This window comes from Moschus berezovskii, chromosome 20 (assembly GCF_049115385.1).
Source record: "Moschus berezovskii isolate FMDL1 chromosome 20, NW_MosBer_1.0, whole genome shotgun sequence".
In the NCBI taxonomy this organism is placed as follows: Eukaryota; Metazoa; Chordata; class Mammalia; order Artiodactyla; family Moschidae; genus Moschus; species Moschus berezovskii.
The window spans coordinates 51360158-51497137 of NC_142479.1; the positions used below are offsets into that span (position 1 = coordinate 51360158).

A 136980-nucleotide genomic window follows, 5' to 3' on the forward strand; every position below is an offset into this window, starting at 1 on the left:
AACTGTACAAAAAAGATCTTCACGACCAAGATAGTCACGATAATGTGATCACTGACCTAGAGCCAGACATCTTGGAATGTGAAGTCAAGTGGGCCTTAGAAAGCATCACTACGAACAAAGCTAGTGGAGGTGATGGAATTCCAGTTGAGCTATTTCAAATCTTGAAAGATGATGCTGTGAAAGTGCTGCACTCAATATGCCAGCAGATTTGGAAAACTCAGCAGTGGCCACAGGACTGGAAAAGGTCAGTCTTCATTCCAATCCCAAAGAAAGGCAATGCCAAAGAATGCTCAAACTACCGCACAATTGCACTCATCTCACACGCTAGTAAAGTCATGCTCAAAATTCTCCAAGCCAGGGTTCAGCAGTATGTGAACCGTGAACTCCCAGATGTTCAAGCAGGTTTTAGAAAAGGCAGAGGCACCAGAGATCAAATTGCCAACATCCGCTGGATCATGGAGAAAGCAAGAGAGTTTCAGAAAAACATCTATTTCTGCTTCATTGACTATGCCAAAGCCTTTGACTGTGTCGATCACAATAAACTGTGGAACATCCTGAAAGAGATGGGAATCCCAGACCACCTGACCTGCCTCTTGAGAAACCTGTATGCAGGTCAGGAAGCAACAGTTAGAACTGGACATGGAACAACAGACTGGTTCCAAATAGGAAAAGGTGTACGTCAAGGTTGTATATTGTCACCTTGCTTATTTAACTTATATGCAGAGTACATCATGAGGAACGCTGGGCTGGAAGAAGCACAAGCTGGAATCAAGATTGCTGGGAGAAATATCAATAACCTCAGATATGCAGATGACACTACCCTTATGGCAGAAAGTGAAGAGGAACTAAAAAGCCTCTTGATGAAAGTGAAAGAGGAGAGTGAAAAGGTTGGTTTGAAGCTCAACATTCAGAAAACAAAGATCATGGCATCTGGTCCCATCACTTCATGGGAAATAGATGGGAAAACAGTGGAAACAGTGTCAGACTTTGTTTTTTTGGGCTCCAAAATCACTGCAGATGCTGATTGCAGCCATGGAATTAAAAGACGCTTGCTCCTTGGAAGGAAAGTTATGACCAACCTTGATAGTATATTAAAAAGCAGAGACATTACTTTGCCAACCAAGGTCCGTCTAGTCAAGGCAATGGTTTTTCCCGTGGTCATGTATGGATGTGAGAGTTGGACTGTGAAGAAAGCTGATCGCCGAAGAATCGATGCTTTTGAACTGTGGTGTTGGAGAAGACTCTTGAGAGTCCCTTATACTGCAAGGAGATCCAACCAGTCCATTCTAAAGGAGATCAATCCTGGATGTTCATTGGAGGGACTGATGCTAAAGCTTAAACTCCAATACTTTGGCCACCTCATGCGACGAGTTGACTCACTGGAAAAGTCTCTGATGCTGGGAAGGGTTGGGGGCGGGAGGAGAAGGGGACGACGGAGAATGAGATGGCTGGATGGCATCACCGACTCTGTGGACATGAGTTTGAGTGTACTCCGGGAGTTGGTGATGGACAGGGAGGCCTGGCGTGCTGTGATTCATGGGGTCGCGGAGAGTCGGACACGACTGAGCGACTGAACTGAACTGAACTGAACTGAATGGTGCCTACCTCATCTAACCCTCATCTGAGGATTAGATGAGTGACTAAGTATAAAACCCTTAGAACAGTACCTAGCTCAAGCCATGTACGTGTTTGCTATGATAACCTCTATTCACAAAAACCCAGGCAGACAGTTCAGAGTGAAACTCTGCGTCTGCATTCGCTGTACCAACTCAGGCAAGTTGATTAATCTTCCTGAGCCTCGATTTCCTTATCTATTAATCAGAGATAATAATATCTATCTTATTGTTATAAAAGCAAAATAATGCCTGCAAATCCCCTGGCTAAGTCCCTGTGTGCAGAGGCCAAGTCTTCCACCTCTCTCTCCCCAAGCCCCAGCACCGGGAGGTGTTCAATTGCTTGGAAGAATGAGACCTTCCCCACCCAGCCTTCGCCTGCGTCCCTCCTCCTTCTCACGCTAGCAGACAGCAGCATCTAGTGGACATTTCTGGAACTGCAGGCTTCCCAACTTCCACTGGCCAAGCTGGGTGCAGCCTGTTTGATAACCCTTTTGTAATATGCACTTTGCATTGGACCAGTATGCGTTCGGTGCTGCCGTGTACAGGACCTAAATAAAATGAAGCAAGATACACAGGATAACTTTAGAGGGTGCAAGAAAAATCACAATTAGAACCTTATCAATACCCTAATTTTCTATCTTAAAATTCGTAGGGGGATTTGGCGTACTGAACAGAGTCTCGTTGGGAAGTTTTTACTCGCAGGAGTGGTTTCCAAGTGGCCGCCATTTCATGTCAGTGACTCTCAGTGAAGGTCAAAGCAATGAAATGAAAGGTGATTCCCTTAGAGTAGCCTGACGAGCTTCCGGCTCTCCGCGGAGAGGAAAAGCGGGAGTGTTTGGCTCTAAAGCCCATGTTCTTCCACCACACTTTACTACCTCTCCCCAGACACAAAAGAATGAAGAAGGTCTAGCAGTGGCACAGATCACATCCACCTAGAGGAATCAAGGAAGACTGCATGGAGGAGATGGCATCATATATGGGAAATGAAAATAGAGAAAGAGTGGGTGGCTGGGGAAGGAAGGGCATTCTGGTGTGATGGACCACAGGGTGTATAAAGTGAAGTAACAGGGATGGGCTGGACAGGAGAGTTACAGCCAAATCAGACAGAATAGACAGGCCAAGGAGGCTGTATTTAATAAAATCAGGGGACCCACTGAGTAAGAAGGTAATATGAGGGTATCAGAGAAGAACCAGAGATTCAGAAACTAGTTAGGTGGGCAAGAGTCCAGACCAGACTCGTGGGAGTGGCACCATGAGGGAGAGAATAAGAGATACACATCCTAAGGAGGAGACTATGTGTCCTGCTTTTCCGGTGCAACTGAAAGCTCCTTTGATAGATAGGCTCTGTGGCGAGGCCAGAAGCAGGGGAAGGCTTGGAAATTTATAAAAGTGGGTCAAATGGGAGAAGTCAGGGAAGAATTCACGGTGCTGAGATGACAAGGAGAGCTGTAACCAGAAAGTGGACTTGACCAGGGGACTGATGTGAGCAGGGAGTGGAGACAATGGGCTTCCTGAGTGAAAGCTGCCAGCGTCCAGGCAGAGACACGGCACCAAAGTTCAGGAGAGGGGCTTGACTGGAGGGAGGGGGCAGGTAGTCATCTGGGAGTCACTTACTTACGGAAGACTTGGGAGAAGACAAAAAAAGTCATGTGAGGAGACATGGGGACAGAGGGCAGATGTCACCTTATGTCATAGGTCTGCCTCGTATTAAAGCTTCCTGGGGACAGAGGAAGATGAACTTTGGAGAGAGAAAGTCAGGAGACCCTGGCGCACGTCCAGCAGCGTCACAGGTCGTGGAGTGATTCAGAGGCCAGGGCGGCTGAGAGGCAACCACTGGATGTGTGATTAGGGGTTGTCATGGGTGACCCTGGAAAGAGCAGTTTCGGGGGCAGGAATCAAGCCGCAAAGATTTAAGAGGCAAGAGGCAGTCAGTGTGGGGCAGCGGGAGGCTCTCAGGGGGAGGGGGGTGATGATGAGCAGAGGGGATTAAAGGGAAGGCAGGCAAGGTGCCTTGGAAAGAAAATTGAAAGAAGCGCCCCGTCTCAGGGTCGTGCAGGTGGCCCAGGGGCAGACCCCGGGTCCCAGAGCTGTTGAGAGGTAGAGACCCTCTAGGACTAAAGGACCTGAGATAACCCAGGAAGGGAACTTAGAGACCCAGGCAGAAGTCAAGACCCTTCAACCTCCACATCCAGGCAAAAACGAGGGTGGCCGGTGGTAGAGCTGGGGGAGGGGAGGGACGGAAAGAGGGGAGGGAGCAGGAGCTGGAGACATTGAGAGACACACCAAGTGAGAGTGGAGGAAATCAGGGAGGGAGGGAGTGCTTCTTTGGGGACTTCCTGGGGAGAGTCCGCCCACCCCGCCTCTGTTAGCAGAAGGGAGAGTCCCAGCATCCTTGGTTCAACCTGAGGAAAGCAAGGGCTCCAGTTCAGGGAGGCTCGTGGCCCCAGCTCTAGTGGGGCTATGCCCCACACCAACCCAGCACATGATTCCTTTACCCAGGAAGTCTGAGCAAGTTTCTCCATCCTGGGACTTAAGTTTCTGTAGTGGGCTGAATGGTGGCACTGGAAAGGTAAGTCCCCGAAGGAACTCCACTGCCCCCAGAATCTGTGAATGTGACCTTATTTGGAGAAAGGGTCTGTGCAGAGGTAATTAAATTAAGGTTGTCAAGAAGAGATCATCTGGATTATCCAAGTGGGCCCTAAATCCCATGACAAGTGTTCTTCCAAGAGACAGAAGAGGGGAAGGCCGTGTGAAGATGGAAGCAGAGATTGGAGGGACGCAGCCACAAGCCAAGGAACGCCTGGAGCCTGGAGCCACCCAAAGCTGGAGGAGGCCAAGAGTTCTCCCCTAGAGCCTCCAAAGGGAGCACAGCCCACAGTCGCCTTGATTTCAGACTTGTAGCCTCCAAAACTGTAAGAGAATACAGTTGTGTTGTTTCAAGCCCCCCAAGGTTCGGGCAGTTTGTTGCAGCAGCCCAAGGAAAGTAACATAGCTCCCTACTCTCTAAACTGACTAGAAAGATTCTAGGGGTACTTCTGAGTCTCCATTCTGCAAGGAGAGGAGTTCCAGGTTTGGACAAAGGTGTGTTTTTTAACTCACTGCCCAGCCCCCTTCCAGGGTGAAGATTAATATTTTGACTTGGAGGAGGAGGAAAACCAAAGGAACAGCATCCTCACCCACTCCTCAGAGAAGAAGAGTTCCCAAAGAGTATTTCATGACCCACCGCTCCTTTCCTCCGCCCAGAGCTCACGCATCCCACCCAGGCTGGTCGAAAGGGCCAAAACCGACCCGACGAAAAGCAAGGAGCCCTTTAAAAACTGGAGTCTGCCTTTCTCAATTTCTCCTTGCAAACCTTGCGCGCGGGCGAACCCCACCTCCACTTCACAGTGACTTTCTCCCCACCCCTCACGTCTGCCTTCTTCCTCGGCCTTCCCCATTCTTGGGGGGCAAGATAAGATGGATACCCCTGAAGCACAGGCATGGAAGGCACTCCCCCACCCTCCTCCCTACAACACAGCTGGAGGGGGAGGGGAGGTCAGCAGGGTTCATAAAGGCCAGATGTTGAGGAGAAAGAGAGCACTGCCCAACCCACACCCACCCACCCCACCCCCACTCCCACCCCCAGCAAAAGAAAAATTAAAAGAGACAGCTTTTAAAACAAACAAAACTTTTGTGGTCCAAAACAGTGTTTTTTTTTTTTTTTTCAAGAATCTGCTCTATGCAAACATTAACAACTTTTTACAAAGCATTTTCACAGAAAAGGAGACAAGTCCTTCCCCGGTATCATATGTGGGAATTGTTCCTCCCTCCTCCCTTCTTGGGGGAAAAGGGGAAAAAAAACAATATTCACTAGTGTGGGCAGAAGGGTCACTGGGTCCCTCACTATTGGGCAGATCGGCAACCCCCAGGTTCCCCTCAAACCTAAACTTGGAATTTCCCTAAGAGCTAAACTCCCCAGACCTCACCTGGGTGGAGAAAGTAAGTCCACTCCCCTCTGACTCGCTCCCCTCCCCCAGGAAAACAGAACTTCTGACCTCCAAACTAATCCCCGGCCCTGCCTCTTTCGGATCCATCAGGTCCCTGACAACTCCCGAAATGCCTTAAGTTGGGTGGGGGGAGAATGCTAAAGGTTCCTCAGCCCAGTTCCCATCCAGACGCAAACTGAGCCCCTTCAAACACCCCACTGGACCTTGTGGTTAGGCCAAGAGCCCTTTCATCTACCCCCTCCACAAAGAGCAGCTTGTCTTGTTTCTAGCCTTGAAGGAAGCTGAGTTTGGGTGTCCAAAGAATGGCCCTAGGCGTGCCCTCTACCTCCACGCCCTCCATCCTTAAATGGTGGAGAGGACCTGGAAGGAAGGGCAACTTGTTTGGTCTGATTTTATTGATTTCTTCCACCTTCCATTACTTTCCCTGGGATGGTCTCTGTCTCCTTCCCCAGGCAGTATGTACTTCTGAAGGGCAGGAGGTTCCTCAGCCTTGCTCCTCCTAATACCAGGATTAAACTAGAGGAGGTGGCAGACTCATGGCAGGGGTCAGGGTGGGTGGGGTGGGGGGGTGGGGGGTGTCCTCTTTTACCCATCAGATCTTATAACCTGAAAGCAAATGAATACTGAAGGAAACTCCAAAACTGGACAAAGGGGAAAGACTGGTGGCTGAGAATGAAGACCTCGGTAACTAGGGGTCACTTGACTGGGGGCACCCTAGGAAAAGAACCGGGAGAGGGTGATCTTACCCTTGCCTAAGCTGCTCCGGTCTCCATGAAGGCTACAGTGGTGCTTGGAGGCTAGGGAAGGCCTGAGGGGAGTGAAGGGTTAAAGGCCTGGATGGTGGGGGTAGAGGATGCCCCCAGGGAGCTGCCAATCACCTCCCCACCCCCACCACGGCCCCCACCCCATCCCCAGGCTCGCCCACAGAAACAACCGGTTTGTCCATCACCAAGGTCTCTCTCCCTCTTTTTTTTCCTCCTCTTTGAGTTGTAGCCTCCTCGACTCCCCCTGGGGTGAAGGCCCTGCCCCCAGAGATCCGAGATGGAAGAGGGGAGGGATTGGAATCTACGTCTTTAAGCCTTTTTCGGTTAAGCCTTCTCCCGACTCCAGTCCTTGGTTCTTCTCCAAAGGATGAGGGGGAGGGGGTGTCACTGCAACCAGTTAGGTGCTTGAAGATCACTGTCATTTGAGGTCCTTCTGACCACAGCCCATAAAACCTGAAGAGGACAGGCAAAGGTGAGAAATGAGGCTCTATTTCTGGCTGTGGCCCCCACTTTTCCCCCCTTGGCAGAAGAGGTCTCACGCTCAGGGCTGCTCCAAGTTGATTCCCCAGAATTTGAGGCCGGGGGGCTCAGGGACAGCGGGACCCCCTATCTGCCACCTCCACAGCGGGTGGGCAGGCGGGGGCTTAGCGTCTCCCTGGAGGCGAAGCGAGGATGCCGGCCCTAAGTCTCCGTCCTCCCCCACCACCAGAGACGGCGGGCAGGGGAAGCAGTCGAGGAGACTGAAGGTGCTCGTGGTGGGGAGCGTCGGGGTAGGTCGGCGGGGCTGCGCGCTGCGTTGGGGGGGCGCCGGCCGCCGGCGTTTCTTGGCGGCTCCTCGGGCTGGCCCTTTGGCTGGGGGCCGTTCGGGCCCCCGGCGCAAACTCGGAGTGTCGAGGGCGAAACCCTTCGCGTAACACCACAGTTTCGAGCGGCGGATCAGACGATTGAAATGTTCCTGGCGGAGATCGCCGGGCGCGGCCGGAGCTTCGCTGGCCGTCGAGGGGCTGGAGGCCGGTGCCTCGGGGGCGACCTTCGGAGGGTTTCCATCGACTGCGGCCGTCTGGTTCGGCGGGGGCGGTTCCGGCGCGGCCCCAGGCCCCATGGGCTCAGAGGAGAGGCCCGCAGGTGGCGGCGGAGGCCGAGAACCTGGCTCCTGATGCGGGCTAGCGGCGGGGCCAGACTGAGAGTCGAGAGCCAGGGCTGGCCTAGGCGGAGCCGAGACGGAGCTGGTCGGAGATTCCCGAGGGCGCCGGGGCGCCGGGCAGTGGCCGGGAGGTACGCCGGAGCGAGCGCTGAAGTGCGGGAAACTGCCTCCGCCCTCTTCCTCCTCGCCGCGGCCCCGGCACACTGCGGCGTCGGCATCCTGGCGGGCAGGGGAGTTGGGATCGCTGGACCGCCCGGCCTGTCCCGCGAGGTGCTTCAGGCCATCCGGGGCCCTGCCGCCGGGACACAGCGGGGCGCAAGGGCCCAGCAGCACCGGAGCCCGCGGCGCCAGCTCCCCAGGCCCCAGGCCCAGAGAGGACGCCCGGGGTTTGGCAAGGGCGCAGAAGGCAAGGGCACGCAGGCACAGAGGAGAGAACTCCTGGGTCCCCCGACGCGGCTTCCGGGGTGTGGGGGAGCAGGGTGACCCTCGCGGGGACCCCGGCACTGCGAGGCGGGGAGCGGGGCACAGAGTCTCCATGGAACTTTCCGGGGGGGTGCCCACTGAGGGGGCCCTGGTCCCAGCGGCGGGATGCCCTGAGTGCCCGAAAAGCCCACGGGCGAGGGGAACATCGCCCCCCCTCGACGGGGAGGTCTCTGCTCGCGAGCGCCCCCGGCCCGCACCCGTGGGCCACGGAGGTCCGGGTCCCTCTTCGCTCTCGTCACGCGGCCCTCTCGGCGGCCGGACTCCTGGGTCCCTGTGAGTCCCGGCGCGGTCGGCCGCCCTTCCTGCCGCCGCGAGCCCTGTGCAGCCTCGGCGGGAGCCCCTCTTGAGTTGCCCGGAGCGCAGAGGCTGGGGAAACAAAGCGGCCGGCGGCCGCGGGAGGCGGGAAGGACCCCGGGCCCGGCACCCGGTGCCGGGGCCCAGGCGGCGGGGAGGGCGCCTTCCGCCCGCTCGGCTTCTTTCTTCCCCGCTGGCTCCCGGAGACCGCGTTATAGAGAACTGCCCCCTCGCTGCCCCAATACCAGCGCCGGGGCCGCGAGCCCGCCGCTGATTGGGCGGCACTGCTTGTGACGTTGGCCGGGACCCCACCCCTCCCGCGGCACCGCCCCCATCCCCATTCCGCACACAGACACACACACGTGGACCCGGCGCGGCGGCGGCTGGGAGGCAGGAGAGGCGGGTGCGTGCGCCGGTGGGATACCGACCGGCTAAATGCGCCGCTGCACGTGGCGCACTGGCGTCCCAGGGTTTAGTCGCCGCAAAGCACTTCATTTTTTTCCTCAGCGGTCATGGTTTTCGCATCCGTAAAATGGGAACGTCCACATCTACCCCTTTGGGGCTGCGTGAGTCAAACAGAGGTGAATCTCAACGCGAAGTTGAAAAAGATGAAAAGAGGTTGTTTAGCAGCTTTGCATAGCAAGAACTCCTGCGGGCAGAGAATGTTCCCTACCTCTCTGTTTCGGTCGCCTAGAACAGTGCCTGGTACACAGTGGGCTCAAAAAACGTTGAATGAATAGTTAGGAATTCAGTGAGTGTGTGTGCAAGATGAAAAAAGGAAGAATTAAATTTGGAGAGGAAGAGTATCATTACACCCACGAAAGATGACAAATAGACTTTCTCAGTACCTGTTTCCATTTCTCACTTAACTTATAACCGGCCCCTTGAGCAAATTCTGAGGGGCTGGCTCTGCTGCACCCCCCTCAAATCCCAAGATTATGCCCTGTGAGGCTTGAACTGCCAAAATGGGTTGAGGAGACCAGAGGAGGAGATACATAGACCCTCACTCTTATCTCCCCTAGGAAGAGTAAAGCAAAGAAAAAGTGAATTCCATTAAAAACCCTGATAAGGGAGGACCATGTACCCGCAGCGCATTCCATCCTCTTACCCTTGTTTAGTTTCTGTAGAGCTCACTATTATATGAAAATCTGTGAATGTATTTCTCTTTACTGTCTGTCTCTCCCATTAGTTTGAAAATGAGCTGATGAGAAGTTTGTCTTGATCACTTCTGCAACCTCAGTGCTTTGAACAGTGCCCAGACTTAAGGTGCTCAATAAATATTTGTAAGTGAATGAATGAATCCCTGGAATATTCCTCTCTTGATAAAAATAGGGTCATTGGACTGCTTCCCATCCCCAGAAATATAGAGAGATTGATATGATGACTTGGAATAAGGGTATGTTTGTGTGGGGGTGATGGGTGGTCAAAGAGAGAAATATCTTACTCCCGGGCAGGGGTAAGAGAGGGTTTTCTAAGGAAACAAATAATGCAGCTTGTATCCTGGTCCTTCTGGTGATGACAACAGAAGTACTGTTTCCCTGACATGTCATCCCGTAACATTTGGGCGGAAAGGGATCAGGAAGCTCTGCTCCCTTACAACCCTTTTGCAGAAGCTGGAGGTGAAGACCCCAAGGTAAGGCTAGTATTTGAGGAACAAGGGGCCGTGATGTTCCTTTGCTCCAAGCACTCACCCCTTAGCATCTTCTACAGAAGAAGTCTGCAGGGAAGTTGCCTGGGAGGATCCTGGGATCCTGGCAGGTTTGGAGGAAAGTTCTGGAAGGATGATGATCTTCACAGTTGTCTCTTTTGGTGGACAGTGCTGAAAACTTTTACCCTGGAGACTGCAATACCAGATTTCTTTTGCTTATGGAGGAGGGGGCATGTGCTTCAATCTGACCCTACTCCATACTCTGCAGCTAAGATGCCAGCGGAGTGGGCTTGGGTCCTACCAGTGGGCTTGAGTTTCCCATTGCTGGGAAACTCTTTTTACGGCCTAGAGCCTCACTTATATTTGCATCATCGTGCCTAGCACAGTGTTGACAGGAGAGAACACATGAAAATTTTTAGTATAAATAAATGAATAAATCTTATATAGGGATAGATCAATGGGCTCCTTTCTCCCAGTTTGAAAGTCACCAGTCCCACAAATCTGCATTTAGGGGCTTCATTGGGAATCATTACTTTATTAGGGATCATTGAGGCCATCCCTGGAGGGGGAATTCCTTCCACCTCCACTTTCCCTTCTTCCCCTTCCTTGAATCAGACACCCCAGAATACAGCCCAGCAGTGAAACAGCAGAGGTTGTGAGTAACTCTCCAGCTAAAAAAACCTGGAGTCGTGGAACCTCCTTGTCAGAATGCTTGGACCAGGGGTGCCAGCTGTGCGACCCTGGGCAGGTTACCTGGGTACTCTGAGTCTCAACGTGTCCCTATCAGTGAAAAGAGACAACAGTAACTTCCTCACAAACCTTATCAGGAGGGTGGAAATGATGTGTGGGCTGACCCAGCTGTTGCAATTCCTGTTGCATACGGTAGAGGACACTCGACCCCGTCCTCAGCCTGGATGAGGAGAACGGTTTCTTCAGAAACCTGTCCTTCCCAGAGGCTGGATACAGGATCCCATTTGACTCCTTAGGAATAAGGGATAGGAAGGACCCCTCAAGACCTGGATGCCAGGCTTCCCTTTCTGTGGCTCATCTGAGTCTCATCCAAAGGCCTGTGTTCAAGGATTTGGGAGCGGGGGACCTGCCCACTTTCCCCAGAGGAAGGTACAGTGGGGAATAGTAATTTCTATAGTACTGATGTCATTCCAATCTCTGTCCTAAGAACTTTATGTTAATTTTATGAACTTTATGTTAATCCCCATAATAATTCTATGAGGTACTGAAGTTCCAGTACTTTGGCCACCTGATGTGAAGAGTTGACTCACTGGGAAAGACCCTGATGCTGGGAAAGATTGAGGGCAGGAGGAGATGGATGCGACAGAGGATGAGATGGTTGGATGGCATCACTGACTCAATGGACATGAGTTTGAGCAAACTCCGGGAGATAGTAAAGGACAGGGAAGCCTGGTGTGCTTCAGTTTTATGGGGTTGGAAAGAGTCGGACATGACTTATCTACTGAACAACTTTTTTTCATTGAATAATAGTTGATGTACAATGTTGTGTTAGTTTCTAGTGCACAGCAAAGTGATTCAGTTATACATGCATGTACATACTCTTTCATTATGGTTTGTTACAGGATATTGAATATAGTTCCCTGTGCTATACTGTAGGACCTTGCTGTTTATCTACTTTATATATAGTAGTTTGTATCTGCTAATCCCGTACTCCTCTAATTTATCCCTCCCTACCTCCTTTCCCCTTTGGTAACCATAAGTTTGTTTTCTATGTCTGAAATCTGTTTCTGTTTTGTAAATAAGTTCATTTGTGACATATTTTAGATTCCACATGTATGTGATATCATATGGTATTTGTCTTTCTCTTTCTGACTTGCTTCACTTTGTATGATGATTTCTAGGTCCATCCATGTTGCTGCAGATGGCATTATTTCATTCTTTTTTATGGCTGAGTAGTATTCCATTGTGTATATATACCACATCTTTCTTTATCCATTCATCTGCTGATGGACATTTAAGTTGCTTCCATGTTCTGGCTATTGTAAATAGTGCTGCTATGAACACTGGAGTGCATGTATCTTTCCAAATTATAGTTTTCTCTGGATATATGCCCAGGAATGGGATTGCTGAACCATATGGCAATGCTATTTTTAGTTTTTAAGGAATCTCCCTACTTTTTTCCATAGTGCCTGCACCAGTTGACATTCTCACCAGCAGTGTAGAAGGGTTCCCTTTGCTCCACACCCTTTCCAGCATTTGTTATTTGTAGACTTTTTAATGATGGCCATTCTGATTGGTGTGAGATAGTGCACGTGACGGAGAAGGCAATGGCAAGCCACTCCAGTACTCTTGCCTAGAAAATCCCATGGATGGAGGAGCCTGGTAGGCTGTAGTCCGTGGGGTCGCTAAGGGTCGGACACGACTGAGCGACTTCACTTTCACTTTTCACTTTCACACATTGGAGAAGGAAATGGCAACCCACTCCAGTGTTCTTGCCTGGAGAATCCCAGGGACGGGGGAGCCTGGTGGGCTTCCGTCTATGGGGTTGCACAGAGTCGGACACGACTGAAGTGACTTAGCAGCAGCAGCAGTGCACATGAGGTAGATACTTTTAATTTTTAAAAATTTACATACTATCCAGAACCCAATTTAAGTGTCTAAGTCAATGATTTTCAGTAAATTTACAGTTATACAACCATCACAACAATTCAATTTTACATTCCCTAATTTCAAAAATAATATATGTGAATATGTATAACTGAATCACAAAAAAGAGAGAATTCTACTTTTTCGAAATTTAGTAATGTTTATCTTTTTCTAGCTTTTCTAAATGTCCTATGGAAATCTAATAACAATGTATGAGATGCAAGAGTTTAAATATGATCAATAAAATTAATATAAATATAAATCTATTATATTTAAATTGTTAATGACATCATTCAAGATGCTCCTATTCTTTTTTTCTGCACTTGATAAAATTTTCTCAGGAAAATGTTAATGTCTCACTATGATTTTATGTTTTTTCCTTTTCCCTTTTAAAAAAATTTACATTTCCTAAGAGATCCTTCATCCCCTCTTGCAGTACCTCCCTGTTCCCACCCCAGGGAGCTACTTTCTGTCTATATAGATCTTCATTTTCTGGACATTTCATAGAAATGCAAAGGCCCTAAGTGGTCTTTTGCATCTGACTTCTTTTACAAAAAGATACTGTTGTGAGGTTAATATATGTTGTAGCATATATTAGTAGTCTGTTCCTATTTATTGCTGAAGTATCCTTTTTATTGATGAAGTATGGATATACCCCATTTTGTTGATCCAAACACATTTGGCTTGTTTCTACTTTTTTATTATTATAAATAATTTTATGAATTTTGGCATACAAGTCTTTTTTTCAAATATTTATTATTTATTGTCTGCGCCAGATCTTAGTTGCAGCATGCCGACTCTGCTGTGGCATATGTGATCTAGTTCCTTGACCAGCAATCGAACCCAGGCCCCCTGCACTGGGAATATGGAAGTCCCTGGTGTACACGTCTTTGTGCAGACATGTTTTCATGTCTCTTGAGTAGATAATAAACAGTGGGATTGCAAGGTCCTAGGGTAAATTTATGTTTAACTTTTAAAGAAATTGTCAAAATGTCTATTAATAAGGGACAGAGATTTTAAGTGACTTGCCCGAGTTCATGCTGCCGACTAATGTCAGAGTCAGCTGGGTCCCAAGTGGATGCTGATAACAGTCCGTCTGCCTCAGGGTGATGAATGTAAGGGAGAAGCCATTTCTCATCCCATTATTTAACAGCCACCACCATTTTTGTCCATCTTGCTTCTAGAATTCCCTAAGTCACACTGTGCCAACCAAGAGGGTTGTACCATCCCTTAGACAACATCTACACTTCGCTCTGGAAACTTGCTGAGGTTAATAGCTAAAGTTCTGCAGTCAAATGGATCTCTTCATATTCCAGACTGCTCATTTTACCAGTGGTGTGCCTGGGGGCAAGTTACTTAGCCTCTGTTTGTATTTTATTTATTTATTTATTTGGCTGCACCAGGTCTTAGCTGTGGCACATGGGAACTAGTTCCCTGACCAGGGATCAAACCTGAGCTGATCAAACCACACTGACTAAAAGTGTGGAGTCTTAGCCACTGGACCACCAGGGAAGTCTCAGTTTCTGCTTTAGTTCTTCGTATGTAAAATAGAAATGCATATGTGCTAAGGTGCTTCAGTTGTGTCCAACTCTTGCAACCCTATGGACTGTAGCCCACCAGGCTCCTCTGTCTATGGGATTCTCCAGGCAAGAATACTGGAGTGGGTTGCCATTCCCTTCTCCAGGGGATCTTCCTGACCCGACGGGACTGAACCCCCATCTCCTGAGGCTCCGGCATTGCAGGCAGATTCTTTACCACTGAGCCACCAGGGAAGCCCAAAATAGCATCTTCCTTGAGAGTCCCTTGTACTGCAACGAGATCCAACCAGTCCATTCTAAAGTAGATCAATCCTGGGTGTTCATTGGAAGGACTGATGCTAAAGCTGAAACTGCAATACTTTGGCCACCTCATGCGATGAGTTGACTCACTGGAAAAGTCTCTGATGCTAGGAAAGGTTGGGCGCGGGAGGAGACGGGGACGACAGAGAATGAGATGGCTGGATGGCATCACCGACTCTGTGGACATGAGTTTGGGTGAACTCCGGGAGTTGGTGATGGACAGGGAGGCCTGGCATGCTGTGATTCATGGGGTCGCGGAGAGTCGGACACGACTGAGCGACTGAACTGAACTGAACTGAACTTTATGCCATTTAAAAAATGACTTATTATGGAAACTTTCAAACCCATACAAAAGTTACAGAGGAATATAGTGAAACTCCATGTACCCAACACTCTGTTTCAAAACAAATCAACTGATGGCCAATCTTGTTTCATCCTTATCCTCATCCATTTCCTTCTCTTCTCCCACTTTTTAAAAGCCAACTTCACTGAGGTACAATTTACATATAATAAAATGCACATTTTAGGTGTATAGTTTGAATGAACAGTTTTCACAAATGAATATACCCATAAGCACCACAAGATAGAGAATATAATTCTATATTATCTTGATGCAAATTCCAGATAGCATATGATTTCATTCCAGAATATTTCAGTACATATTGTTATAAGAAGGACTCTTGAAAACAAAAACCCCAATGCTATTATCAAAACTAAAAAGAATTAAGCCATCCTTTAACTTCATCAAATAGCCAGTGTTTAAATTTCTAATTATTAATATCTTAAAATATTTTTCTCTACAATTTATTTAGTTTATTTGAACTAGGATCCAAGGAAGGGTTTCACATGGTTGATATGTCTCTTAATTCTCTTTTAACCTATAAGTTCCTCCTTTCTCTCTTTTTATATTCTCCCTGAAACTTACCCATTCAGTGAAGATACCCTACTGTCATCTAGATTTCCCACCATCTGGAATTTACTGCTTGCATCCCCATGGTGTCATTTAATCAAGCAATGTTTATTCAGCAATATTTATTAAGCATCTACTATGTACAGGATTGCCAAATTTAGCACACACACACAAATATGAAACACATACTAACAAAATTATTTCTCTGTAATTCAATTTTAGTATATGAAGCAAGCGCTATTTCTCTGTAATTCAAATTTACCTGAATATCCTATGTTTTATCTGACACCTTATCTATGTGCCTTTGTGCACAGTGGTGAGCAAGACAGACAAACTCCACTTCACCTCGAGGATATATTCTAGTTAACTAGGAGGAGCCAGGTAACGTGCCAGCAGACAACATTCCTTCTGGGGATATTGTGAGGCTTAAAAGAGAAATCCATATATTTAGTGCATGGTCCATAAAAGCTGTTGATAAATGCAAGGGCTCTTGGCAGAGGCTTAGCCTTGTCCCCTCTCCTGTTTCTTCCCCTTTCCATCCCTGCTCCCCATCCTTCCCCCTCCATCTCCTTACTCTGGGCTTCCCCTCCTCCTGTTAGACTTCCTCTGCATGTCTGTAGTTAGTTCATTTATCTAGTCACCTCCACATTCCTTGAGGACCTCCCTTGTAGCAAGCCCTGTACTAGAGCCTAGGAACTCAGAGGCAATAAAGACAGGCTCTGGTGGGAGAGATGGACAGTCTAGGCTAATCTGGGAAGTAGTGATCGAAGGACAACTATGGTCCTTGAACTGATAGAAGCAGGGTGATGGTAGAAGAGGGAAGTCTTTTCACAGAAGATAGTAATCTACCACGTAGGCTCTTAAAGGATGAACAAAAGTACTCAAAGGAAGCATGGGAGAATTCCAGCTGAGGAAGCGCTGAGGGCAAAGACCAGAGGCAAGCAAGTGCCTGCCCATGTGCTGCCAACTACCAGCCATCAACATCTGCCCTCCTGCTAAGCTGAAAGGGGACTGGCATTGCTCCAGTGCCAAATGCCCTCTGAGAGGCACCCCTTATTATTTTTCTTACCAACTCCATCAGCATGTCTCTCCCACTAGGGAGCTAAATCTCCCCCTTGACCCCACAGTCCCTACCCCATTCATCTCTCTACCCCTCACAGTCAGACTTCCCCCAAGAGCGGTCTACACACTGCCTTCCTTTTTGCACTTCCCACTTCCTTCTCAGCCCGCTTCCATCTGCTTCCACTCCCACCGGTCACCAAAATAGCTCTTGCTGAGGTTCCAGTGGCCTCCATCTCATCAGAACTGGCAGGCTCTCCTCAGCCCTCCCGTCTTGACCTCCCACATGGTTGGCCACTTCCTCTTTCCAGGAATTTTCTAGTCCCTCACCTTCGGGGCACCGCACTTGCCTGGTGTCCTCCTGCCTCACCAGCTGCTCCCTCTCGCTCGGTCTTCAGCCCAGGCTCCCTCTCCCCTTCTTGGCCCAAGCAAACATCAAGGTTCCTTAAGGCTTGTCCAGAACGTCCCTCTTCTCTCTCTGGGTCCGCTGCGCAGGTACCATCCAGCCTTCCTGCACTGACCGAGACACGCCATGCCCTCTTGGCCTCCACCTCAGGCACTTCAAAAGCCCCATAGACCCAACCTGTCTCAAACCATCTGCCACATGTTCCGCTTTCCAGCAACCCTGGTTCAGTGTACGGCTCCTCCCTCCTCCCCTTCCCACAGTCAGAAACCCAGGTGTCACCCTGGCACCTGGCGTCAGGTGATCACTACACCCCAGGTCTGCTTATCCCCACCTCCATTCTGGCACCCCCACATCCTGCCATATTCTGTATATAGCCACCCAACTGGATTGTGTTAACCCACTGCTCAAAACCCGCTGATGGCTTCCCATTGCTTTTGGGATGAAGCATGAAACCATTAACTTGGCTCAAAGGTAAGGTACAGCAGTAACCAACAACCCTCCCACAGGTCCTCCCGGGGGGGCAGGGGGCAAGGGGACCGGTTCCCTCACCTTCTAGCTCCCCTGTGCTGTCCACTCTCCTTTCAGCCACTCAGACCCCTCCTCCTTTAGTGCCCAAGTAACCAGCTACCTCAGCTCCCTTAGCACATATGATTCCCTCCGACCATACACTTTACCCTCCTCCTTTCTTCTGGGCCTGGCCCACACCTGCTTCTATTCAGAGCTCCGCTGATTCATTCAGTCCTTCCTGGGAGGAAGTTGCTCCCCACCACTCCAGACCGTGACCAGGTCAGTTATCATCACCATTTCCCACTCAAGACCTGTATACCTTTCCTTCAAAGCTTGTCTCTATTCACTTATTAGTACTATTCTCCTCTCCCTTGAAACATATCACACTCAAGAGCCACATTAGATTTTGCCTTAGCTCAGTGACTACCACATAACTGGCACTCATATATATTTTTAAAATCTTTACTATGCATATTTCAACCTAAAGAGAAGTAGAGAATAGTAAAACGAACTCCCATATACCCATTACCGAGATGACTACTTATGTTAGTAATTATTTTAGTTGAAGTATGGTTAATTTACAATGTTGTGTTAGTTTTAAGTGTACAGCAAAGTGATTCTGTTACATACATCTATAATATATATGCAATCTATATAACATATATTCCTCTTCCAGATTCTTTTCTGGTTATTATTATTTTCTACTATAGGCTGTTATAAGATATTGAGTATAGTTCCCCATGCTATACAGGAGGTCTTTGTGATTTACCTATTTTATATATAGCAGTGTTTATCTGGGCTTCCCTGGTAGCTCAGCTGGTAAAGAATCCATCTGCAATGCAGGAGACCCTGGTTCAATTCCTGACTTGGGAAGATACTCTGGGGAAGGGATAGGCTGCCTACTTCAGTGTTCTTGGGCTTCCCTGGTAGTTCAGGCAGTAAAGAATCCATCCGCAATGCAGGAGACCTGGGTTCAGTCTCTGGGTTGGGAAGATCCCCTGGAGGAGAGCATGGCAACCTACTCCAGTATTCTGGCCTGGAGAATCCCCATGGATAGAGGAGCCTGGCGGGCTACAGTCCATGGGGTCACAAAGAGTCAGACATGACCGAGCAACTAAGCACAGCACAAAACAGTGTGTATGTGTTAATCCCGAACTCCCAATTTATCTCTCCCCCTTCCTCCTGCTATCCCCTTTGGTAACGATAAATTTGTTTTCTGTCTGTGAGTCTATTTCTGCTTTGTAAATGAGTTCACTTGTATCATATTTTTAGATTCCATATATAAGTGATGTGCTTAGTCACTTGGTCATGTCTGACTCTGCAACCCCATGTACTGTAGCCCACCAGGTTCCTCTGCCCATGGGGATTCTCCAGGCAAGAATAGTAGAGTGGGTTGTCACGCCCTCCTCCAGGGGATCTTCCCAACCCAGGGATTGAACCCAGATCTCCCGCATTGCCGGCGGATTCTTTACCATCTGAGCCACCATATGGTATTTATCTTTCTCTATCTAACTTACCTCACTAACCTTAATCCTAGCATGACAATCTCTAGATCCATCTATATTGCTGCAAGTAGCATCATTTTTTTTGATGGCTGAGTAATATTTTATACTACATCTTCTTTGTCCATTCATCTGTCGATGGACACTTAGGTTGCTTCCGTGCCCTGGCTATTGTAAATGGTGCTGCTATGTACATAGGGGTGCATGTATCTTTGCAAACTGGAGTTTTCTCCAGATAGATGCCTAGGAGTGGGATTGCAGAACATATGATAACTCTATTTTTGCTGTTCTCCATAGTGGCTGGCTGCTATAATTATTAACATATTTATTGTATTTGCCAAAATATTTTAAAATGATTTCAAGTTTGCATGACAGTTGACCCCTAAATACTTTAGGAAGTTTTCTTAGCACAATACGATAATCACCCTTTACAAAATTAATAATAATTCCATGTATCGTCTAATACCCAGCCCATATTCAGTTTTCCTTAATTGTTCCCCCAAAATGCTTTTTGGTTTGTTCCAACTAGGATCTGAAAAAGGTCTACATAACCAAATACATTGCATTTGGTTATGTCTCTTCCATCTCATTTAAATCTAGAATAATCTTTTTCCCCCTTATGCCATTGAGTTGAATTGCTAAAGCATTTCAGGTAAATTACAGACACCATGTCCCACCATCTAGATTTCTCTGATTGCTCCCTTGAGGCGGTGTTTACCCTGTATTTCCTGTAAAGTGGAAATTAGACTCACAGGCTCCATTAGATTCAGGTTGATTACATGGGCAAAAACACTTCCTGGGTCACGAGCACTATGTTGCAGTGTCCTCGGTGCCCGAGCTCTGCTCTTAGTGATAGAATGCTGCTGATGGGTAGGACTCATGGGGACAGCCCATCTCTCTGGGAGAAGTTGCATTTTCTTCCTTTAAAGCCAACAAGAAATCTGTGGGACAACACTTTAGAATGATTATGCTTTAAATAATGAAGTGGCTGAACAGAGGTGAGAACAGGAACCAGAATTCAAAGGGCTGAAGGCCTTGATAAGAAATTTGGACTTTATCCTGTAGGATGGGGAATTGTGGACCACTTTCAAGCAAAGGAAATCACACGATCAGCAGGAGGGATGGGGAGGCATGAAAGGAACAGGGAACTAGTATTTCCTGAATGCTCAGCTTGAACTGACCCTATGCTAGGTGCATACTTGATCTAAGTGAAACCTTTTGTGTGTGCTGAGTCATTTAGTCGTGTCTGACTCTTTGTGATCCTATGGACTATAGCCTGCCAGGCTCCTCTGTGCATGGGATTCTCCAGGCAAGAATACTGGAGTGGGTTGCCATGACCTCCTTCAGGAGATCTTCCCGAGGCAGGGATGGAACCTGTATCTCCAGCACTGTAGTCAGATTCTTTACCATCTGAGCCACCAGGGAAGCCCATAAGTGAAACCTGCCCTGTGTTTAAAAGAAATAGTCTATTTTACAGATGAAAAAAAATGGGGGACTCATTTAGTCACTCAGCCAAGGTCACAGTAAGAGCTAGGGAAGACCAATAGGAAGGCAGTAACCATGAGCATGGACAGGTATTGAAAGTGAATCAGCAGCACTAGTAACCAATTGGCTGTGAGGAAGAGAGGAAATGGGAGCCCCAGCTCTAAGCTGGAATGCAGGAGGGGATGGAGCAGGTTGGAGGGGAAGATGAGGAGCCCAGGCTCCAGCTGCACAGATGTCTCCAAGACGCTCTCTTGAGAAATGGTGTTTATAACATGACAATGTCTGTAATTGACTTCCGGCACGACTGGATAATTAGCTTAACTTATCCCTCACTGGTGTTTCATTCAAAGCAAGGACACTCTTCCATTCCTTCTGCCGAGGCCTGTTTTCCCTGAGTGTTCCAGGGTGAGTGTGAACACAGAGCTAGGCTGTCTCTTTTGCTCAGCCCAAATGGGCCAGAGACTGATGTCAAGGGTGTGTGGACTGTCTGCTCTCTCTCGGCTAGAGTCTATCTGTCTCTGGAGCCTGGGGGTGTGAACTCCCCCTCGGGTGGGTAGCTGCCTGAGGATGCGGTCCTGGAGCCTGCAGGGCAGGAGCATGGTCCCCAGGCAGCTTCCAGGAACCATGGGGAGGGTACAGTGACGAGCAAGATGGTCTGAGAGGCCTGTGGGGAGGCAGCTGCCAACGCTGGTTATAGGACGGCTCTGGTCTGAAAAAGGGCTGTGTTGAGGGGAAACAGGGAAACTTTTTCAATTTAAGAGGTGTATACAAGGTAGATTTTATGGGACTTGGGGCTGGCTCAGAGAAAAAGGAAGAGAAACATTTGAGAAGGACCTTCGGGATTTTTGTCTCAGGAGAGAAGGTTGAGACTACTGACTAAGAGGGGACCTACAAGAGGAAGGGGTGGGGAGAAGTCAAGTTCAGTTTGGGTCGGAACTGGGAGCCAAATCTAAGTGGGTACGATCTAAAGAGATCTGGAAAAGGCCAGCGGGGGCTGGAGGGCTGTCAGGACTAAGTCACAGGCCCACAAGCCAAGGGAGAAACTCCTGGCAGGAGTGAGCATTTCCAGGGGAGGGTCCTGTGGATCCAGAAGAGGACCCCCCACCCCGCTTCAGGACGGGAAGGGGAAAGGACCCCTGCAAAGGTGGACTCAAGACAGTGAGACATGCAGGACAGTCATGGGGAGCAAATGTCATGGAGAGGTTTCATAGGACAGTAAGGGAAGAACTACCGGCCTTTGTGACTCTGAGATGAATCAATCAGGGGTCCGGGAAACTGACTTCAGCTTCTTAGCAAAACAAGAGACGTGGAAGGGATCACCTGGAGGTGGAGCCTGAGAAGCCAAAAGCAGAGCTGTCACTCCGTAGGAATGGACACAGGACATGTCACCCACTGGGCACTAGGAGCAAAGCCATCAAGAGGGGACCACCCCCTGCCCCCCAGCAGCCTTTGTGCTGGTCACTCGCTCCTCAGAGTGGAGCATGAAGGCCTCAGACTGGCAGGCTGGATAACGTGCGTGCATCTGGGTGTCCAGGGCACCAAGACAGGGGCTCAGCATACCTTCCTTCAGTTCCTGCAGTAAACATTGTGCCAGACACAGCTCTAGGCCCCTGGAAACAGCAGCGAAATCCACAAAGATCCTTGTCTTCACGGCATGGAGATCAGAGAAGAAAGACTGACGACAAAGAATGGATTGGGGGCGGGGCTAAAAAAAAAAACAAAGAATGGATATAAATATGTGAGTAACATAGGAGATTAAGGGGGAAAAAAAGGGTAAGGAAGATTGGGAGAGGCGGGGAAGGGTACAGATTGCAGTTTAAATAAGGTGGGCATGGAGAGTCAAATTGAGGAGGCAGGATGTACCTGGTATGCACAGGACACAAGGAAGTGATGTAGCCACTGCACGAGGACGAAGGGAAGAGTGGAGATGAGGCCAGAGGGACGGGGGCAGCAGACCGTTCAGAACGCTGTCAGCCCTGCAAGGACCTGGCCCTCCCTCTGAGCACAGTGGGAACTCCTGGAGAACTTGGAGCCCAGGAGTGACCCAGCACACAGTTGAAGGGGATCCCTCTGGCCACTGTGTAGGGAATAGATGGTGGGGGCAAGGATGGAGGCAGGGAGACTGGTTAGGAAGCTACCAGGATAATCCCAGGGAAATAATAACGGTGAGCAGGGTGGGAAGTCATTGAATTCCACGTATACTGTGAAGGCAGAGCAGCAAGATCTGCTGACAGAGTGGACGTGGGAGAGGAACCAGCACTGATCCCAGGCTGTGGGCTTGAACAACTGTAAAAGTCGAGAGGTCATCAATTGAGATGGAGAAGGCTGGCGGTAAAGCAGTTGGCCTAGGTGGGGTATACAGAGAGATCTAGGGTCGTCCCCTGAAATAGACAGGGGGACACCGGGCAGCCATAACCTCCAGAAAATATCCAAGACTGGTGGCAACTGGTGACCTTTGGCAGAGCAATTTTGGCAGGGGAGAGGGTGGCCAGAGAGTCACTGTCAGCTGTGTGCATGGAGATGAAGTTCTTGGTCCAGCTTCCTGATTTACAAAGCAGAGCAGGGATGGGAGACAGAGGGGACAGACAGACAAGGCGAAGGGGGTAGGGTGGAGGTGGCCTGAGCTCATTTGGAGGCTGAGGGGAAACAGGCAGGTGAAGAGAGCTTGCAGGTAGGGACAAAGAATCTCCACAAGAGGGCAAGCAAAGGGATTTCCCTGGTGGTCCAGTGGCTAAGACTCCATTCTTCCAGTGCAGGGGGCTGGGGTTTGATCCCTGCTCACGGAAGATCCCAGTGTGATCTGCTTCATACCGTGAAGACCCAGCGCGATGCAACTGAGACCCAGAGCAGTCAAATAAATACATGGACAGTTTTTTTTAAAAAAAGAGGGCAAGCAGAGGTTCAACCTCAAGGGGCTAAGGGCTTGGACCAGGGTCAGGAAACAGTTCCGCTGAAGAGGTGGTCGGCCAACAGCCGGCGAGGCGATGACAGGCATGACTCTGGGATTTTGAATCCCAACTCCCACCATCCTATCTTGAGTCCAGGAGACAGGATTCATCTTCACCCCACCCTAGTCCCCAGGCCTCACCCTACCCCTGCTATGACCAAGGTCTGCTGCACCCCAGAATCCTAGTACCCTGAGCATAGCCTCATATCTGAACCCAAATCCATGTGGCTGCTTTCCCCGATTCTGCCACAACTGGGGGACACTGCCCACTTGCTATCCCCCGACCCTTCCATCCCCCCACCCCAAGGGGCTCCTCTTCTGCTGTCTACCTGAGCCCCCAGCTCAGCAATGGCTTTGTTTCCTGCTTAAGAAAGAAAATGCAGAGTTGATTGAGAGAAGCTGAACACAGATGAATCTAAGATTCCACTTTAATGAAGTTCTAGAGCCAGCAAGGGCTTCCCAGGTGGCTCAGTGGTAAAGAATCTGCCTACCAATGCAGAAGACGCAGAAGACACGGGTTCCCTGGGTCGGGAAGATCCCCTGGAGTAGGAAATGGCAACAGATTTCAGTATTCTGCCTGGAAAATTCCATGGACAGAGGAGCCTAGCGGGCTACAGTCCATGGGGTCTCAAAGAGTTGGCCCTCACACTGAGCACGCACATACAAAAAGCCAGCAAAATGAATCTACCAAGATCTATTAGTGATAGAAATTGGATTTGTGTTGCCTGGAGCTGGGGGGATGACTGCTGTGGGATATGAAGGAACTTTCTGGGGAGATGGAAATGTTCTATATTTTTATGGGGGTGATGGTTACATGGCTCTGTACATTTGCTTATACATCACTTATACACATAAAATGTGTGAATTTTACTATATGTAAATTATACCATAAAAAGTTGATTAAAAAATATAAAACTAAAAAAAAAAATTTTCAGGAAAAACTACATGCTATTAAGCAGAAAAAGCCTACCCACACACACACACAGACATACACTCATCTGTCCCCATCCTTCATGCCCTCCCTTCCCTGGGAGAAGCAACATGCTGCCTCTGGTCCACCTGAGCCCTTACACTAGAGACTGTCCAGGGGACGGCAGGCCATACCTCCCTGACCTTGCGTCCTCCCCTGCTGTCCTCTCTTCCTATCTCTCCCATCCCAGCCCCTAGGAAGGATGTCTACACTCACTCTCTCTCCCTTCTCACCCAACCTTCTGATACCCCTCCCACCACGCTGGATCTTTTGCCCCCTCTCTGAGACCCCTGTCCTGTGGGCCACTCCCTCCCTCTTCTCTCCTCCCTGGTTTCCAGGACACCACTCTTTCTGGAGGTCCCTCTCCATCTCTGGAGTTTCCTTCTCATGCTCCTCGAGGTTCCTCCCCCCCCCCTTTTAAATGCCAGCATTCCCTGAGCCTCTGGCCTTGGCTTTCTGCTCTCTGCACCTGCACAGCTTTCCAGCTTGATCTTACCCTTGCCAGGACTTCAGTTACTATCTACTGCTGACAGTGCTCTAAGATATCTCTGAATATTTTTCAGAGTATCAAGGATATGGCAGAAGAGGTAGGCAAAATATTACATATGCTTCAAAAGCATTTTATAATTTTTAAAGTGATACACAAATCCAATCCTCTTTTGGGATGGCCCACTAAACCTCAAATGCAGCAATCCCAACCTGAATCCATCAACTCTCTCCCGATTCTGCTCCTCCTCCCTTCTTCAGGAGTCCCACTGTTTGAGACAGAAACCTGGGAGTCACCCTCCCACTCCATGACTGCCAACTGTCAACCATCAGCTTCTCTCAGTTTCACCCCTACACATTCCCTCTCTCCATCCCCACCAACACGCCAACCCAGGACCTCTTCCTCACTCCCAGAAACGTTTAAGCACTCATCCATGTACCCATTCATTCATCAAGTATTAACTGAGCACCCACTATGTGCCCAACACTGATCCAGGTGTTTCAGTTACATCAGTAAACACAGCAGGGAAATAAACATTGCCCTATAGAACTAAATAGACATTTCTCCAAAGAAGACACACAGATGTGCCAACAGGAATGTGACAAAGTGCCCAGCACTGCTAATTGTTAGAGAAATGCAAATCAAAACCACAATGAGGGGCTTCTCTGCTGGCTCAGGGTAAAGAATTCACCTGCCAATGCAAGAGACATGGGTTCAATCCCTGGTCTGAGAAGATCCCACATTCCATGGAGCAACTAAGCCTGTGCACCATACCTATTAAGCCTGTGCTCTAGAGCTCAGGAGCCAGAACTACTGAAGCCCACGTGCCTGGAGGCCGTGATCCACAACAAGGGACGCCACCTCAATGATAAGCTCCTGTACTGCAACAAAGAGTAGCTCCTGCTTGCACCAACTAGAGAAAAGCCCACGCAGCAATGAATTAATAAATAAAAACAGCTAAAAATAAACAAAGATAAATTTTTCATTATTAAAAAAATAAAGACCACAATAAGGTATCATCTCACACCAGTCAGAAAGACTATCGTCGAAAAGTCTACAAATAAAAAATGCTGGAGAGGGTGTGGATTCTGTCCACAGGATTCTCCAGGCAAGAATACTGGAGTGGGTTGCCATGCCCTCCTCCAGGGGAATCTTCCCAACCCAGGGATTGAACCCGTGTGTCTTACATTTCCTGCACTGGCAGGTGGGTTCTTTACCACTAGCACCACCTGGGAAGACAAATATTATGATATCACTTACAAGTGGAGTATAAAATATGACACATATGAACTTATTGACAAAACAGACACAGACTCACAGACATAGAAAACAAACTTATAATTACCAAATGGGAAAGGAGTGGGGAGGGATAAATTAGGAGCATGGGATTAACAGATACAAACTACTATACATAAAATATGTAATCCACAGGGCTTTACTGTATAACACAGGTAACTATATTCATTATCTTGTAATAAGGGAAAAAATATTTATCACTTTGCTGTATACCTGAAACTAACACAATGTTGGAAATCAATTTACTTCAATAGAAGAAAATCACTGCACTGCGGAACTTACATTCTAGAACTTGCAATAATTTCAGAAGTCACTGTTTTCCACCCTTACCCCTCTGACCACCAACTATGTTGTGGCTACTGAACTTTGCAATATATGCATCTGCTCAGCATCTTCCATGGGACCTCATGTTCCTGGGGTCAAATCTGAACCACAGGTAAAGTGTCTTGACCCCTTCCCTCCCACCCCCCCTTTTCACTTCCCTTTCTTGAAGCACTTGTACCCTGTGGACACAGCAGGGTATGTACATTCGCTCATCCTTGGCCTGTCATGTTCTCCCTCCCCTGGCTATCCAGAAAACTTCTGGTCACCTTCAAGTCATAGCGCAGCCTGCGACCTCCAAGGAGCCTTGCCTGACTTTCCCAGACAGAAACTGGAACTTCTTTTCCTGGGCTCCCTCTGTAAAAGGTCCATTCCCCATCATAACACATACCGCACTGCACAGTGATGTTTGCCTGCCTGCCAGCCAGCCTTTCCCCTCCACCCTGGCCACCTGCAGGGCTGCAACCTGCCTTGATCCTTTCTGCATCACCAGTGCCTAGTCCATTACCTGGCACATAGTAGGGGTCAACAAATGGTAGTGGATTAAAGAAATGATTTAGTAGGAGGAGACAGACTTCTGGGGAGAAGGGGCTAGCTAATCCCCAGAGCAGCCCTCTTATTGATCATTTGAACCCACCTCATGGTTAAAGGCAGTGTTCAAATCCTGCTTCTGAACCTTCTTGCTGTGCACTCTGAGCTTGTTTCCTTCCCTATAAAATGAGAACAGGAATGAGCTCTATCTCAGTGTCATTGCGAGAAGATTGTTAGATGCTTAGCACAGTGCCTGGCACATTGGCTCTCGTCAAAAGAGAGCTGCTGCTGTTATCATGGCTATCATCGCCATCACCATCACAACCACCCCAGCTGTCCACTCTTGCCTCCTGACCCGTCCCTCTCCCTAGCACTGTTATCCAGTATTTCCTCCTTCTCACCCCTCAATCTGTGTCTGACCCACTGTGGTCAGCCTCCACCCCCGCTAGTGCCTGGAATTTTCCAGGCGGAAGTCATCAAGGAGGCACCCCCTCCTCTCCTCCTCAAAGAACCCTTTCCTCCCTTGACCTCTCAGTGGCATGTGACCTGGCATCACTTCCTCTTTCTTAAAGTTCCTCTCTGACTTCCATGACGTGAACTCGCTGCTTCTCAGGATAGCCTTCTGGGCCTCCCACTCTGGGTCTCTGCAACCCAGACTGCAGATCCAAACCCAAACAATCGACTGCCTGCTAAGCATCACCACCCCACATGTCACAGACACCCGATGTCAGCAGGCCCAGAGCAGTTCCTTGTCAGCTCCACCCCAACTCCTGAATTCTACAGTGAGTGCAGATAGCTCCAACCAGCCAGTCCTCTACATCGCACCTCTGGGAGTCATCTTCCTGGTCTTGCCTTGCCAAACAGTTCCTGTCACAGTCTTAACATTCTACTTCTTTCCATCCTCATCTGCTGCCCTTTGCTCATCCCCTCTGCTTCTGCTGGAGTCAAATCCTCATCTCTCAACTGGATCCTCTGAAGTCTCCTACCAGTTGCTAGTCAACTGTGCTCTCTGGAGTAGCACCACCTGGGAGTTTGCTAAAAATATTGGGTCTCAACCCCCACCTCAGACCTACTGAGTCATACTCTGCATTTTAACAAGACCCCCAGGGGAATCACGTGCACTCAAGGTTGAGAATTGCTGTCCTAATCCATCTAACCTCCCCACAACCCTAACCAATCCCAGACTTGACAACCAGCGTGCAAATAAGGCAAAGCATCTTTTACTTAAAAGCCCTTACTGGCTCCCCACTGCTCTCAGGATTAAATCCAAACTCCTTAGCAAAATAACCTAGGTCCCCTTAATCTGGTTTGTGGCCATCCCGCTAACCCTCCCTCCTGTTCTACTACACATCCCACCATGGGGTGTCCACAGTGTACTGGTTCCCACCTCTGTGCCTTAAACATGCTGTTCCCCCTGCCTGGAAAGTTCTTCTGTCCCTTATCTGCCTGCAAACCCTCCCTCACTCACTTGGTCCTAGCTCAGGCTTTCCCTAACCCCATAAATAGTTACTTTCTTCCTGCTGGTGTTAGCACTGTTCTTAGCACTATCACAGCCATTATCATCTTGAACTGAAGTTGTTTGTCTATATCTGTCATTCCCACCATCCCAGGTACTATCTGTGTATCTCCTATGGGCTGCCCATGATGATTCAATGAAGAGTCTGCTGAAAGACAGAATAATACAACTTTTCCACTTCTGTCCTGATGGCAACTATAACAGGAGGAATGATTAGATTTCAGGAGGAACTGGTGAAAAAGAACACAGGAGGGCAAATGTGCTATTCATTTGCCGCCCTTCAGCCTGGAAATTTCCCCAAGAGCAAAATTATCAAGCACAGAATGTTAATTCCAAGGGGATTTTCAAGATCCAGTCACCCAACCAAATGATAGAGAGGGCAACTGCTTTGCCCAAGGTCACCTAGCTGGTTAGGGGCAGGGCTGGACTAGATTCCAAGTACCTCTGGAAAGTTTGGGCAGATGACTACCGTATTCCATGAGCCTCTTCCCTTCCTACCCATTTTAACTCCCTAAAGCAAGTCCCCTGTGTCCTAACATGACCAAAGGAACTTCCTGGGCTCAAAGCTCTTAAAACACCTGCTGGGACCTTGGCTGGCTGGAGTTGTCAAAGCCCTGCAATTTGGAGGAGGGGATCCAATTATCCCCATTTTCCAGATTGGCAAATAGAGGCAGTGACAATCTGTGTTACACTGCTAACTAATGGCAGAGGTAGGATTTGACACCTAGCACTGTGCTCTTCCTGTAGAAAGAGCTGAAAAGCCAAAAATCCCACCAGGGTAGAGTCACTATTTATTACAATAATCATGACGACTGGCCGTCTAATGCTTGGGGGAATCCCCTCACTCCCACCAGTTCCTCTTTAAATCGAGCCTCTATTCCTCTTACACAGGATGTCTGATTTAGGAAAGAACCTGTTCACCCACTCTCGCACCCCAACCAAGCTTACTGTAGAGATTGGGGCAGTCATAACTCTTGACGGGGAAATCACCCTTCCCTATGCCAGGCATTTGACAGTGTTACTGCTCACATCAACACTGAGGTTGGTACTGTGTCCCCATTCTGAGATGGGGAAATTGAGGGTCCCAGATAAGCCATTACTAATCTATGGTCAAAGTCAGTAAAGGACTAAGCTGGGTACCAAACCAACGTCTTTCTGACTCTAGGGTCCCATCTTTCTATTTGGCCATGCCACGCTCTCCCAGACCACAGGAAAACCACCTGAAGCCTCTTATTGTCTGGGTTATCTCAGAAAAGTAACCTAACCTCTCGGAACGCCCCCAAGGTCAGAAGCTTTGCTTTCGGGGGATAAAATGACAAGCAAACGGGACGCAAATAAAATGCAAACCCGCGGGCGCCAGCGCAATCCTTTCCCGGAGCCTGGGGCTTTCTAGTGGGGAGGGCGCGCCCCCGGGACCGGCGAAACCAAGCACCCGGCCAGCTAGGAGAAGCGAAACCTCAACACTCTTCAGCCTCCCCCGCTAGGTTCCGGGAACAAGCGAACAAGGCTTCGTGGAAATGAGATCGGCGGCAGCCGCCTCGGATCCCAGGACCACCCGGACCACAGCCCGCAGTCCCGGGCCGGGAGGTGCCGGGGCCGGCGCGGTCGGGCCCGAGCAGCAGCGCGATGCGCGCTTCCGCCCCGCTCCGCTTCGGCAGCGGCCGCGGCAGCCCCACAATCCCCTTCTGGCTCCGGGGACGGGCGGGGCGGGGCGGGGCGGGGCGGGCCGAGCGGGCGGAAATAATTTTCTGTTTGGTCCTCTCTGCCCCAGTCCCTTAGCCGCGGGACGCGCTAGGCGGGCGAGCTTGCCCGAGGCGGGAAGCCAGAGCGGGAATGCGCTGCCCTGGAACCCTTAGAGGGGTGGAGAGGGGAAGAGCAGGGATTGAGCGCCTACTGTGTGCCCTAGCGCTTTATAAAAGGATTTTCGTTACATCTTCACTTCAGCCCTTGCCAGAGGGGGTTAACTCCCCTTTTAAGGGGGATAAGTTGAGCCTCTGAAAGGTGAAGTCACACGCCAAAAACTGCACAGCCAGGATCAGCCTGACATCCCAGATCAGTGCTCCGTGAAGCCAAGGAGCGCGCAATGAACTTGAACCACTTGTTGGCCGAGTACTGTTCTTGCTCGTTTTTTTCGTGAATCGGCACATAGTAGGTGCTCTGGAAGATGCTGGAAGATGGAGAAGGAGCTTGACAGCTCAGTCCTGGGATTATCCTCTGCGAATCCCGCCCAGTCCGCGGGGCACCGCGTTTGCCCAGACCTCAGGCGGGAGCATTAATGATGGGCGGACATCCCAGTTCGACACTGGCATTCGGCGAACACATGGTGGTGGAGCCCCAGCTCTAGAGGAGAACAGACTGGGTTCAAACCCCCGCTCTGCCGCTTTCAGACAATGTGACTTTGGGCAAGTCACTTCATTTGTGACGAACCTCAGTTACTCCATCAATAAAATGGAGGGTATTAACACCCGAAAGGGTTGTGGGTGACTTAAACGAAACCATGTTCCTAGTACTCTAAACTAAACGTACAACCCGTCCATCCCACAAGCTTCGGGCGGTGCACCCGCAAGCGGTGAGGACCCGAACAAAGGTTCCTTGTCCCCAGTCCCCAAGTCGACCATCCCTAGACGCAGGGACCGACGGTTCTTCTAGTGACCCTCGTCCAGCGAAACCCGAAACTACGGTCGGCCACCTCGGTTTTCGCCACCTCGGCCAAAATCGGTTCCGAAAGCAATTACTCAAATATTCCAAAAACTGGCGCATGGCTTGGGCTGATATTTTTGCGTTTAATTTCCTTGATGTTTTACTCTTGTCAGAAAAGGCAATTCGTCAGTAACTCAAGTGAGACTTCTCATCTGTGTCTTGCTTTAACTTTTCGTATGAGCGAAGTTCACGAGGCAGATGAAGATAGCGGCGCATAGCAGTCCTCGCGGGGATCCCGACCCTCGGACCGGTCCCCAACAATACCCTGATTCTTGGCCCCCTCCCCCAGATACGGAAGCGGCAGAAACAGGCCTCCCCCAACCCCCCTCCCCGCCCATTTAGACAGAGCCTCTACGTCCTGGCAGCCCTCCGGATTCCCGTGTCCCTGCAGGAGCAAGGGGAGGTGGGGACTGCAGCCTGGAACGCAGCTTCCCCGACCTCCCCAAACTCCAGCCTCGTCGGGATTAAGGGACTAAATCCCTGACGCCACAGACCAGGTCAAGGACAAGTTCTCCCCCGCCCTACTCCCCACTCCTGGGCGAGGATTCACCCCCCTTCCCGGATGAAAAGTACTAAATAGACGCGAAGGGAGGGGTGATGGCGGGCCCGGGCCCCTTGATGTTCCGGTTGAACAGGTGCTGGTGAAAAGGAGGCGGTCCCGGCGGAAGAGTCGGCCAGGGGGGCCTGCGCTGAAGCGGGGGCAGCCTCCTCCACCCTTAGTCCTCCTGCCGGTTTCCCCCTCTCCTTTCTGTCTGCCCCTCCCCCGCAGGAAGCGTTCTCGGCCCCGACGTCTTTGAAGTGTCGCTGAAGCCACCAGGACTGCCTTCTCCCCTCTGCCACCCCATCTCACGCTGCGGGAGTGTGACCTTTGGTCCCTGCGGGCGTCCACCCCCCCTTTAGGAAGTAGGGGGGGCAAGTTTCCTCCCCCTTGCTCACAGCGGTCTTGGGGATGAAGCCTTCGGACTGACTCCCCCTCACTTCTTTCCCAGATCCAATTTCTGGGACTTTAATACTTTGGGGCGTTGTGTGTGAATTTATGTTGTGTGTTTGGTACGTGCGTCGAGTTCAAGTGTAACTGGGTTGTTCGCGAGCACTTACGCAGCAGTGGCTCCCTAACTCGCTTGGGTCTCTAAGCGCGCCTGCGGGGCTGGACCTGGGGTCTGTGCCCCTCTGGAAAGGTAGGGTAGTGTGGCTGTATGAGGCTGAGTGAGTGTGTGTATTTGTGGGGGCCTCGCTGTGCTTCCGAGGGCTCTGAGTCCCTGTGCGAGCGTGTATGTCTGTGGGCTGAACCGGAAGCTCCCCGAGGGCAGGCATACCCGTTTGTTCATTGCTCTATCCCAACGACTGCACATAGTAGGCATTCAACAAATATTTGTAGAAGGAAATGAACACATGTGTGAGTGTAAGTGTCTGCTCTCCAGACAGGCTTCCGAGAAAACAGCCATTGAACGACCATCCAAAAAGCCCCCCCACCCCGGACACCAAGGGGTGAGGAGCCCACGTCGCTCGCGCTCCTTCTAGCGCCCCTTCCCCTGATCTCCACCTCCAAGTTTCCTTGGGGTTGAACAGTCGCAGAGAGGACGACCTGGGCAGAATCGGAGACCCGGGACCGAGACCGAAGGGCAGGCAGATGGAGGGCTCAGGAGCGCCAACCGAGAGCCAGAGGAAGAACAAGAAAGAGGGAAAATGAGCGCGGAGCAAGCGAGCGAAAAGCTCCCTACCAAGCCAGGCTTTGTTCCCTGAACCTAAGACTTTACCCGGCGGCGGGCGGCGGGCGGGCCGGGAGCGAGCGAGCGGAGGCGCGCGGCCATGGCTGCCGCGGCCGGGCAGGGGGGCCGGGGGGGCGGCGCGTGAGCGGGCGGCGCGGGGCGGGCGAGCGCCCGCGATGTGCCACTCGGCGCCTCCCCCGCCGGGCCCGGGCTGCGCGGAGGCTGGGCGGCCCTGGTAGCTGGGCGCGCGGCGCGGAGGGGGCGAGCCCGGCGCGCGGGTCTCATTGTTGCGGGGGGGGGGGCCCGTCGGGGCATGAGGGCGAGAGCACGGCGGGGGGGGCGGCCAGACAGAGCGAGCGAGGAGGAGGAGGAGGAGGACGCCGAGGAGGAGGAAGGAGGAGGCAAAGAAAAGAAGCGGCGGCGGCGGAGGAGGAGGAGGAGGGAGCGAGGAGGCGCGCGGCCCCCCGCTCCCTCCCTCCCCCCCTGACCCCCGACCCCCGCCGGCCGGGCCCCCACCCCAGCCCCGGAGGGAGCTCATGGGAGTATGAAGGAGATGGTAGGAGGCTGCTGCGTATGTTCGGACGAGAGGGGCTGGGCCGAGAACCCGCTGGTCTACTGTGATGGGCACGCGTGCAGCGTGGCTGTCCACCAAGGTACGGGGGTGGCCGTGGGGGGCGGCGGGACCCTGGGGGCGGCGTGCGCGGGGCGCCCCCGGCCGCGCCCTCCCGAGACCTCCTGCAGCTCGGGCGCCCCTCCCCCACCCCACCTGAAGCGGAGGGAGGCGTCGGGGGGCGCCCCCCGCCCGGTCCTGGAGGACCGGGTCAGGCATTGTTTTCGTGCCTATTGTTCCAGTCCCGCGCCCCCCACCCCAAGTTGAGGGAGTTTGGGGACAGTCTAGAGGGCAATGAGTGCACTCTCCGCGCCCCACACCGCCGGTGTCGGGGCTGCTAGGAGAATGTTTACCTGCGAGGTGTCCCCCTCCCGCCCGGTTATTTTGGTCTTGGCTCTGGGAGGGAGAGGTCAAGGGGGGGTCATCCTCCCCTCTTGCTTCCGGATACTGGGAGGAGCGGAATTGGGAAGGGAAGAGAAGGGTCCCAAGGGAGAGGGGACTCCTAAAATCCTCCCGGGAAGAGCTTCGGATAGAGAGAGGTTGCGCAGGGGGCCGGGAATCGAGAAGAGGGAGGTTTGGAGTTTCCCCCAGCAGCACATGGTTCGGGAGTTAACTCCTTGAGGAATCTTGCCGAGGGCGCAGGCTGGCATCTCCCGCCTGTCTGGCACAGCCAGCTGGGCCCCCCCTTCCTGGGACAGCCCTTAATCCTGTCGCTGTCGGCTCTTCCCGCCTCTCTCCTATTGGTTACCTGCAGTGCACCTGCCCTCGGCCTTGACTTTTGACCTGTTCCTATTATAATTAGAAGCAGAAGATGAGGTCCCTTAGACCCTCGACTTATCCGCCTCTTCCATTACTGGCCCTTTAAGAAATGCCCCCCCCTCCATAACAACAAAACGTGTTTCACTATCCTAAATGTTGTTCCTCTAATATTCTCAGTTACTGATGATGAGGTCTGGTCCTAGCAAGAGCTGGGAACCAGAAAGCTGGGTGCAGAAAGGGCATTGGGGCGGGGTGGGATCTTCTAGAAGTTTAAAGTCAAGGTCTCAGACTTCCCACCGTTGCGTGGAGTGCTTGGTTATGTGGTTGAAAGCTGGGCGTGTGCTTTTGGGCATTCCTTGTGGTCCTGCTGTCTTGTGAGTGACCCCCAGACAGGGAGCAGCCCCCTGGCTGGAACTGACTCTGGTTTGTTAGTCACCCCCTACCCCCGTTACTCTGGGAAAAGCCACTGGTGACAGATTTGCTTGGTGATTCTCCTCCCTCACCCCCAGCTTGCTATGGCATCGTCCAGGTGCCAACAGGACCCTGGTTCTGCCGGAAATGTGAATCTCAGGAGCGAGCAGCCAGGGTGGTGAGTTTGAAACTTCCCTCTCCTCTCATAAATACCTGAGCATCCCCTCCCTCCCCAGTGAGCTAGGGAGCTCTGAGGCTGAGGCTGGGGTGGGAGTGTCACACAGGACTTCCTGTTTCCTGCACACCTCTATCACCAACCCCATCTCTCCCTCTGCTTAGCCCTCACTCTGCCTCACCACAGGCACCGGGCCTTTTGTTTTCTTGTTTGTTTGAGCTTTTTATCATGGAAAGTTTCCAACCTATACAAAAGTAGAGGGAATACTATAATTCTTCTCCTGTTGATGAGGCTCCCCCATCTTCGATAACTATCACTCATGGTCAACCTGTTTCCTCTGTACCCCCACCAGTTCCCCCTTAGACATCTAATCATTACATCCTGGGGCCCTCTGAATGTATTCAGGGAGGGCTTAGCTCAGCAGACACCCCCTTTAGGAAAAGCCCATCCCCGAAACCCCTGTGCCCCCTTATATTGGCAGAGGTGTGAGCTGTGCCCACACAAAGATGGGGCATTGAAGAGGACCGACAATGGAGGTGAGGGGGCTGCTGAGCCCTATGGCTCATCTGTTGAGGTCAGATAGACCCCCTGAGCAGGGTCTGTGGGCAGGGGTGGAAGGCAAAGGCTGGGTTTCCCTTCCCTTCCCTGGCTCGCAGTCGAGTCTCATGGGAAGGCCGCGGAGGAGGGGACCGGCCACAGCGTGGGGTGGAGGGGTCAGGGTCTCTGGCTGGCCATGGCAGCTGAGGCCGGCCCCACACCACCCCAGGCTGGGCCCACGTGGTGTGTGCCCTCTACATCCCTGAGGTGCAGTTTGCTAACGTGCTCACCATGGAGCCCATCGTGCTGCAGTACGTCCCTCACGATCGCTTCAACAAGGTCAGCGACCCCTGCGGGCCCCATGCCAGTCCCCCGCCTCCCCAGCCATGCTGGGTCCCTTTCCAGCCCTCTCTTCATCCAGTGCGATTTGATTCTCTCCCACCTACACTTGTAGGGAACTCAGGAGGTGGGTAGGCACCTTCCACTGACAGACGCATGCTCATGCTCAAGGGAAATAGCAGGCTCCTCTGTAGTCCTGCCTGAGGGTAGATCTTAGGGGGCAGTTCACTTATTCATTCCCTGAGCATATTTTACGGAGGGGCTGCTATGTGCAAAAACTGGGGCAAGATGCTGGACACACAGTGTTTAGTATTTATCAAGACAGATGTGTTCCCTGCCCCACAGAACTCCCACTCCTGTGTGGGACGACTGTAGATATCACTAAACAGGCAAAGTCAATGCAGTGTGTGGTAAGTGCGGTGAAGAAAACAAGGTACTAAAATAAAGAATACCCCGCACAGGGGCGGCAGTGGGTAGGGGGGGAGTTTATTTTAGATAAAGCAGTCAAAGAAAGACATTTTGGTTGAGGCCTGGGGGATGAGAAGGAGCCAGCCTTGAGAAGTGGGGAGAGTGCCAGGTTCTAGGTGGAAGGAACAGTATGTGCGAAGGCCCAGAGTTGGGGCTGAGCTCGCTGGGGAGGAAGGCAGACGCAGTCCCTGGCCTCACAGTACTCAGCATCCAAGGACTGTACTATCCAGTGTAGCAGCTATTCGCCACATATGGCTATGTAAGTTAGTTAAATACAATTTAAAATTCAGTTCCTCAGTCACACTAGCCACTTTTGCAGGGCTCAGTAACCCACGTAGTTCATGGGTCCTGTATCAGACCGTGCAGTCTAGAACATTTCCATCGTCACAGAAAGTGCTATTGGATAGTCTGACATAGGATCGTGGGGAGAGGATGGAATTGAGCAGGGAGGCCAAAGGATCCCTCAAGTAGAAGAGAGGAGGGGACGATTGCCCTGTGTCCTGCAGACATGTTACATCTGTGAGGAGCAGGGCCGGGAGAGCAAGGCGGCTTCAGGAGCCTGCATGACCTGTAACCGCCATGGATGTCGACAAGCTTTCCATGTCACCTGGTGAGACCCTTGCCTTCCCTGCATCCACTCCTTAGGGTTCTCTGGGATCCCTGGCCAGCTGTCCCAACCTTCTCCTGAGATTTGCCATGGATGGCTGCCAAATGGCTTCATCCTAGCTTCTGTCTCTTTGGAGATGATAGCAGTACTTCCCTTGAGTGGTCTTGGCTTTGCCCCAGTAGGGGTCTTGGAGGGTGCAGGGGAGGTGGCTGGTCTGGTTTGAGACCACATCCTTCTCAGGCTGACCTCTCTCGATTAGTGCCCAAATGGCAGGCCTGCTGTGTGAGGAAGAAGTACTGGAGGTTGACAATGTCAAGTACTGTGGCTATTGCAAATACCACTTCAGCAAGATGGTGAGTTTCATCTGGGCGTGAGTGGGTTGGTCAGCCATGGTTTAGTGGGTATGGACTCTAGGGTGCCTGGTGCTGGGAGGACAGAGGAGGAAGGAACTATGTCCCTGCCCTTGAGGAGCTCACCATTGGATGAGGAATAAATTTAGGTACAGCCTGAGGGGTGTGAATCAGAGTTGAGCCAAGCAGTCCATCCTGGAAAACAGAGCTCAGACCCTGCCTATCAGAGTCCAGGAGGCTTCAAGAAAGAGGCAGCATTTAAGCTGAGCCAACAATTAGAGCCAACATTTGTGGGGCTTACCATGCCCCAGCCTCTGTACTAATCTCTTTATGAGTGTGTGTTTGTGTGTGTGCGCATGTGCATGTGGGTGTGCGTGCTCTTGCAGGCCTCCCTAAGAACTAGGTGTACTGCATTTACCCATTTTACAGATGAGTAAGCTAAGATCCACTAAGGTTATGTGACTTATCTCACAGTTGGTATGTGGGATTTCGAAAAAACAGTCTGAAGGTCCTCAGGAGCCTGCCAAGAAAGACAGGAATCCCAGGCAGAGGGATTGACATGGATAAAGTCCCAAGATAAGAAAGACCATCCATAAGCAACAGAATAGGATGTTTGGTAGGGACAAGGCAAGAGATGAGGTGAAAAAGCTCAGGCAGGGCCAGAGCTGGACTTGCTTCTGCCTCAGGTTCAGGGGCCCACGGAGAGGTGGGAGAAGGGGTGCTAACCCATGTTGGTGGAGAGACCTGCATGTTTCAGAAGCGGTGGGGTGTCCTGGCTAGGTATCCTGTGGCCTGACTGGGAAAACAGCTTGGACCTCACCCCCAGGCCACAGGCTTGTGAGGCTGCTTGTAAGCAAGAGGGTAACATGATCAGATTTGTTTTTTAGGAAGATTACCCTGGCAGCCACTGTGAAGCCAGATCCAAAGGGCTGAGGCTGGTGACTAGGAGACAGCTGCAAGAGAAGGGGGATGGAAGGATGAGGCTGGATTCTAGAATTATTTCTAGATAGACTTGCCTACATGTGGGGGTGGCTGAGGAGGAGGAGTTGAGGGTGGCACATAGGATCCTGGCTCTTGATGCTGGATAGATGGGGCTTGAGCTCCTCAGCCAGTGGAGTGGACTTCCAGCATACATCCTAGTCTGCCCCAGAGAGTCCCAGTTTGTGCCTGTTGCCTTGGTGTAATTATTAATAGCTCCTCCTTTCATTTTCAAAAGTGTCTTGGTTTGGATAAGTCATAAGGTCACCTTGGTTCAGGGTTTGATATCAGCTTGGGGGCTTCCCTCATGGCTCAGGTGGTTAAGAATCCAATTGCAATGCAGGAGATCCAGGTTCGATCCCTGGGTCAAGAAGATCCCCTGGAGAAGGGAATGGCAACCCACTCCAGTATTCTTGCCTGGAGAATTCCATGGACAGAGGAGCCTGGCGGGCTACAGTCCATGGGGTCGCAAAGAGTCGGACACGACTGGACGACTAACATGACACTCAGACAAGGTAGGGAGCTTGGTTTGGAATATAGCAGGTGTCAAGTGGAGGTGTTCAGATTTTGTGGCTGTGTTCAGATTTCAGGTCCTCATAGGTGTGGCAGCCCCAGGTGTATAAGGCTAGGGGTTGGGGGCTCAGGTATGAAGAGAACCACGAAATGGGGAGTTTAGAGCTTAGCAGAGTAGGAGTGATGCCTACTGCTGGGGAGCCACTGGGTCAGATGAAGCCTGAAACTAGTCCTTGAATTTGACAGTTGGGAGTTTGTGGGTGATCTTAGAAAGAACAGCTCTAAGTCTAGGACTGGTGAAGCCATCAGACCAGGCACTGGGGAGTCCAAAGCCCTTGCTGGGAGGAATGGTAGCACAGGGGTTGTTTGAGTGTTCCTTATGGATATTTCCTTGCCCTGTTCTTAAGGGCAGCAGATCCTTTGGGACGAAAGGAACCACTGTTTGGTGGAGGGCCAGGAAAAGAAGTGAAGGGGTGATGGCTGGAGCATAGTGTCTGGAGGGAAGGATGGGGTATGGAAAGCAGGGGCTCCCATGAGGGCCACACTGTACATCCTCCATCCCAGGGAAGGAGGTTGAGGTGGGCCGAGGTTGAGAGCCTGAGAGGGGCTAAGAGGGTACCATGGAAAGAAGTGGTGGAGAGAGAGACACGGGCCCGAGGCCCACCTCCATCCATGCCTGGTATCTGGCTGGGGCCGAGATTCCCCATCTCTTCAGGGCCTCAGTTGCTAAATCTGTGGCCTGGATAAGCCAGCTGGGCAGACTGTAGGATTTCAGGTCAGGGAATGCACTCTTGTTGAGGAGAGTATCATTAAGGACACAGGGTCCTCTTGTGACCAGGCAGGGTGGGGGTGGGGGGTACTGACCCCCAGGATCGCCTGATCTTCAAGAACGTTTTTCTAAGCTGCGGAGGGGAGGGTGTGGCAGTTCCTCTCAATTCTCTCAGCAGAAGACATCCCGGCACTCCAGCGGGGGCGGGGGCAGCAGTGGAGGAGCAGGAGGAGGAGGGGGTGGCGCAGGGGGAGGCAACAGCGGCTTTATTGCTGGCCGGAGGAGCCGGTCGGCCTCCCCATCCGCCCAGCAGGAGAAGCACCCTTCCCACCATGAGAGAGGCCAGAAGAAGGTAAGAGTCTTCTCCCCCTGCCCCTCCTGCCCACATTCACAAACACCTGCTTCTTGCACAAAGCCACCACAGGTATCCCAGAGGTGGTAGTGCCTGCCCCCTTCCTTCCTCTGAGGCCACTGAGGACCAAGGGGGTGCTGAGGAAGTGACCTGCGAGGGTCACAGAGGGTGAGGTGAAGGCCTGGCTTCCCTGGGGCTGTTTTTATCTGTGTGGTTCCTCTGTCGTCCTATGATGTGACAGTCTCCCCAGAGACCCCAGCACTTGCCCTGTACATTTGCACATGTCTAGCCGTGTGGCAGTTTGCGGTACACATGCCTGCGTCCCCAGCAGCTACATGTTACAGTGTGCCTGGCTCCTATCCCCCTGCACAGCTCCGTGTCCCAAGGGGACACCCTTACAGGTGTTTGCCTCCATGTGAGGTATCCTGTGTCACTGGCATGATAATGGGATAGGTTATTTTTAGCAGGCAGTGAGGATGGACTTCCCTGGTGGTTTAGACGGTAAAGAATCCGCCTGCAATGTGGGAGACCTGGGTTCGATTGCTGGGTTGGGAAGATCCCCTGGAGCAGGGCATGGCAACCCACTCCAGTATTCTTGCCTGGAGAATCCCCATAGACAGAGGAGCCTGGCGGGCTACAGTCCATGGGGTCGCAAAGAGGCAGACCTGACCGGAGCTTAGCACAGCACAACACACCGGAGGATGGCGGGGAGGAGCTGTCGGCTCTCAGAGGAACCTGCCAGGGCCACTCCTGTCCAGCCAAAGTCCCCCAGTCCCTGCATAGGGGGAGATGGCACCCACAGAGCCTTGTCCCTGAGAGGACCCCGCTCCACACATGCATGTGTCATGTTTATCCTCACCAAGACTGTTTCCCAGCATCAGTGTCTGGTCCCTTCTTCCTCCCCAGAGCCGAAAGGACAAAGAACGCCTTAAACAGAAGCACAAGAAGCGGCCTGAGTCACCCAGCATCCTCACCCCACCTGTGGTCCCCACTGCTGACAAGGTACCATTGCTTACACCCAGGAGGGGCAGCCACGGCAGCGGGAGGGAGGCACAGTGTGAAGGGTTAGGGCGTGCAGCCCTGGGAACCCTTGCAATTTCACGTTCATATGACTCTGCTCCACGCCCCACACTACTCCTGTTCTAGACCAGGAGGGGCCTCTGCTCCTCAGCCCCACTAGTCACTGACCAACCAGGAGGGGTGGGGATAGAGGGGCACCACCCTTCCTGCAGGCTGCCAGATGTTCACATCTGCCTCTGTCCAGGCAGAGGGCCTTAGCACTGGGTTCCTGTTTGCAGATACTGTACTCATGGCGGTTCTCCGAGTTTCTGGGGCCCATTTCTCCAGAGAGAGGCAGAGGACCCCCTCACTTTCCACCCCTCTACACACATATCAGGAGGCTGCTCAGAGCCTGGTCGCCTAACCAAAAGCCCACTCCATGCAGGTTGGAGGGACTGAAAGTGTGGCCCATGGTGGTTTGCAGGGCAGACTCATGAACCACACCCTGAGACCCCCTAGTCATCCCACCTTCCCAGTAGGGGCATGGCATGGCAGACCTGACTCCAGAAATGGGCACCATCTGGATAAACAACTGGCAGGCCCTACCCAAGGCCAAGGAGTTGCTAATCCAAGCCAGAACAGCCCTCCCTGCCCCTCCTTCTAGCCAGTTCTCCCCTCACCCCCGGAAGGAGAACGGGCCCAGAGACACGGCTTCCTCCTGTCGCCATTGTTGCCCGTTCACCTCCACCGGCCTCAGGAGGTTGCCAGGGCTCTGGGCATCTTAGCAGGAGACTCAGGTATCAGGTTTCCAGGGTGATGTTGCTGTGGCAACTGTCCCAGTAACCCTCTCCCTTCCATGCTGCCCAGGGCTCACCTGGAAAAGCTTGTCCTTGCCCTCTGATCTCTCCCTGGGGTCTGCAGGCAAGGGGAAGAAGTGGGCCAGAGATCTAGGAGTGACCCCAGTGGTTGGACTTCCCTGTGGACATGTTGGAGCCTTCTGCCCATCCCCCTCCACCCACCCCAGCATTTCAGCCACCCCTCCCCCTGGGCCCTCTCCTCCTTTGCTCTCAGAACCACATCTGGCTCCCTTCAGAACTCCAGCTGTTGAAAAGAACAAAGAAAAAGACAGAGCCAAGGGCTCCGCCCAGGAAGGGGCAGCACAGGGTGGCTCATCCTCCTCTCCATCCTCCCTCTGGCATTTGTTCATGTACTGGATACCTAGTCTCCACCAGGAGGAAAAGCCATCCCTGACTGTTACTACAAAGCCCTGACTCACTCACCACATGCCAGGCTCCCTTCTGGAACAGGGGGATGGTGGAGATGTGTGGGGATTTGCTCACTTAATCTTCAAAATAATCCAATGAAGTAGGTATTTTATTAACCCCATTTAATAAATGAAGACACTGAGGCACAGAGAAGTTAAGTAATTTGCCTAAAAGCACAATGTTAGGGAATAGTAGAGTTAGGATTTGCAGCCAGGCAGTCTGGCTTGAACGCCTGTTCTCAACCACTACAGGACACTCTGCAGTGTATTGCTAGCAGCCGCGCCATCAGAACTGTCATCGTCAACCCCATACTATATATCTGCCATTATGTTCCTCATGACTCTCCAAATAGGGATAATTAGCCCCAGAAGGACACTGAAGCTCAGTGAGGTGGAGACCACATAACATACATAGTGGTAGACACCAGGTTCACAGATCCCAGGGCCCGTGCTCTTCCAGCCACTGCTGCCGCCCTCAGACATGGGGGCCAGTCTCTCAATACAATGTGGCAGCTGTTGACATGGCTGATGTGGGCGGGTACAGGGCATCCAGGAAATAGAGGACAGAATGATTTGTTCCACCACAGGTAGCTGTCGGGTGACTTCACGGAAGAGGGGGCTTTTGAGCCGCATTTTGAAGGAGGAGATGTTTCCCAGGAAGAGGGAGGCTAGGCTCTCTGGGCAGAGGGCTTGGCATGGAGGCTCAGGTTGTCTGGAGAGGGCGTGGAGTAGCTAGGGAGCAGAGTGTCAGCCAGGTGGCTGCAGCTGGGGGGTGAGCAGGGAGCGAGTGGCGGGGACTGGAGAGCCCAAGAATGGGGCCAGGGTAGCCCATTCTCCCTGGAGTCCCTCTTCCCTACATTCACCACTTCCCAGCACACGTCCAGCCCTCTTAGGCCTAAGTGTTTCTAAACTGAATGACTGAGCAGATGCATACTTTTGAACAGACTCGGACCGTTTTCATCTCTCCCTTGCATGAGGCGAAGGACAGACAGCTTCTTGGGCTCAGAGCTCCAACTCTTCACCCCTAGAAGTTACAGAGCTGCCTCTCCATCTCCCTGGTCTAGGAGCTCCCACCACCATCTCCTTGCCCCATAGTCCTTCCTGAAGCTTACTCTGAGCTCTCCCAGTAGAGCCCTAGGTCCTGTGTCCCTGGGGCTCCACTCCCAAGTCAGGGTGAGCACAGACCCCCAGAGCTGGCTCCAGCCTTCCTCTCTCCTCCCTCCCTCAGGTCTCCTCCTCGGCTTCCTCCTCCTCCCACCACGAGGCCAGCACTCAAGAGACTTCTGAAGGCAGCAGGGACTCCAAGGGGAAAAAGTCTTCCAGCCATAGCCTGAGTCATAAGGGGAAGAAGCTGAGCAGTGGGAAAGGTGTGAGCTGCTTCACCTCCGCCTCCTCCTCTTCTTCCTCTTCCTCTTCCTCCTCATCTGGGGGACCCTTCCAGCCTGCAGGTGAGTATGGGCAACCCAGGATGTGGGAGCTGGGGAGGAGGTGGGAATGGGACAGTCTTTGGCCATGAGCTTTTCTAGCAAGGCCCTTTGCATATTGGTTTACATCTCATTTGCTTCTTAAATTGCCTGGTGGGGTGGGAATCCCCATCAGTGACTCCTCAACACTCCCTCCTCTCTCAGGGTGGAACTCCCCTCCCATCTCCCTTAGGGCCCACCTCTCCAACCCCCATAATGTATTCATTATTTCCTGCACTGATGCTGTCAAGTACCATTTTTAAAGCACTGACACTAATCTCCTGTAATCTCTGTAGTCATCCAGTGAGGTCAGTAGGGTGGGAGCTATTCTTCTACTTTGTCACAGGTGGGAAAAGCTGGAGGGTGGGGATACGCTGGTCCCAGGACACAGAGACAGTGGTAGAGCTGGGACAGGAAACCCAGCTTCCCCACCCCTGACCAGAGCTCTCTCCACTAGTACACACTGGGAGCAGGAGGGAGGCAGGGGCTCTGGGGTCCAGCTGTAATTCCGTGTCCCTCTCTGCAGTTTCGTCCCTGCAGAGCTCCCCAGACTTCTCCGCATTCCCCAAGCTGGAGCAGCCAGAAGAAGACAAGTACTCCAAGCCCACTGCACCCCCCCCTTCAGCCCCTCCCTCTCCCTCAGCCCCCGAGCCCCCCAAGGCTGACCTCTTTGAACAGAAGGTGGTCTTCTCTGGCTTCGGGCCCATCATGCGCTTCTCCACCACCACTTCCAGCTCAGGCCGGGCCCGGGCCCCATCTCCTGGGGACTATAAGTCTCCCCATGTCTCGGGGTCCGGGGCCTCTGGAGGCACCCACAAACGGATGCCCACACTGAGTGCCACCCCTGTGCCCGCTGAGGAGACCCCTGAGACAGGCCTGAAGGAGAAGAAGCACAAAGCCAGCAAGAGGAGCCGACACGGGCCAGGCCGTCCCAAGGGCAGCCGCAACAAGGAGGGCACTGGGGGCCCAGCCCTTCCCTCCCTGCCCGGCGCCCAGTTGGCTGGCTTCACCGCCACTGCTGCCTCACCCTTCTCTGGAGGTTCCCTTGTCAGCTCTGGTCTGGGTGGTCTGGCTTCCCGTACCTTTGGGCCTTCCGGGAGCCTGCCCAGCCTGAGCCTGGAGTCCCCCCTGCTGGGGGCAGGTTAGTGACCCTTGGGGACCAAGGGTGTCTTAGGGCCCAGCCAGTCTAGTGAGGGGACAGAGGCATAAACATGCAGTTAGAAGGAAATGGGACAGAAAGTGCTCCAGAAGACAAAGGACGGAGGTGACAGTCACCTTTGAGACACTCCCCCATACCCATCTCCTGCATGGTTGTGGTGGGAGAGATTGCCAATAGGACTTAACCAAGTTTGGGTTGGGGAATTAGAAAAACTGGGAATTCTTCAGGCTTGAGCAGGGCAGTAGAATAAGCAGGCTTGGCAAGTAGATGTCACTCGGGCAAGAAGTGACATCTTTGCAGCAGGAGGGTGAGACTGGTGTGTGGCAAGATCCAGGGGAGTGTTGGCCTTGGAGAGAGCTGCTCCAGCCACTTGTCTGAGGAGGGGGCAGAGGAGAGGTGACTCTAAGCTTCCCTCTGTGTCCTTCTTGTGTCTGTAGGCATCTACACCAGTAATAAGGACCCCATCTCTCACGGTGGTGGAATGCTGCGGGCTGTCTGCAGCACCCCCCTCTCCTCCAGCCTCCTGGGGCCCCCAGGGACCTCGGCCCTGCCCCGCCTCAGCCGCTCCCCATTCACCAGCACCCTCCCTTCCTCCTCTGCTTCTATCTCCACCACTCAGGTGAGGCCTTACTCCTGGGCTCCTCCATCCCTGGGCAGGTGGGGGACAGCCTGCCGAGGACCCCAGCTTTCCATGGGAATTTGAGAGATTGGGCCTGATCACCACCAGAACTTCTCCCTCTTTCTGGTCCTCTCTCCTCCCCAGCACACCTGGTCCCCTCCACCCCGCTGCCCACAGTTGTGCTCTAGATCCAGGAATAACCACCAGGCTGGACTCTACCTCCTTTCCCTCAGGTGTTTTCTCTGGCTGGCTCTACCTTTAGCCTCCCTTCTACCCACATCTTTGGAACCCCCATGGGTGCCGTTAACCCCCTCCTCACCCAAGCCGAGAGCAGCCACACAGGTATGTGAGTCTCTGACCCTTTTCCCCTTTCTTCCCAAAGGGGCACCTGTCACCTGCTTGTCATCCCCAAAAGGACTGGAGGGCTTTCTGGCTATCCCCCACCCTCTGGCCATTGCTGACCCTGCAAAAAACATCCCACATATAACAAACCAGAGTACATCACTTGCACATCAAAACCCCGTGAGGCGGTGGGGCATGACCGGGAAGAATTACTACTACTCCATTTCACAAAAGCTGAAGGCAAGAGACATGAATGACTTGCTCAAGGCTCTTGAAGTAGGCAAAGGTAGAGCAGCAGCTGAAATTCTGGTTCCTTGGCTCCACGACTAGTTCTCCCACCACTGTAGCAAAGCTCCCTGCTGGCCTCTTAGTGAGTTCTTGGGATTGGCGATTATAGAGATCCCACTAGTTGGGCAGCCGGCTCTCCGGGTATTCAGGAGTTAAGGGGGCGGGTCGCAAGCACTCCTCCCTCTCCAAGTTGAGTGAACACAGTGCTAGAGAGCTGATTGGTGCAGAGGTACCACCTGGCTGGTTGAGGGGCGGGGCTTACCATTTCAGGTAAGCCTTAAAGGGGCGACTCTGACTCCAAAACTAAGAACCCTACGGAGTAGATGACTGTATTTTCCAAAACCCAAATTGGAATTTTGTGGCTCAGCATAGGGTTTTGCGGTCTAATTGTGAGTTTATTAATATAAAACATTATAATAGCTACAGTAATTAAGGGCTTGCTACATGGCGGCTAAACTGTTCAGCTTAACACTTCACGTTTATTACCATATTACTTCATAACAGTCACTTCGGAAAGGTTAGTTTTAAGCCCACAGTCACATAGCAAGTATCCAAGTTCAACTCAGGACTGTCTAGGCCCCAAGTTTCTGTGACTATGAAGTTATAAATTTTCCAGGAAAAAGTTGGGAGAAGAAGCTGAAAGTAGCAAGGAAGCAGAAACCTTTCTGCCTAGAGGAGGAGGAAGAGATTTAATAATTTTGCCTCCCCAGGGGCTGGGTTTTCAGGGCTCCCAAGAACTAGACCTGCCTGTCTGGGGGTTGGGAGATCCTGGGGGAAGAGGTCGGAGGTAAGGTCCCAGATCCGGCACCCACTTCCCAGGCGGGGACTTTGGGGCCGACTGCACCTCTTCCTCGCTGATCCCTGCCTCCCTTCTCCTTCCAAGAGCCAGACCTGGAGGACTGCAGTTTCCGATGTCGGGGGACCTCACCCCAGGAGAGTCTGTCTTCCATGTGAGGGAGAGGGGGGCGGCTTGGGGGGCAGAGGGGGAGCTGGACGGAGGGTGGGGGTGGGGGCGCGGTGCGGAGAGGCAGGCGCGCGGAGAGGGTGGGATCCAGAGCGGATAACTGAAACCCGCGAGGCGGGAGGCTGGAGTCGGGGAGTGAGGTGATTCTGAGCCGTTTTTCCCTTCTGACCCCAGGTCCCCCATCAGCAGCCTCCCGGCACTCTTCGACCAGACGGCGTCCGCACCCTGTGGGGGCGGTCAGTTAGACCCCGCTGCCCCCGGAACGACTAACATGGAGCAGCTGCTGGAGAAGCAGGGCGACGGCGAGGCCGGCGTCAACAGTGAGAAAGGGGTGACATCGGTCTGGGTGGCTGTCCTAGGACCCCCAGACTCGTTCACCTTTCTCCCCGAGGTCCCCAAAGGTCTTTTAAGGTTCCTCCTGCGGCCCCGCCCCTGCCTTAACTGTGGCCCACCCCAGGCCTAGCCTTTAACCCTCGCTGGGACCAGCTCCAGGCCCCGCCCCCTCTACTCCCGGCTTCTGGCCCTCAGGACCTCGTGGCCCTGATCTAACTAAGCCCCAATTTCCGACCGCCCCTTCCCTCCAAGCACTGGGCTTCCACCCCGAGCTTTAGGCACCACCTGTGGTCCTCACACCTTTGGCTCCCCAGGACTCACCTGAGTTCCTGGCTAGCCGGAGCCTTCTCTGCTAGGTCTCAGTCCGGTTTCCTTTGCCAGGCCCCGCCCCTGGTCACCTGGCCCCGCCCCAGCCTTTGCCCCGCCTTCCCAGGCCCGCGGGGCTCAGGCGCTCTCGCCCTCTGTCTGCAGTCGTGGAGATGCTGAAGGCGCTGCACGCGCTGCAGAAGGAAAACCAGCGGCTTCAGGAGCAGATCCTGAGCCTTACGGCCAAGAAGGAGCGACTGCAGATTCTCAACGTGCAACTCTCTGTGCCCTTCGCCGCCCTGCCTGCTGCTCTGCCTGCCACGAACGGCCCTGTTCCTGGGCCCTATGGCCTGCCTCCCCAAGGTAAGGGGCCCCCACCCAGGCCGGGAATGGGGGCCTCCGCTCTGCAGCCGCAACCGGCCCGGACTCCAGCCGCTGAGCTCCTTCCCTGATCCCCCTTCCTCAGCCGGCAGCAGCGATTCCTTGAGCACCAGCAAAAGCCCTCCGGGGAAGAACAGTCTGGGCCTGGACAACTCGCTGTCCACGTCTTCCGAGGTGGGCGCCATGGGGAGGGGCACGGGGCGGGGGGTGGGGCTGGAGCGGGGAGGTTCAAGGGCCTCCTAGTTGTACTTCCACCTTGCTGGGCTGTTGGAATCTGGGCAGTGAAGCGATTGGCTGAGTAATTTCGTCGACTGACCCTTTCATTCCTTTACTAAATAAGTGATAATTAGGAGGTGCCTACTTAAGTCCAGTCATTGGCTAAGCAAGCAGTGAGCAAATCGGACAGAGTCCTGCTCTTGGAGACAGGCTCAATTCAAGAAAATCAATAATTACAAGTAGAGAAAAGTGCTAAGATGGAAATCATTTAAGGGGTATGAGAAAGAATGGAGGGTGGGATTTTTCTCTGGATGTAAGATGGTTAGGGAAGGCAACTCTGAAAAGTGTTTGTGAAGACTTTATTATAATTTATTTTAGCCACACAGAAAACAGTCCCTGTGTAATTGGTGGTGGTTGGGGTAGCAGTTGCTGTTATTATGCTGTGGTTATTATTGAAATTAAACAAAGTGGGTTCTTGTTCTCCCTACCACTTACTGTGTGACTTGGGCAATAATAATCATAACAGCAAACAATAATTGCATCCTTGCCCTTTGTCATGTCCTGGCCTGAGACTTTTCAAGCACTGGTATGTTTAGTCCTCACAAGAAGTTTATAGAATAGGTTATCCTATTAACCCCGTGTTATGAATGAGGAAACTGAAACAGAAGATCCACCAAAGACATTAAATTGTGGGCATGGGATTTGAGCCCGTCTTTAAGTTCAACTGCCTGCAGAGTTACTGAGCCTGTCTAAGACCCAGTGGTTTCATCCATTAACAGCAGTAGCAAGTTAGTACAGGTCAAGCACTGAACCTTCGGTCTGATTCACTAGGTGGTCACTATACCACCTTCACTCTTCAGTGTTAAACGGGCATCATGGTGGGTGCTGGGGCCCCAGGAGGTGATTTGTGAAGACTGGATTCTTAGCCTTTATCCCTGGGCACTGCTTCTTCCTCCTGGGTGGCTTTGCTTGCGAGTAAAGTGGGGGTGACCATGTGAGAATGCTGGTGGGTGCTGGGCCGGGGGCCAGAAAGGTCACGCTGGCCCCCTGCCCCTCTGACCCCTCCCTTCCCCCTCCCTCCCCAGGACCCACACTCAGGCTGCCCGAGCCGCAGCAGCTCGTCGCTGTCCTTCCACAGCACGCCCCCACCGCTGCCCCTGCTCCAGCAGAGCCCTGCTACTCTGCCCCTGGCCCTGCCTGGGGGCCCTGCTCCGCTCCCGCCTCAGCCACAGAATGGGCTAGGCCGGGCACCGGGGGCAGCGGGTCTGGGGGCTATGCCCATGGCTGAGGGGCTATTGGGAGGGCTGGCGGGCAGCGGGGCCCTGCCCCTCAATGGGCTCCTGGGGGGGTTGAATGGGGCTGCTGCCTCCAACCCTGCAGGCTTGAGCCAGGCTGGCGGGGCCCCCACGCTGCAGCTGCCAGGTTGTCTCAACAGGTGAGGGAGAGCTCAGCCTGGGGAAGGGGATGGGGAGGCTGGCTCTGGGAGGGACACCCCCCTACAAACACCCACAGTCCCTCAGAAGGGAAGCTGTCCTCCTGTCTTACGGGGTCTAGAATCCAGTCGCCTCTTGGCCCCAGCTTCTCCTTAGATGTAGACATGAGAGCCCTCTGGATGGTAGCTCTTCAGGGACAAAAGTCGTCTGTTTATTCCTTGTGTCCTAGCTGAGGTTTTCCCTCTGGGGAAGTTTTCCTGTCTCACATGTCTCCTCCCACCATCCTCTCTGGGTTCAGTCTGTTTCTCTCTCCACCTGGGCCTGAGGGAGAGGGGGAGGGAGGGCCGGGAGGAGTGTTTGCCTGTCCCTCCCATGGTCTGTGTTTTGTCCCCTGCCTCAGCCTCACCGAGCAGCAGCGACATCTCCTGCAGCAGCAGGAACAGCAGCTGCAGCAGCTCCAGCAGCTCCTGGCCTCCCCACAGCTCACCCCGGTAATGCCTCTCCTCCTAGCTCTGCCAGAAAGGTCTCAGAGGGTCTGGGCCAGCCCAGGGAGGGCCGCCCCAGGCTGGGAAGGGAGCCCCAGGCTGGGAAGGGAGTCCCAGGCTGGGAAGGGAGTCCCAGGCTAGGAAGGTGAGACTGCTCCTGTGGGAGTGGGGCCAGGTCCCTATGGATCATGTGAGGACAAAGGGCAGAAGGGTTCCTCTTGGGGGCCCCTGGGCGCTGGGGAAGGAATGCTGTAGTGGCCCTAGATCACATCCCAGCAAGAGGATCTGGAGGGAGGGGAGCCCTCAGTTACTGAGCATTTCCATTCCCAGCCCCAAGGCTTTTCAGTGGGGGAACTTCAAGGTCTGCATAGAGAGGTAGCTGAGCAGGTGACAGACACATCCTCAACCAGAGCAGCCCCTTTTAGGTCTTTCTTGTGTGTTGAGTTCTACTAAGAGTTCCTGGGAGAAAAGGATTTCTTCCTTCTAGAAAGGAGAGAGTTGTTGGGACTTCGCTGGGTGGTCCAGTGGTTAAGACTCTTTGCAGAAGGCACAGGTTCAATTCCTGGTCAGGGAACTAAGATCCCACATGCTGTGCGATGCAGCCAAAAGATAAAAACATAAAAGTAAAAAGGAGAGAGTTGAAAAAAAAGCTCTCATTTTTATATAAAGAAACATGAGAAAGATATACAATAAACTAGCTCAACTGGTTACCTACAGAGACCAGATGGTAGCAGGAATAAGATAGCAAGATTTCTTAAGCCTTGAGAAATTGTTTTGGGTTTTGGAACACTGAGAATGCTTTGTCTATTCAAAGCAAAAATAAATGAATCTTAAGTGAATAAAAAAATAGAGAAGTTGAAAATTATTAACCTCATTCAGTGTTCTTCAACTTGTGGTCATGCCACCCCTGGGGACATCTGTCTTTGTCATAACAACTGAGGAATTGATTTAGTGGGTGTGGGGGAGGGATGTTAGACCTCCTGCACTTGACTGGTAGTACCCCAGCTGACAAACACTGATGTTGTGCAACCACTTTCTTGTCCAGATGGGGAGACTGAGGCCCAGAGTGGGGAGTTAGCGATGGAACCTTGACTGTCTCCCGGGTCTCTTGCCTCATAGTACTACTAGTGAGATGGGATGGGGCCCAGGCCACTCAGGGTAAGATGACCCCGGGGACCACTGGCCAGTAAGCCATCTGGCCCCCTTGCAGGAACACCAGACTGTTGTCTACCAGATGATCCAGCAGATCCAGCAGAAGCGGGAACTGCAGCGGCTGCAGATGGCCGGGGGCTCCCAGCTGCCCATGGCCAGTCTGCTGGCCGGAAGTTCCACCCCGCTGTTGTCCGCGGGCGCCCCTGGCCTGCTGCCCACAGCATCTGCCCCACCTCTGCTGCCCGCCGGAGCCCTGGTGGCGCCCTCGCTCGGCAACAACACAAGTCTCATGGCCGCAGCAGCTGCAGCCGCAGCAGTAGCAGCAGCAGGCGGGCCTCCAGTCCTCACTGCCCAGACTAACCCTTTCCTCAGCCTGTCAGGGGCGGACGGCAGTGCCAGTGGCCCCAAAGGAGGCGTGAGTAAGGGGTCTGGCTTAGGGGAGGGGCTGGGAGTGGGGCAGAGGGACTGTCCTGTCTCCCTTCTCCTGGAGAGAGCCATTGGAAAAGGCTGTTTCCTCTCTGATTGAACCATTTAGAAAAAGATGATGCTCTGGGTGAGCCATTTCAAGAAAGGTATCCCTCCTTCTGAGGGCAAAGAGCCAGAGTCGGGGGGCCCTTGGCCAGCACATGCCTGCTTAACTGGGCACCCTATGCAGGACAACTCTCCCAACAGATACACACACACACGGAAGTTGACCCTGGTGTGCAGCCGTCAAAGCCCAGCCCGTTATTGCACCCAACATCAGCTTTCTTGACCCAGGAAGCTATTCTCAACTGGGTGATCGGACCAGATACCTCCCCAATCCCCAGTCTCCCTTCCTCTTTTTCCAGACTGCTGACAAAGGAGCCTCAGCCAACCAGGAAAAAGGCTAAATTCACCCACGCTCCTTTAGACCCCACAAGCGGAGGGGCAGATCCTGGTCTGAGGGGTCCCAGCCTGCAGCGGGCACCTGCACCCCAACACTGGAGAGCCCCGGAGCACGTGCGGAGGCCTGGGGAGTGGGGGGTGCTCCCGGTGCCATGGACTGAGACCCAGAGGGGAGCCCTTTCCATCTGCCTCCCCCCCCCACCTCTGCACTGGCCCCTTTGTGAGGGGCTCAGGAGGAGGACAGGCTCCAAGCCCGCCTAGGAGCCCTCACTCTCAGCGAATGTTTCAGGGTTCCCTAGAGAGCAAAGTGGGCCATGGCATAAGTGGGGGGTTGGTTAAACCCCCCACATAAAATGGATCAGCACTTGAGTGGGAAAGGTGGGGACTAGGCCCTGGGCCTGCCCCTGCGTGGAAGTCTTTTATGGAAGAAGGGGTGACCCTACTTAACCAGTTTCTACCCAACTTGGGCAGATGGTAACAGGGCTCCCTTGGACTGTTTCTTGCTGGGCTCCTTCCCCTGCCCCCCACAAGGGTCACAAGCTGTGCTTGTAAAAGCCCACAGACTAGGGGGCCGAAGAAGGGGCAGGATGGCATCAAATTTGGCCCAGGCCTCCCTACCTCCCGGGGGGTGGGTCCCAGTGATGGGCTGGGGGAGGGCAGGGGGTGGGCGACCCAGCCCCCTTGGTACCCTGCCCCTTGTTTGCACTATTGGATTTAGGAGTGCCGAGGGTGGGGAGATAGAGCTGCCTGACTCAGAGAGCGTGTGTGGGTATGCCTGTGCACTGTGTGTGTGTGTGTGTGTGTGTCTGTCTGTCTGTCTCCCCCTGGTCCCCAGGCAGCCGAGGGCAGGGACAGGAGCAGTGCCCTGATGAGGCAGTACCAGAGGGGCGCTCCTAGCTCGTTTGCACCCTCTCACCTCACCAACTTTGGTCCCTTTCTGGGGCCCAAATGGTTAACAAAAGCCAGAACTGTACTCCAATATTGGAGAGTAACTGGGGGCCGGGGACTTTAAATCAGGGTAATATCCTGCCTTTCCTCCCCCAGACTCCACATGTCTCAGTGCCCCCGCAGCGCTCCCCTTCTACCACTGATAGTTGGTCCTGCTTCCCTGGCACAAGGGGTGCCCCAGGGATCAGGGGACAAGGCGAGGGGAGTAAAGTACCACTTCTTTTAGTGAAAACTGCCTCCCAGAATCAGCCAGCCTGCCTCCCTGCACCCTACCCCTCCTCACCCCCACCAGCCAGGGGAGACTTATGCTTAAATTGACCTAACAACTGTCCCTTCACCCACCAGCTATTTCCCTGGGGTGCAGTGGGCAAGTCTCACCTTAGAGTCCCCACCTGCCCAGAGCCTTTGGTGACCAAGGCTAAGGGCTGCTGGGGCAGCCAGGAGAGGGGCGAGGTTGAAGCGTGTGTCCGTCGTGCACTGGGGTTGGAGCCGGGCGGAACGTGGCCAGCTTCCTGATGCCCACGTTTAGTCAGTCTCTTTGCATGTGTGGATTCGTGTGCGTGTGTGGGTTTCTGTTTGGGTTTCTGTTGTTGTTGGTTTTGTTTCTGTTTTGTTTTTTTTTTTTAATAAAGAAAAGATGTGTATATTTTTGGCAATGACAGAAACGTAGTGCAGATATATTTTTGCCTGTGCTGCTCAACTGGTTTTTTTCTGATACTGAAAATAATATTAATATTCCTGTTGATAAGACTTTGTAAGATGTTAGGGAGCTGATAATGGAGGGGGTGGGTGGGAATCCTTCAGAGGCAATTTCTTAGGCACTTGCAAGGGCTTGGGGGGAGGGGGGAGGCAGTTGTGATGACCTCAGAAATACTCACTTTTTATTAATGCTAAATATCAGTTAGAAAGGAATGATAGAAGTCAGCATTTTATTCATCTTCATCTATTAAGCTCTCTAACTCCCTGCCCCCAAACCACTGAAAAGAAAAATAACCTTCAGAGATTCTTAGAAGAGTTGCTCATTCACACCCACGCTCTTGCCCAAGGCCGACCCACTTAGAACCAAAGTCAGCTTCTGTTCTGGACAGTGAAGGAAGTCGATTTACCCCAAGGCTGCCATGGCAGAAAGTGAGAGGTCCTGGAACCAAGACCTCCCCTTCCCTCCAGCACCCTAGAGTCTGGGGTTCTCATCTCCAAGAGTCTGTTTTCTGATTTTCCCCAGGCTGGGGTGCAGTGGCGGGTAGGCAGGTTAGATTTGAAGAAGGGTCCCAGGCTGCGTATGGATTGGTGCAGTCCCTCAATTTGGGGCAGGGGGACATGAGAGAGGTGGTGCATTTCCCCTCTCATGTGGGTGGGAGGTGAGCTTTATAATAAGAAAGGTCTGGAGGGCTTCTGGACACCAGTGCAAAGGGCATGGCTCTTGAGCCCCCACCGTCTGCTCCCAGCCTCAGTCCCTTTTTCTAGGATGAATTTGGATGGGGAATAGGAAAGGATGCAGATTTATAGGTGGCTCTGTCTAGGGGAAGGGAAGGATGTGGTTTGCAGGGTGGAAGTGGAGTTTGAAACTGCAGAGTGGAGCTCAGTATGTCATCCCCTTCAGTGTGGAGGTGTGAGTGCGGTGTGGGTGCAGAGCCGCTGTCTGGCCTCACAACGAGTGCATGAATGTCAGAGCTGGAAGGGACCTGTCTTTAGGATCCTGCGAGCCAGCTCCTTGCCCCACAGGTGATAGCTCCAAGCCTGGGGCGGGGGCAGGGGCTCAGGGGCAGAGCCGCGACCAGTCCTCAGGACCCTGGCCTCCTGGTCCTGGCTCTCCTGCCCCACTGCACTGCCTCCGTGTGGCTGTCCATCTGTCCCTGTGTGTGTGGTGTGCAGTGTGAGTGCAGGGTTGTGCCCAGGGTGGGGCGTATCTGTGAAGCACTGACTCTTAGCTCAGAGCTGATGGATCCTCTCCAGAGACAATGACACTTTAAAGGTTGCCTTTTCTTGTCTAAGTGTTTCCAATGTGTGTGTGTTTTCCCTTCAGATTCCTAGGTGTATTGCTGCCTCCAGGTGCCCTTACCTTGAGGCTGATGAGAGCACGCCTGCCCATTCCTGTCCTGAGTTCTAGGGAAGTACTCCTAGGAAGGGCCTCGACAGTGAGGGGAGCCAGAGTCTGGTAAAGAGAGAGAGCCAGCTCTGAGAAAGGGTGACCTCCACGCTGCCTTTTCCCAAACTGGAAATGCAGACACGGGCTCAAAGACACCGGCTCTGCCTGCCAGCATCTTCCTTGGTGTGTGCTCGGCAGAGTCAAGGGTAGGCAGCTTGCTCCCAGTTCTCCTTTATCCCATTTTCCTGGGGAGAGGTGCCTGGAGGGCTTTCGGTCACTTCAATTGGGAATCTGTAGGAAAATGGGGCGCAATACCCTGGCTTCCTCCAATCACATCAGTCCAGATTAAAAGTGTGTCTGGCTCCCAGTCCCTTTGACTTGATCTACTGAAAAGCTGGTGATGGAGGGGTACCTTCCTCGCCCTTAGTTCACGTCCTCCAGCCCAACTTGGGATTTAGGTGGCGGGACTGGAGACCCAAACCCTGGCTCCCAGCCTGTCACCCTCTTTGCACCCCAGCCTTTCTCAATGTAGCAGACCCTTCCTAGGGGAGCAGGGAGGGGAAGCCACAGTTTGCAAACCCAGGAGCTCCTTTTACATTCTTTGTAAAGCCTCCTTTATATCCTCAACCCAAAAGGCAATGCCCCTCCCCTGCCACCTCTAAGCCTGGAATTGTGCATAACCCGGATCTTGTATCTTTGTATAACGGATGTTATTTGTACGAAGGGCAGTTCGTAAACAGCACTTGTTCTTTTAATAAAAGAATGTTTTACAAAAAAGAAAACAGATTTTGGTTTGTCTGACTTTACTGAAGGGAAAGAGAGGTGGAGGGCCAACTGTGGGAGCCTTGGGAGGGGATGGAGGTGGGGGTGGGCAGATGGTCTACTAACATTTCTTTAAGTACTTGGAATAGTACTTCACAGACCAAAATGTACAAAATACCCAGGTTGCGTACTGAAAATCAGATACCTTTGCTCCACGCATAAGAACATAATGTGTAGGTCTGGGCCAGGCGGAATCTGATTAAAAAAAAAAAACTCCATAAGTGATGAGATATATATCCACACCGCACTTCTAGAACCACTGCCTTAAGGCTCGGCAAGAGAAAACGGTCTCGGTCCCGGGGCAGGGTCCCTGCTCACAAGGCGGGATGGGGTCGCCGGGAGGCGCAGGCAATGAAACGAGCGGCGATGCTCCGCGCAGGTCCTTCGCAGACACGCGGGTACCAAAGGGGGCGCCGGAGAGCGCTCCACACCCTGGGGGCTCCGAGGGGGCTGCTGGGCCGGCTCCTCGGCCCGACTTCCGGCGGCTGGGGCTGGACGGCCGCGCAGGCCTGCGGCCCGCACCGCGCGCACCCCGCGGCGTCTTCCGGGCCGAGGCGGGGCTGGGCCGGCGGGAGGCGGGGAAGCGGGAAGGTGACCGGGGCGCGAGGCGGAGCCGGCGCGGCGCGGTGCGGGCCGCGGGGCTGCCATGGGCTCCGTGCGCGGCGTGGGGATGCTCCTGCGGCCGGCGGCCTGGGTGAGCACCCGCGCGGCCGGGCCCCCGCCCCTGTCCTCCGCTCCGCGCCCAGCCTCTCCGAGCCTGTCCCTCTGCTGAGCTTCCCCCAAACCCCTGCGTCGCCTGGTGCTTTGCAGCCGTCTCTGAGCGCCCGTTGGGTGCCAGCACCTCCCCCAGCAACTCTCATTCCCCTCTCGGGAACCCTTATTACCTTCGTATTTCTAACGCGCGCCTAAGCCCTGCGGTCTCTTCCCTCCCTCTGGAAGTCTTCCACTTTCCATTGACTTTATTTTTCTGTTTCCAAATCACCGCCCCGCGGATGCCTGCTTGCCTTGCAGACGCTGAACCAGAGACGGGACATCACCTCCTGGTTGGTAAGCCCAACCCCCTCCCCCCCCGCAACTCCACCCTGTTTCCCCTGCCCTCCACCAGTCCCTCAGGCCCAGGGAGACCACCGAGGTAGAGACCAGAGGAGGAAATCAGAATGGGTCAGCCCTGCTTTGTAAACTCCAGCCTGAGACTCCCCTGTCTATAGCCACCTCGCCTTGGCTCAGGGGAGATGGGGTGACCCGAGGGCAGAGGACGGGGAGCAGGCTTCTGCATGAGAAACCCGGGTGCCTGATAAACCGAATCCCAGGTGCCCGTTGTCTCTCCAAGGCTGGCAAGATCCACCCCTAGCACCAGGGTGAGAGCCAGAGCTTGAAGGGAAAGCCTAGACCCTGAAACCTATGTGGTTTCCTGGCCTTGAAATCTCTTCTCTATCCTGAGCTGGGGGCGGGTGTGTGGGGGGGGAGCCTCACGGTGGGAGTGGGGTGTGGTCCTTGCAGGGTGGAGTCAGATCAGCCTCATGCAGAGAAAGCCTGTCACCAGCCAGGGCCCTAGAAAAGCTGGACATGGCCACAGGCAAGAAAATGCTTCCAGGGCATGAGCTGATTTTTCATCTTCCCTGCCACAGGCCCGATGGTTCCCCAAAACCCCAGCCAAGTCCGTGGTGGCCCTAAAAACACCCATCAAGGTGGAGCTGGTGGCTGGGAAAACCTACAGGTGGTGTGTGTGTGGCCGCAGCAAGAAGCAGGTGAGAGACCTGTATCCTCCCCTTTGACATATCACACCTGTGGTTTGGGGACACCAGGTGTGGCCCAGGAAGTCCCATTCAAGACATTCCTTTTTCCCACATATACTTGAGGGATCACAAGGGTGGGGGTGAGGATATTCTCGGAGAGCCCTGAGCTCCCAGTTCTCTGATCCACCCTTCAAGATGGAGACAGAGAGAAACTGAGTCCTAGGGCCAGGCGGGTGGAGCCAGAGTTCTGTTCTCTTCTGGTGCGCCTTACTCTTCAGAGGCTCTGGGCTCTGCCCAGAAAGGCATGCCTGTCTCTCTCTCTCCCCTCTTTCCTTCTTCCTGGGAAGCATCTAGGTTCCCAGGCCTGCGACCCCAATATTAGGAAGACTCTGAGCAGCCTCGCCTCTCCCGAGTGTGCCCCTTCCTGGAGTCTGCTCCTGAAAACTCTGCCTTTTTCACTTTCTGTGACTTCCCTGGTTTCTTGCTGTCGTCATCCTGGCTGCCTGCTCCCCTCTCCTGCCCCAGGAGCCTTCCATCCCTTAGGAACCTGCCCCACATTCTTAGCCTCTGGGCCCCTTTCCTTCCTGAGCTGGCTCAGAACTGTGTGACTGCAAGCCGCATGAAGTGGTGTCAGCAGCCCAGGCCCAAAGTCCCGCTTTGCCACCGATTTGCTGTGGACTTTGAGCAGATCCTTGTGAGCATGGTGTTCTGCTGCCTGCCGGTGAGGCCTGGCACTGGCGGGCCCTTTGTGTCTCTCTGCCTCTTGCCCTCTGGGACCAGTTTGCTGACCTTTATCCGTACACTTCTACCATCCACCCTCCTACCCCACCCTCACTCCGAGGGCAGGAGGCCTTGGCTCCACCTCTGCCACTCAGTAGCAAACCACCTGTCTGGGCCTGTATCCATTACCCAGGCTGTGCAGGAACACTTTCCAGGGTGAAAGGGCATCGATGCTCACACCAGACAGCCAGTTTGCTGTCAGACCGCACCTTATCCCCTTCCTTCCACCCTGTTCCCTGCAACATCCTCTCCCCAGAATATGCCCAGTTGTTTCTTGGAGCCAAACAAAATTGATACCCTGGTCTTAAAACCCACTCAGAGAAGTTTGTATCTTAAGAACATGGGAAAGGAAATGAATGTCATGAACCAGAGCCATTAAGAAAAAACAAAAAACCATTATCAGTATAAAAGTTGCTGATACCTAAGGTATCATTTCAGAATGATACCATTTCACTTTGACAATTCTCTTCTTGGGTCCCCCAGAAACTATTCCTGTAAGGACATATTTACTGAACACTTTCTACTGGCAGAGTGCATGGTAAACCTTTATGCATTTTATTTTCTTGAGATTACTCTGATTATTGTCACTTACAGATGAAAAAAGTTGGGTCAGTGTCACTCAGATACCTGTGCCCCTACCAGCGCTGCCCTGCCCCAGCAGGTAGGGTTGGGTCTCTCTGACTTCTCTTTTCCTCACTAGCCCTTCTGTGATGGCTCCCACTTCTTCCAACGCACTGGCCTATCCCCACTGAAGTTCAAGGCCCAGGAGACCCGCATGGTGGCGCTTTGTACCTGCAAGGCAACCCAGAAGCCCCCATACTGCGATGGGACCCACAAGAGTGAACCGGTGCAGAAGGCAGAACTGGGCTCCCCACTCTGAGGGGTGGCTCACCCCAGGGATCCCAGCACCCATAGCTGGTTTGTGAAGGGCTTGCTCCGATAAGCCAAGGTCTCCAGTCTGGGGCAGCTGGGAACAGGCCCTGGCTTTGATGCCTGCTGGTGAAGATGGCATTAAATAGACGTGCTCGCCCAGAGTGGTGTTCTTGTGGTCATAGGTGTGAGTGACAAGACCTATCCCCCTTCAGGATCTTAACCTGGGCTGGGGACACCAGACTGGCTGCAGGGAGGGAACAATTCAGGTTCATTCCATATGGGGTCCCCCAAAGCAGGATGACCCACTCCAGTACTCTTGCCTGGAAAATCCCATGGACGGAGGAGCCTGGTGGGCTGCAGTCGAGGGGGTTGCGAAGAGTTGGACACGACTGAGCGACTTCGCTTTCACTTTTCATTTTCATGCATTGGAGAAGGAAATGGCAACACACTCCAGTGTTCTTGCCTGGAAAATCCCGGGGACGGGGGAGCCTTGTGGGCTGCCATCTATGGGGTCGCACAGAGTCGGACACGACTGAAGCGACTTAGTAGCAGCAGCAGCAAAGCAGGATGAGCCCAGAGACTAGAGGAGGCTAGAGTACCCCGCCCACCCTTCCTGTCCCTTCTGTCCCAAAGAACTACAGGCTCTGGAGAGTATGCAGCATTTATTACAAAGCCAGGAAATACAAACATCCCAGGGCAGAAGGGTACAGCCACAGCACCTCAGACGCAGGGCAAGGTGCGAACACAGACAAACCCATTGGGGGATGCCCAGCCCCAAACATGTAGTTGTGATAGAGTACACAACTCCCCTCCCCAAGCCGATCTATGTACATTGGAGGAAAAACAGGTGGGCAGGGGTCTCTTGGGATCTACCCCTCAGGGGTGGCCCACTTGACTTCTCAGGATGGAGCTGAGGTCAGACCTTACACGTTTCTGTCTTGTGCTTTTAGATGTCTCTGTTGCTCTTTCCTGACTTGGCCTCAGCTGCGGGTGGGGAGGGGACTGGAGGACTGTTTGCCTTTGGCCAAATCTGGGGTCTGTGCTTATCTGAGGTCACCCCGCCTCCACCTCTCCACTCCAGCCCCACTAGCCTTGCTAGTCCGGGCTTCTGGCTGGTGGCAGGGAGGTGTGAAGCGATTCACAATGTTAACACCACAGGGGAAGTTCAAGGGCTGAGGAGGCCTTCTGTGGCCTGAATCTTCTTTTCCACAAGATAAATGATGCAAAGGCCACACACATGGGGGCGTTGGGGGCGAGGGGAGGGGGAAGGCGGGTGAGGGGCGGGGGGAGGCAAAACTATCTATTCTTTATACAAAGTTTCCACTGCAAGAGGAGGAAGTAAGGGAGATGCCCTCTCCACTGCCCACTTGCTCCTCAAAACCAGGGGATAGGCTGCATTTGTAAAAGGCACTGTCTTTGCAATTCTCTGAACATTCAACAATGGTGGGGGGAGGGCACTGGTCAGGGTAAGGGTAGGACAGCAGCCAAGAGGGGAAAGAAACAGTGGACCCCATACACAGCCAATTAGAGTTGTGTCTAAAGCTTTGGGGGTTGGTGGGGGCCCCTCAGCACCCCATATGTCTTGGGAAACAGGATGGGGCAGAATGATACTGGGCCTCAAGTGGCCCCTCCAATTCCACCTCTAGGCACCCCCAAAAAGAGCAGAGAGAACTCCACAAGACCCCCTAAAAATGAACACCCCACCCCCCACACATACACACACACATAAAGTTTGTTTCCTGTGGCATTTAAATTAATCTGGTTGGTCCATAAAAAATAAGTATGTATATTTGGTTTTTCCTATGTACATATATATATAGATTTATTTATAAAACCCATCCCCCACCCCTAAGGTGGAAGGAGCTGGGGAAAATAGAAGAGGTGGAAAAGGGGGCCCAGAAAAAGTGGAGGGGTGGAGAGGCATGGCTGGAAAAGGAGGGAGAGGGTCCCTTCCCTCAAGTTAAGGGGGGCACAGGAGCTCCGTTGACAGTCATCTTGCGCCCCCTGCTGGTGGAGGATGGTGTCTGCAGGCAGTTTGAGGTGCCCCCGTTGGCAGCTGCAGTGGCCCCACCGGTCGACACAGGGGGAGTGGGGGAGGTGGGGTGGGGGGCTGAGGGGCCATGAGAGCTGGGGGAGCCATGGGAGGGGGTGGCTGGGCTGGGTAGGGAAGAGGAGGTGGCCGGCAGGGTGGCAGGGCTGGGAGCCTTGTCACTGACGGACTCACACTCAGATGCCCCGCTGGTATTGGTGCCCTCGGAGGGGGTGGGTGCTGTGGGCAAGGTAAGTCGCTTGCAGGCTGGCTGGACGCGATACTTGAGGGGGAGAGGGCCATTCTGCAGGGAGAAGGGGAGGGGAGGGTATCAGGAGAAAGAGGCTAGGGGCAGCCACCCACCTTCACCCCATAGCACCCAAACAGGGAGAAAGGGAAGATGAGACACACAGGTGGGACTGACCATGCAAGGCGGGAGAGGAAGCGAGCATGTGTAAGAGCAGAGACAGAGAAAAACGGCAAGAGGGAGGCCAGAGAGCAGAAGGCAAAGTTTACTCCTCCACGGCCACCCAAATTTGCACATGTGGCCTGCCCAAGGATCCTTTTTCCCTCCTGAGTATGGAAGGTCATCCGTGAGAGATGGTCTGGAAGGCCACCCTGAACATGCCCAGCCCATGAGACAAGGGATGAACTGTCTCTGATTAGAGCAGGGTGGCCCATGTAATGGCCCAGGGTCCCTCCAGCCCTGTCCCCGGTCTCGTACCACCCTACCCACTCACCCGCCGCCAGGGGTAGATGTAGGCGATGTCCATGAGGGTGTAGTATTCCTTCAGCGGCTCATCCTCATAGAGCACCTCAACCTGTAGGAGGAAAGGGCAGACGGCTCAAGGCTCCAGCCGATAGGCAAAGAGGCTCTGGGCAGGTGATCCCTCATCCCTCTGAGGTCGCCCGGTGCATCCGACTTCCTCTCAGAGTTGTGTCAACGTAACTTCTGACCAGCAGGTAGGAAGGGATCCAGAGAAGATGCCCACACCACCAAGCCACCCCCGGCCATCCACATAGTGCTCTGGGTCCCTTTCTGTCTCTGGCATGTTCTCCAGAGGAGCCAACAGGCACAGGAAGGGCCCCAGGGAGAAGGCACATGGTGGAATCACACCAGAGCCTGGATCCCGCTCCAGAGATAGTTTTAACTGCTAAGACGTGAATCGAGTTTTAATCTTGAGAAGTTACTCCTTATGTGATTCTGACATGGGGCAAAGTTTAGGATCTACTGTCCTAGAGCCTCAATAGTCCATGGACCAGAAGCACCTGGGAGCTTTCTAGAAATACAATGTCTACTCAGTCAGAATTACATTTTAACAAGACCTCTAGGGGATCATACATATGTTCAGATTTGAGAAGCTATAGCTTAAAGCTCCTTGGAAATTTCAGACTAGCCGGCTGGCCCTAGATATGGCCCTAAACTTTTACATACACAGCTCTGCCATAGTTCTAAGCAAGCAAGCATGTACACACACACACACACTATCTTGGTCCCATGCACCTCTGCACACTGGTTTCAGCAGAAGCAGACTGCCCCACCTGAATCTTGTTTTCAGTTACTGTTCTACACAGGCTGTTACACAACATGCAAGCCCTTGGTGACACCAAACCAGCCATGAACCATGACTAGGATGCACAGATTGTCAGACACATCCAACAACAAGACACATGTTTCAAAAGGGGCCAGGGACTCACCTTGTACTTGCTGGGCACGTCCATCTTGTTGCGGAGAAATTTGGCAAGATGCATGACAGTCATGGCTGCTGGGCATCGCAGGAAGCGCACACCTGTCTGCTGGGGAAGAAGCACCCAAGGGCTGGGGTTCACCCCAGGCACTCTCTCCCAGCCCATACTCCGCTCCCGGGCAGGCCCGAGCACTCACCTTCTCCTTGTCACCATCCCCATTCTCCAAGGGGCCCTTCTTCTCTTCCCGGTCTCTGCAGAAGGAGAAGGACTGAAGCAAGGGAAAAGCCAGAGCAGGCAGGACCTAACTGCACACAAACATCTAGAAGGCCCTCCCGGAAGTGCCCTTTCCATCCAGGGAATGGGGACGGCATGGGAGAAGAGACCTGCCTAGGACCCTGAAAGGGCCAGACTTGCCTGACACCTTCGTAGAACTCGATGGAGAGGCTGACGATCTCATCGTCACTCAGAGCCCCCTTCTCCTGCTCCAGAACCTCACCACGGTCCTCGTTGGAGCCGTTGGGGACTGCAGAAGGAGAGAGCTGGGACGGCTTGGCTTAGGAACAGGGACAGGAACCCCACCATCAACCCAGGGATCTCAGAGCCCAGTGCAGTGAGCCCAGCCCTCCCCCCAACCCCAGGCTGGGAGGTGGCACAGTGGTGCCCACTGGCCTTCCATGCCTCTGGCCCTGGTGCCAGGCGGAGGGCCGCGTGTCCACACACACGTGAACACACTCACCTTCTGTCAGGGGGTAGGCTGCATAGAAATCCCGCCGCCGTTTCATCTCATCTGGAAGAGAGGGAGCAGGCTCAGGGGAAGCAACAGGCTGGGCAGTGAGAGCTGGTGACAGGGGTACAAAGGGTGCAGGTACCTTTAAAAAGCCCAGGGACCAATTTGTAGACAATGTCTTGAAGGGTTTTGTCAGATCTGAAAAAAACCACATAGGAGCCAGTGTCGGCAACCATCTCACCCTGACTCTCCAACCTAGGCTCACTCTTCCCACCTCTCTTTCTGAGATCCAGGGCCCAGGCATGAGGGTCCCTGTAGGTCCCGTCTCTACCTCTCTAGAATTTCTCAGCTGGATACATCATCCCCAAGGGACGGTCCATGCCCGATGCTCCTCCCCCACCTGCCACCCTGGCTTCAGGAAGCAAGGAAGGAGAGGACAGAGGGCAGCTGCCCAGAGGATGGGCGGGAGCAGGAGGAAGTGCTGGGCCCACCTGATGCTCAGCAGCGGCCGGGTTTTATGGACCTGGACATCGCACATGGGGCAGTACTTGTTGGTCTCCAGGTAGCGCACGATGCAGGTTTTGCAGACTTGGGGGGTGTGGAGAGAGGAGGAAGAGTCAAGAGTCCCCTCTGTAACCCAGGATCAGCCCCCACACTCCCTGCCCGGGTTCAGGTATCCCCTCCTCTCCACGCAGCTCAGGCCCTTTCAAAGACCCAACGCAGCCCTGTTCTGCAGATGGCAACTGCCCCTCATCCATCCTTGGGGGAGGACAGATGTGTGTGTGTGCCTGAAGCCAGTGTCGAGTACCATGCAGAAGGTGAGTCCCAAGTTCCAAACCCCCTTGTAGAACAACAGCCAAGCTACTAGATGCCTCCCAGTTCCCTGACTCCTAGTCACAAGCCCATGGTGTACACCAGGGAAGCTTGTATTCATGGGGTGCAGTGTCATCCACAGAGACTCAAGGAGGGAATGGAGATTTCAGGTAAAAGTCCCCCAAATGAACTCCTGGGCTGGACCCTGCAGTTTCCTCCCAGGCAGTCTCTCTTTGACCTGGGACCCTCACCAGACACATGGACACGTTTGCTCTTCAAGGCAGAGGCCACCTACCCCAGGAGCAGCCCTCGACCCCAACTCACAGGAATGCAAGCACTCCACGATGGTAGTGGCATCTATGAAGTACCCCCCACAGAGGGCACACATGAGGTGAGGGTTCAGCTCAGTAATTTTGATCCGTGTGGTCCGATGCATGATGCTGGGGTGGGGGCCTCACCCTGTGAAATAAAACATGGAATCAGGAAGCCCGGGACCCAAGAGCTCCTCCCATACTACTCTACCTGCCCCACAGGCGACATCTCTCCGTGGGCCCATGGTCCCCTCCTCTCCCTCCAAAGCCAGACTGGGGTGGTTCTTTCTGACCCCCTCTGAGTGTTCACTGAGGGCTCTGGAGATTCCTGTGACCTTGAGCAACAAGCTCAGTGTCTATCTCAGGAGCAGTAGAAAGACTGAAGTTAGCCCACAGGAAGTACCACTCAACTCTCCAGAGGATGTGGGGAGGTGGGAAAATGGAAGAGAACAGAGTTTTTAAAAATCTCCCTGATCCCAATCCATATATATACAAGTGAACTCCCTGGGAGCTGAGGAAACTCAGCCTCCCGACTGGGTCTTTCTACTCCATCCTACCTTCCTTCCTCCCATCACTGCTCCAGGAAGCCTCCTTCCATGTCAACACTGGGGGAATGAACACCCTAAGTCTGAAGGGGGCATCCCACCAATTGTCCCTGGGCTCCGGCCCAGCCCCAGAGCAGCTCCTTGGAAACACCACTAGCTGACCACACAGGTTCTAGGCCCAGAGCTCAAGCAGGAAATACGGAGGATGGTCCTTAGGCCCCCAAAGTTGGGAACACAAGCTCCAGCCCACCCCCCTGGCCCCGCCCCAGACTCTGCAGGTAACCGCGAAGGGTCTGGGTAAATCAACTGCTACTGCCGCTTCCATAGGGAGGCCACCACGTGCCCCGACAGATGGCCTGATGTGTGGCGCCCCTCCCAGGCACACTCAGGAATCTCCACAGTGTGGGCACTGCCACCCGCCCATCTTATCCCATCCACCACCTGGCCACAAGCTGCCCAGTGACAGGCTACAGGCTCTCAGGGAGGCCTGCCGAAGCTGGGCAGAAAGTTCTGTCCACAGCCCACCAAGCGCCCGGCCAGGCCCTGGCTGGGTCCAGGGAGGACAGGCAAAGCCCAGGTCTGGACTAGCTAATGTGCTTACTTCAGTTCAGAAATCCAACCTGTACCCAGCAGCCACGGTACCTCCCTCCTCTTTCCCAGAGGAAAAGCCCATGGGGCAGGGCCTGGGAGGGCAGCCAAACCCCCAGAGCTCTTTTACCTCATACATCCTTCTCTCCTTTCCAGAAAGATTTCTAAAGCCAACACATTGGGTTTTCTAGGACCCGAAATTCACAGCTGGGAATCAGCAGTTACTATAGAGACCCCAGGATGAGTTTGGCCAGGACCCAAACAGCCAACAGAGGCTGTCCAGAGACCAAAAGAGAGAGAGACACGAAGCTGCAGGGCAGACAGAGGGGAACATGCAAGCCCAGAGCCAGCATGCATGCCGCGGCCCAGACCTGCCTGGGGAAGGAAAGGGGTCTCCGCCCCCTCAGCCAGCCCTCCCTGCATGGGTCCCCTCTTCATAATTATGTAGAAACCTTGCTGGCTACTATACTGTTTGGTTGTTCCCATAGTAACCCCTGGCATGATGCCCAAATATTATTACAACCATCCAGGAGGGAACAGACTCCATGTGGCTAACTCGCTGAGCGTGTATAAACTCCATGCGGTGTGTACATGCTGTTGGGCCTCCAAAGGTACTTCATGTGTCTACCTGTCGTGTGTGTGTGTGTGTGTGTGTCTACACAGCCAGGAAGAAAACTTTGGGGATCTGCTAATGCTGAGGGTCCAGATCAGATTGTGTGTACTTAGTCACTCAGTTGTGTTTGACTCTTTGAGACCCCATGGACTGTAGCCCACCAGGCTCCTCTGTCCATGGGGATTCTCCAAGCAAGAATACTAGAGTGGATTGCCAAGCCCTCCTCCAGGGGATCTTCCCAACAAAGGAATTAAACCCAGGTCTTGCATCGCAGGCGGATTCTTTACGGTCTGAGCCACCAGGGAAGCCCAAGGGTCTAGATTGCAATTGGCAAATCTCACGCCCTCTCCTCTCTCCCTCTCACACACACACACGCGGGCGCTTCACACTGCCTTAGCCACCTCACTCACATAATTACTGTTTCCAAAACAGACACTTGGCTCTTAAGAACTCCCTTCCAGGGACTTCCCTGGTGGTCCAGTGGTTAAGACCGCGCTTCTACTGCAGGGGGCGTGAGCTCCATCTCTGATGGGGGAACTACTCGCATGCGCCAAGGCACAGCCAAAACCAAGAGTTCCCATCCTCCCATTCATCCAGGTCCTGCCAGGCCAACTGTGGCCTCAACATGCAGGAGCTCGGTGATGCTCACCCTCATTTCTGCAAGCGCTGGTGAGAATTCAGACCAAGACTACCCCTCGAGCTCTGTTCTGGATGCATGGGTGAAGGCAAGAGCTATGGTGCTTATTGAGTGAATGTTCCTCCCTCTCGCTTTAAGAAATGAGCCCCTGTGCCACACTCCCTGCTCCCCCATCCCATCTCCAGGGGCCTCAGACTGTTACCTCTGGGACTGGGGGTGGGGAGAAGCACTGATTGGCTCCTCACCTGATTGCCATGGTTACCTGCAGGGCCCTGCCAGCAGGTGCCAAGAACAACTGTAAACAGGAGCTCAGTTCCCTCATCCTCCTAGTCTTTCTCCCCCCACGAGGCTGCAGGGCCCCACACCTGACACCTAGCTCCTCCCCAGCTACAACTGGCTGGACCTCCAGCTCCCATCACCTTAGAGAGCCTAAGGGAGAAAGAAAGGAAGAGACAAGTCCCAAGAAGCAGAAAAGGGAGACTGCGCCATTTGGAAGTGGCCCTGTGGAGCTTTGGGGGCCAGTTCCAATCACATCCCCACAGTGAACCTGAGCACCATCTCCCACCCTCAACTGGGGGCCAAGTCCTTCAATACCGTCTGTCCCCATGATGATGGAACAGTCCTTGCTCCTGGCCCCTGGGTTTCAGCTACAGTGGCAGGAAAGGAGCTTGATTAGCACCCAGGACTCAAGCCCAACTCCTCTGTGTCAACCAAGTCTGGAATGAGTCTTTACCCTTTCTCAAAGCCTCCTACTCACTGAACCAACCCCTCATATCTCCATTCTAACCAGGCTTTTTCTGGAAGCTCCCTTCTAATTCAGACTTCTTTGTCATTTTTTTTAACCCCCCTGAGAAACAGCCAATCTTTGATAACCCAAAGATCGCCTTCTGCTCATTCAGATTCTCAGCTATAGGATTCTTTGCTCTGCTTTCCCCCCACATGAAATTCACCCAACTCCCTTACTAGAAAATCTCCAAGTCTTGGGAAGAGTCACTCGAGGTCACATCCAGACATCTAAAATCACAGAAGTGTAAGAGATCTTAGCATCTTGTCCAGTCCTTTCACTTTACAGATGAAGAAGCTCAGAAAGAGGTGACTTGTCTCAGGTCAAGCGGTCACCCAGTGCAGTCCTAGGACTAGACACAGCCTGACTCCTATTCCAGTGCTCTTTACAGACTGGCAGCCATGCTAGGCTTCCCACTCATTTAAGGAATCAATAAACCTGGACTGACTCCATCCACGCAGGCAGAAGGCAGAAGGACTCCAGGTTCCATCAGAAGACCATTCAGTGAGCCGTCAGGGTCAAAACATAGCCATGAGGACACAGCCTCTCTTTGAAGTAGGAAGAGTGGGCAGGGGCTAATGGCCTCACCCAACTTCCCTAATACAGGTAGGGAAGCAGGCTCTATGGACGCTCAGGGAGCCAGAATGTACTGGATCCCAGAACTCCATCCCTCTCCCAGCTGTATGGGTTCAGCTGTGGAAGCCTGCGGATTTGTGTGTGTGCAGAGAGAGCCAGGGGTGGAGGTCTGCCTGGGACATTCAAACTCTCAGTGTTCTCTGATCCCTGACCCTGAGTGCTCCTCCTGCCAGAAGCATCGAAAAAGTCCTCTAGTCTCCTGAAGCCAGGCTCACTCTACCCTCCCTCCCCTTCCCACCTCTCCGCGTCCTAAGATCAAACAAAGACAAATATCCAAAATATACACAGTTACACACTGCCAGATACACACACATACATATGCACACACAGCCAGACACACCCCCTCCATTTTCCTCTCCCACTCACAACACACACGGCCAGACACTTGGCCAGACACACACACAGACACACCCCATCACACACAGAGCCAGACCAGAGCCAGGCCCACGCTTGCCAGATGTACAAACCACTCCCACCCACCCCAAGAAGCACACAGTCTGACATCCCTGCCTGAAACCAGAGCTGCAAACACACACTAACCTTTTGTGCATCCCCGGTCTACCCAGGGTAAATTATAACATAACTCTTCCGGCAACAAAGGCAGTACGGCTCGCAACCTCCACTCTGGGGGCCAGAGGCTGGAGGAGTGGGGTGGGCATCCAACCTGCACAAAGATGTCACCTCTTCATGTTCAGGCTCTCTCCATTCCCATGGCAACAGCTCCATCAACCAAGATCTTCCAGGGAAGACCAGGAGCAGCAGAGAGCACCCCCCCAAAAGACTTCACCTTGAACCCCACCCAGCTACACTCTCTCTGGATCCCAAGTCCTGAGTCTTACCTCGGGCCTGTTTCCTGCATTATTCCAAAGACCGGCTCTAAGACCTCAACCCCCAACTCCAAACCAAGAAACCCCTGGGAAAACCTCCCCACCAGAAAGCTGTAACAGAGCTTTCTTTATGCTCCTTCTCCAAGTACTAACACCTTGGAACAGAGTGGAGAAGGGGGAGGAAGAAGAGAAATGAGAGTTTCAGGAACAAACTGCAAGAGGCCCAGAGAAGGAGGCTTAAGAACGCAGTGAAAGACAACCAGGAGACCACCTCCCCACCCCACCCCAGCCTCAGGGAGCCTTGGAGACTAAGGCAGCGCGGCGGGAGATGCGGGGGGGTCTCTGAGAGACAAAGACCAGGGGGAAGCGCGGGGCAACGCCTCCACAATATTTACAGAAAAATTCGCCATCCCCAGGCCTCCTCCCCTGCCCCAAGTCATCCGGAGCCATTCTGGGCAGATGGGGGCAGTGGGGGAGGGAGAGAGGCATGCCTGGGCCCCCCGTGGAGACAGCGGGGGGGCAGGGCTGTCTGCTAGTTGAGGGGTCCCACCCCCTTAGAACTAGAAGCAAGAGGACCTAGGAAGGGAGGGGCAGGCGGGCTACCCAGTGCAAGTGGGGCCAGTCGGCCAAACCCCTCCTGCCTCTGCGGGCGATAGGAAATATCGCGATAAATCTTCCCCATCTTCCTTCTACCCCCTCCACCTCGGCTTCCCCGGGAGCCTGGGTCAGACGATCAGAGGCCCCAGTTGCCGGGTGGCCGCTCCTACCTTCCCTGGAGCCAAACTTTCGGCGGGGCCCCAAGGAGGGGTGTTCCGGAGAAAGAGGCTCCGCTGAGGTGGTTCGGGGAGGGGGCGGGGCGCCCAGTCCCGGGATCGGGGGGAAAAGGGAGCGACTGGGGGAGGTGCCCGAGAGACCGGGGCCCGGCCGGGAAGAGCGCCCTCCTCCGGCCCCGCGGCGACCGAAAAGCTCGTCCCCTGCTGCCCGGCTTCGAGTCCTCGCGCGTCCACGACGCCTCAGTGCCCACGGAAGAAGCCGAGAGCGACCCCTCCCCAGACCGAAAGGAGAACTGGGGGGGAGCCAGGGGCTGCCCGAGCTCGTGGGGAGGGCTCGGGGGGCAGAGATCCGCCCCAGCGCGGAGCCCCACAGCCCTGCGGTTGCCGCGGACCCTCCCCGTCGCTACCTCGGGAGCAGGGTCTAGGGGGGCTGCAACACAAAGAGGTGGTGGTCGAGGAGACGCCAAATCGTTAAAAGGGGGAACCCACTTCGGCCATCTTGGAAGGGAGGAAAAGGAAAAGGGGAGAGGAAAAAAAGGGAGAAAGAAAGGCGGACGGGGCGAGCCAGGAGAGGGGCCGGCGGGGGTGGGGCGGAGACGCGCCACCAGGCCCGGCTCAGAGCCTCCCCGGGCAGGGGTTTGTAAAGAAGGATGTGCCGGCCCGCGTCCCGGTCCCCAGATGGTTACAGGGCCGGAGAAGGAGAGGAGAGGGGAGGCTGCGCCCGCTTACCTGGGTGCGGGGTCCGGCGGGTCTCGGGGAGGGGGGGATGGGAGGGAGGGAGGGAAGGGAGGGGAGGGGGCCGCAGCCGTGTCGCTCGCTCGGGCGGCGGGAGGGGAGAAACCTACGGTAAGAAAGGAGTTTGTGAAAGCGGTTTGGGGTGGGAGGGAGAGAAGGGAGGGGAGGGGACGGAGGGGGAGGGGAGGGACCGGGACTCGGAGGGGGGGACAAAATGGCTTTTTTCCTCCAGACAAGAGTAGGTCCCGCCCACTACTCACCCACGTGACCTCATTCCTTCAGGGTGTTTGCGGAGAGGGGAGGAGGTGGGGGAGAGGCTAACGCGGCTGCCCCCCAGCGCGGGGCCGGGCCCCCCAAAACTAGACTACGACCTAACTCTTCCCAACAGCCTCTGACCCTCGAGGATGAATTCTCTTCCCTGTTACCCTCCTCAACTAACCTCTGCCCCCCAAATATGTGTGCGCACCCCTTTCCCCCAGACCCTGCCGTCCTCGCCCCTAGCTGGGGCGCCTGGAAACTGGTGAGATGAGGACTCGGCTGAAATGTGACTCGCTCTGCAGTCCTCCACGTCTCGGCCTCGACCAAAGGGCGCTGTGCTCGGGCGGGGGACGCGACGCCTCTGGCCACGCGTCCAGGTTATTTTCATTCACTCTAAGTGACACTCCCTTGAAATTAATAACTGCAAGAGTGAGAACGAGCGACTCCTTCCCACCCCCTGACCCCCTCGGCCGCCCGATCACCAGCTCTGAAACGCTGCGTCCGGGACCCAACCCGGCCGCTTCGGGGGCGCCAACTGCCGGGAGGACGGAGGCAGAGGCGTGGGGGGCAGTCTCGCGGCCGGGGCTCGTTTGCTGTGGTGGAGGCTGGCGCCTAGGTGTGCTTGGGCGAAGAACGGGACGCAACCTGGGCCGGGAGGCAAGCTGAGGACAGCAGCTCAGGCTCCGGCCCCGGGACACAGTAATCTGGCCGAAGGCGAGAGACCCGAATGCATTCGAAAACGGGCCGCCGGGGCTCGGAAGTGGGCCCGCGCTTTTTCTCTGCGGGGCACTGATTCCCGCATTTTTCGCCCGCACGCCGATTGCGCTCTGAGCTCTGCACTGTTGGTGCGCCTCGCTCGCCCGGGCGAGCGCAAAGGCCGCTGGTGCCCGCCAACTCCGACCGTCGTTCCGGGCTTCGGTCTCCGGTGGCTCCTGCCGGGAGGAGAGAACTAGCAGGGAGCTTGGAGAGCTAGGAGCAGCAGCTGAGGCCGGAGCCGGGGAAGCCGATCGATATTACATTATGGAGACTACGGTGGGCCCGCCTCATTAGGACGGTCGATTTGCGTATTCGTTATTCAGGATTTATTAGGGATGGTCATTATGTCAGTCGCTCCAAAGAGCTCGATTACTCGGCCAGAAGCGCCATTAAGCGCACTGGCGGTGGGTGGCTCAAGTTAGGAAATTAGGAAACGAAATCTTCAGCAAGGATCGGACCCGCCTGCCTCTTCCTCCTTCCCTCTTCTTTGGCAGTCCAGGCAGATCGGAAGCTGAGGCCCCCGGACTTAATGCTTTCACCCTTTGGCTAGTGACCAGGAGACCTGTGGACACTGGCCTCCAAGTGACCCCAGCTTTAGCCTTTGGCCCACACCCACTGAGTCGGGGCGGGGGCGGGGGGAAGAGGAAGGGCTGGAGAGATTTCCGCCCTGGGGGGTGGTCTGAGAGCCCTTGGGAGCAGGGCCAGGGGAGGATTCGATCACCTGCTGTCCTCTCCTTCCTTGTGCTGGGAGACCGAGAGTTCCCGCCCTTCACTGAAAGGGGGCTCTTGGCGTGGACACGCGCACTGTCCCTAGGGCAGGTGTGTTGCGGGCATCGTGGACTCTGCCCGAGAAGACTCAGGAATTCTCTTCAGTCCCCCAGTCACCCTGCCGGAGGGGAGAGCAGCTGGGACTCCTGATCTGCGACTCCTTTCAAGCTAGATCCCAGGCGATAGAAACCTGTAGGGGCTTCGCGAAGGTCTCCGTCTCACCCATGATCCACAGGGGGCACTCAGGGGCTGCCTGGATGAGGGTGGGGGGCTATCAGCTAAGGGGAAATAGGCTGATGTCCTTCTGAGTCCCCACTGCGGTCCTTTAATCCTGGAGTCTGCCGGAGGGTGCCACCGTGCTCATTGGGAATCTGTTCCCTGGTTCCTCAGATAGTTATTAAGCGTCAGTCACAAACAAACCACAAGACAGAAGGAGCATGCTGAAGCTCCCACTACTACTGCAACTTCATCTTAATCACTTCAGTCACTTTCCAGTCCCCACATATCTGGCTTATCGGGGGAACCTTCTGACCAAACCCTTCTCAATTCTGAAGTTCTCTGGTTTCCCAACCAAGAAGCACCTGTCACGTGTCACTGTCAAATACTGCACTAAGCACAGGGGACGTAAAGCTGATGAGCCAGGCTTATGCCCACAGGGCACTCACAGAGCATTGGGGGCAAGCTGGGGTGTTACATAGCCTGTCCCGTTAGCTTCTATGGGTACTGTGTGTCCCTCGGGTTTGCTGCTACCACCTACCACTCCCATTCCTTCCCTCCCCCTGTAAGGGTGGATGAGCACTGAAGAAGGCTTTCAAAAGAGGCCTCCTTTGAGCCCAACCTTGAGGAGAGATCAAATGTGGAAGGGAACTGCTTGAGAAAGCGCCTCCTAAAAGCAAGCCGAGTCTGCCACTCCCAGTCCGGGGATGCATCTCTGGCAGACAGGAGGTGCCAAAGCTTCCTCGACTGTGTTAGCTGTAGTATCTCAGGAGGTCACCTAGCTGACAGACTCTTCACCAGAAGAGTTGCTGTCTGTCATAGACCAAAAGCTTCCAGAGGGCAGGAACTCGGGAATCTAGGGAATTATTTCCAGCACATATACTAAGAGATACTGTGGTGATAAGATCTCCTGGAAGAGGATGACATGGTAGGAGAGAGCAGCTCCTCTGGACAGTTTATGACTATCTTTACCTCTGTGTTCTCTAACTCCTCTCTCTCCAAAACAATGTCCTTAGATTCTGCTTCTATTTCCCCATCTTCTTCCCCACACCTCTGTATTTCTAGAAAAAGAACCTGTTTTGTTGTTGTCCAACTCCTTTTTCTCATGCTTCTCATATGAAGAGTCTCTTTTCCCTCTCTCCGTTTTCCCCAGGTCTTCCTTCCACTACGCCTACTTGTCATGTCTCTGTTTCTCCCTATGTCACAGCTGTGTTCTCCCTTTCTCTTCATCCCTCAATTTATCACTGCCTTTGTCTCTCGCGCTATTTTCTTCCTTTCCAAATGTAACATTTCGAGATTGTAACATCAATAGAGACAGACAGTGGAAACCTGACCGATCTCCACTGCAAATTCATTCTTAATCTTAACGAAAAATGCAACCTGAAACGTATTGCACGGTGAGACAAAAACCTGTCTTTGCTTTCCCGGCAATCCAATTTGGGGGCGGGGTTGGAGGTAGGTGGCGGAGGGGAGTGCTGTAGAAATTCTGTCATTAACTGAACAACAACGGATTTTCAATCACAATGACCTATAGAAAAAGCGTTGTCTCTGCTATTTCAATACAAAATTTGGCTTTATAGCGGTTGAATGAAAAATGCCTTTAGATTTTCCTTTTTTATGGTGGGAAAAAGGAAGCGTCCCTGGGTGGGCTCGAACCACCAACCTTTCGGTTAACAGCCGAACGCGCTAACCGATTGCGCCACAGAGACTGTGACAACTAATGCAGTGGCGGTGAGCCGAGTCAATGGGAGTGAGGCTGCGACAGCGGAAGACTCAGAACAAATTCCATAACGGGACGAAAGAAGTCAGACCCAAGGGAGAAAGGGAAGGGCCTCGATCTAGGGATGGGAGCAGGCGGGACGTGAAAGCCTCCCCTGCATTGGCTCGGGGGTGGCTGGGGCTGGCGAAATTGTCGCCTGCTTCCTCTGGATCTTAGACTTGGGGAAGTCCGGAACGTTCTTCTTTAGGGTGATCTGATACTGAGGCTACGTGAAGTCGACTTGCAGCTTCCAAATGCCCCCTTTGCAGCCCAACCCCGGCAGCCGCAGAATATCTGCGACGCCCTCCCAGCTCCCCTCTCCCTCTTAACAGTAAATAGGCATTTTACGGGCACCTCCCAAATACCGGACATGTTCTAGTCTAGTGCATGTCCAGAACCTAGCATTGTGCCTGGCATGCAACAGATGTAAGGATTTCTGGAATGAATAAATGAAACAAGCTTCATGAGTAGTATCCCCGACCGCACAGCGTGCCCTTAACCAACCCGGTGGCCCTTTACTGGAGCCAAAGCCCTTTATTTCGGGTTTCACCAACCCACGTGGACGGAGGTTCCTGCCGGCGTCTCTGGCTTCCAGAGACTGGGTCCACCGCTATCCCAGCTTGCACCGCGACGCCGAGCTCTTCCGCACTCACAGTGACTTTTCACTTTGCGCTTTCCTTACCTAGGTTTTGGCTTCTCAACCAAACTCCTGTACTGATGACTGACAAAGATGCACAGCCAATAGAAAATCAAAATGTTTCGGAAGGGTCGGCCTCTCAGCCAATAGAGAGAAAGCAGCGAGAGTGGTTGCGTAGTGAGGCCCTTAGCAGGTTTGCTGGAATTGTGGCGATTGGAGGTCCTAACACACCGCAATCATGGTGAGACAGGGAGCAGAGAAAAGGGACATGGGGTAGGGAAAGAGGAATGGGGAGGGGAGGTCATGGGAAGTATGGGAGGTCGAGAGGCCTGATGGTCGATTGAAGGAAGCCACTTCAGTTTGAAGAGGGAGCGAACCTTGGTGAGGACCGCGGCGGGGAATGGGGCTCCTCGCAGTCTCACAGCGCTAATCTCAGAGCTGGAGTTCAGGGTATCCAGGCGCCTCCAGAGTGGAGGACGGTGCGTACAGGAGCCTGCGGGTGCTATGGCCTCGTTTGCCCCTCGCGCTGAGCCCCTCCGCTCTGTTTGCTTCAGTCTATTATGTCCTATAACGGAGGGGCCGTCATGGCCATGAAGGGGAAGAACTGTGTGGCCATCGCTGCTGACAGGCGCTTCGGGATCCAGGCCCAGATGGTGACCACGGACTTCCAGAAGATCTTTCCCATGGGCGACCGACTGTACATCGGCCTGGCGGGTCTTGCCACCGACGTCCAGACAGTGTGAGTGTCTGGGGTTCCCACCCACACCCACGCTTCTTGGGCTAGCCTTGCCTAGCGGGATGAGTGGCCTGGGTGTCAGTCTTCTACTGAACACCCGTGAATCTGAGACTTTGTCGAACACTGTAAACGATAGAGTGGATCCTAACCAGCTTAGCATTTACTCTGAGCCAGATACTGTGGAAAGCACCTTATCTTCATGGACTTTAATCCTCTTAAGGACATACATCACCATGTTGCTCTCCCATTTTACAGATGAGGAAACAAGGTATCAGAGAGTCTTACTGCTCAAGTTGTAAGCTAATGAATGACTCCCAGGATCACAATTTCTGAGGCCAAAGCTTATGCTCAGTCCCCAAAGAACTACAAGTGGTCTAGTTGGGAGACACGGCAGGCATATAGACCGATAACTAATCCATAATGAGCTGGTGCATATTAACTGCTAGAGTAGCTATTTAGTTGACAGTAATTTTGTGAGAGAAGGGAGAATTGGGGAGATGAAATAAGTGATTCTGTGAGGTGTGAGGGTTGTGGTCATAATGGGGTGGTGTGGTGGGAAAGGAAAAAAAGGCATTTCTGAGAGTTGTTGCTGACTTACCTCAGTGGCTACTTGGATATTGTGAGGCCAAAGAGTTGTGCATTGAGGTTGGGGTTCTTGTCTTTTTTATCTGTTAAGTGTCTAGTTTAGTACTTGACATGTAGGCAATCCAGAAATATTTCAAAGATGATTTTTGTTTTGAGCATGTTGACTGAAATTGAGAAGACTAGTTTTAGGGGAAAGGTGATGACTTTGATAGCAATTTTGAAGTGACAAGACAAGTAGAAACATTTTGTGAGCAGTTGAGGTCTTGAGATTATCTCTCAGAGCTGGATAGGCACTGGTGATCTGTTAAATCTATGAGAACAGATTACAGAGAGACAAAATGTATAGAGGGAAAAACTAAGTGACAACTCAAGAGCTTGAACTGTATATTCAATAGTGGGGTAAGAAGAGAGACAAGAGGAAAAGAGTCAGGGTCAAAGTTTCAAGAGGGAGGATGTGGTTACAGGTGGCCTAAGAAGCAGCACATCTTGGACATAGTTCTTAGAAGATTGATAGTTCCTGATGTGATATTTTTGAATTGTGGTGCTAGAGAAGACTCTTTAGAGTCCCTTGGACTTCAAGGAGATCAGACCACTTGATCCTAAATGAAATCAACCCTGAATATTCATTAGGAGGACTGATACTAAAGCTGAAGCTCCAATACTTTGGCCACCTGACGTGAAGGGCTGACTCATTAGAAGAGACCCTGATGCTGGGAAAAACTGAAGGCAAAAGGAGAAGAGGGCAGCAGAGGATGAGATGGTTAGTTAGCATCACTGACTCTATGGACATGAATTTGAGCAAACTCCAGGGGATAGTGAAGGACAGGGAAGCGTGGTGTGCTGCAGTCCATGGGGTCACAGAGTTGGACACAGCTTAGCGACTGAACAACAGCAACAAGTGTGGATGGGAGCTTGTCAGGAATTTTTTTCTCTCATTTCCTTTAGACCTTCCTAAAGTCTCGAGAATATATATAACTTGGATATTCTTCCGGAGATCTGAACCAGCCAGCCCTTTTATCCCAGTGCTGGTGGAAGCAGAGAAGGATGGCTTAGTGTTCCTGTCACTGTGAGGCCCCCATTGGTCTTCCTGTCTCCAGTCACAGCTGTTCCCCTCACACTGTTTTCTTCAGGAGGCTTCTCTCACCACGTTTGCATGTTTGTGGGCAGTCATTGCTAATTTTGCTGGGCCTCATTTTCCTCACTCTATGATGAAGCTTAGGGTTGTGTGTTTCTTCTGGTGTCCTGTGACTCAGTGCCCGCTTTCAGCAGTCTTGTCACTGGTCTGCTCCCTACAGGGCCTGTCCCTGGGCTCTGAGATGGCACTGGAGGAGGCGTGGCCTATTTTCTTAGGTGTCTTTCAGTCCATTAGTGCAGCTGCTGCTTTTTATTAACACTCATACATTATCTCACTGCCAAATGGCTTACTTTGTCCCCATCTTAGGAATGGAAAGATTAAGCGGTAAGAGGAAGACTTAGTCCAAGTCAGCTCTCTCAGTTTACTGCTCTTTCTACTGTAAGCTGCCATCACTATGTCTGCTTTCAGGCTCCTGTCCAGAGTGTGCTGTATAAACTATTCCTCAAAAAAGTGTGTGTGTGTTTGTGGGGGGAGTGGGAATCCACTTCTTTACTCCCCTTTTCTCACCTCAAAAAAAGTATGAGGAAAAAGGTTAGCAGAGTGGCATGTTTACAGGTAGAAGTGTTGGACAAAACCTCAAAGTGGGCGTGAGGCTGGACTTCTGGTAAGAAAATCACTGGGAGATGGGGAGGAGTCTCCTGGCAGGTTTGGGATTGTGTGTCTCCTTAGGCACCTCCTGACCTCCATGGGGTGGACACCAGGGGACATTCAGCAATTACTTGCTAACACACTTTCTCCTTCTACCACAGTGCCCAGCGCCTCAAGTTCCGGCTGAACCTGTATGAGCTAAAGGAAGGCCGGCAGATCAAACCTTACACCCTCATGAGCATGGTGGCCAACCTCTTGTACGAGAAACGGTGAGTAGAAGTGTAGCCTGGGACTTGGGGAACGCACCTAGGAAGGAGATTCCCCCTGGCTGACTCATGTCTTATTTGTAGGACAGTATTCTTATTTTGGGGGGTATGTTTTCTCTGGCCTAACAATCAAATAAGAAGGAAAAAGGGCTACTTCAGAAGAAGGCAGGGAATGCAAACAGCGAATAAACTTGCTCCCAGGCAACAAAATTAATGCTACCAAAATGTGCCCAGGAGTCTCCAGCCAGGAGCCACCCTTACCCCAGAGTTCATTCTATCATGATCATTAGACTCTGGAATACATGGAATGTAGGAATTGGATGTGTTAATTTTTGACATTTGAGAACTTTATGGTGAGACAAGAAGGGGCCCCTAATTGTAGAATTCAGTCCAGAAGTTGTGATGAAATTGAAGGGAGACTCCTGTAGATACTTTCCCCATCCATCTCTGGGCAAAACTGGGTGGTATGAAGACAAGTTGAGCTCTTTTTTACTTCCCTTACTTATTTTTTAAAACTTTTTACATTGAAATAATTTTTGACTTTATAGAAAAGTTACAAAAGTACTCTTTAGCTTTAAAACTAAAATTTTGCCATTTCCATATATGGAGCAATATTGTTGCCTTTTTACTATTGAAAAATAGAGTTACTGTTTTTTTGGTTTATGTTAATATTCTTAGTTATGAATTGTCTGACATATGTAATAACCATGTTTATCAAAATCCCAAATTGAGAAAGGCTTAACAAAAGATTTTTTTAAACTATTTTATGGGGGTAGGCAGGGAGAGGTGTTTTGTTTTGTTTTGTTTTTTTAATTTAATTGAGGTGTAATTGATTTACAATATTAGTTTCAGATATGGGGGGAAATCTTACAGAGTTGTACAGATTACCTCACATTTAGGTTCCCTATATTTAACGGCTCATGTTTACTCATAATAAAAATACAAGACATTGAGGCTGACCTGGAAAATTCTAGATTCTTAGCTACTATAACCAGGCTTTCTGTGCAAGTCCAACTGAAGTCATTGATTTTTCAGCAGGATAGGCAAATGCAATGATTTGCAAAATTGAGCCATGTACAGACCCTTTTTAAAGTAAAAAACTTCTCATGGATCCCAGAGAATCCATTCAGGCACCTCTGTGAAACACTGCCAGTAAAAAGTAAACACTAACCTTCAGGTGGTACCTTGGCATCAACATGGCTGGAGGTATAAACACAGGCCCTGAGTTGTGTTGTTGTATTTAGTTTTAAGGTTGTTACCCAGATAATACAGGACATTCTTATTTAACTTTATTTTCAGTTTATTGAGAGGAAAATACACAATTAATTTCTTAGAGAAACTTGATATCTAGGGAACTGTTGGAGAAATACCAGATCAAAGTGCACTACTCCAGCCTCTTCCTCTACCTAACAATTATTTTTTATTTAGAATTATTTTTTACAAAATTGTACTTTAAGATCATGCCCATGGATATTACTGAGAGCTGATATAAGACATGAATAATGTCTGTTTACTTACTGTTTCTCTTGAGGATAGTGGCCATTACTTTTTGAGGACTTCCTATATAAAGCATCCCTCTGCCCCAGGACCCTATGACATCCCTGTTCAGCCTAAAGAAGTTGGAGCAGTCATCACCCCTTTCCCCAGTGACCTGAGTCCCCATGGCCTGAGATGGGGCTAGATAATCAGTTAGCCACAGGCAGGGTGTTAAGGGGCCAAAGATTTGATCCATAAATAAAAAGAGTGGGGATTGTGGAGCCCTATACCAAGGTCATCTCTGGAACTGACTAAGCCCTGTAACAGCTGTTGCCTTGAGACCCCCTGACCTAAACCAGCCAACTCCCTGACTCCATATTAGGTAAAATACCCACTCTCTAGCACCCTAACCAGCCACCTAGTGCCACCCTTCTGGCAGGAAATTTCTTTGTCTTTGAGACTATAAAAATTGGCTGCTGCTGCTGCTGCTGCTAAGTCGCTTCAGTCGTGTCCGACTCTGTGCGACCCCATAGACAGCAGCCCACCAGGCTCCCCTGTCCCTGGGATTCTCCAGGCAAGACTAGCCCACAAAAGGGGTCGGCCCTCCCTTGAGCTGGCCTGGTGTTCTAACAGCATCTCCTGCCTAATCAACGGTATTTCCTCTCAAAATACATAAATAAATGAAGATCTCTTAAGATAGATTCTTCTTAGATCTCAAGGTCTAGAATAAGTTTCTGATGAGCTATTACTTCCTGATGGCAGACAATGACAATAACCCACCTCACTGAGTATCTTTTGTTGCTTTGCCTGCTGGGAGACTCAGAACAAAACTTTGTGTTTAGTTTGAGTGTCTTGTATTCTGTTCAGAGGGTTATTTTTTTGGTGGTGGTGGTGCATAGGAAGACCTTTTTTTAAAGAACTGATTTACAATGTTTTGTTAGTTTCTAGTAGCACAGAGTGATTTAGTTTTATATATATATATGCATATTCTTTTCCATTATGGTTTTTTTTACAAGGGCTTCCCTGATAGCTCTGTTGGTAAAGAATCCGTCTGCAGTGCAGGAGACCTAGGTTCTATCCCTGGGTTGGGAAAATCCCCTGGAGAAGGGAAAAGCTACCCACTCCAGTATTCTGGCCTGGAGAATTCCATGGACTGTGTAGTCCATGGGGTCACAAAGAGTCGGACATGACTGAGCAACTTTCACTTCACTTCATTGGTTTTTTTACAGGATATTGAATAACCATTATAATTACAAGATATTGAACATAATGCTGTAGAGTAGGACCATGTTTAACTATTTCTTATATAGTAGTTTGTATCTGCTAATCCCAAACTCTTAATTTATCCCTCCCCACTCCCTTTCCCCTTTGGTAACTGCAAGTTTGTTTTCTATGTCTATGAGTCTGTTTCTGTTTCATAAATAAGTTTGTGTCATATTTTAGGTTCCACATAAGTGATACCATATAGTATTTCTTACTTCACTTAGTATGATAATCTCTAGGTCCATCCATGTTATTGCAAATGGCTTATGTTTTAGTGGCTCAGTTTTATTTTCCATTTTTTTCTACAAACTGCTTGAAATCTTTTTTTGAAAGGAGTAAAGGTATAGGTGTATAAATAGAAGACTGAATGGTGATAGGACCTGGATGAGGATAGGGAAGAGTAGGTAAAAAAAAAAAAAAAAAAACAGAATTCCCAAAGAAAGAAAGAGGAAGAGAGGGTCAGTGGTGAGGGAATATGAAGGTAAGAGTCTAGAGAAAAGAAGAAAAAGTCTTAGAGTATTTATAGATGCAGGAGAGGAGGGGAAGGGGGATTTGGATCTGGGCCAGGGCCTTGTCTGGATAGACTAAACAGGAAAGGAAGTGTTCTTGAGTGCCATTTCCTCTCTCTGCTCCTGGTCCCACAGGTTTGGGCCCTACTACACAGAGCCGGTCATTGCCGGACTGGACCCGAAGACCTTTCAGCCTTTCATTTGCTCTCTAGACCTTATTGGCTGCCCCATGGTGACCGATGACTTTGTGGTCAGTGGTACCTGCACTGAGCAAATGTACGGGATGTGCGAGTCCCTCTGGGAGCCCAACATGGTGAGTGGTTGGCGTGGAGTGGGGCTGAGTTCTGAGGTGCCCACTCCTTGACCATCAGGGGAAAATGTGTTTATCTGACTGGTAATGAGGAGAATCCCTGGAGAAGGAAATGGTAACCCACTCCAGTATTCTTGCCTTTGAAATCCTGTGGAGAGATCAGCCTGATGGGCTTGTCCACGGGGTCGCAAAAGAGCAACAGTAACAATGGGGAGAATGGTGCGGGTGGAGAGACAGCCACAGCTGTTGAGCCATGGGAGGGTGTCCAGGAACTTCATCTGCCAGAGCCTTGGCTCCGAGAGAGAGCACCTTCTGTGAGGAGACCTCAGTCAGATATTTGCTACAGCGACAAATAGTTCCTCATGTAGGGTTTGTGGGGTCCTCACATCCATTCATTGGATAAACATTGAACAGGGCATAGGATTATTTAGAGGCAGCTCAGCAGAATGGGCTGTGGAGCCAGGTTGTCTGGGGTGGGAACCCAGATCCACCTGCCATCTAAGTGAGTTATGTTCTTGGGTAAGTCACTTTACTTTTTATGCCTCCACTTTCTCAGCTGTAAAGCAGGGATAATAGTAGAACCCGTCTTACGAGTGGTGGTGTGAGGAAATGGCCTGGAAAGATGGGAACAATGCCTGACAGGGTTAACTGGTGTGCCAGTTCTGCCAGGCTCTGGGGAAACCAGGTAGTCCATCCTCAAGGGCCCATTGCAGTCAGTGAAGCCAGACAGACACCCAGTTTTCTGTTAAAATGAAGTTGACTGGGAAGAGGAGGAAAGAACGGGCCTGGTTGGCAGAAGGAACAGCCTGTGCAAAGGTCAGAGGTTCAGGAGAGGCCTGGGGAGTTGAGTGACTGGAGAGAGCTTGCTGTGGTTGCTGGAGTGTGGGCAGAATGTGGGCTAGAGGAAGGTGGAGCCTGAGGTCAGAATGAGACCTTCAAATGCCCTGGATGGCATGCCAAGGAATTGGCACTTTTTTCTTTTGACATGGTGTCTAAGGTGGTAAGAGACCCTAGGAACCAGAGGCCTGCAGGTTGGTGTGGTGGGCTCTTGTCACCTGCAGGAGGTGCTGAGGTCCTGAGCAAAGAAAGTGGGATTGGGGGAGCAGGGAGCCAGAGTCTAGGGGACTTGGTCCCTTAAAACAGAAGTGAGAATGGTGGAGATGCTGAGGATACTTGCGTTTTCTAGCTAAGCCAACCAAGATAGAGGGTGTAGAGGACGGAAGAGGTTTGGCAGGAAACGGTTCCATGACTGGACAGGCTAGGTTCTGCGGCACTTCCGAGCCACATGGGAGGAGAGATCATCAGGCAGCTGGTGAGGCGCAGAGGGGCGGTGGGGACTGTCCTCTCCATTCTGCAGAAGAGGGATTGGGGCTTTGTGAAGGGACGCTGACTTGCTCAAGGTCACACTGCTGGTTAACGGAGGAGGTTCAGGGCCTCAACTTTATCTTACGTAACCCTGCTTCCTTCTGAGAAGCTGAGGGGGTTTCTCGCACCCAGGGAACTATCCCTCCAGACACAGGAGGTGCCAGAGCTGGGCACCTTGAGCCTAGAGAAAAGGGAATTAAGGAGCCAGACCAAGTGAAGGTCTGAGGTTCTGGGGACTGAAAGGCTGATACTCTGTTGGCAGGATCCAGAACACCTGTTTGAAACCATCTCGCAGGCCATGCTGAATGCTGTGGACAGGGATGCGGTGTCAGGCATGGGAGTCATTGTCCACATCATGTGAGTATGCGCTGGGAGAAGTCTAGGAGCTTTGCAGACACATGCCTCTCCCCTCCTGCACAAATAGCCCATCTTCCCAGCCCCCGAGTCAGGTGTGCAATCTCTAAGAAAGGTTCTTGTAGCAGGCACCAGATAGTAGAGATCCATGCTTCCTGAGGGTGGCAGCTGGGAGCCTACCGGGATTCCCCCACCCTGTCCAGTGAGACTCCCTGGCCCAGAGTCACCTCCTCTTGCTCACAGTAGACATTTCTTTCCTTCCTGAACAGTGTTCCCCAAATCTCAGGGGCCTGTGCAGAGCTCCTGCAGACTGATCAGCATAAACCCTGGGTCCCTCCTCTCCTCTCCCAGGCCACACCAGCGTGGAAGCCACACCTGTGCGGTGTACCCAGCTCAGTGACCACCTCCCAACCCCCTAGCCGGAGTCCTAACTGCCACCCTTTCCCTCGTTTGGGGCTGTCACCAGGAATCTGACTGGCTAAAGTCAAAGGTACCCTCCCGACAGCTTTCCTTGGAAACTGTCCCAAAATAAGGGTCCCATTTGGACCCTTTTGTTATGGGATGACCTGCTTAATTACCGTGGAAAACAGAATAGGGCTGATATTGAGAAGTGAAGCACCTCATACCTCCTTCCTCAATTCCTTGTTCTCTAGGCCTGGGCAGCTCTTGCCCTGCTCTGGAGTGCTTGACACTCCAGCCTTGAGTCATCCCAGCTCTTGATGGCTTCACCTACAGAAATTTCTCCATTTTCCCCTTCCTCACCACAGGCCAGGGAAACAAGCTGACGTTAGTGTAACATGGGCGAAACAGTTAACCCCAGGGTTAGGACGGCTGCTTGTTGTAGTTTGTCCTGCAGTCTCATGGATTTAGATGTTCTATAACTTTCTCCCTCTGCAGTGAGAAGGACAAAATCACCACAAGGACACTGAAGGCCCGCATGGACTAACTGTTCTCCGAGCCCACTTGTTTTTTTAATAAAAGATTTTCTTTCACTCCTGCTTCTTTGAGTGTTTTACAACAGATCTCTGTCCCCAGCTGGGCAGTTACCAATAGCTACTTGGGGTACAGCTTAGCCCTCAAGTTTTCTTGCAGCGTGCTCTACTGGTCCACCAGTGGGAATGGTATCTGCAGGTCACTTGTGGGGCACCTGCTATGTGCTGGAACCTGCATGAGGTGCTTTATATGTTCCAGAATTTAATCATCATATTGATTCAAGGTAATATATGTTTTTTTCCTTGTTTAATGACAGTTAAGTAACTTTCCCAAGGCCACTTTGTGGTAGAGCAAAGGTGTAAGCCCATGTTCCATTTGACTCCAAAGCCTAGAATCCTTTATACTCAACTCTTGGAAAACCCTTAAATATTGTTTCAGGTAGAAATGTGGCCATGTATCCATAAGTAATATCCTTACACATTAGTGTTTCTTAATCTTGGCTACATGTTAGTCACCTAGGATGCTTCTAAAACACAGGTATTTTGATCCCTAATTTATTTGGCCTTTTAAAAGGGCCTGGACACCTCTTTTTTCCAAAAGTTCCCCAAATGATTCCAGCTTGCAACCTGTTGCAGATCCCCTAATAAGCAAGTCGTTCCTAAACTCTAGCCTCCATTATAATCATGAGGAGGGCTTGATAAAGCAGTTTCTAGTCCTGAGCTGCAGGTAGCCCTGAGGATTTATAAGTTCCTAGGTGTGGTCCTGGACCACACTCTTGAGAACCACTAGATTTTAAGCTAAAAGTCTAGGTGGAGAACTGGAGGCACGTAGAAGTGACTTGTTAAAAGTCAACAACACAGCTAGTCAAGGGAGAGCTGGGACAGATGTGTGGCTTCCACCAAGTGCTCGTTCTACGCACTGGGGAAGTGTGGGCGGTTTGTCCATTCCTCTGAGAGGGGAAGGGTGAGGGTAAAGGTGGTTGACAGATGGACCGTCCGGGGTCTGGGCCCCTGCATGGGTACATGCTAAGTTGCTTCAGTCATGTCTGACTCTTTGTGACCCTATGGACCATAGCCCGCCTGGAAGCTCTGTCCATGGGATTCTCTAGGCAAGGATACTGAAGTGGTTGCCACTGCCACCTCCAGGGGATCTTCCAAACCCACCGACTGAACCCACGTCTCTTAAGCACCACCTCAGTGAATAGTGAAGTCACTCAGTCATGTCCGACTCTTTGTGACCCCACAGACTGTAGCCTACCAGGCTTCTCTGTCAATGGGATTTTCCAGGCAAGAGTACTGGAGTGGGTTGCCATTTCCTTCTCCAAAGCACCACCTTAGTCACTGCTTATTAAAGGCATCTGAAAATAAGTGACCAAAGGTCCTGACTCTTACTCAAACTCAAGCCCAGATTTAGCCCGAGCAGTCCCTGAAACTGAGACCAAAACCTTGCAATTAGGAAAAAGATAAAAGGCTTATTTCCAAAGGACTCACATATAACAGGTGTGTACACAAAGCTTTTTTGAATTTTATTTTTTTCCTCGGGTTGGAGATTCATCTTCTAACATGCATGCATCTTAAAACAGTAACAGGGTCTCGAATTGTTCCGAGCAGACATTAGACAAGCACAGGGGTTTGAAAATTCCTATTTAAAAAAATGGAAATTGCAATGGGAAATTGAGAAGTCACACACATGTGGTGGGGTGGTAGTTTATCCTGCTCCCCTAAAAGCTGAATCTAAACTTCACATTTTTTTACTACAGTGACCTGACCTGATGCTTGGGTGTGCTGAGTGGCACCAGGCCTTACCCCCAAAGGCTGTTGGTTCCCACTTCCTCCTAAAATGGCTCTGAGCAAGGAGAAGGGACTCCTCTGGACGTTTCCTCCCCCAGCCTCCAAAGGACCACTAGGGACAGCCAAGTCTCCTCTTCCCTTTGGAGACACTTTTCCTAAGTGTCACATTTCAGAAGGCCAGGGCTGTGTCACAGAGCCCCTGCAGATGGCTGGTAGATTTGGGGGCAGTTTGAATGTGTTTTCCCTTTGATTCCTGTGCTCAGGTTGGAGCCCCCTCCCCACATTTCTGCCAGAAAGAAGTGGGGTCCCTGGAACTGGGGGAGCCACAGGTCTAAGGCCAGAGCCTTGTAAGGGTGGTTTTAAACACACCGTCCCTTCTGGCCCCTAACATTTGAGTAGCTCAAATGCTGGGGATTGCTGAAATTTTCTCTCTTCAACTTGATAAAAAGACAATTAGAGGAGGGTGGGAAGGGCTACTGAGAAAAGTCCTGGGTCTTTGGTCCACCTCTACGGGCAGACCCTGGAAAACTGTAAAGAGGAGAAAGTAGGGCAGGAGCATGTAGTCCCAAGCCCTGAGCGCTACCAGGGAACCTGTGTGAGGCCTAAAACACAGGCAAGAGAAACAGAAGTAGGAGGAGGGAGCAGGGAGGATAAGCTGCCTGTAGTGGGGACCTAGGGAGTGCCACTTGGCCACAGGGGCGACTTGTAGCACATGCCACAGACCAGTAACCCCTGAGCTAAACAAGGAGACATGGAGCACTGCCTCAGGCTGTGCCCCTAGAACTGCTGGCATCCTAGCCTGCCCCGTAGCCCCCATGCTGGAAGGCACAGGGAAGGAGCTCGTACTGGGGGATGAAGACTCAGTGGTTCATTAACAGGAACAAGGGCCAGAGGCCTTCTTCTAGTGGTTGAGGTGGAGTTTTCAAGGGAACTCTCGCTTTGGTGGGGAGACCTGGGAGATGAGAGTTTTCTCAGCACAGACTTTCAGAAGAAGAGGGGCAGGATGGGAAGAGCTGTGACTGGTTAAGTGGTAGAGGGAGAGAATGGAGAGGAATCCTCCCTTATCCCCATCCAGGCCTCATCCAGTCAGCCATGTCCTATTCTTAAGCCTTTGTTCTTAGGAGACCCCAAATTATTCTGGGATGCCATAAAACCATTCAGCTTTTCTTCTTGGCTCCAGAGTGATGGTGAGGGTAGTCACTTGCCTCTGGATGCCTTCTACTGCCCAGACAAGGCATGGTGGGACTGGGAAAAAAGTGGGGACAGACAAAAATTTGGGGATCACTTCACTTTCTCTACATTCAAACTGCAAACCAAATTTAACATCTTCATCCTTACAAAAGAAGAGAAAAACCTTGTATAAACCAAGATAAATAGCTTTCAAACATTTGAATGCCAAAGGAATTAAAGGACCAAACCCAAGGTTTTGAAGATAGCACAGAGAATGACCTTTAAAAAAAATTTAAAATCCACCAAACCACAGCTTAAATGTTTTGACCCAGTCAACAATACTGTCAGAAAAACAAAAAGAGCATTTAAAACAGAATGCTACCTCTCAAAATGTAAACAATATACAAAAAAAAAAAAAAAAAACACACCCCACAAAAACTCAATGTTAAAGAAGTTAGATATCTGGTAGCTCACCTTTAACTGGGAACAATTGGTTACACTTTTCATACACATTACGGGGGACATGATCAGCAGACCAAATGGCAGGAAGCTGGAGAGAGCCCAGGGCTGTGGAGGCCCCGAGAGGACAGCCTGCCAAGCTCGGGAGTTGCTGGGCCCGACCAGGAGCAGATCCAAATTTTCATTCTTGATTAGAAGGTGGGGAAATCAAGTCCAAACATTATTCCTACTAATCCCTCCCTAAGTGAAATCTGTTTTCTCCATGAGCCACTCGGTACAAGTTCTTTCCTAAGTCATTTCGCGGTCTTGCTGCTGACATCCAGAGATACCTACAGCCCCTTTCGGAGGCCAGGGCAGCTGTCTGGCCCGTCTGCCTCTCCGGAAGGGTTCCGACAGCCCAGTAGAGTCCAAGAACACGGTCTCCATTCCTCCCTGACCTAAATGCTGTGCATCGGGCACAGAGATGTTGCTGGTTCCTGCTTCAGAAGCTGAGTTTGGCCAGGTTGAAGAAAGCCAAAGAAACCAATCCATTCATTCAAAATGGTTCCACAAACTTTCTTTCCATTTTCAGAGTTATCTAAAGTTTTACCGCATCTCATCCCAAGTCCCCAGTTCCTGGTGAGGAGGTGAGAAGACTCAGGAATGTACCTCCCCCAGCACAGGGTTGTTTTCTTTCCTGACCAGGCCAGACTGCTCTGATGGCCTCACAAAAGGACGCAGTTTTGAGGCCTCAGTAACAGGCTCAGAAGGTGGTAGAAATCCTGAAGGAAGCAGCCAGATGCCACTCCTGAGGAGGCCTGTGGTGGCAGATATGCAAAAGTCTAGAGGGTGCATCAGGGAAAAACAGCTCCAAGGTTGGGCCAGGTTGAATTGCACATCAGGCCTCCAAATTGTATTTCCCAGGTCAGATCCTCAAGTGACTCAGAAGCAACTTCAGGCCTGGGTGGCACACTCCAAAGGGGAGGGCGGGGTACACCATTCCTGCTGGCCACAACCATCCAGGTGACACATTACTGCATGGAAGCCTTGGGGCTTGAAGAGGTATCTCTGTAAGGAGCGCCCCAGGCACATGGAGACCTGCCCCCAGCTAAAAGCTCACCCACAAATGAGAATGCCTGGGAGGTCTGAAGGAAGTAAATGGATGGAGAGCACAAGACCTCATTTGATGCTCATCAGCTTTTCCGGAGTTTTCTCAAGGGGAAATAACCATGTAAGCATGAGGGTCCTGTTATATCCAGAGGTGCTTTCTAGTTCCTCTTGACTCAGTGGGAGACAGGCTTCATTCAGAGAGATGATGTCTGCACTCCAGGGGCCATGAAGAGCCCAGGGCTTGGGTGATGATCATGGGGTTCTCTGAGAACCAGCGGTCCCCCACCCCTGACCATCCCGTGAGGATGAACTCATTCCCCTCTGAGATCTTTGATTCTGCTCCAAGATGCCTGATGTTGACCTGAAGCATGCCTTTGGGAGGGACAGCATTTAGATGGAGGACTATGTAACATTTCACTTGGAGCCGAGGCCAAAAAGGTAGAGGAAGCTGTGCACAATACTCCATGAAATTTAAAGTTAACCAGACAAGATCAAATGCAGCAGGGCTGAGGTGTCTAACCTCTTCTCCTTGGGCACCAGAGCATTTTGCTCTGAGAGGACCCTTCGCTGGGTCTGTGGGTGCTTCTTTAATTGAGGGAACTGAGAGCAGAGCAGGGACGGGGATGGTGATAGGGTGATGACATAAATCATTATAAATAACAAATCTGGAGCAATGAAATTTCAGAAACAAAACCCAAATAAACCCAGAAAATCATCTCTAGCCCCAAGGTATCTTAAAACGTTACAAGGTAACAAAAACACCTTTTTAACCTAGGTCAAATGGGGGGAAATCAAGGGTAAGCAGATGAGGCTACATCCTGTGAGCACAGGCAGGCATGGCACATCCCCTCCTGCTAAAGTCTCTCTCGGTGTCACAGGCTGCAGTCACGTTGCTAAAGCCCTCCCCGACCCCCACTCTGCTCCCCGCCCTCCCATCTAGCCCAGATAACACCTTCTCTCTCTTCCAATCCCCGACCCCACATCCAGCACTCTGGCTCTGGCTGAAGGTAGAAGATAACTACGTCAGGATGTTGGACATGAACTCGTTGAAGCGCTTGGAGTACTGCTCAGGGTTCACAGTCGAGATCTCGGCCCCCGCCTATAATACACAGAGGCCTGAATCAGGAGGTGGCACTGCCCTGGCCCCAGCTGGACGGGCCACCTGAAGAAATCATTCCCATGTCTCAGAAGTGCCTTGGCCCTGCTTCGCTGATTCACAATCCCAGGGCTGCACCCACTGAAGTAGGAGCAAGGCAGTGGGGAGGCAGCAGAGAGGCTCCAGAGCTCTGTGGGGGCCCGTTTGGAGAACAGTAGCTTGAAGCCCATGGGGAAACAGGCCTCTGGGGAGCAGCATGGCATATAAACAAAGCTATTACTGGCAGTCAACAAGATGCACGACATGCCCAGCAGCCCAGGGGGAAAGGAGCCAGAGAACTTAGGGAAAAACAAGTTGGGCATTTCAGCCAGCTGCAGCGTGGGGACGGGGTATAGATGGCAAAGAGAGAACACAAGCCAACCGGGCAGGGACAAGGGGGCAGGAGAGGGTCTCCTTTGAGCAGGAGCCCCCCTGGGGGCCTAAGGGCCCACCACCTGGGCCTAGATGGGGACAGGGAGAACTCACCCCATGTTTCACTGTTTTGGCAGCATGTGCAGCTTTCTTCTTAGCATCATATGGCGTGAGGATATCAATGATGGCCATGAAATACACCTCCTTCTTGGGGGCACCTGAAGGGGGAGAGGAAGCAGGACAGGAGGAAGAGGCAGGGACAAGGGCAGAAAGCAGCTGTGTCCTTAACCCTTCAGATACGACATCCAGATTCATCCCTGTCATTTTGAATCAGAAAAGAAATGATCCATGGAGTCCTTCTTAGAAGCTTTCATAGCTCTTATTTGATCTTCACAGCTACCCTGTGGGGTTGACATGACACTATTTAGGAGGTTCTGTCCCTCCCATGAACCTGAGCCAAACCAGGCCTCAGCTAGCCAGGACACACAAAGAGGTGAGGAAAGGCCTGACAGAGAAGGACCCCAGGGCCCCAGAAGACAGAGTTATTGGTGGTGACCCTGGATGGCAGCCGAAGGCAAAAAGAGGCCAGAGTCAGCAGTTAATAAGGTGAATTCCCAGGCACCCACAGGGCATCTCAACAAACAACAGGCCTGAAGCAGGGGGTGGGGTGAGGGCTGGAGGGGCCTGGCAGGCACAGGCTCCTACTTACTTTCATGGCTCTTCATGGCATAGACGTCAACAGAGGGGTCAAATTCCCCGGGTCCAAAGAACCGGGGAAAGCTGAGGAGGTTGCCCGGGCTGTCTGGAGGCGTGCCGTAGGAGCAGAGCAGGCTGCCGCCCACCCCATCGTTCTCACACTCCTCATCCTCCGCCCGCTCCTCCACCTCCGTCTCCTCCTGCTCTGCCCGGTCCACGTCGTGGATGCCCACCAGCAGGCTGTAGTCCATGATCTTCAGCTGGGCCAGGAACTAGTGGGGGTGGGAAGCAAAGCAGGAAGGCAGAGGTTAGCATGGGACATCTGGCATGGCAGACTGGCATTCGGAAAAGGGAGAAAAGGCATTCCTTCAACTTAATTCTCCCACTCTGAAACAGCACAGGATAAGACAGCAGAGTCTCTGCCCTGGACAATTTCGATGTCTAATGGTGAAGACAGTCACTCCACCAGGGTGAGGAGCTGTGTGAGTCCAGCAGTGGGAAAAGGGCCTCCCTGAGGAAAGGAGTTGAGGCTGATCCTAGTGAATGAAGAGATGTCAGGCAGGGAGAGGCTGCGGGAGTAAAAGCAGAAGGAGCCCTGCACGAAGAGGGGAGTCAATTCCATCTGGGACTGAGAGGCCACAGTGAGCTGGAGGAAAGAAGCAATGGAATGCTGCACTGCGCGTTCCTCATCCACACAAGTGTTGGGAGCAGCACTGTGCTTAAGTCTCCTGAGTTAGGACTCCATAACCTGGAGAAGAACAAAGAGTGTGGGACGACAAGGATGGAAAGTCAGCCGGCATTCCAGTTTAACTAATGTGAGGCCAGTCATTGCTCCAGATCCTCTGTGCACTAGCCAGCAGCCACCAGCAGCCATGTGCCAGGCGTTCTACTGTGGTCACACAGCAGGAAACTGTCCAAATGACCACGTGACTAGAGAACTAGATGGAGAATCACAACAGGACCAGAGTGGCTCTATCTGCTGTTGCTGCTGCTGCTAAGTCACTTCAGTTGTGTCCGACTCTGTGTGACACCATAGACGGAAGCCCACCAGGCTCTCCCGTCCCTGGGATTCTCCAGGCAAGAACACTGGAGTGGGTTGCCATTTCCTTCTCCAATGTGTGAAAGTGAAGTCGCTCAGTCGTGTCCGACCCTTAGCGACCCCACGGACTGCAGTCTACCAGGCTCCCCCATCCATGGGATTTTCTAGGCAAGAGTACTGGAGTGGCTTGCCATTGACTTCTCCGGTTATAAAGTAACTAAAAGCACAAGAAGCCCAGATGGTAGATCAGCAGAATCCTTTGAGAAAGGTGAAGGGCACCACTGCAAGAACTTCTGGGCAAAGCCCTCTCAAGGCCAAGGGAGAAGTGGCAAGGGTCCCAGAAGAGAGAGACTGCGTGAGCCGCACCCTCTCCTATCCACCTGCAAACATTTATAAAGCAATGTGCCAGTGAAAACAAATGAATGTGTCAACTGTCTTAAATCCTCCTTGGAGGCAGAGCAGGGAGAAAAGCAGGAAGAGGTGGAGAAAGACTCTAGACAAACGACGTCAGAATAAAGGTACAAACACAGTAGCGGGTGGTTAAGATAAAGCTTCAACAAAAAGAAGTCTGTAAACCCAGGTTCACAGCAGCATTATTCACAACGATGAAGTGAAGTGTAATTTTATGTGTCAACTTGACTACACTACCGGGTGCCCAGAAACATGGCTAAATGCTTTTCTGGACGCGCCTGGGATGGTGCTCACGGATGAGATTACCATCTGAACTGGTCAACTGATAAAGCAGACTGCTCTCACTAAAGTAGCTGGGCCTCATTCAGTCAGTCGAAGGGCGAAAAGAACAAAAAGGCCGACTCTCCTATGAGTAAAAGGGAACTCCTCCTGCCTAACTACCTCTGAGCTGGGCCATCAGTCTTTTCCCTGCCTTCAGACACAGACTGAAGAAACGGCCGTTCTTCCTGCGTCTCGAGCCTGTGGCCTCTGGGCTAAAGCTACACCGTCAGCTCTCTTGGGTCTCCAGCTGGCCAACTGCAGACAGATCTTGGGACTTTTGTCAGCCTCCATAATCCTGTGAGCTAATTCCTTACAGTAAATGTCTATCTATCCACATCCTCCTCTGATTCTCTGGAGATGTCTAACTAGATTAACTGGTTAACCTTAACTAGAGACCAAGTGTCCATCAATGGATGAATGGGTAAACAAAATGTGGTACATACATTCAACAGAATATTATTCAGCCTCAGAAAAAAGGAAGGACATTCTGACAAAAAGCACAAAATGGATGATCTTTGAAGACATTATGACAAGTGAAATAAGCCAGACACAAAGGACAAACACTGTATGATCCACTTATAAGAGATTCCGAGAGTAGTCGACTTCATAAACACAAAGTAGAATGGGGGCTGCCAGGGGCAAGGAAGAAGAGGGAATGGGTACAGAATTTTCACTTGGAAAGATGAAAAAGTTCTGGAGATGGATGGTGGCAATGGTTGCACAACCTTGTGAATGGACTGAATGCCACTCAAAAACAGTTTGAGAGAGTAAATTTTATGTTATGCATATTTTACCACAATAAAAAAAACATTTTCTAAAGTTTATACAGTTTAGTTGTAATGAACAGGCTCCCGATTTATTAAAATAGGAGGCACCAAGTTATCAAGTGGTGCAGATATCACATTCATTATTTAGCACATGTCCTCCCCAAAGAACTTCTCCACAGGAAGTCCCCTGCCAACCAGAAAGTTGCAAGGCAAGTGGAGAATCTGACACAGAGAAAGGCACAGTTGGTGGGTCTTAATAGTTGGTTTCCTGTCACTCTGACACCTGGATGCCTCCTCCACTATGGGGATAACACCAGAAAGGAAGCTTGAAGAGGAGTTTGAAAAGGAGGTTACAACAGACAAGAGAAGAAAAGAGGGAAAGCACTTCAAACTGAGTTACACAGGTTCGACCAGCACAAACTGTGTCCTCCCAAATGGAATGTACACTTGCACTAGCTTTAGATGCAAGTAACTACCCACATGGCTCAAATCACCACCTTCCTCTTGTCCACACTCCTGGAAGTGGTGAATTCAATTTTCCTTAAGGTTAAGGAGGCTTCTGTTCTGGGAACAAGAGCTCAACCAAAGTAAAATCCTGGGTAAGTACATACCTCGACGTCCCGTTTCAGTTTTTCCAGGAAGTTCTTTTTACTTTCTTCTCCTACGTGGAGCTTCTGCCCTTCGTTGAGGAAGTCATTGTCTTTGAAGGTTGGCAAGTCCTTGGCCTGAGAGAGCAACAGCAGTGTTAGACTGGCAGCCTGCTTTGTTTACCTCCAAGGCTGTGGGTAATGATACAGGAGAGGAAAGGGTCCTTGGCACGAAGACGGCCAACCTGCTGATCAACAGCTCTGTCCAGGAGTCTACAGTCCCAGCTTCAGACAGGCAGAGATGGCAAGTATGTGGCAGGAGTCAGACAATGAGGGCTGATCAAAGGACTTCCTTCTGAGCCTGGACTACCAGGCTTGAGCTTCCTTGAGCTCAGGGCTCAAGCAGCCACTCACTAATCCAGGCTGAACTGAGATGGAAGCTGCCGCCCCTCTAGGACTATGAAGAATCCAGCAAGGGCAAAGGTGAAAGGCTGGTGACCAAGGCCTAGGCTAAGGATGAGGACAGGCAGAAGCTTAGTGACACAGTACTTCACATCCACAGACTGCATGTCTAAGAACTAGGCTGGACGGCAGCAGAGGAAGGGACAGCAGAGGTGGGAGAAGGTGTTTCTGATTCCAAGTGACCCATTCCACAGGTGATAAGCACAGACCCCAGCATACCTTCTCCTTGTCACTCGCTTCTCTGGCAACAGTAGAACCCTGAAAGGATAAGAGTTGTCAGGAGAAGTCCAAGCTGAGGCAAATTCCGTTGGGCGAAAAAAAACATGTACCAGTCTTTAGGGCGAGGCAGCAGGTGAACTCAAGTAGACTGGCTGACTCCTAGGGGCCAGGAGGCAGCAACTTGCCCACTTCCTCTGCCACAGACTGTGCACAGAGCTCTGACTGTGACCAGACCCGTGCTCAGGAAATAGGGCTGAACTGAGAGACTCAGTCCCTGCCCTTAAGGAGCTCTCCTTCTAACAGGGGAGACAGGCAGTAAGCAGGAGTTACACAGTTAATTAATCCAATAATGACAACAGTGCAAATGGTACAGGTGAGAAGGCAGGACTCTCTGAGAGCATGTGGTACAGGACCAGGGTCTAGACTAGATAGGGGTTTGGCCAAAGCCTGCTTCCTGGAATCAGTGATACTGGAGCTGAGCTTGAAAGGCTAAGCAGGAAGTGATTAGGTGGAGGAGGGTGGAGGCGGAGAAGAGGGCAGGGAGGGAAACAATGGCAGGCAGCCTCTGTGAGATGCTGGGGGTGCGGAGAGCACGGGCACCGTGGGAGCAGAAAGGAGGCCAGTGCAGCTGCAGCAGAGAGAGGGAGAGGGGTGTGAGGGACCGGGTCAGGAAGCCAGGTTTGGGAGCAACGGGGCAGACACTTCACAGGCTCAGGTGTGCTTCCACTGTGTCTAGAAACGAGCCTGTGCTGCCAGTCCATGAGGCCTGGACAGCTGCCAGGCTGTGTGTCAGCACAGCCTGTCCCCTCACTGCGGCCCTCGGTGTGCACATCCCCCTGACAGGGACTGAGGAGCATTCATTGCACATAAATGTGGGACATCTGGGGCTTGAATTACCTCCTGTCACTGTCACCTGGACATGAGACAGTCTTTGGCTCAAGTGAGTTAGGAGTATCAACTCGAGAGCCACCTGTCCACACCAAAACCTATGCCCTGGCTTTCCCAAAATGTGGGAGTTGGAACTGCAGCCCCTCCAAGACTCCAAGAGAGGGCCACAGAGCTGGGAAACACAGAGCTCTTACCTTGAGGTCATACTTGCGATGTACAGTGAGCCGATGGCTGAAAACGTTCCTGGTGACCACCATGTAGGTTTCCACACCATCCACGGTCAGGCGGTACATGCCCAGGAACTGTGGCAAAAGGGTATTGCCATGACACTCCACTATGAACTAGAAAGGAAGGGAGGAAAGGAACAGGTGAAGGTGCCAGGTCAGACAGGGCTCTTCCCAGGCTAACATGCCCCCTGGGATTCTAGTCTCTAGACTGGTGGTGGTTTAGCAGCTAAGTCGTGTCCGACTCTTGCGACCCCATGGACTGTAGCCTGACAGGCTCCTCTGTCCCTGGGATTCTCCAGGCAAGAATACTGGAGTGGGTTGCCATTTCCTTCTCCAGGGAATCTTCCCAACCCAGGAATCAAACCCAGATCGCCTGCATCGCAGGCAGATTCTTTACCGACTGAGCTACAAGGGAAGTCCAGCCTCTAGACTAGTGGCTTCCAAAACAGATTCTGTGAAGTCATGGGGATCCCAGACCTGCAAAAGGCAACAGCCACCCCTGTGCCCAATTAGCAAGGCAGTCTGAGAGGCTGAGCAGGCCGTGCAGAGCCCTTCTGGTTTCATATGGTTGGGATTCTGCAGGAAAATCACTGGTCCAGGCCTTGCATCCTCTCTGCCAGCCTGATATGGGAAGCCAGAGGAGAGACAGAGGGTGCAGAGGCAGAGCTGTGATACGGCCGTCTAGGAAAACAGAATGGCTTCATACTCACCACTCTCACTCGTGCCAGACCCCAGGGTTTTCTGCTCTAACTCCCAAAACACCAGAGGGCCCCTGCACCACCTCTCAGGTGCCCAGAGAAGCCAGTTTTCCCTGAAGACCCAGGCAGGCTTCAGACAGGCACCCCCTGCTTTTCCCATGGACAGGTTCCAGAAGAGAGGCGAGAGGGAATGGGAAAAGCAGCGGCCCTGCTGAGCCAACAGGACCTCTTTCAGAAGAAATGAGGCAGGTGCCAGAGTGTGAAAACTCCCCAACTCTGATGAGAAACAGCTGGTCAACTGGGACTGCGTCCATAACACACCTTCATTTCTGTTTCCTTTTTCTCAAGTAGGCATTTCACCTCACAGAAACACAGCCCCAGGGGAGGGCAAGTGCCTGGTTATCAGGAAGCACCCACCATTACCAGAGAGGACCCAGCCCTCCCCTGGAAGCTCTTTCAGAGGCTCCTCTCCCTCTTCCAACCCATCCTCTGCTGTTGAGGTTCACGACTCACCATACCTGATGGTATTTCTTTAAGATGTTGTGCATCTCAGCCACATCCTCACTTGAGACAGTCTTGATCACAAAGCGCCGGTCATAGGTAGTGAGGAAACGTGTGCCACACCGGCCCTGGCTGTCACTGTTGATGGGGGCGCTTCGTGTCACTGAATTCTGATGGACCAAGACAAAAGCTGATCTTGGGAGGGGAAACAAGGACTCTGACTTTCACTCTGAGTCTTCTCTTATGGACCAGACTGCTCTGAAGCCAACAGCACTGAGGTAGATGAGACCTTACCTGCCCCCTTTCTCTTGGGAAATTCACATCTCTCCCAAGTCTTCCTTAAGAGAGACATGAGTTGTTCCTCACCACCTGCTTCTAATCCTTGACTGTGATGAGAAGAGGACCGACTGTGAAATATTTCTTTTCACTCTGATCTTAGAGAGCTGCTCTAGAACCTAACCCTCGGCCTCGGATGTTAGGGGCCTGGGTTCTCATCCTGACGCTCTCCTGTAACGCGACCGTGGGTGAGCCACTGCACTGCTCTATTCCTGAGTTTCCTCACCTGGAGCACAAGGAAGCAGACTGAGATGGTTTTCCCGGTCTCCCGGGGGTGATGAAGACAAAGCTTAGGAAATATTCAAGAAGTCAAGCATAAAGAAGGAGTGGACAGAGTTGTCTTTATTTCCTCTTATGTACCCTCATGCTGGAAATCTCTTCCTAAGGCAGGAAGCTGGTCCTCACTGCTCTGCCCAACCTCAAACTCCTGCTTGTCTGCGCAGAGCTGGGAGGCAGATCTGGGGAACTTTTCTGGCTTTGTCCCTGCTCCTCCCAGGGCCCCATTCCTATCAGAATCCGAAGGCAGGAGAACCCTCAAGCAGGGAGGGAGTAGGGGAAGGTATGAGTCAACCAAAGCAATGTGTTCACCAACCAGATGCCAGGAAAAGACCTCTGGTAGGTCAGAAGACAGACGATGGACAAGAGCAGTTCCACCCCTGCCTCATTTCTAGGTGGCATCTCCTGCCTCTCTCTGTCACTGGTAGTCTCAGAGCAGAGTCCCCTCCCTGAACACCGTCCTCCCTGCCCCTCTTCCAGTCTTGAGCACAATTATTTGCCCACAAGACTATTAGAGAAATAAATAGGATGTGGTTAGATGGCCAAAGGGAAGGGAAAGAGCCACCGTGGAAGGAGATAGCCCAACAACCTAGGGTTGCACTAAAGGCAGGAAGTTTTCAGAAAACCTCGTGCTCTGATCAGGGCATGACAACCCTGAACCACCAGGGTCTGGTCCCAATGGGAGGGGCTGGAGGGCGACCCACCACCTCCTGGACATGACCGTTCCTGATTGCTCAAGGCTCTGGCATCCCTTCCTCCTCTCATGTTCCCTATCCCTCCTCCTTAGGAGGGCCCCTGGAGCTGGTGGAGAGGGGAGGAGACTCTGCTTCTTGTGATCTACTCTGTGGAAGACTTCCCAGGAGTCGGGTGGGAAGAATGACAGTACTGTACAAGATGCGGGCATCCATTTTATATTTCATTCCTCTTTTCCCCCCAACAGACAACTGAAAATCAGCTATATTTTTACTGCTACCCAAGTGAAGTGGAAAATTCTCCCACCTTCATCACCAGGCTGTCTGCCAGGGGAAGAAGTCCAAGAAAGGTGCTAGGTGGAGAAGCCACAGATGGTGAGTCACACTAGAATGTCCCTGATATTGGGACTGATTCCTCCCAATAGGTCAAAGGCCTGTGTGACATGATCGCCCCCTAAAAGGGGCAGCTTCCTGCATGCCTAGCCCCCTCCCAAAGTCAGGACAGGGGACAAGTTTAGGAGGTGGCACTCAGACCTGGCAACAAGTTACACTACCCTTGAAGTCTTCTAATCTGTCTTATCTGCTTTAAGAGGCCTCATCTCTTGCTGGCAACAATTCTCACTCTTTTAAGTCAAACTACGGAGGAGAAGGGTTCTTCAGTCTAGACTGGGAATGTCAGGCTAAAATGAAGCAGCTTCCACAGACCCCTCTCCCTCTCCCTGCGCTCCCTCTGAGGGAGAGGAGCCTGAACCTAGGAGGCACCATCAGAAGCCCTTCTAAGGCCCTCATTCCTCCAAGAGCCCACCAGCACTGGATGAAGACTGCCTGGGTGGAGTGGCCTGACAGGAAGGCACAGCACATGAACAGCAGACACATTTTGTTCCTCTACTTGTCCTGTGGCTTCCTGACCCCAGCCCCGTCTCCCACTCCCTAACCCTTCTGATTTTGCAAAGACACTCCATACCTGGTAATCCTGATCGTCAATCCCAAACCTCTCCCGGAGATTTCGGAACACCATGGGGCAGTACTCCTTAAACTTGAAGCGGCTGGGGAGGTTCTCTCTGGGGAAAAGCAGAGACATGTTTCTGTGAACTCCTTGCTCCTCTAATTCATACATCAGGGCTTCTCAAGCTGTGGTCCACATGTCACCTGGATCGGAACAATCTGCAGTGCTTAAAATGGAGCCCCCAATGTTCTGGAGTTAAGTCTGGAAAGCTGCATTTTTAACACACACTCCAGGTGATTCTGAGCATGTTAAAAATTTAAAAACTTCACATTCCTTGTGCACGTTCCTTAATTCCTTGGAAAAAATTAATCTAGCTGTATTTTTATGATTGTATACTTTTTCTGAGTGTATGCTATCTTTCCGTAAAACTTACACTGAAGTGGAAAAAAAAACCTTACCTGCAGAGAAGCAAGACTGAGTGTGAGCCCTCCTTCACAAGTGCTGAACTTGCTACAGAAAGGTGGCTGCATGTGAACAGCTGCTGTGAGGTAAATGTCAGTGTGACTGCTAACGGGAAAGGCTATTCTCATCAAAGGATCCCTCTCCTCTAGGGAGGCACCTATCAACGCATCCTAAAAACGGTTACAGCCAGGAGGTCCTGCTCCTGGCTTCCACTGGGATGGAAGGGGTCGGTGCTTCCTAAGTTGACTGACTGGGATCCCATCTTTTTATGAAGCCTTGTTTTCTGGCTGCTGGCACCAATCTACGTCCTCCCCACTCCTCAGTCAATCCACAGACTTTCAGGAGGGAAGAGAATTACCTGAAGTGATGCCTCCTCCAAACCCTCCATCTTGACAATGGTCACCCTGCTTGGGAACTCCCTTTCAGAAATGTGTCCCTCTATTCTCATCACAAAGAAAAAAAATTTTTTTCTTTTTCTTTAATTCTATATCTATATGAGATGGTAGATATTCACCAAATTTATTGTGACAATCACTTCATGAATTATATAAGTCAAATTATCATACTGGACACCTCAAACTTAAGACAGTGCTATATATCAAATATATCTCAATAAAACTGAGGTGGGGGGAAAAAAAAAGAAATACGTCCCTCTGATTACTCCAGGACGGGAGACCAAGGAAATAAAAGGTAGTGGCTTCTCATGAAGGCGGGTCCTTGTCTCATAGTAAACAGCACTGAAGTCTAAAAACTAGCACATAAACAGTTGTTGAAAAGACAAAAGGAATCAGTGAAAAGAAAGAAAAAAAGAAAAAAACAAAGATATTGGAAGTTCACTTTAGGCCAAAATGTCAATGCGGTGGTGGACACCACGGACCCATGGTACAATGTGGTACACGGTCCACACCTGAGCCCTGACCTCTGGCACAGAACAACCCCTTTTCCTGCCCCAGAGGTTAGGGCTGCCTCTCCTTCCTTAGGCAGTGTGATAGTGAATATAATAAAAAATACTTATTTAGTCTTTGTCCCTGTTTCTGGTACAGAGTTCCTAAAATCTTTGGAATTTGCTAAGTGGTAAGCAATAAAGGTGTATTTTGTTCTTTGTAACAAACCCCCTTCAATCACACCTGAATTTATGTTGATGAGGTGACTTCCGTTACACCTCTAAGGATGGGTGCACATGGCCAGGGGAACCAACCAGGACTAGAGGGTTGGAACTTCCAGTCCCAGGCCCCTGACTTCTAGGAAGGGGAGAGGCGCTGCAGGCAGAATCAACTGCCAATGGCCAATGACTTCCTCAATCATGCTGTTATTTTTCTCCATAAAAATCCAAAAGGACAGGGTTGGGGAGCTTCCAGGTTGGTGAACACACCAAGGTTTGGGGCAGGTGGTGCACCTGGAGAGGGCCTGAAAGCTTCCTGCCCCTTCCCACATACCTTGCCCCATGCCTCTCTTCCCCTGACTGTCTAAGAGTTGCATCCTTTTATAATAAGCCAGTAACCTAGCATGTAAACTGTTCTCGAGTTCTGTGAGCCACTCAAGCAAAGTAAGCCAACCCAATGGGGAGGGTCGTGGGAACTTCCAACCTATACAGCTTGAGACTGGCATCTGAAGAGGGTCAGGGGTAGTCTGCAGGACTCAGTACTTAGCCTTTGAGACCTGATGCTAACTTCAGGTCGATAAGAGTCAGAACTGAACTGAATTGTAGGACACCTTGTTAGTGTCCTACAGAACTGCTTGATGTGGGGGGAAACCCACACATCTGTTGTTAGAAATAAGCAGTTGTGTGAGAATAGAGCAAAAACAGTTTCTTCTTCTATGCAGGTGGCCACTTAGCAAGTAACAGCTGCGAAGACAGACAGCTTCTAGAATATGATGTTACTACTTACTATGGCAGGGAGAGGCCACTAATAGATGTTTTCAAATCAAGCTTCTCCTCCAGGCTAACAGTCTGAGAATGGTGGGGTGACAGAATTCAGCTGGTGAGGTAGTGGGGACTGTGGGACAATGGAGAGTGGAACCAGGATTCAAATGCAGAAAGGAAGAGAGTGTGAACAACACGTAGGGTGACCCACAGAAGGATGAAAGAGCCTCTACAAGGCTTAGAGGAGGTCCCAAACTGTGCCAAGGGAAATGGCTGCTCCATCAAAGTCCGAGACACCAGTTTTAATCCAAGAAACCACAATAAGCAAAATTGGGAAGAACGATTTTAGATAGCATCCCGGGCACCATGCTCAGCCTGTTGTTCACACACTAGTTGGAAAGAAAGGAGCTTGGCTGCATCCCATGTCAGGAGCATGCCTGGCAGTTTCTTGCCTCAGACTAAGATCAAGATAGGGCCACTGCTGTCAGCCTCGTACTAGACACCTCAGCTCCTGGGCAGCTCACTGCTACCTAAACTGGCCCTAGATGAATCACCCTGTGCCGAGCCACAAGTCCTGAGGGACATTGCAGGTAGGCTGACGGAGGACCGAGATGACAGGACAGCACAAGGGGAGAGGCACATAATGAACACGCTTTCCCAGCCGGTGTTTCAGCTCTATGATCCAGGTGCTGCTTTCACATCATGCGAGGTGCTTGCTTGCCCCATGACAGTGAGGCTTTGGGAGGCTCTCTTCCTTGAGGGAAAGAACTGCCTATAAGACTCACTCAGCAGGCCACTTACTTATTGAAGAGATGATTGTCCACCTTGATCTTGCTGTAGGCTTTGAAGTCATCTGGCATTAGCATGACAGGGACAGGGACATTGCTCAGCTCATTGATCTGCAAAGCAAGGGGAAAATGAGGTTCTCAGCCAGGCCACCTGCCTCAGAGAGATGACATGCTACACCATGGATGCCACCATCTCACCAAAGACATGTCTGCGGATTCCCTTCTTGTCTTTATTTCTGTTCTTCTCTTCAAATATTTAATATGTTCCCAACTTCATCTCTACCTATTGTAACTCTCCCCATCTGATAAGGTCCAGCTCCAAAGGTGATAAGACCCACCTCCTCTATTAAGCTTTTCATGATTCTCCAGACTATAAATGTTCTTTCCCATCTCAGAATTCCTGAAGCTTTGTTTATATCCCTCTTCTGGTCATCTCACAGCCTCCCCCACATTGTATTTAATGCTCATAAACCTCACAAGCTTGCTTGACTATAAGTAGGCAAGATCATATCACTGATCCTTTTAAGCAAAGATCATCCACCTGACCCTTGGAGGCTCCACACAAGCTACTTGGCACCATGATTTGCATATGATGGGTACTATAAGTATTTATCAAATGCAAAAATAAATGGATCAGTGAATACCCACTATATGTTGAGTATTCACTGAGGCCTTTGAACATCTTCATACAAATTAAAGGTCACTCAAGAAAGCAGCCTGGGGCAAGAAAAAAGCTGGGTGGGTTTACGTGGGTGTATAACTCTTACCTCCAAAGTAAAGAATTAAATTTAAAGTGAGCAGAAGAGGTAGACATCTGGCTACTGGCTCACTCTTACTCTCCTGATTAACTGCTTTCATCAGGCCAGTTCCTAAAGCCACGTCCTGCCTTGGGCTGAACTGGGGGAGACGTGGGAGGGGTGCCTTGCCCCCACTGCAAACAAACCTTCTCATTGTCTTTCATCCCCTTCAGGGAGCTGGAGGCTGCACAGGGAACTGGCCTCCCACTGGTGCAGAGCTGAGAAGGCAGCTCCTGCCCTTCCCCATCCCAGTTTAGCCAATTAGTGGCCTAATTAGCCACAGATGTCCTCTTCCAACACAGCAGAGTATTTGACATTTGACCCTCAACCCAGTTGCCACTAATGCATTCAGGATTTAGAGAGGAAACCTTAGGCCTGACTTAATGGATAGGGGGCAGGGGGAGTACAGTCTTGGGTCTCCCAGATACTTTCCTTGCAAATCCTATTATCTCAATGAGGCCCCATGCGGCAGTGAGGGAATAACCTAGTCATTAGGACTCCTCCAGGAGCATAAATGGGGGGAAATACCATTTAATTTGCTGCCCCTTTCATGTTCCAAAGCTTTTTTATTTAGAAATGTCAGAGGATGGAGGAAGTTCACATTAATGCAGTAACTGGGCAGGGGAAACCATTTCTTCCTAGAGCTGGTGAAAAACCCAATTTACTCCTGGGGAAACGAAGGATATGTGTATGGGGAGGGGCCGTAGGGTAGTAGTGTTAAGTTGGCAGTGGTGCAAGAGACTCAGTAAACTGCTGGCAAAACTGACTGGCACAGATACAAAAGTACATCTTATATGATTCCATTTACATGAAATTCTAGAATCTATAATGAGAGAATCCAGTAAGACATAGCCGGGGTGGGGCAGTCGTGTGGTTGACTGTAAAGGGACATATGAGGTGCAAATTCTAGGCTGTTAGAAATGTTCTACGTGTTGTTTAGGGTGATGATTCCATGGGTATATACATGTCAAAATTGATCAAATTGTATGCTTAAAATTTCCAGCATCCAGGTCTGAGACGCCAACCACTGGCTAAACCACCACAGACACGCAAAACAACCCTGCAGTTACCTTTCCAGGGAGTGCTCACAAGACAACCTGAGTGTTAAGGGTATGCCTACAGAGGAAACCATCCCACTTCTTGTCTCCCTGCCAAAAGAAACAATTCATGGTAGCTGTGCCATTTCCTTTTTCCTGGCATATTAAGTCTGGCTCTGAGACTTAAAGAAGTTCATGGCTCTTATGCAATTCTTCCTTTTCTAGCTTATACCTCCATCCTAGAAAGAACTTACCACTGGCCCAAAGAGTATGATTTTATACTAAAAGGTTCTGGTATCTGCTACCGATTGAATCTGGGTTAGGCTAAAATCAAGACTCTATGCCATGATCAGGGCTTGTTACTGGGAGAACTAGGAAAGACTAAAACACCCACTTGTGAGGGGTCAACTGCCTCTTAGCCAGGATGAATTATTCTAACAAGAGCTGTTCATTATGAATTTTCTGTGTAACTCAAAAGTGTGGCATAGTTTGAACAGTTGTAAGTTGGTCAGTTTTTAGTTCTCAGTTCATCTCTATTCTCAACTATACAATCCAACAGCAGGAAATTTCTAACAGATAATATACTGTTGAATAATCCATATAGCTGAGCTATGTAGACTCACCCTCATTTCCATTGGGCCACATGTAGATGATTCACTCTAGGGATTAGCTGTACTATTTTTTTTTTTAAGTTGTGCTAAATTTTATATCTCCAGAGAGTTCTATTCAATTTCAATTGAACAAGCACTTGCTGAAATACCTACTACATGCTTCATTTCATGTTAGGAAGAAGAGTGTGTACAGCAAGGGAGCGATGTGTGCACTGCGCACGGAAAAGTGGGAGGCTTATCCTCTTACTGGCTAGATGAGACAAACCCACGATGCAGTAAAACTTGAAGTCAAGGGGCATTTAAACAAGTCAGAACACAGGGACGGCAAACAGAACTGCAGAGTTTCAGAGGAGGGTAAAAATACGGTCAGTCCCAGCCCTCACACATCAGGCTAGAATGGAACCCAATGCCCCTCCTGGTATTGCCAAGAGCACTTGACACTGGAAGAACCTACAACAAGATCACGTTACACCCTCTTAAAAATCTTCCATGGCTCCTCACCAACCTCAGGGTAAAGTTTTAACTCCTTAGCCTGGCATTTAAGGTCTTTCCGGATCTGGCTCAGACTCGGCTAAACTCGTATTCAGTTTACTTCTCTCAATGTAGCCTTACTACGTGCCATTACTGTCCCAGAAGCTGCAGATACAAAAATGAAAAGATACGGTCTCTGTTTAGCTGGGAAGACAGACAACAAATAACAAATAAAATGTGATGAGTGCTACAGAGTATGAATAAAGGGAGACGCAGCAGCAGACTAAGAAAAGATTGATCTGGGAGTTCCCTGGTGGCCTAGTGGCTGGAATTCCAGGCTTTCACTGCCATGGCCCAGGTTCAATTCCTGGTCAGGGAACTGAGATCCCGCAAGCAGTGCAGCATGGCCAATAAATAAATAAAATTACAAAAAAAAAAAAAAGAAAATGACTGAGTTTGCCTGGGAGTGGGAGAGTTGGTTGCTAGAAGAAGCTATAGAGAAATACAAGTGAGAAAGGCCGAAGAGGTAGTTCGCCAAAAAAAAAAAAAAAGAACAAAACAAAAAACCCAAGGAAGGGAATCCCTGCTGTGGGAACTATAAGCCTCAGAGGTATGAAAGTATATTGCCCATTTTTGGTAGGGGGGAAGGGCAAGGGGAAGAGTGGCAGGATAGAACAGAGGTACTAAGTGGAGGGAAATAGTACAGGAAAGACAGGTGAATAGCCTCGGATATTATCAATATCAGTAAACAGTTGCTTCTATTTATGGTATGTCTGTAAGTGGTCGGTTCTCTGTATTATTATGTATCATATATCTCACATATATATATTCTACTCTGTATTTCTAATACTTAATAGTCACATGAAATACTATTAATCTGATTTTGCCTTTTGCAAAAGATTCAAGGTACCTTGCTCAAGGTCACACAGACAATATGTGCAGAGTCAGGATCTGCTCCTAGGTCTGCTGGTGCCAAAACCTGGGCTGTTGACACTGTGCTGTGCAATCCTTTCTATGGGCAGCTACCTGGACTAAACTAGTGCTTACCATTCCTTCCCTCTGTCCTAATAATCTTCAAGGTAAGTGTTATGTTCATTTTATAGAAAAGGAAAATGAAGCTCAAAGAGAAAATTACTACTCCAAAGCTATACTAAGGCACACAGCCTGAATTTGAACTTAGTTTGTCCACTATGTAATAACTTGAACTTAACTGTGTAGGTAATGCTGTGATTCATGGGGTCGCGGAGAGTCGGACACGACTGAGCGACTGAACTGAACTGAATGGGAAGACCTCTCAGGTTTAAATCTGGGAATTCACATGATCAGATGGGTGATATAGAAAGGTAATTCTGGAATCAAGTAAGGTTTGGAAAAGGCAAAGATAAGAAACAGCAAGACCATTTATAAGGCTATTAGAATAGTTCCCAGGTGGCACTACTGAATCTGCCTGCAAACGCAGGAAACACAAGAGACACAGGTTTGATCCCTGGGAAGAGAAGATCCCCTGGAATAGGAAATGGCAACCCACTCCAGTAATCTTGCCTGGAAAATCCCACGGACAGAGGAGCCTGGTGGGCTACAATCCATAGGGTTGCAGAGTCGGACGTGACTGAACACATATATACACACACATAATAGTTCAGGTAATAGACTACAGCAGCAAAAACAGAAGAAGGAATAAAGCTAAGGGAATCATCCAAGATATGGCTAAATAACACTTCTTCTGAGAAAGCTTCCCTGTCTTTCCCAGGCTGAATTAGTCACTTGTTCCTCTGTTCATCTTTATATCCTATCACATTCGCTTGGGTAATTACTTGTTTACATGTTTGATTTCTCCACTAGACTCTGAGCCCTGAGAAAGAAGAGACTATCTTACCTATTTTTAAGTCCCTAGCACAATGGCTGGCACATAGCAGTTACACAATAAATGCTAGATGGAAGGACAGATGGCTAGAAAAAAGGGGACTAAAAGATGACTAACACTAGGAAAAAGAGATGGCAAAGCTGGTGTGACCATGCCAAAGATTCACGGTCTGGAGGATGGAAAAGAAGATTAAGGTTAGCTATTGAGGCTATGACCAGAATGTAGTCTTAAAAGCCCAGGAGAAAAGAATAAACTTCACTTGGTAGACAAAAGAGAATGACAAAAAGCTCTGAAGTGTGAAAGGCTATGACTAAAGTGATGTTTCAGGAAGATCTGCCTTTCTTTACTATCTAGCACACTTCTGGGCCAACCTCCTTCACCTTCAGCAGAAGTGCGCTTGCAGAATGCAACTCATTTGAGTAGTATAATAAACAGAACATATTAGGGTGGTAAGTCTGTTGTATCTCACACCATGTAAGTGGTTCTGGGATTATCCACATGATCAACTCTATGAGCCATCAGCATAAATAATGAGGAGGCTAAAACAAGCTGTATGAGAAACAACTTAGGAGCAGTGAGTTCACTCTATGTGGATCTGACTGGACATGAAAATTCAGTCGCTAGTTCTAATCTGGTGAACTTCTGATTCCAGAAGCCTCCAAATTCCCTGTGTGACCTTCATAGGAATTGCTACCCAGGAAGCTTCCCGACATGTGCCAGGGTTCTGTGGGTGGCTCAGCAACAGGCTGGTCACCACTGGCAATCATTTGTTACCTGCCACCATCAAAAAACCTGACAAGTTGGGAAACGCATTCCTGAGAACAAGGAGGTCCAAGTGAGATCGAAACTCCAGAAAAAAAACAGAAGAACAGAGAGCCACAAGGGCCAACAAATCCACCCCTGGGTTTATTCCTCCTTTTTACACCTTGGTTTTTCTGCTCCTGCTTTTGAGTCCCAGTGTTCTCTGTGAGGTGAGCAGGTGTGCTGAAGGACAAATTCATCCAAAGGCTTCATAGAGCAGAAATATTTACTGAAGATTTTTAAAGTAGCAGGAGAAAAGGAAAAGGCAAGGAAAGGAGGTTCTGGGTCTGCATTAAGCAAAGAAAATGTGTGGACAGAATGGGGGAAGAATGTGGGGGAGAACTGAGCAGACTTAAGAATAAATCTGTTCCTCACACCATTCACAAAAATTAACTTAAAATGGATTAGAGATCTAAATGTAAGATCTAAACAGAAGTAAAAGAGTTTTTCTTAGAAGACTCTGAGTGTTTCTCAGAAAAAAATACAGAGTAAATGTTCATGATCTTGGGTTAGGCAAAGCATTCTTAGATATGACACCAAAAGTACAAGGAACCAAAGAAAAATAAATTGGATTTCATCAAAACCAAAGAAAAATAGATAAATTGGACTTCATCAAAATTAAAAACTTGAGCTTCAAAAGATACCATCAAGAAAGTAAAAAAGATGACCCAAAGCATGGGATAAAACATTTGCAAATCATGTATCTGATAAGGGACTTGAATCTACAATATATAAAAAACTCTTACAAGTTAATTATAAAAAAATTAAATAGCCAAATTTTAAAATGGGAAAAAAAGTAATTGGCAAGGGATCTTAAGAGATATGTCTCTAGTGAAAATATAAAACTGGCCAGTAAGCACATGAAAAGATATTCAACATCATTAACTACCTAGGAAAGGAAAACAAAATCACAATGAGATACCACTTCAAATCTACTAAGGTGGCTGAAATAAAAAAAACAATAACAAGGGTTGGCAGGATTTGGAGAAATTAGAACCCACATACACTACTTGCAGAAATGTAAAAGGGTACAGTGACTTTGACGCATCAGTCTGGCAGCTTCCCAAACGGTTAAACATAATTACCATCAACCTCTCCTATTCCTTCTGGTCACTGGGGTGAGGCTTCATACATACTCAATTCCTAAAATGACCAAAAGGTTATCCAGCCATGTCTGCCTCCTCTGCTCTCTACATACTTCTCCCAGGCTATCTCGTCCCTAAATCCAGGCCCCTGAACTGTATTTCATCCACTAAGACACTGGTTTCTCTTCACCAGTTCTCCTCTAACAGATCCAAAGTCTTCTGATCTTTTCTTCCTGTTTCCTCTATAAAGTCTAGGGGCTGCATCTCTTGTCCATGGCAGGAGGTCCTGTTTCCACCCATAAGTAAATCAACCACCTCATGGGAGAATATGTGACTGACTTGTGCTATAGATAAAGATGTATCCATCCTTCATCCACCATACACTGTCAGCCAGAGACCATCAATGCCTAAATGCTTAAATGGGTGAGAAATTAAAGAAACAAACAAAAGGTGATTTTTTTTTTCCCTAAAAACTTAGATTGCAAAAAGTTGCAGCAGTGGGCTCTGAGGGAAGGTAACCTCCAAGAAAGGCTATCAATCCACCAAAACAAAGTGGTCCTGACTCCCTTAAGAACTGGAAGATTTTATAGTCTTCTGGGGAGATGCATCATTTCACACGGGGACCCACAAAATCCTAGACCTTATTGCAGGTCAAGAGGAAGCAATAAAACTCTTGACTAACAGATCTTCAAAGCTGGGACTGTCAAGGACAGCCGTGCCCAGTACATTTCCCCTGAGGCGCTTGCTCAGTATATCCAGAGGCTTGGGTCTTGCTTAAAGTCAATGCCTTCCCAGATAGCTCTCAAACAAACTTTCTTAAAAGTTAGCAAAGAAAGAGGGTGACTGCCTAGTCAAAGAGAATCATAGATACCTCTTCATTAGCAGAGTTTCCTTGGTTGCCTATGGGAAACCAAGTACCACACACACTAAGGGAAATGGCAGGCACAGGCCCACACACCTGAGCATACACTCAGGTTCTCTTAACAAGACCATAATTCCCATCTGTCCTGGAACTTGGCTGAGAGGCAGGACAAGGAACTGGAGGCAAATAAAACAAGACCTCGCATTCAAGCACATCATCAGCCAATACAGCCCATGGTGTGGACAATGAGCTGCATTTTTTGCTCTGCAAAAGACCACAGGTGACCTAATTCTCCACTCGGGGCTTTCATTTCTTCATGTATAAAATAAGGGACTCAAAGTCCCTTCCAACTAGCAGTAACATTCCTGACTTTCAGACCACTACCACCAGTTCTCCACAGAGACAGGATGCCTTGTAGTGAGAAGCAAGCTCCACAACAAAATCAAGGATTGATTTCCAGGCAAGGACATAGGGTTCACATTTTAATGACCCAGTTTCCCTTGCAATATTGTCAGATGACCCCTGAGGCAGCAGGAAGCAGACAGAACAAACTCTGCTGGACTATTGGATCAAAGCAGCTCCCAGAGAAGATCAAATAGGTCAATTCTAAAGGAAATCAACCCTGAATATTCATTGGAAGGACTGATGCTGAAGCTCCATATGAAGAGTTGACTCACTGGAAAAGACCCTGATGCTAGGAAAGGTCGAAGGCAAAAGGAGAAGGGGGCAGCAGAGGATAAGGTGATTAGATAGCATCACTGACTCAATGGACATGAATCTGAGCAAACTGGGAGATAGCGGAGGACAGAGGAGCCTGGCGGGCTACAGTCTGTGAGATCGGAGAGTTGGACACCACTTAGCGACTGAACAGCCCCCAGAGGTCTAGGCATAAAGCGAGAACCAGTTATTCTCCTCACCCTAGCCAGGACCTTCACCTCAGGGAGGACTCTGAAAACAGTAACTTGGCCAAGACCAGGAAAACTTGTTGGTTGTCTTCATTAGACCTCACCATACTCATGCATTTCCATATTAGAGGTAAAACCCTGGCAGGGACTGTGGTTCATCAATCTCCATCCAGAGGCTCTTCCAATAAAGCAAAGCAAAAAGTCCTGCTAGCCCTGCATCCCCTTGTCATCACCTGGTCTTGTGGGCAACTTCAAGTGCTCCAAGAAGTCAGGGAGCCTACAGAACTCATTGATACCCACAGAAACCTCAAGCCATTAGCTTCATTTTCCTCATTGCAAACTTTTAGCTGGTGAAGTGGCATGTCAAGTCTTCATACTTCCTCTCCTCATTTCTGGTGTAGGGACTCAATGAAATGGTCAGAATGCAAGAAGCAAGCAGTTGGAAGAGAAAGAAGAAAGACCCCAAACAAACAGGACACAAAGTCCTCCGGCTCAAAACTCTGCAGGGTTCCAACTTCCTAACAGGAGCTAAAGGACAATCCCAAAGCTACCCAAGGATCCAGGAACCTCTTATCTTAATCATCGTTACATACAATAGAAAGCACAACACCTGAGAAGTCAACATCTTTGACATGAACCCCACAGAATTCAGGTCCTCTACCATGAATGGTCCTCGTAAGCAGGCCTCACCTCCTCTCAGATGGTTACACTCTCCCTTCCCCCTAACCCAGGGAGACCCCAGGCAAGTGTCCCCGGTCCAAGGAAGCCTGTGCTTCTCCAGTGGATACAGCTTCAAGAAGAAAAAGAAGAAACCCAGGGAAGATTTCCAGTCGGTGGTTAAGGAGGTCTGGAGGATGGGGAAACTCTGAGCAGCCACATCAACCAAACGACCACAAACTGAGGAATGAATACTCAGGCAGACTAATGCCACTTGCCTCTCAATTGGACAGCGAGCTAGGCAGCCCATTACAAGGAACAAGGAGGAAAACATGCAACTAACGGGGACGAGGTGAGAAGAGAGAAGAGGGGATGAAAGCCCTTTCATCCCATCCAGGCCTTCTCTCTGCGCTCCGGGGGCTCCCCGAAGCCAGACGCATGAAGCTTGAGGGGCTGGAGGGAAGGGGAGGATGCGACGGCACGCCACCGTCGGTGACACCAGGCCTCGCGTGGCGCGCGGGGAGGCACACCCGGCCGGGACAGCGTGCAAGGGTGGGGTGGGCGTGCAACTGGCTTGGCTAGGGGTTGCAGGCGTCACTGGCCGGGCCTGCTGAGCGAGGGCCCTGGGGCTGTGGGGGGCGTGAGCACGCGCGGGGCCGCGCTCGGAGGGGCTGGTTACCGTGTGGTTCACCCCCCACATCAGGACGCTGAGGATCGGCTCGCTGGCCCGGAATAGCTTCACTTTCTGGCACACGAAATGCTTCTTCTTGGTCTTGGTCTTGCTGGCGCTGAGTGGCGCCACCGCCACCGCCGTGGTGCTGGTGCAGTTGGACGACATGCCCGGGGCGGCGGCGGCGGCGGCAGCGAAAGGGGGGGCGGCCGAGACGGCGCACGAGCCAGCGGTCCCAGGCCTCCCCCGGACCGATCCCCACCCCCCGCTCCCTCACCGCGCCATGGTCGCGCCCGTCCCGTTACCTCCCCACCCCGCCCCGGTGGTTCCGTCCGCCCCACGCTCCGCCCTTCCCGCCCCGCCCCGCCCCGCCCCAGGGAGCCGGCCGGCCCGCTCCGCACCCCGCCCCGGGCAGTGCCGCAGCCCCGCCGTCACCAGGCCCTTTCCTCCCTGCCTGGGTGGTACCGCCCGTCCCGGGGAGGCAGCGGGCCGCCCAGCCTCCTCCTCCTCCCCGGGCCCTACAGGAGCCAAGCCGGCCTCCGCGCGCCTCAGAGCCCCGCGCCCTAGCAGGGAGGGGAGGAGGGCTGGGTAGGTCTCGCAGACGACTGCGGGAGCATCTCCCTGACCGGGCCCCCCAAAGCTAGGGTTTGGGTCTTTCCTCAACCTGACGTGCCAAGATGGCGGCGGCAGCACGGGTCCGGAGGAGAGGAGGGGCGGGAATGCGAGGAGGGTGGGACGTACCATCCCCACCCCGGGGGAGAGAGCAGGAACACAGCGAGGGCAAAAGGAAGTCCTGCCGGGAAAAGCAAGAAACGCCCCCTCGCTCCACCCATGCGTGGATCTTTCCCACTCCCCTGGGACCCGGGGCGCGCTCCACCCGCGGGACACGCCCTCTCCCCCCAGGGCCAATGAGAGGAGCCAGCTGGAAGCCTCGGGTTTTATGAATGAGTCCCGCTCTTACCCACCCGCGACTGGCCGGCCTCCCGCCAAAGCGTCCAGTTCAGGGGCAAGCCGGCACCTTAAAACACCTATCATACGGCAGGGAATTATAATCGTTTTACTCCCTGGCTCACTCGGTGAAATCTTAAGTAAACTGCCCACGCTTTCTTCATAATTCCTCTCGGAATTATGTTTTATGTTGGACACAAACCATGGATCAACATTGTTCTGTATGGGAATTCGGTACTCAGCACAGGTGGCTCTTTACACAGTTACAAAAATAAATGTAGTTTTTATTACCAAGTAATAAAAGACATAATTAACCCTAGTATAGGGAAGGAGGATAAGGTGTTAAATTGAATAACAAGTGTATGTTACTTTCTCTCTGGGGAAAGACTGGGTTTTAAGCATAACAGTGTCTGGCAGCATAAGTGCTCAAAAAATATAAATCCAAATTCGTTTAAGAATTAGGAATTAGCAGAACAAGGAACTAGCCCAGCTAATGTGTGGGTCAAGAGTGCCTAGGGCTCCTGAGTCAAATGAGAGCTTCTGGTAGGAGACAAGAAAGGGATGAAGACAGGAGATTGATCCTATGAGTTTGGATTGTTTTGTTTTAATACCTTACTAAAAAATAATACCAAACAGCTCCTGAAAAACCTAGACTTGTAATAAGATGGACTACATGATAAAAGGGAAGGCATGAAATAAACAGCTTCCACTATACTTTCTTTTAAGAGCCAGGGTGCATACTGATAGTTTGGTCCTGACTCCTAAAATGATTTGACTTCATTTCTGCACCAAACATCAGAGACTATAAGCAGTGTAAAAAGGATAGATATCAATTAACCCTGGGCCCCTCCAAAATCCACCAGATTTGCAGAGGAAAGAAAAGCTGACCTGCCTTACTGTGTTACTGTAACAAGATACAATGAGGTTCTATTACATAGTAAAGTCAGTTACCAAACAAGATATTCTCACAAAGCTAACTTTTTTCCCAAAAGCATGTAAAAATTATAATTTATACATATACACACACACTATATTTTACAGTTTGATAGTCCAAATAGTTAAACAGTTCATTTAGGGGTTTTTTGGTGGTTTTTTTTTGCATTGTTTTCCCTTCCAGATTCTTTGTCACTGCCTTGGCTCTGCCCTAATCGGACATCATTCTGTCACATCATCTACTAAATCAAGTTAAGTATTCATTACCTTGGTAAGAACAATCTTTCTGGGTGATTCAGAGGGGAGAGGTTTCTGAAAGGTCCAGCCTATTCTGAGATGGTAGAGTTAAGTCTGTTCACACAGGTGGAGGAAAGAGGCATAGGGAGGCTCCCTCCAGAGCAAAACAAGTGCTCACACCTAGATGTTCCAGTGCCTACCCACTGAAAAAATTACTCTGCACCCAGCAAAAGTTACCGAGGGTCCCATAGAGCAAGTCACACTGGTTCTCGAAAGAACTGAGCTGTTTCTGGAATCCATGGAGGAAAGTCACTTTGAACAGTGGTGGTTTGACATCTGTGAAAGAAGCCATTTGAACTCTTATAAAGAGAATTTTTAAGGGATCAGCAGCCTCCCTGGAAATTTCAGGAAAACCAGCAAGAGATAGGATGGCTTTCATCTTTTCATAAAGTTCTTCTCCAGAGCTATTGAGGTTCTCTGGAGAGAGTAAATATTCCGCTTCACCCGATCTTCCAGAGAGGAGGTAGATGCGCTCTCTAGCTTCATGCGGCTGGAAAGAGAAGACAGGGGAAAGTTAAGTGACAAGCATCTGTCAACTGGTCAACTACCTAGCAGAATTAGAAGAAACATGTTGTTAGCCATAAAGCAGCTGTAGAAACATAAGCTCTGTTTAGGTCCACATAGATAACTTTTGAGTAACTCCATCTGGAACTCAATTTTTTACAAATTTGTAAGGGAAAATTTATCTGTTCTGGAAAATAAGTCCAAGCCTCATTTGAAAAAGGCTTCCTGAGCCATGAATTCTTAGAAGGACAAGAAGATTCAGTAAAATATCAATTCATTTCTCCTCCCCTCAAATCAAAAACATCCCATTGTCTGGCCAGAAGTTGAGAAGAGCAACAGAGGTTTTCCGGGGGCTGAGCTCCGCACAGACACAGAAACACTGGGAACACAGTGAATGAACCAGTTTTCTGACTGCCTCCTTGGGACCATTGCCATGAAAGCTGTTAGGCAGGGAAAAGATGCACTCACTGGATAAACTTCCCATCCCGGGAGTCTAGCTTCTCCAGCCTCTGCTCCCGCTCGTCATCCTTGGCATGCCTCTTGAGGATGTTCAGCCTCTCTTCCTCCCGCCACTTGGCGTTTTCCATCATCTCTTGCCTTTTTCGCTCCAGCTCCTCTGATGAGAGCTTTCTGTTGAACACAAAAATCACCCTAAGGCCTATCTCTCTCCCAGCCAAAAAAATACCACAGGAAGAGAAACCAGGTAGGACCCAGGTTCTCCAGCCCATAGCTCCCTTCCCTTGGAAACGCCCAGCCCAGTGCCACACTCAGCAAGAGTTTCCTTCCTAACAACTTGATCAGGTGGTTTCACTCAAATTTCAACAACTTTTAGTGAAGGAATCCATACTCTCATTCAATAATCTCTAATTATTCTGAAACAATAAATACATAATAAGAACTAATCAGGAGACTCCATCTATGGCAATTATATTCCAATTGTTCATTTAACAACTTACAGAAGAACAGGGAACCAAGTTTATCCAAGTGATGGTTGACATCTACCATCTACCCACTGAAGATGCTAAGAAATTCATGGACAGAGCTCATGAGTATACCATTCAGGACTAAGCTAGTAGCAAGTTGCCTGAAGAATTTAACTTAGCCTCAGTCAGTAATAGATAGGTCTTCTTTCCTAGCACTCACTGCAAATGAAGAGCAAGAAAAGGCGGTGATGAACCAGCTCAATCACTATTTACCAATGTAGGACATCCAAATCCATTGTTTCTCAAATTGATGTGATATACAGATCCCCCTATAAAAGGAAAAATAATTATTGGAGTCCCATAAGGGAGTGGGAGCCCAATTTTGAGAAATAAACTTAAGATACTAAAAATCTGACATTTAGTTACCTATAGCGAAATGAATGCTCCCCTTCAAAAACCCCACTAACTAAAAAGAAAATGGAAAAGGAAATAACTCTAGATAAGATATATGTGAACAAACTGTCAGAAGATACGAGAGGATGAAGGAGTGGCAACCACTTTAACAGATTAGAGGAAACTGAATCCTAAGTGCCCGATACTGATCAGAAGCAATTCACACTGTAAAACCCAGGAGAGTTTCAGGTACTGTCGGCACTAATACTTTGGAGTGTGGTGCACAAGGATGAAACCAAAGGGACTGATTTAAAGTCTGTACAAGGAACGATTAAGACATCCTGGGATCCTCATGCTTGACTTGGGGGGGGAGTCAGTGACTGCTCTCCCAAACATCTACAGGAGACCCTCTAGAGGGCAGACTCTGGTAGTTTCTAGAGAAACTGAACCATACAGGAGAACCACACCAGACAGCTACATGTAAAGGAATAAAATCAGAACATTTTCTCACACCACGTACAAAAATAAACTCAAAATGGATTAAAGACCCAAATATAAAACCAGAAACCATAAAACTCCTAGAAAAAACAGGCAGAACATTCTTTGACATAAGTCATAGCATTTTTTTTTTTAATCTGTCTGCTCAGGCAAAGGAAACAAAAGCAAAAATAAACAAATGGGACCAGATTAAACTTGAAAACTTTTGAACAGCAAAAGAAACTATCAACAAAACAAAAAAAATTACTGAATGAGAAAAAATATATTTTCAAATAACATGACTGACAAAGAGTTAATATTCAAATTATATAAACAGCTCAGACAACTCAATAGCAGAAAACACAACCCAACTAAAAAATGAGTAAAAGACCTGAAGAGACATTTTTCCAAAGAAGATATACAGATGGTTAACATGAACATGAAAAGATGCTCAACACTGCTAAACATCAGAGAAAAACAGATCAAAACCACAACGTGATATCACCTCACACCTGAAGAATGGCTAGCATCAAAAAACCCACAAATAACAAAGGTTGGTGAAGATGTGGAGAAAAGGAAGAAGTTTCATCTTTTCAATTGACAAGAAAGATGTTTCAGATCACTAATTAAAACATTCAAAAGAGAACTCAAACAATTTTAAATTCTTGCAGAACTCTCAGACCTTTAAGGAAATATCCAATGACTCTCAATCTGAGAAACAATATAAATAGTGCTAAGAAAGGTTTTACAGCTGTAATCTTTCTTTCTTTTTTCAGTACCCAAATCTTGGTTACATCTTTGGTGTTCAACTACCTGGAACACCAAACCAAAACAAAGAGATCACAAAATCTATCCTTTCAAGTTTCTGTGTTTCCATTCCTAGAAGACTGAGATCTTGAGGGCTCTAACTCACTTAAAAAAAAAAAATTATTGAAATATCAGTCTATTGGTCCTACACAGTAGGAACCTGTTTATTCTAACTTGTTCTAAATCACAAAATTCAACAAAAATTCTAACAGCACTAAGAAAAGGTTGACAAAGTGAGACAAATTCAAGTGATGGCAGATGGCAAAAAAGACAGAAAAACAAAGCAGGATCTGAAAAAGCAGGCCTTGCACTAACCAAGAGTCTTAAAATATATTAAAAAAAAAAAAAAACACATAGTCATGAGCATCCACCCCTAAGAAGAGCACGGATTACAGCACAGCTGAAGAAATGACCCAGCGACACCAACAGGAGATTAAATAACATGCAGTATACCCTCCCCCTCTGGAAGGCAGGGAAATATGTCATATTTTGGAAAGTTGCCAGTCAAAATTAAACCTTAAACTTAGGGAATCAGGCAATGAAGAGTTAAGAGGGACCTTAGGGTCTGCACCTCTTCTAACACCACAGTGACTGAAAGAGGTTATTATGAACTCAGTGATTTTTCAGTGCTGGTTCTGTACTGGGGCGCTGATCCTAACAAACCATCTCATCCTCCCAGAAACTATGTCATAGGAGCCGCCAAGGAATGGGATTTTGGGTTTTCTTTAAGCTTTTCAGGTGATTCTAATATGCAGCCAATTGGGGAGGCAGTTAAAGGAAGTACACAAAAGTTGCCCAACTCTTTTTTTTTTTTTTTTGCCAAATCTTAGTTCCTCCACCAGGAATTGAACCCAAGCCCTCAGCAGTGAAAGTGCAGAGTCCTAACCACCGGACCATTAGGGAATTCCTTCATCTAATAACTTCTAAGAGCAACTGAGACCCTTTGGGACCGTCTCTCAAGGGCACAGCCAACTCCACTCAGGTCCCAAGACTGTACATCTATGTTCTGTCAGACCCAAGCCATACCTAACTCAAACGCAGAGCTGATCTTAGGGCATCTGCCCTCAAGGAGACCACCCTGCTTTCCTCTCAGCTGATGCCTCAAGAAAGGAGCACTCTAAAGAAAAGCTTCCTGTGGAAATCTCTGTGAGGATAACCGTGGTTTACAGATGTTGCCAGAGAGTCACTTAGTGAATTGGTCATTAGTTCAACAGTTCAAATCTATTTTCTTTGTCCTTTCAATATGACTCACATGCAGTAGGGGGTAGGGTGGATGGTTAAAAGTTAACAAATGGGATAAGAAAGGGGTAAACAAAAAAGGTGATACAGATTATCCTCTTGCCCTGGTCTGAGCCACTCCTAGACTCAGGCCTGGGAGTCTGAAGTGAACCTCTTGGGCTCTGGTCTCACCTGGTGTATCCAGGAGCATGCCGCCTTTGGTAAACCTCCTTTTTAGGAGACGGGCTCTTACTTCGGCCTCTGTCTTTCCTATTTACCTTAGAGTTGTGCCTGTAACAGATGCAGAGGGCAAAGAGGAGAAAAGCTTTTTCAATATAGGGGCTTCTATCTTGTCCTTCAAAAGATGGAAGAAAAGCTAACAGCTTCAGAATCATAACCCAAATTGAATAGAGGGAAGAACTGGAAGAAAAACAAAGGCATAAGGATATGTGAGATTTGATGATACTCTCACTCCAGATTCCACACATACAAATATGCAGTTCTAGAAATTTGAGCTTTACATTAAAAAAAAAAAAAAGTAACCATAATAACAAAGCAAAAACATTTGGAAGCGTTGATGAACAGATATGGCCAAAAGCAAACCCCAGCTGTGACCAGGCCCCCACATTCATAGGTTATTGCCCACTGAATTCCCACACTCACGGTTTGCTTGGCCTTGGGGACCGAGACCTTCTGCCAGGGGATCGGGACCTCCTATCCCGGGACCCTGCTTCCCTGGTGCTCTTCTTGCTGGTATGTCTGGGAGGTGAGGAAGAGGAGCTCCTGGACCTGGAATAATTTTTCAACCCATGCGCTCCCTTTCGTTCAGCCATCAGAGAACCATGCAGTCCCTGGCTATGGTCGGAGTTCCTGACCTGCATCATCAAGGAAAGGAAGGAAAGCTGTATGCAGGAAGATCCAGCAGCTCAGAAGAGGCAGTGAAACAAGAAAATGAATAAACACTGAGGTCCTATAAGGGGCCAACTGGGTATACCAATCCCATCATACAGTTATCACTGATAGCTACATACACTAAGGAAAAGTCATCCTCAGAATGCCCTAAAAGGATATATCACCCAAGCACTTAAACTGGCCTGGGTCTTCTCTACAGCCTGAGAGGAAGTAGGAGGCAGAACATGGAGGAAAGGACCTGAGGGGAAAAAAAGGAGCCCAGAGGGATGTACATTTATCAAAAAGTCATCAACCCATACACTTAAAATGTATGCATTTCATGTAAATTACCAGCAGAGGGAAGAGGGAGATGACTAAATGCCAACTGGTGGTTTAGCCCCTCTACTCAGAGAGACTTCAGCTTAATGAGAGGCTCAGGAGTAAGGAAGGGGCCTGTTCCCCAGCAATCCCAGCCTCTGCTGCCCAAACTCCCTTCTTTCTGTGTGCCTGGCTGGCTGCTAAAAATGCTCTATGTCCATGCAGCAACATGGATAGACTCAGAGACTGTCACACTGAGGGAAATAAAAGTCAGACAAAGAAGAAGAAATATCGTATGACATTCCTGATATGCAGAATCTAAAAATGATAGAAATGAAACTGTTTACAAAATAGAAACAGACTCAAAGAGAACAAACTTATGGTTGCCACGGGGAAAGGTTGGGGGAAGGAATAGTTAGGGAGTTTGGAATGGACAGGTACACGCTGCTATATTTAAAATGGGTAACCAATAAGGGTCTACTGTATATAGCACTGGGAACTCTGCTCAATGTTATGTGGCAGCTTGGATGGGAGGGAAGTTTGGAGGAGAGTGGACACATGTATATATATGGCTGAGTCCCTCTGCTGTACACCTGAAACTATCAGCTATACTCCAAAATAAAAGTAAAAAAAAAAATGCTCTATATACAAAAGGGCTGCCAGGTTGGCACGTTCCATGGCCCCATGGTCACTCCCTTTGAGAAGCCATATCCTTACCTGTAAGCCATATCCAGGGACTTTGGACAAAACAGGGGGAGAATTTGCCATCTTCTTTTGAGATCTAAGAGATTAAACACATACTCATTGAAAAAGAAGACGCCTAAAGGTCCAGTTTACGCTCTATGCTGAAATGTGCTTCCTGTTTCAAACGTGACCTCTCCCACCTCCTGGCTCTCACATGGGAGTGTGTTTCTCTATCTCTGCTGGAAGATGCATCAGCACAGTCATGTTTTTCCTATGAAAAACCGTGGGCCTCACTTTTCAGCCCCAGCACCCGAGCACATTCTCCTCTCACCTCGTGCTGCTATTCTAGGGACTCTGAGTCAGCAGCGACAGCGCTGGCGGCTCCCACAGAGAAGACACAGAACAGGCCCAGATGGGCCCATTAATGCATTAAAAAAAAAAAGAAAAAGCCTCCATAAAACCCACTTCAGTCTTGGTGGAATCAAGAGCTGAAATGAGGGACTGCCCTAGCAGTCCAGTGGTTAAGATTCCGAGCTTACAATGCAAGAACAGCAGGTCCCATCCCTCATCGAGGAAATAAGATCCCACATGTCATGCAGTGTGGCCAAAAAGCACATAAATAAATAAAAAAGAGCTGAAAGTCGCATCCAGGACGTCTGATTTAGGGCTGACACAGCTGCAGCCAGCCCTGCTGGGGATCTTGCCAGCACCTCTAGGAACTCTAATGCTAGCTGGCAACTCCATGGGCAGAGAGCCAGAGTGTGCAAGTGCCCTCCACTGAGCCCCCAGAACAGAGCGGTTCCCAGTCCAGAGCAGGTGCTCGTCCACTTCTGTGGAATGAATGAGAGTGAGTGAATCAATGGAGCAGGAGGCCGCTCAAGGCTCTCACCTCCCCCGGCTGCGCTCATCCTCGCTGCTGCAACGATCGCTGCCTGAGCTTCTGTGCTTATGTTTCTTGTGCTTCTTTTTCTTCTCCTTCTTTTTCTTCTTCTCCTTTTTTTCCAGACTCATTTGCAACTAGAAAATACCCAGAACATAACCACGTAAGATTATCCAGACCTGTCATTCTCTCTGAGGGTCATGCACAAACTGCCTGACTCCAGGTCTCTGGGTCTACAGGGGTTCAGGGACATGATCAATCAGCCGCCCCCTGTTGACAAGTGGAGGGTCTTGACCCTGGTTGTGCAGAAACACCCACCAGACTACTGAATGGACTTTCTGGTGCGTGGGGCTGGGAATCTGCGTTTTGAAACAGTCCCCAGAATCACTGCCTAGGAATTTCTATTCTATCAAAAGAATGCAACTCCATTGAAAGTAATTAGGGACTGTAAGATCAATTTTTAAACTTTTCTTACCAACTGATCCAAGAAACATGCACATAAAGGGAGTTTAGGGGAGAATGGATACATGTGTATGTAAAGCTGAGTCCTTTGCGGTCAACCTGACACTATCACAACAATTGGCTACACTCCAATATAAAATAAAAAGTTTAAAAAAAAAACAAACAGCCACATAATATGTGAATGATGAATGGGATACCACCTCATCTCCTGAACACAGTGTACAACCATGCTTTCCACAGGCATATCCCAATACACCTCTTTTTCTGGAAGAATGACATCACATGCTGCATTTCCAACCAAAAGACATAAAAGAGAAAATCAAGCATAACTAAGCTTGATATAAGATTGCATAAAATCACCAGGAGACAGTCTCTAAAAGACAAAGACATTTAAAGCCGTTCTGTTTTCCCTCTCGTAAGAATAAATGGAGAAAAGGAAAACGAATAAATGCAGAGGAGTTCTCAATGCTTACATAATGCACCACTTACCAATTCTTTGATTTTCTTCATTTTCACAGGATTATTCAATACTTCTCTTTTTTTCTCCTCCTCTTTCTTCCTAAAGAAAAAGTTATAAAAATTATGATTATTTCTTCAGAAAGGGAATTAAGTCATTCATTCTACTCTCCATAACTCTATGCAGCAATCTTTTTTTCTAAATGCAGGCAGACAAGCCCTATGCTGCAATCTGCATGATGGTGTGAAAGCCAGAAATCTTCCCCAAGTTTGCATGAGGGATTGCGTATTGTGGGTAAAGTCCACACTGGCTCCCTGTTGTGCAAGAAAGTGAGTTTGGTCTGTTGCCTGTTAAGCTTCATGCTCAGGGCTTCCCAACTGGTCAAGTAAATGTATGTCATCCTGTGTATCAAACATACGCAGCATTTCAATACTACCTCCACTGTTTAGCATGATAACACATTGAAAAGTAAAGAGAATGGAGTCCTCTTTCAAGAAGTCTTATTCTCATATATTCATTGGAGGATAAACAGGTCAATTTTCCCGGAGGACAAATTGGCAACATTTATCACAGCCTGTACATAGTCATAAACTCTTTAATCTTACAAATGCTTCCTCAAGAATTTATTAATGAAGGGATATAATCAAGGAAGGTTACTAAAAAGTTGTTCATATTAGAACAACGAAAGCCTGGAAACAAGTTAGGGATTCAATAGGAGAATATTAATAAAATAAATTATGATATATCTGTACAATATACATATTAAAAATTATGTTATAAAAGCATGGTCAGCAATAAAAAAAGATGCCCCATATATATGATTAGGTGGAAAAAAGGAGTTTATAAAATAATATGCATATTTATACACCAATGTTCATAGCAGTATTATTCATAATAGCTAAAAGGGGGAAATAATTCAAATGGGCATGAGAAATGAATGGATTAAAAAATGTGGTATAAACATGCAACTGACTATCATTCAGCTTTAGAAAAGAAGGAAATTCTGATACAACCTGGGTGAACCTTGAAGACATTATATGAAGTGAAATAAGCCACTCACAAAAAAGCAAATACTGAACGATTTCACTTCTGTGAGGCTCAGAATAGTCCAACAATAGGAATGGAAAGTACAATAGTGGTTTCCAGAGACTGCAGGGAAGGGGAAATGGAGAGTTGTTTAATGGGTATAGATTTTCAGTTTTGTAAGATTAGGACTTTCCTGGTGGCCTAGAGGTTAGGATTCTGGGCTTTCACTTTGGTGGCCTGGGCTCAACCCCTAGTCGGGGAAGATCCAGTAAGCCTCACAAAAAAAAAAAAAAGATGAAAAATTTCTGGAGATTGACTGCACAATAATTCAAATGCCCTACTACTGAACTGCATACATAAAATGGTTTAAGTAGGAAATTGTACATAATGTGCATTTTACCACAATTTTTAAAAACAGAAATTCTGACACATGCTATACAACATAGATAAACCTTAATGACATTTATTATGCTGAGTGAAATAGGCCAGTCAAAAAAATAAATACCATATGATTCCACTTATATGAGTAATTAGAGTATACTCATAGAGACAGAAAGTAGAAGTGGTTGCCAGGAACTAAGAGGAGGGAATGGGGACTTATTGTTTAATGAGTATAAGGTTTCAGCTGCAAAGATGAAAAAGTTCTGGAGAAGGATGGTTGCGGGTGATGGTTGCACAACAATGTGAATGTACCTACTGCCACTGAACTGTATACTTTAAAACAGGTAAGATGGTAAAATTTTATGTTATGTATATTTTTACTACAAAATGGGAGAAAATATGTACATAAAAAGATAGATAAATAAGAAATAAACATTTTTCAATGTTCAATCTTACATCCTTGAAATAAAATTATGCAAATTAAAAAAACACACACACACTACATGATTTTATTTAACACCCAAAATGCAGCTTTACTTTGATCTGTTCTGTACTAAGATTTCAAGTAAGATTCTAAAGTTTCTTTTTACAGGGTTCTACTATGAAAACAAACAAACAAAGAGAGGGGGAGAGGGGAGGGAAAAATAACTCTATACATATCCCCAAATTTCTAAGAAGCTGCCACTTTTTCTCACCTTGCTGCTACCTCTTGTTATTTAACGGCTAAGGGTAAATGGATAAATCTGGTCTGGTCTGGTACATTTACCAATCTCTTCCCAACTGTAAAGCAAGAGGCGAGATAACATCTCGGCTGAGCATCTGTAACAAAACCCCCTTCCCAGACCCTCATCAGTACCTGATGATGAAGAGTGGGTCCTCTCGGATTTTGCTGGCCATGTCCAGAAGAGAATTGGCACCTGACGGGGCAAAGATAGAGCCTGGGAGGAGTCCTGTCTCCGAAGAACAGCCTGCCTCCTTCTCCTCCATCTTTTCAAAAACGTATTTGTCAATAGGACGCCCCAGCAAGTACTCATCACGGTTCACCATCCCACCAGGACCCTGGTACATCCAGTCCAATTTTTCCTCCTTTTTCCTAGTTCAAGGGAAAAAAGAAATAGTCAAAGAAAATGTAGACTCCTGCACAACTAAACACAAAACCTGAACACAAGCAATAGATAAGCACAGCTAGGGGAATTCCCTGGCGGTCCAGTGGTTAGGACTCCACGCTCTTACTGTCAAGGTTGTGGGTCCGATCCCTAGTCAGGGAATTAGGATCCCACAGGTTGCAAGGCATGGCCAAACATTAAAGAAAAAAAAATGTGGCTGGTCAGACTAGGACTCATTCTACAGGCTCTTCAGCAACACCACAGTCCATGAGGCATTTGGGAAGAAATGGTACTTGCTGTCATAGAGTTTACATTTTAGCAGAGAGATCATTTCCACACAACTAAAGCAACTTGTGAGGAAAGAATGTTCCTCAGCCTGGGGCATGGATCTTTGCTCAGGGGTTCTCAAGTCTCCTTTACGAAGTCTTTGTGTTGTGCCTTCATGTCGAGGATAATCTGAAACAGCTAATGTGCACATTCTGGATCAGCTCATCACCAAAAACAATTCCAGTGACCACATATGCAGTGGTGTTTATCACGTGTTTTGGAACATACTACATTCAAGGGGATAATGAGAAAAGATCAGCCATAACAAGTTATGTTTTCAAGCCAAAAGAGGGAAGTCAAATTATGTCACAGTATCATGCCAAATATTTCCCTGTGGTTCTAAGAGAAAAAGTGGTGAGAAAATCGGGTCTCCATGCAACAAACAATAAAGGTGCGCTGAACTCCTAAGAGTATGTATTGGGGCAACCAATATCACATTCACATTGCAAGCAGCAAAGTAGTTTTATCAAAATAGTACTAGCTATAACATTAGTTTCAATGATTTTTTAATATGGCATTTTTTGTGTATTGATTTTTAAGATTACATAACAATTATTAGCATAAATAATATCTTTCTAGTTATATCTTCGCACATTAAAAAAAAGTTTTGAATATTTATTTTTATTTATTTCTCTGTGCCAGGTCTTAGTTGCAACACGTGGGATCTAGTTCCCTGACCAGGGAATGAACCTGGGTCCCCTGCATCAAGAGTTTGGAATCTTAGCCACTGAACCACCAGGGAAGTCCCATGTTTGCACATTTTAATAAAAATAATTTAAACCAATAATAGAGGGTCTAACCCTTTAGATACCTCTTTTCTTATTAAAATGATTGGTTTGATGGATGGACTTCCCAGGTGGTCCAGTGGTTAAGAATCCCCCATGCAATGCAGGGGGGACGCAGATTTGATCCCTGGTCAGGGAACTAAGATCCCGCATCCTCAGAGCAACGAAACCCTTGTGCCACAACTACTGAGCCCGTGAGCTCTGGAGCGTCTCGCAGCGTGACTAGAGAGAAGCCTGTACACCTGCAGCAAAAGATCCCATGTGCCACAGCTAAGACCTGATGCAACCAAACGAAACAAATAAACGTATCTTAAAATAAATAAATCAAATGAAAGGACGTGTCAAAGATGACTCAAAGGATCATGCCTATACGTGCCTGACATGAACATGGACTGGGAAGCGGGGACTAAAGATTCATTTCTATTCATTTGTAAACACTGACTCAGCATTCTTCCTGTGTGCCAGGCAGAAGAGTAACATTGGAAAGATGACAAAGATCCAGGCAGCTGAGCTGCTTACAGGCTACCCGATAAGGCACAGAGGTCAACAAATTCCCAAACAGTGCTGCTGAGACCTAAGAATGAGAGGAGGTAACTGTGGGGCACTTGAAGCAGAAACACCTGAATATGCAGAAATACACGTGGGAGTCATCAGCATGAAGCTGACACTGGTACCAGAGGAATGAAGGCACTCTTTGTAAAAAAGAAACAATTTTATTGTATGTATTTATTTATTGGCTGTGCTAAGTCTTCACTGTGGCTTGAGCGCTTCTCTACTTGTGGCGCACGGGCTTAGCTGCCCAGTGGCATGTGTGATCTTAGTTCCCTGACCAGGGCTCGAACCCACGTCCCCCACATTGGAAGGCAGGTTCTCTACCACTGGACCACCAGGGAAGTCCCTGAAGGCACCCTTGGAGAATAAAGGGAGAAGAGCAGTGAGCCTTGGGGAGCAGGAGCAGTTAAGAGAAGAGGGAAGAGAAACTAAGTGAAAGAAAGAGAAGAGATGATATGAAAAGGTAGGAGGGCTGGGAACCTGAAGGCAGAACATCAAAACCTGTCCAGAAGAAATAAGGAAAAATGAAGACAGATACTTCTATGAAGTAGTATTTTCAGGGCTCCAGCTTGTCCTTAAAGGATTCAACTAGGGCTTCCCTGGTTGGCTCAGTGGTAAAGAATCCGCCTGCCAATGCAGGAGGCATAGGTTCAATCCCTGATCTGGGACGATTCCACATGCCACAGAGCCACTAAGCCCATGTGCCACAGCTGCTGAATCTGTGCTCTAGAGCCAGGGAGCGGTAATTACTGAGCCCTCGCACAGCAACTACTGAAGCCTGAGCTCTAGAGACAGTGCTCAGCAATGAGAAGCCACCACAATGAGAAGCCCAAGCCCTACAACTGGAGAGTAGCCCCCGCTCCCTACAACTAGAGAAAAGTACATGGAGCAACAATGACCCAGCACAGCCAACAATCAATCAATTAATTGATTAAATTTTTGTTTTAAAAAAGGACTCAACTAATATGAGCCCTTCTCAGGCCCTCTGGTAAGAAACCATGTTGTAATTACAGAGATCCAGTGCCACTGGACTTGGCCTGGTTCCACCACTAACCAGCCCGGTAACCATGCAAGTTATTTCTTCACACTTCCACATCCTCACGTCTAAAATGGAACTAGTTTCCCAATACAGGGGACATGAGTTAGATCCCCCATCCGGGCACTGAGACCCCCCCACACATCACGGGGCAACTAGCCCATGTACCACTACTACTGAGCCCACGTGCCCAGAGCCTGTGCTCCCCAACAAGAGAAGCCACTGCAATGGGAAGCCCACGCACGGCAATGACAGAAAGCCCTTGGGCAGCAATGAAGACCTAACCAAAAATAAACAGATAAATAGTGCTCACTTCGGCAGCACATATACTAAAATTGGAACGATACAGAGAAGATTAGCATGGCCCCTGCGCAAGGATGACACGCAAATTCGTGAAGCGTTCCATATTTTTAAGACAGCCTTCAGAATGGGAGAAAATAATAGCAAATGAAGCAACTGATAAAGGATTAATCTCCAAATTATACAAGCAGCTCCTGCAGCTCAATTCCAGAAAAATAAATGACCCAATCAAAAAATGGGCCAAAGAACTAAACAGACATTTCTCCAAAGAAGACATAAAGATGGCTAACAAACACATGAAAAAATGCTCAACATCCCTCATAATCAGAGAGATGCAAATCAAAACCACAATGAGATACCATTTCACACCAGTCAGAATGGCTGCTATCCAAAAGTCTACATGCAATAAATGCTGGAGAGGATGTGGAGAGAAAGGAAACCTCTTACACTGTTGGTCGGAATGCAAACTAGTACAGCCACTATGGAGAACAGTATGGAGATTCCTCAAAAAATTGGAAATAGAACTGCCATATGATCCAGCAATCGCACTCCTGGGCATACACACCGAGGAAACCAGAATTGAAAGAGACACGTGTACTCCAATGTTCATTGCAGCACTGTTTATAATAGCCAGGACATGGAAGCAACCTAGATGTCCATCTGCAGACGAATGGATAAGAAAGCTTTGGTACATATACACAATGGAGTATTATTCAGCCATTAAAAAGAATACATTTGAATCAGTTCTAATGAGGTGGATGAAACTGGAGCCTATTATACAGAGTGAAGTAAGCCAGAAAGAAAAACACCAATACAGTATACTAACACATATATATGGAATTTAGAAAGATGCAAATGATAACCCTGTATACGAGACAGCAAAAGAGACACAGATGTATAGAACAGTCTTTGGGACTCTATGGGAGAGGGTGAGGGTGGGATGATTTGGGAGAATGGCATTGAAACACGTACGTTGTCATATGTGAAACGAATCACTAGTTCAGGGTCAATGCATGTTATAGGATGCTCGGGGCTGGCATGCGGGGATGACCCAGAGGGAGGATAAAGGGAGGAGGGAGATGGGAGGGGGGTTCAGGAGGGGGAACTTATGTAAACCCGGGGCAAATTCATATCAATGTATGGCAAAACCAACCAATATAATATTGTAAAATAATTTGCCTCCAATAAAAAATAAATTAATTACCTAAAAAAAAAATAAACAGATAAATAAAATTTTTAAATAAAATGGAGCTAGTAACTGCCAACTCTGTTTTTAAATGAGATCCTCTCTCTGAGTTTTTAACTAAGATATAGTGTAAAATCATATAAAAATGAAATAATCTACAGATTTTTGCTGCTGCTATCACTAAGGATATAGAACAGGTTCTTGAGGCTGCCCATGAGGCTCACCCAGGGAGATTTTTGTTTTTGCCACTCAAGTGGCTTGTGAGATTTTAGTCCCTAACCAGAGACCAAACCGGAGCCCTCGGCAGTGAAAGCTGAGAAGTGAGAGGTGTCCTAACCACTGGGTGGCCAGGGAATTCCCAGGGAGCTCTTAAAATCTACAGATGCCCTTGCCCCAGACAACCCCTGCTATTCTTAGGAAGTTGGCCTGAGTGGGAATCACTCCCATCTTCATCTATCTAATCTCCCAAGGACACGCTGAAGTGCAAGGGTTGAGAAATGCTGGTGTAGACCTGTGCATGGAAAACACAATTTTCTAATAATATTAGAGAATACTAAAGCAACACTCTACTGCAAAGAGGAATTTGGATGAAGATCAAGGATAATGTAGATATTAAGGTTTTTTTCTTTGTTCTAGGAAAGGAGCATAATGAACATAGAAAAGATCATCTGAACCATAGAAGTGAACTGTTAAACAGTAAAGGATTTTTATTGGATAGATGAAAAGCACGACACTGTGCAAAGAACTACACAAGCCAGTCCGTTGGACAAGCAGATTGTCTAACTATATCTGCAAGTAAAAACCAAGAAAAGGGACCTACATGTTGACCTGTGAGTTTCAAGATATTGGAGGATATGGGTGAGGGGGTTGGGGCAAAAAATCAAAAGAATATAAAATCACCTTCCTCTCATTCACAGCAGACAAGAGGGCATGAGGGTCAGAAACATGGTAAACACTGGACTCCCAGCCCTGAAGTTGCTCATCTATACTCTGACCTCATTAGACTCTGCAAAGCCCAAATTTCTGACATATCAGGTGCATAATCTGTAACACTTGTCTGAATAAAAATTTCAAAATAATTTTTTACTTTTGGTTAGTTGGGAAGTAAAGTCTTCTGACTAACAGATATTCTGTCTACAGTTGACATTTGTTTTAAAATCAAGAGTTCACAAAATCTAAAAGGTCACATACAAGAATGTCTTATAAGCTGCCCAGGAATAAGTCCAAATGTGTGAAACTGATTTACTTTAAATTATAAAGGATATAACTTATACAAAGTATGAAAAGTAAAATAATTTAATGTGTGCCTATGGTTAAAAAAAAAAGTACAGAATTTGATTCTCTTAGCTCATTTTATATATTAATGCCATAAATATATTATGTTGTACTTTAAAAATTCCAAAACTCCTTTTATTTTAAAATAGTCCAAATATTTTAAACTCATACTTAAGTCAGAATGGTGTTCTCCCGATCCATTTTCCTGAAAGAATAATTGTTATCCTGCCTAAATTCCGTTAACACCATTTCCATAAACTAAGTCTCTCTCTTGGTCTGTGTCTCTTCTCTCACACACACACAAATGTCACTAATCCTCCTGTCATGAATAAGAAAAGCCCTATATATCCAATACAGGGGAAAGTATGTCACATGTCACCCTGGAGACTTGTCCACAAGGATACGAACAAGGAACAGTACAGACTACTCAATTTCAGTCTAGAGTGTTTACTCAATTCTGATTTAGGAATGCACTGCATATTTTATGCTTTTTATTTTTCTCAGAACACATTTACTCCTATCCCCTTTTATGGAGGCTGGTAGGGTATATCATCTGTTGCTGCTGCTGCTAAGTCACTTCAGTCGTGTCCAACTCTGTGCGACCCCATAGACCACAGCCCACCAGGCTCCGCCATCCCTGGGATTCTCCAGGCAAGAACACTGGAGTGGGTTGCCATTTTCTTCTCCAATGCATGAAAGTGAAAAGTGAAAGTGAAGTCGTTCAGTCGTTTCCAACTCTTCGCGACCCCATGGACTGCAGCCTACCAGGCTCCTCCGTCCATGGGATTTTCCAGGCAAGAGTACTGGAGTGGAGTGCCATTGCCTTCTCCGATATCATCTGTTACTTCTATCCAATTTTATACAAGAGGAAACGGAATGAGACTGTCCACAGTCACAAAGCTTTCACTGACAGACACAGCATCTATCTCCTTCCATGGGACCGCACCGCCTCCCTAAAATGAGCCTGCAGTACATACATTAACAAAAGCAGGAATGTGGCCTCGACACAGTAACAGCAGGGTAGAGGCAGTCATCCTCAGTCACAGTTACTTGTCAATTGTCTATCATGAACTTGGCCTACACTAAGGCCTTTACATGTCATCTCATCTGATCCTCTAAAAGCCTCAGGAGTTGGGTACTCTCACCGCCCCCCCGGGTTCTACTGAGGTCACTGAGGCTCCCAAACTTGCTCCCAGTTACATAGCTGGGCTAGTTCATATAAGGTCAGCCTTAGACCCCAGTTCAGACTGACTCCAAACTCATTTTCTTATCCAGCTATTATGCAACAACTGGACGATGCACCCACAGGCCTGCAATTCGCCACACACCAAGACATCCCCAGCCCAAATGGCCCCAGCGCCTTGCTTACTTGACAGCCCCGACATCCTCCGCATAGCGCTGCATCTCCTCCCGGGCCCTCTCCTCCCGCAGCTCACGCTGAAGCTCCTCAATCTTCTTCCGCTCAGCCTCATGCTTCTGCTCAGCCTTCCACACTTTCTCCACATTGCGGAGGGTCTGTGGGTGCCAGCTCTTCTTCAGATTCTGTGGCAAATGAAAGGAGGAAGAAAACAAGGCAGGGAGTAGGTGTGTGGTGAGTATAACCGGCCCTACCTCACCCCACCCCGTTCGCGCCAAGGCAGCCATATAAAGGCAAGATGTATCTAACAATGGTGAGGTTGGCATCCAACAATCTCCCACATGTGGGGCGCAGAGGACAGGTTGTTCAAGTACATAAAATTTCAGGATAGAACAGGCCCCTCTGAAATTCCCTTCAACTACTTCTATTCTGAAATGTATGAGTCTAACTTCCACAGGCCATGCCTGAAGTGAGGGTTGGTGATGACAATACAGGAATGAGGCAGAGAGGTGGGAAGGCATAGACTCTGAAAGGTGAAAGAACTCAAGTGCCTTTGGCATTGGACACATTCTTAAGAATACAACCTTCTTTTCCTTGAGTCCACTCAACTTGCCTTGAACTTGCATGGTTTACAACCACACCTAGTACATCTCTTTCAACCTTCCTTCCCAAGAATCTCCTCCAGATTCTGATCTTCCCTTTCACCCTCAAGGAGTGCTTCACTTCTCCCTTTCTCCCCATGAGTCACTGCATTAGTTCAGCTTCCCAACCAGTGAAGGTTTTCTAGAGGAAGTGACATCTAAGGACAATTATAAATTATCCCAGTGATGTAGGAAGCAGGGACAAATGGAGTAGATTTCCAAAGAGGGGTAACAGCACACACAACTGCAGGCCCAGTGGTGAGAAAGAACAGAATACAAATAATTCAGCATGGCTGGAGATAGGAGAGCAACCTGACAGGAAGGAGACTCAAGATGAAGCCAACAAAGAAAGCAACAGGTTAAAGGCCTTATAAGCCATGTTAAGGGACTGAATTATCCTGTTGGCAGTAGAAAATATTAAACATTCATGTGCAGCTGAAATGCATTACCAGCTTAGCATGTAAAGAATGAATTGGGGAGGATCAGGATTGGAAAGGCCTGGTGAAATTCCCTGAATCTTGAGGTAACTCTTATCTGATTACAAGCTTTCTAACAGACATAAAACATAGTCTAAAAACTAGCAAGGGGGCACTCTGTCCCCTTCTGATGTCTGTGTCAGAAGCTTTCCCTTCCTCTGTTATACTTTAATAAAACTTTGGTACACAAAAAGCTCCAAGTACTCAAGGCTCATCTCTGACCCCCGTTCTAAATCCTCTCCTCTGGAGGTCACGAATTCCGGCGTAACACATGGCTCACAGCAGCCACCTTTCACTTTCCCCTCATTAGGTTATTGAACCCTTTCCCCCACCCCACCTTGTCCTCATGGTCCTTCTCGCTTGCCTTCAATACAGGTGATTTTGCATCTCAGGGAATACTTGGGAATGTCTGTAGACACTTTTGGCTGTCATAGCTCGGGGAGAAAGGTGCTACTAGCCAGAGGCCAGGGATGCTGCTAAACATCCTACATGCACAGGACTACACACACAACAAAGAATTATCCAGCCCAAAATGTCAATAGTATTGAGGCTGAGAAACTTTGGATTTGAGCTTTCCTGTCCCTAAATGCAGCTACTTGAAGACACTAAATCAGACTAACCTTGATGGTCTCTTGGAAGTCATTCTAATTGATAACATCTGAAAAACTCTAATACAGCTACTAGACAAATGGCTAAATCTATCTATTTGCTGATTCAATTAGCTACACTTTCAGGAGATTAGCATTTTTCTGATCTTGCACCACGTTCTTATGGGTACATTTTCCCATTTGGTGGCTATACAGGTTATGAGAACTAGCCACATAACTTTATAATCACTGCGGACAGTAACTGCAGCCATGAAATTAAAAGACACTTGCCCTTTGGAAGAAAAGCCATGACAAACCTAGACAGCATATTAAAAAGCAGAGGCATCACTTTGCTGACAAAGGTCCATAAAGTCAAAGCTATGGTTTTTCCAGTAGTCATGGATGTGAGAGTTGAACTATAAAGAAGGTTAACACCAAAGAACTGATGCTTTTGAACTGTGGTGTTGGAGAAGACTCTTGAGTCACACTTGGACTACAAAGAGATCAAACCAGTCAATCCCAAAGGAAATCAATCCTGAATATTTATTGGAAGGATTGATGTTGAAGCTGAAGCTCCAATACTTTGGCCACCTGATGCAAAGAGCCAATTCACTGGGAAAGACCCTGATGCTGGGGAAGACTGAAGGCAGGAGAAGAGGATTACAGAGGAGGAGATGGTTGGATGGCATCACTGACTCAATGGACATGAGTTTGAGCAAACTCCGGAGACAGTGAAGGACAGCAAGCCTGGCGTGCTGCAGTCCATGGGGTCACAAAGAACTGGACACAACTGAGCGACTGAACAACAATGAATTCAAAAGAAAGCTCTGCCACTACAGATCAGAATGCTGCCCTAAAGGAGGGTAAGTCAGAAAGGTGAACATGAGGAAGATCTTCTGTGAGCCCAGAACACGGCTCAGGGATGAGGAGAATGGGGCACGATTACAGCGCAGGACAAGACTGAATCCCTAGCTGAAGAAAGACGAGGTATTCCAAGATAAAATATACAAAACAAAATCTGCGTGACACGTCCTCCATACCTGCCTCCTTTCCTAGCCACGGTTCCAACCGTCCCGAAGCTCCCCAGAATGTCCAGCCAGAAGGGTTTCCTGCCAACAAACACCACCTGCCATCCTTGGCGACTCACCTCACACACCTTTCCAAGTCTCCGCCCCGCCCCTCCATGGCCTCAGTGATCCGCCCCCTGTACAGGGCTACAGCTCCCTCTCCCCGAAAGCACAGCTGTGTTATCAAGAATACTCACCGCCACACCCGTCCCCAGCCCCAGTTGGTCTCGGGCCTCAGTCCTCCCCCAGCCCTGGGGTCCCCCATTTACCAGGTCTCCGCCTCCCATGATGGTGGAGATGTTTCCTCACTCCGCGGATCTAGAAGACGCAGGAGGGATAGGAGAGAAACTTGCATAAATAGTTCAACAAGGACCTCCCGCGATCTGGTCCCGGGGGCAACCGGCTGACCACTTTCACTGCCCGATCTAGAGCCCACTTCCGGGAGGGCGTCCTATTACAGAGACAGCGTCGCAGGACAGTGACGTTTAATACTAGCTGTCGCGTTGCGTGGCGGTAGCTTAACGAGCAGTCTCACGGGGTACGGCCCATGATATCGCGGGATTTGTGGTTTCCTTTCGGTCACCTCGAGTTGGCTCTTCCCCTGGCTTTCCAAATGGTGTGGTAATAAGCTGAAGATCTGTGGGTTTGTGCTTCCAAAGTGGCGCTAGTGGTAAAGAACCCAACTGGCCAGTGAAGGAGACATGGAGACGCAGATTACATCTCTGAGTCGGGAAGATTCCCCTGGAAAAGGGCATGGCAACCCACTCCAGTATTCTTTCCTGTAGAATCCCATAGGCAGAGGAGCCCCGGCTACTGAAGCGACTTAGCACGCACGCGCTGTTTGGGGTTCTAATTGAACCTGGGCCTCACCTGGAGGTTCTGTTGCCATGGCACTGCACTGTGGCGTCCTTGGGAGCTCCCCTCTGGATCTCACTCCAGAGCCCCAGCGTGGGCCAGCCTAGGCCACCCAGAGTTTTGTAAAACGGCTTTTCAAATCAGCACTCTCCTCAAACCTCGGCTCACAGCCACCTCCCTTTCCCGTCTTATTTTACGGAGTTAGACAGAAACTAGCCAACCGAAATTCCATCAGCTTCCCTGCATCAAACATTTAGAATCTGCCACTTCTCCCTTTCCTTTCCCTTCGTTTATGGTGGAAGAGGCATCCCTCCTAATCTGAGGCATGGAGGTTCATCAGTTGGGATCCCATCCTTCACATCTGGTATAGTTAATGCCACTAGGGGATTCTAAGTAGAAAAAATATGGAAGACCCTTCTAAGTTAATGATTACTGGAGAAAGAAAGCAGGCTTCCCTTGTGGCTCAGCTGGTAAAGAATCCGCCGCAATGCGGGAGAACTGGGTTCGATCCCTGGGTTGGGAAGAATCCCTGGAGACGTGAAAGGCTACCCACTCTGGCCTGGAGAATTCCATGGAGTGTATAGTCCATGGGGGTCGCAAAAGAGTCGGAGACCACTGAGCGACTTGAAGAAAGTAGGCTTGCTTAGCAATAAACCATGCAACAGAAGCAGGAGACAAAACAATGAATGGTGGCATAAGATCCACATCCTGCCCAGTGAGCTGAATAAGTTAATGATCGCTAGGTCATGACTCTCTGCTCGCGTAAAAAAACAATAATTTGTGGACCTAGCTTGATCGTATAGGAACAAGAAAACTCACCTGCTCACCCTGGAGTAGGAACTAATCATAAAAGCATGATGTCTACTGAAGAAAGACAAAGAAGGTCTTCTCCCCCTCCCCACTTTTCCTTTGATTATAAAACTGTAACCAAAACTGTAACTTGGACACAGCACCACTTTGCCCTCCTGCTTGTAAGCCTCACAGCATCCCATTCTAATAAATCACTTCTTGTGTATCAGTTTGCTTCTGGCTGAATTCTTTCTGTGCTGAGACAGAAAGGACTATGGTTACCAGCTCTTTGGAGCCCCTGGAAGCGACACCAAACAGTTTAAGTATTACTCAATTTCTCACTCTGC

At 50.1% G+C, this 136980-nt stretch overlaps 7 protein-coding genes, 1 long non-coding RNA gene and 2 other non-coding genes across 22 annotated transcripts; 4 read left to right on the forward strand and 6 right to left on the reverse strand.

Moving 5' to 3' along the window:
• Positions 1–5293: 5293 nt before the first annotated feature.
• EPOP (elongin BC and polycomb repressive complex 2 associated protein) lies at positions 5294–8492 on the reverse strand. The gene is made up of 2 exons (XM_055407720.2): positions 6906–8492; positions 5294–6819 (listed from the first exon to the last, which is right to left on the reverse strand). The coding sequence occupies exon 1, from the start codon at positions 8045–8047 to the stop codon at positions 6908–6910; it is 1140 nt and encodes a 379-aa protein (XP_055263695.1). The 5' UTR covers positions 8048–8492; the 3' UTR covers positions 5294–6819; positions 6906–6907.
• A 4313-nt stretch (positions 8493–12805) lies between these two features.
• On the reverse strand, positions 12806–44125 carry LOC129544338 (uncharacterized). Of its 3 annotated transcripts, none has more exons than XR_016035527.1 (4): positions 43996–44125; positions 26917–26989; positions 21819–21963; positions 12806–21591 (listed from the first exon to the last, which is right to left on the reverse strand). It is a non-coding gene; the product is annotated as an uncharacterized LOC129544338 (long non-coding RNA). The 3 variants fall into 3 exon arrangements; XR_008683437.2 differs by lacking the exon at positions 43996–44125 and adding an exon at positions 29674–31309; XR_016035528.1 differs by lacking the exon at positions 26917–26989 and having other exon boundaries at positions 43996–44095.
• Positions 32952–55690, forward strand: MLLT6 (MLLT6, PHD finger containing). Of its 3 annotated transcripts, none has more exons than XM_088829028.1 (20): positions 32952–33388; positions 34614–34693; positions 35172–35226; positions 35457–35566; positions 36541–36644; positions 36901–36994; positions 39430–39603; positions 40510–40605; positions 43095–43314; positions 43856–44470; positions 44926–45107; positions 45341–45449; positions 46621–46687; positions 46876–47021; positions 47506–47703; positions 47807–47895; positions 49023–49372; positions 49771–49861; positions 51066–51422; positions 51663–51831. In XM_088829028.1, exons 1-20 carry the CDS (start codon positions 33280–33282, stop codon positions 51759–51761), a joined length of 3345 nt encoding a protein of 1114 aa, XP_088685154.1. In that variant the 5' UTR covers positions 32952–33279; the 3' UTR covers positions 51762–51831. The 3 variants fall into 3 exon arrangements, with proteins under 3 accessions (XP_088685154.1, XP_055263688.1, XP_055263689.1); XM_055407713.2 differs by lacking the exon at positions 51663–51831 and adding an exon at positions 51838–55690 and having other exon boundaries at positions 32956–33388; positions 39427–39603; XM_055407714.2 differs by lacking the exon at positions 51663–51831 and adding an exon at positions 51838–55690 and having other exon boundaries at positions 32958–33388.
• Positions 55691–56267: 577 nt separating this feature from the next.
• CISD3 (CDGSH iron sulfur domain 3) lies at positions 56268–59278 on the forward strand. The gene is made up of 4 exons (XM_055407727.2): positions 56268–56424; positions 56742–56777; positions 57359–57478; positions 58947–59278. The coding sequence occupies exons 1-4, from the start codon at positions 56377–56379 to the stop codon at positions 59124–59126; spliced, it is 384 nt and encodes a 127-aa protein (XP_055263702.1). The 5' UTR covers positions 56268–56376; the 3' UTR covers positions 59127–59278.
• Positions 59279–60908: 1630 nt separating this feature from the next.
• PCGF2 (polycomb group ring finger 2) lies at positions 60909–70975 on the reverse strand. Of its 4 annotated transcripts, XM_055407722.2 has the most exons (11): positions 70821–70954; positions 69032–69155; positions 64702–64836; positions 64056–64152; positions 63707–63762; positions 63574–63624; positions 63252–63360; positions 63034–63088; positions 62847–62945; positions 61889–61969; positions 60909–61452 (listed from the first exon to the last, which is right to left on the reverse strand). In XM_055407722.2, the coding sequence occupies exons 3-11, from the start codon at positions 64811–64813 to the stop codon at positions 61075–61077; spliced, it is 1038 nt and encodes a 345-aa protein (XP_055263697.1). In that variant the 5' UTR covers positions 64814–64836; positions 69032–69155; positions 70821–70954; the 3' UTR covers positions 60909–61074. The 4 variants fall into 4 exon arrangements, with proteins under 4 accessions (XP_055263697.1, XP_088685155.1, XP_055263696.1 ...); XM_088829029.1 differs by lacking the exon at positions 69032–69155 and having other exon boundaries at positions 62847–62942; positions 70821–70975; XM_055407721.2 differs by lacking the exon at positions 69032–69155 and having other exon boundaries at positions 70821–70975.
• Positions 70976–74459: 3484 nt separating this feature from the next.
• TRNAN-GUU (transfer RNA asparagine (anticodon GUU)) lies at positions 74460–74533 on the reverse strand. The gene has a single exon. It is a non-coding gene; the product is annotated as a tRNA-Asn (tRNA).
• A 776-nt stretch (positions 74534–75309) lies between these two features.
• PSMB3 (proteasome 20S subunit beta 3) lies at positions 75310–84799 on the forward strand. Its single transcript, XM_055407725.2, has 6 exons — positions 75310–75461; positions 75775–75959; positions 78426–78533; positions 81914–82091; positions 83716–83810; positions 84705–84799. The coding sequence occupies exons 1-6, from the start codon at positions 75459–75461 to the stop codon at positions 84751–84753; spliced, it is 618 nt and encodes a 205-aa protein (XP_055263700.1). The 5' UTR covers positions 75310–75458; the 3' UTR covers positions 84754–84799.
• A 1445-nt stretch (positions 84800–86244) lies between these two features.
• On the reverse strand, positions 86245–113524 carry PIP4K2B (phosphatidylinositol-5-phosphate 4-kinase type 2 beta). Of its 5 annotated transcripts, none has more exons than XM_088829032.1 (10): positions 113437–113524; positions 102949–103046; positions 99840–99936; positions 97589–97741; positions 96340–96486; positions 95258–95296; positions 94601–94714; positions 91465–91723; positions 90870–90973; positions 86245–90347 (listed from the first exon to the last, which is right to left on the reverse strand). In XM_088829032.1, the coding sequence occupies exons 1-10, from the start codon at positions 113437–113439 to the stop codon at positions 90267–90269; spliced, it is 1095 nt and encodes a 364-aa protein (XP_088685158.1). In that variant the 5' UTR covers positions 113440–113524; the 3' UTR covers positions 86245–90266. The 5 variants fall into 5 exon arrangements, with proteins under 5 accessions (XP_088685158.1, XP_088685159.1, XP_055263692.1 ...); XM_088829033.1 differs by lacking the exon at positions 113437–113524 and adding an exon at positions 113360–113380; XM_055407717.2 differs by lacking the exon at positions 113437–113524 and adding an exon at positions 112705–113001.
• Positions 113525–113906: 382 nt separating this feature from the next.
• CWC25 (CWC25 spliceosome associated protein) lies at positions 113907–135469 on the reverse strand. Of its 2 annotated transcripts, XM_055407719.2 has the most exons (10): positions 135259–135467; positions 132231–132403; positions 125151–125387; positions 122920–122989; positions 121978–122105; positions 121122–121185; positions 119859–120070; positions 119388–119486; positions 115846–116007; positions 113907–115363 (listed from the first exon to the last, which is right to left on the reverse strand). In XM_055407719.2, exons 1-10 carry the CDS (start codon positions 135274–135276, stop codon positions 115249–115251), a joined length of 1278 nt encoding a protein of 425 aa, XP_055263694.1. In that variant the 5' UTR covers positions 135277–135467; the 3' UTR covers positions 113907–115248. The 2 variants fall into 2 exon arrangements, with proteins under 2 accessions (XP_055263694.1, XP_088685156.1); XM_088829030.1 differs by lacking the exons at positions 113907–115363; positions 115846–116007 and adding an exon at positions 116015–116629 and having other exon boundaries at positions 135259–135469.
• On the forward strand, positions 128406–128512 carry LOC129544889 (U6 spliceosomal RNA). The gene has a single exon (XR_008683626.1). It is a non-coding gene; the product is annotated as a U6 spliceosomal RNA (small nuclear RNA).
• Positions 135470–136980: the final 1511 nt, after the last annotated feature.

Coding starts and splice junctions, on each gene's coding strand:
- EPOP (XM_055407720.2), bottom strand. CDS start 8,047: ATGGAGACTCTGTGCCCCGCTCCCCGCCTCGCAGTGCCGGGGTCCCCG.
- MLLT6 (XM_088829028.1), top strand. CDS start 33,280: ATGAAGGAGATGGTAGGAGGCTGCTGCGTATGTTCGGACGAGAGGGGC. Junction 36,645..36,900: donor CAAGCTTTCCATGTCACCTG/GTGAGACCCTTG, acceptor TCTCTCGATTAG/TGCCCAAATGGCAGGCCTGC. Junction 47,022..47,505: donor CGGCGAGGCCGGCGTCAACA/GTGAGAAAGGGG, acceptor CTCTGTCTGCAG/TCGTGGAGATGCTGAAGGCG.
- CISD3 (XM_055407727.2), top strand. CDS start 56,377: ATGGGCTCCGTGCGCGGCGTGGGGATGCTCCTGCGGCCGGCGGCCTGG. Junction 56,425..56,741: donor TCCTGCGGCCGGCGGCCTGG/GTGAGCACCCGC, acceptor CTTGCCTTGCAG/ACGCTGAACCAGAGACGGGA. Junction 56,778..57,358: donor GGGACATCACCTCCTGGTTG/GTAAGCCCAACC, acceptor TCCCTGCCACAG/GCCCGATGGTTCCCCAAAAC.
- PCGF2 (XM_055407721.2), bottom strand. CDS start 64,813: ATGCATCGGACCACACGGATCAAAATTACTGAGCTGAACCCTCACCTC. Junction 63,625..63,706: donor GGTCCCTGGGCTTTTTAAAG/GTACCTGCACCC, acceptor CCTCTCTTCCAG/ATGAGATGAAACGGCGGCGG. Junction 61,453..61,888: donor ACATCTACCCCTGGCGGCGG/GTGAGTGGGTAG, acceptor TTCTCCCTGCAG/AATGGCCCTCTCCCCCTCAA.
- PSMB3 (XM_055407725.2), top strand. Junction 75,960..78,425: donor GCCACCGACGTCCAGACAGT/GTGAGTGTCTGG, acceptor CTTCTACCACAG/TGCCCAGCGCCTCAAGTTCC. Junction 78,534..81,913: donor AACCTCTTGTACGAGAAACG/GTGAGTAGAAGT, acceptor CTGGTCCCACAG/GTTTGGGCCCTACTACACAG.
- PIP4K2B (XM_055407717.2), bottom strand. CDS start 112,863: ATGTCGTCCAACTGCACCAGCACCACGGCGGTGGCGGTGGCGCCACTC. Junction 95,297..96,339: donor ATCGCAAGTATGACCTCAAG/GTAAGAGCTCTG, acceptor TTATCCTTTCAG/GGTTCTACTGTTGCCAGAGA. Junction 94,715..95,257: donor AAGCGAGTGACAAGGAGAAG/GTATGCTGGGGT, acceptor TTGCTCTCTCAG/GCCAAGGACTTGCCAACCTT.
- CWC25 (XM_055407719.2), bottom strand. Junction 122,990..125,150: donor GACCCACTCTTCATCATCAG/GTACTGATGAGG, acceptor CTTTTTCTTTAG/GAAGAAAGAGGAGGAGAAAA. Junction 120,071..121,121: donor TCCCTGGATATGGCTTACAG/GTAAGGATATGG, acceptor TTGATGATGCAG/GTCAGGAACTCCGACCATAG.